This window comes from Rutidosis leptorrhynchoides, chromosome 8 (genome assembly GCF_046630445.1).
Source record: "Rutidosis leptorrhynchoides isolate AG116_Rl617_1_P2 chromosome 8, CSIRO_AGI_Rlap_v1, whole genome shotgun sequence".
Classification (NCBI taxonomy): Eukaryota; Viridiplantae; Streptophyta; class Magnoliopsida; order Asterales; family Asteraceae; genus Rutidosis; species Rutidosis leptorrhynchoides.
In genome coordinates this window covers 57934523-58078701 of record NC_092340.1, presented here as the reverse complement: position 1 = coordinate 58078701, position 144179 = coordinate 57934523, and the positions used below count along the sequence as shown (strand labels likewise).

Here is a 144179-nt window from a genome sequence, read left to right as displayed (position 1 = left end):
ACCCATTTTCAATGCGTTCATTACCATTGAACGTAAAATCCTAGGAATTCACCTGGAATTCATTAGGTCACCTGAACCAAATCGGGTGTCAACCGTAAGAACGGTGGTTGCATAGCATGGTCAAAGACAGGACCTTATGCCAGACCGAAAAATCATAAGGGTGAGCTTTACTATTGCTCCTACCAAATATAGTAATTGCTTCCAACACGTTATAGACCATAATTAAAAGCATGTCAGGGGACATTGCCTTAACAGTTGCTTGTTCAACGCTTTCCTTTACAACCGGACGGTAGTTTATCGAAAGGTAATATACGGGACAAGTAAACTGGACGTGTTGCTTTCCAAATACAAGGTTAGCAAGTGGGTGACACAAAACTGCAAGTTTTGAGCTAAAATTTTCAAATCTAAAACCCACCAAACCCACAAAAATATTTTGCAAACACCGGTAAAGGGTTATTCCGGAAAACTTATCTAGGGTAAAAGCTAGCTTGAATTTTCAAAAGATCAAATATTTTCATAAAGATCCAATTTCCTTAAGGATCTACATTTTCATAGTCATGTGGGACTGTAAACCGCCTTTCAAATGTGCACTTTGCTTTGGAAACCGAAAGTAAATCGGCTATTTGATTGCAAGTGTCGTTGACCTAAACCCGAGGCAACTGTGGATGACACACCCACCTTTAACCATGGTTCTATCGTTACTATCATTGTTTATACCGCCGTATAGAAATCACTGATGTACAAAGTGTGAAGAATAAAGAAGTGATTCTAGTATTTCAAGACGATATTGCTTGAGGACAAGCAACGCTCAAGTGTGGGAATATTTGATAATGCTAAAAACGAACATATATTTCATAGCATTATTCCTCAAGAAAGACAAGCTTTTAGTTGCAATTGTTCTATTTACAAGTGATATTCGTTTAAATAATAAAAGGTGAAGACAAAAGACAGATTCGACGAATTGAAGACGCAAACGACCAAAAAGCTCAAAAGTACAAAATACAATCAAAGAGGTTCCAATTATTGATAAGAAACGTCTCGAAATTACAAGAGTACAAGATTCAAAACGCAAAGTACAAGATATTAAATTATACGCAAAGACGTTCGAAAATCCGGAACCGGGACATGAGTCAACTCTCAACGCTCGACGCAACGGACTAAAAATTACAAGTCAACTATGCACATAAATATAATATAATATTTAAATAATTCTTATAATTATTTAATATATTATATTATTTATAAAACCGTCGGCAGAAGAAAACAACCAAAAATGAGCCTCCCCAGCTGGCCATGCGATCGCATGAGCCCCAGTTCCAGCCCACATGCCTATAAAAATCGAGCTTTGGTGCACCAAAAATATCAATCTATCTTTCTTTCTCTCCATTCATACGATATATTTATATTTATAATTTATATTTTAATTTTAATTTTAATTATAATTCTAATAATAAGGGTATGTTAGCGAATATTGTAAGGGTGTAAGTCAAAATTCTGTCCGTGTAACGCTACGCTATTTTTAATCATTGTAAGTTATGTTCAACCTTTTTACATTAATGTCTCGCAGCTAAGTTATTATTATGCTTATTTAAAAAGAAGTAATCATGATGTTGGGCTAATTACTAAAATTGGGTAATTAGGCTTTGTACCATAATTGGGGTTTGGACAAAAGAACGACACTTGTCGAAGTTAGACTATGGGCTATTAATGGGCTTTATATTTGTTTAACTAAATGATAGTTTGTTAATGTTAATATAAAGATTTACAATTGGGCGTCCCTATAAATTACCATATACACTCAATCGGACACGATGGGCGGGGTATTTTTATGTACGAATAATCGTTCATTTAACCGGATACGGGAATGGATTAATAGTCACTAGAATAATTAAAACAGGGGTTAAATTATGTACAAGGACACTTGGTATAATTGATAACAAAATATTAAAACCTTGGGTTACACTCAGTCGACATCCTGGTGTAATTATTAAACAAAGTATTAAAATCTTGTTACAGTTTAAGTCCCCAATTAGTTGGAATATTTAACTTCGGGTATAAGGATAATTTGACGAGGACACTCGCACTTTATATTTATGACTGATGGACTTTTATGGACAAAAACCAGACGGACATATTAAATAATCCAGGACAAAGGACAATTAACCCATGGGCATAAAACTAAAATCAACACGTCAAACATCATGATTACGGAAGTTTAAATAAGCATAATTCTTTTATTTCATATTTAATTTCCTTTATTTTATATTTAATTGCACTTCTAATTATCGCATTTTTATTGTTATTGTATTTAATTGCACTTTTAATTATCATACTTTTTAATTATCGCAAGTTTATTTTATCGCACTTTTATTATTCGCAATTTCATTATCGTTATTTACTTTATGCTTTAATTTAAGTCTTGTATTTATTTATTATTTTACATTTGGTTTTAACTGCGACTAAAGTTTTAAAATCGACAAACCGGTCATTAAACGGTAAAAACCCCCCTTTATAATAATAATATTACTTATATATATATTTGTATTTTTATAAAAGTAAACTAATATAGCGTTAAGCTTTGTTTAAAGATTTCCCTGTGGAACGAACCGGACTTACTAAAAACTACACTACTTTACGATTAGGTACATTGCCTATGAGTGTTGTAGCAAGGTTTAAGTATATCCATTCTATAAATAAATAAATATCTTGTGTAAAATTGTATCGTATTTAATAGTATTTCCTGCTAAAATTAATAACTATTTTATACCACTCCGCTACCACATCAATCATCATCGTCTTTCCTTTCGTTGTGTGAGCTAGCTGTTGGAATATCATTATCTTCGCCACTCCGCATATAATCATGGCATTCATTAAGCGCTTCAGCATAAGTTGTTGGCACTGTATGGCGCAGACGCCTTACCAGCGTTGGATGACACTCTGTACTTATACCATGTATCAGCTCAGAAATCTGCTATTCTGGCTTTAGGACCGGTATGCGCAAGCACTCATTAGAATATCTCGTGAGAAATTCTCCCAAAGATTCCTTGGGTTTCTGCACAATATCGCGACATTCAATGTGAGTGTGTTTGTGCGGCCTTTGATTTTGATACTGCAGCAAGAACTTCGTATGCAAATCCATGAACCCGGATATGCTACCTGCTGGAAGTTTATTGAACCATTCACGCGCAATGCCCTGCAACGTCATGGGAAATATCTGACATGCAAATGGATCAACCCACCCTTGGGTGCGCATCACGCCTTTGAAATGCTACAGGAAATCATCTGGGTCAGTCAAGCCATTGTAGGTACCTAACGTGTGAGGTATCTTTGGTGCTGATGGAAACGGATACGCGGTTATATGTGGAAGAAACTTGTCAAAAGTTGTTGGCAGCTAAAAGGGCGGTTTAACAGGATCCCATTTGAGTCCTGCGAAGAAACGCTTCATCATATCCTGAACAAAATCAGGTTGCAAAAATAAGTGGACCATGTCAGGAGGTGCCGCCTGCATAAATTGGCTTGCGAGATTCGCCTGCCCCTGAATATTTTGCCAAGGTTGCCCCGGCGTCTGCGGATATAGCCAAGTCTGCTGCGTTGAAAAAGAAGGCAGGCTTGATGGCGCAGAGTATACGGGTAGCTGAAAAGGTGCCGAAACCAGTGGCGCAGATGCCTGCGAGACTTGAGGATCTGCCGTTATAAGTACAACCGTATGTGCAGTACTTTGCTGTTCTGCGGTTATCGGCGTCCAATGAGAATTGGCGTCTGGAATGACACCGAACCCCCAACTATTAAGTAATGCCTGCGCATCCGCAGAGGGTTAGAAACTGTGAAATTGGGCACGGTGGCTGCCAAGGCTGCAGTGGTGTAAAAGACGAATTTTGCTGACAACCCTGCGTCTGCAGAGGGATTGAAACCGTGGTGCTATAAATAGGCACCTGGCCGCAGCATACTACATGCGGGCCAATAGTTTCGCCGCTAGTGCCTGCAAAGATAACTCTTGGATCCACTGCAGAAAAATCTAGCCGCGTGGTTGTGACCGGCAAGTTTGCCCTTGGCGGTGTAATTCCATCCGGGAATATCAGTTTATACCTTTGGAAAGGTTCACCGAACACGGGTGGAGGGTAAGGCGTGTATCCCGCCCCCGTAGTCATAGCTTGCGTTGGCTGATTACCAGACGGCGTGTTCTGGTTGACCGTTTGAGTACGTTCCGACGATTCCCCAGAAGTCATGATTCTGTAAACCTTGAGAAGATGAAAGATGATTGTGATGCCCCGTACAAAACCATCGTGTACGGATCATCAAAAACGAGATCATTACAAGGTCAAACACTATATGCTGTTTTAAAAGAAGTTTTGCATTCATAAGAAAAGGTGATGTTTTAACCAACATCAAATGTTTTACAACGAAAGTATGCTTATATGAATAGAAGCATTTAATAATAGTATGTGACCTAATGGTCGTTACTAATACATTGTTCAAAAGTAATAAAGTTTGTGAATGCAAGATAAACGTTTCATGCGAAGACATCTCTAACACAAGCAGCGGGTGTCTACAGCAAGACTACAATAGCGGAAGCAAACAAACCTTAAGCACCTGAGAAAAACATGCTTAAAAATGTCAACACAAAGATTGGTGAGCTATAGTTTAAGTATAACAGTAATGTAAGGTACGCCACGAGATTTCAGTAATTCAAAACAGTATGAAAAGTATATGTATAACCGTGGGCACTTGGTAACTAACTTAACGTAAATAACACCCCCTAAAAGTACACTTGGCGAGTGCGTAAGTTTACGAAGTATTAAACACCCGTTAAATGCTAGCGCTACTAGCCCGAGTGGGGATTTCAAACCCTATGGATCCATATCTAAGATTCGCGTTCACCGGTTCAAAGACCAATGACTAAACGTTACCGAGCTAAGGGGAAAGTTTATGCCGTTGTATAACCCACACATATATAAAGTTTAAGTACTCATGCCTAGTATGTAAAACGTAAAAATCGCATGTACTCTCAGTTTCCAAAATAGTTAAAGTAAAAAGGGATGCTATAACTCACAGTGGAAAGTAGTAAAAGTCGATACGCGGGAATAGTAAGCAAGTGGTTGGTCCGGAAGGTCCTCAACCTAAGTCAAAAGTTACTAAGTCAGTAAATCGTTCCTAAAGGTTTAAAAGTATGTAAATTAGGTCTTAAGTATCATCATCATTCATCATTAATCAAAAAGTGTAAAGTAAGTTTCAATCAAGAATAGAGTTTGAAATAAAGGTGACTTCGTTCAGTCGCCAAGACCTCTATACAAACTTAAATGAGGTGAGAATAGTGGCCATGGATCCGTATATGAGTCCCCTAGAGTCTGACCAATTTCCAGAATGAAACTCGTCTTCGTTTGACCGTGGTGACGGTTTAAGTGCGAGTAGGTCAGAAATTTCAGCACAACGTTAAAAGGGTGTAGTGACTTTCGGATGGCCATAAATCCTAAACCGTAACTCGGATTAAGATGAGATCTAAATGGAAAATCATCTACTCGAACCGAAATAGCTGGAAATCAACTTTTACAGTAGCCCAGGTTAATGATCAGACCCAGAAAACAGTAGGTAAGGTGCTCTGGTGGGTTCTTGGTGCTTGATGCTCATCACGGTTCTCATCCTTGATGCTTATAGCTTCAAGTGTACAACTCGTTGATGTGTTTGCATCATCTTAACCAAGTTTTGACCATCATAACACTAGTGTAAGTCTAAGATATGTAGCACAACTCAATTAAGGGTTGTAAGTAGTTTGATGAACCAAAGTTACATCAAGATCTTAGATCCGACACATACATGAGTTCTAATAGTAATATTAAGCTACAAACTTGAAAGTAAACTAAATAAACAAGATCTAAAGTTGTAGAACTTAGATCTTAGTTAGATCTTAAAGATCCTAGACTAGAAGTCTGGATCTAGTGTTCTTAAGTTAGATCCTAAGTTATAAGACTTGGATCTTTACTTTAATGAAACCATAAGTTATGAAACTTAGATTTTCATCTTGTAAAATGTATATAAGCTTATAAGCTCTTGTTTTAAACAAAATTAGAAGACCATAAGCTATAGAAACTTAGATATATCATAAGTATATAAAGTTATAACTAGAAAGTTATACTTCCATGTTCTTGAACTTACAAAGTTAACTTTAGTTTCAAGAAATATGAGATCAAGTTTAACTAGTAATACTTGACCAAATTAACAACACAACTTTAAAGTATTACAAAAGAAAGAATTAAACTAAAGTTACAAGTATTATGTTCATGTTTGTTTCATACTTAAGAAGATTCAAATCAAAGTTTGGATCTTAGGAAGGTAAACTTTAAGTCTACAAAACATGAACACAAGTATGATGATAAAGCTCATGAACTTTAAATCTTATAACATTTAAGTGTAGAATCATAAGTTATAGGAACTTAGATCCTTGTTCTTGGTTCTTCATCAAATAAAGATGGAAGTAACAAGATTACATGAAGATTCAAGCTAGATAACTTGATCTTTAACAACAACAAACAACAAGTAATCAAAACAAGTAAGATGATGATGAATTATTTCGGTTTTGTTAAAGGAAAAAGAAGAAGAAAACTAGAACATATTACTTACAAGAAAGGAGAGAAAAGTTGAGAGAAAAGTGTAAGTATGTGTGTGTAAAAATGAAATGAAGACTAGTGTATAAGTAACAAAATAAAATAAAAAATTTGAACTCCCTTTCTGTGACGATCGCACCAAATCCATATGGACGAACACGTCATTCATCGATTTCATTGCGAGGTATTTGACCTCTATATGATACATTTTGTAAACATTGCATTCTTTTGAAAAGGCACACCATAAATGAATATTTAAATCAAAGGTTTTCGACATCTGATGATTTCTACATACAGACAATCATCGTAAATAATAGTTTACAATAATACTTTCGTTGACAATGCAGTCAAAATAAGATACATGGTGATGATTTTGGTGAATGCAACGTTTCCTTGAAAAATATGTCATGTAAGACTCCATGAACATAGCTTGTCTAACATATAAGCAAACAGCGGAAGAGTTCTAGGAAACCTGAGAATAAACATGCTAACAAGTGTCAACACAAAGGTTGATGAGTTCATAGTTTTAGTGTTGCACATAATCTGTATATAAAGGTGGATCACAAGATTTCAGTTGTTTCATCCAGAAACGTTTATCAAAATATTCTACGAAATTGAGCACCCTGGTAACTAAACTTAACGTATATATAATTTATACCCTTTGTATAATCATCTTAATAATACACGCAAACCAACGTGTACGCTTCTCAAATAGCATACGTCCGTTAAAAGGCTAGTGCTCTAGCTCGGACGGGGATATCAAGCCCTATGGATCCATATACTACTACTCGCACCCACCAGTTCTTATAACCGGCAGTTACTAGTTACCAAAGCTAAGGGATTTTCGGTTCAAACTCAGTATAGAATTTAGTATGTACTTGTGTCCATTGTTTAAAATAAAGTGCATGTATTCTCAGCCCAAAAATATATATTGCAAAAGCATTTAAAAAGGGAGCAAATGAAACTCACCTTAGCAGCATATAAAGTCGTTCACCAAAATGTGACTGAAAATCGGATTACCAAATAACTGTAGATCTCAACCTAGAGAACATATGTTGGTCAATAAATGTCTATCAAGCTAGGTCAGGTCATAGTGTATCACAATCCTAATGCTCGAGATCAACATACAAAAGTTTATCAAAAGTCATTTCAAAAGTCAATCTGACTTAATACTATAGTTGAATGATCATGGCAATCGAAACATTTTAACATTTCACATAGTTTCCCAATTCTTGCAAAATTAGACTATAGTTTTTATAAGGCTTTTAAACATGATAAAACAGTCAATTTTGACAATTGTTCAACAAAACGAGACGTGCCTTATATAAGGATTCATTTACTCGGCTGGTAATATTCAAAAATCTAATTTATCAATCTTACAAACAAGTTGTTTAAATATCAATTGCAGATTCAAGAGCAATTTCAATTAATGTCAATCATAATTCAGTTGATCATATTTTTTAATTCGTTCACCGAAATTACGCGATTTCTAAATGAAAAGTTATTGATTTTTCGCCAGCTTTCCAAAAACATGCATATCATATACCTTTTATCAGTAATATATGTATTTAATTCGTGATTCATTATAAACAGTTTAACGGCGAAATTTAGCATACAAGCATGCATAAACATATATACTCGAGCACTAGACATGTATACACTATTAATATATAAAAGATAAGATATGAATGCTCACGTATCAATATTGTGATTCAATATTGCAGGAAAGTACGTAGACGCAATGGAGATGATAAATACTAGTTTGACTCACGAGCAAAACCCTTGAACAATACCCAAAACCTCCTTAGTAATAACCCATAGTTTTCTTAGCTCTATCCCGCTTGAAAACCCATTTTGAAAGTGACACGCTCATGACCTCGTCGTAGTATTTTAAGTGATATAATTAGTAATAATAATAATACTACTAATAATAATAAAATAAATAATAATAATCTTAATAATAATAATAATAATAATAATAATAATAATAATAATAATAATAATAATAATAATAATAATAATAATAATAATAATAATAATAATAATAATAATAATAATAATGATAATATTAATAATATTAATATAAATAATAAATAATAATAATATTACAGAGGGAGTAGTATATGTGTAAACAAAACTCGAGCAGAAACTGGCCTTTTATAGGCAACTTTTTGGAATCTGATGCCCATGCGATCGCATGGGTTTTTATTGTATTTTCCATGCGATCGCATGGCCACCTGATCCAGCTCAAAATGTTTTTGTTTTCTTGTTTGTCGACATATTATTATATAATATATATAATTTAAATAATTAATTATATATTATATTCAATTCATGTGCATAGTTGACTTGTAATTTTCGTTCCGATGACTCGTACGTTGTCACTCGACTTATGTCCCGGTTCCGGTTTCCCGAACGCATTTTTGTACGCTTAAAAAACTCGCAATTTACGTTTTGTGACTCGTACCTTTGTCAAAATATAGTCTTAAATTATCAATAAACTATATCATTCAAAGTGTATCTTAAACTTTCGAGTGTTTTGGTCATTTACTTCTATAAATCATTGTCTCGTGTGACGACCCGGAAATTTCTGACCAAATTTAAACTTTAATCTTTATATTATTCCGACATGATAAGCAAAGTTTGTTAAGTTAAATCTCAAGGATTTTAAACTATGTTTATACATTCATTTAAACCTCGACCAAATTCCAATGATTCACGAACCATTAAATGAACATATATGAATATGTATGTATATCTGTATATGTTATAAATTGAAAATGTCAACAAAGTATTTAAATGTATAATGCTTTATATGAACGTATTTGTTTCAATATGATTATCGACGAAATTAAAAAAAAATATATTAAATGATTGAATTATCAGAAACATTGAATTATGATTACAAGTCTCTGTTGAGAGGTCCACTATGATTTGAGAAAATCTATTCCTCTTAACGAAATTCGGAATAATTTGTAAAGCTATTTATAAATATAAATAAAAAGTGTCATTTACGAAAGTTAGACAAAAGCTAGTGGAAAATTGGTTTCCATAATATTCTATTAATCTATTTTCAAACGTACAAAAACATTTTTAGTTTAAAAAGAACTTTATTATTAAAACGTATATAACTTTTATAAATATCTAGAATCACTTTTGACAACTCATTACTTAACCAGTATAATAAATATAACGATATTTATATTTTATTTCATTAAATATATATAACGATTTAAATTAATATTATATATATTTATACGTGTATTATACATATATAGTTTTTATACTTTTACTATACTTTAACTTTACCTTTACTTTACTTTTACTTTACTTTAACTTTAATAATTCACTTTAATAATTCATATTTTAATAATTCACTTTAATAATTCATACTTTAATAATTCACTTTAATAATTCATACTTTAATAATTCACTTTAATAATTCATACTTTAATAATTCACTTTAATAATTCAAAAATCTATTATAAATAGAATTCAATAGGTTTCATTATTTCATAGAAACTTGAAAATATATTTCTCTAAACTCTCTCAATCGATTTACATATATATATATATATATATATATATATATATATATATATATATTTGCTCTGTATTATTTCAAGATATTATTAGTATACATAAAATATTACGACGGAGTGATGTCCGAGTGATTTCAAAATAGTTTTTTTGAATGAGTCTAAGCTAAGGAAATTATGGGTTATAGTTATGGAGGTGATGGGTATGGTTCATGGGTATGCTCGTGAGGTCAATCTAGTGTTTATCATCTCCGTTGCGTCTACGTACTGTCCTGCAATATTGAATCTCAATATTGATACGTGAGCACTCATAACTTAACTTTTATATATCAATAGTGTATCCCTGACTAGTGCTCGAGTATATAGGATTATGCATGCTTGTACATTCGATATTGTCCTTAGATAGGTTTGTTGAATCCTGAATTAGATACATATGCTACGGAGATAGGGTATATGATATGCATGTCATTGGAAAGCTAGCGAAAAATTAAGAACTTTTCATTTAGATATCGAATGGTTTCGATGAACGGATTAGAAGTTATAGTCAACTGAATTTTAGTATTATTGTTAAAATGATTATTATTACTATCGTCGTTATTATTTTAATAAAAATATCATTGTTATTATAAAATATCATTATTACTATTATGTTAGTATTATCATTTTATCATAATACTATTTTTAGTAAATATAAATATTGTTATAGAATAATAATAATTATTATTACAAAATAATACAACTTTTACTTATTATTATTATGATCAATATTATTTTATCAAATAAATAGGGGATACAAAGATATTTTTCACCACGCGTAATATAATTACAATAATAATACTTACCACTATAGTTTTACAATATTAAGTGAACTTTATAAATTTTACTACTTAAGATATATAAAAGTATATTTTATTATATATAAACGTTAATATAAATTTTTATTAATAAATGACTTTTATTATTATAAAATCTAATAAATATATTTAAATATATAAAACGACTATAGTTAAGTTATATAATAAACACGTATAAATTTTAGAAGTCATTTTGAGTCAAGTTGACTTTTGTTGACTTTTGCATATTAGTCTCGAGCATTAGGATTGTGGTACACTATGACTTGACCAAAAATTGTTAGACAAATATTGACCAACATATAAATATATATAATTAATATAGGTTCGTGAATCCGAGGCCAACCTTGCACTTGTTAAATGACGTTATATGTATTTTTACTACGAAATACAGTATGGTGAGTTTCATTTGCTCCCTTTTATATATATTTTTGGGACTGAGAATACATGCGCTGTTTTTATAAATATTTTACGAAATAGGAACAAGTACTAAAACTAATTCTACGTGGGTTTAAACCAGAAATATACCCTTAGCTTGGTAACATTAAACTACTTGTCTATGTACGGTAGGCGCGAATCCTAAAGATAGATCTATTGGGCCTAACAAACCCCATCCTCACTATGGGATGCTTTAGTACTTCGAGGTTATTTTAAACACACCTGATCTGGTGTACTTCAGAGGGTAAAACATGAACGTTAAGGCTTGTTACCGGGTGCCTACAACTTATAGAATACTTTTATACACTTGCGAGTGTACATATATTTATAAACGAAAATCTTGTGGTCTATTAATATATTGAAATGATTGTTATGATAAACCTATGAACTCACCAACCTTTTGGTTGACACTTTAAAGCATGTTTATTCTCAGGTATTAAAGAAATCTTCCGCTGTGCATTAGCTCATTTTAAGGATATTACTTGGAGTCATTCATGGCATATTTTGAAAGATGTTGCATTCGAGACATTGAGTTCATCAAGATTATTATTATGTCAATTATAGTTGGATGTATTATCAAATGGTGTGCATGCCGTCAACTTTCGTTGTAAAGAAAGTTTGTCTTTTAAAAACGAATGCAATGTTTGTAAAATGTATCATATAGAGGTCAAATACCTCGCGATGTAATCAACTATTATGAATCGTTTATAATATATATGAACGGGTCCTTTCAGTTGGTATCAGAGCGGTGGTCTTAGCGAACCAGGTCTGCATTACTGTGTCTAACTGATAGTCGTTAGGATGCATTAGTGAGCATGGACTTCGACCGTGTCTGCATGTCAAAATTTTTGCTTATCATTTTTGTCGGAATTGCCTGCTTATCATTCTTAGTCTAGACACGTCTTACTGCATTGATTGCATAAATAGTGTATAGATAAAATTCATATCTTAGCGTATCTGCTAATCCATATCTTAGCGTATCTGTTACTGTAAACTTTGCCTGACATATCACGTAAATTCCTCCGTAATTTATGGGATTTTGGTATTATATATACATATGTAAATTATGTATTGAAGAATACCAAATCTAAATTCTACAATCTATTTCATACCAAAAATTCTTTCCCTGATCATACAAGATGGATCCCTCAACCAGTTCGAGTTCCTCGGATTCCGACAGCTATGCCGATATGGATTTTCACATGAGCTCCGAAAGCAGCGTGACCGGAATGGATCAACCAATTAGCCATCATCTATTCTGGATGAATTGGGGATGGGTTCGTAATCTACTTAACCATTGGAGACAAGAAGAAGGTGATCCCTTTCATCCACCACATTGCCCTCTTGGCAATGAACCTGAAGCACTTACCGGCGAACCTGTCCGAAACACCATTTTCTCTCTCATTTCCAGAGTATCTCGTCATGATTATATACTATACCAAATTCTAGATCTTATTTATCCGCTCATCCGAACCGACAATCACCCCGGTGTAATAGAAGAAGTCAAGGAGCTTCGCGCTCGGGTAGTGGCTTTGGAGAATATGGTGCAAAGGTTACAAACACCAGCAGCAGCACCAGCAGCATAACTAGTACCACCATCAACAACATCAACAGTACCATTACCACCACCAACAACAACCGCATCGCAAACCTCAACTTCACAATCTGTCCCACGAGCATCGACGTCATACGCCATGCAGATACCAAGGAATACCACAATGATGAAGTATTGATTCATAACTTCATTGGAGAAACATTCTACGACGATTATGTAATTTCTAAAGTTTAGAAATTATCTATCCTAGCCTTAACCAAAAATCAAATGAGTTTAATTTAATATTAACTCATTAAATCAATATTACATCTGAAGAAATATACACATATATATTTCCATAAAGACTGTAATAAAATTCTTTTGTACAAAATATTAATTGTGAAATTTTTTTAACGGGTAGGTAATACCCGAGAGATATATAAATTCACAATTAATATGTTACATTCTTCGAATCTGATTCAGCAAATCATCCATTATACTCCCTATTTTCACAACAATATACATTCTTTTATAGAAATCAACACAACCATACTCATTCAAAATCTAATTACATATTCTAATTTTGAAATCTCATAATTCGATTCAAGATATAACCGAAATCATCACTCTTAGATTCCTACATCTTTCAAAACTATACTTTGACTTCAAAACTGTCCTAGAACCTCATTTCTATTCATGGAACTCACAAAAATATTTGTATCATTCAAAATCTTAGAACATCATATGTATATTAATAATTACAATATGTGTTCAAACACTTCAAAATTATTAAAGACATGCGAGATGATGATCCAACCACACATTACCCACTGCCATGCACCTGAAAAGCTCTCGAAACCAAAGTTATAGTATAACACGTATCCATGTCAGATCCTTTGATATTTATTACCAAATATAATTTTTCAATCTCTTTCCAAAATAGACAGTTTTGTCATAGCTTCAACAAATCATCTTCATTTGTTTATACGAATAAACCTTATTATAACAATTACCCCTTCATCATTGTTACCGGGGAACCTTTCATATCTCGCCACATTAGCAGTAAACTTATCAACAACTTCATTAACCTTCGACTTAAGCCTCTCCGAAAAGCCACTATACTTATTCATTAAAACCCCATCATGTACTCACCTACATCCTGTAACAATAATTATCACACCAACTACTGGGAATTAGCAATCAGTATTTTGAATTTCGCGACAATTTTACGTCAAAAGTTATATGTATACATATAACGTCTATCTCCTAGACTTACATACTTCGAATGTGAATTTTCTGAAAAACATCCCAAACTATGAACTAGTTCTCCGAAATTGAAAAAATGCTGATGAAGCAGCAAAAACTGTAAACGACTTTAACAGTCAAAAGTTTGATGATAAAGAATAGTATGGTGGTAAAGCTGAGAAAAAGAGAAGGTTTGAAACTGGAAAACGGATTGAGCAGACCATGAAGGAGGCTGTGGACAAATCACAAAGACTAAACCTGCCTTCAAAGGATCCAAATGATTCAGTGTCTACTGAAATAGTTAGCAAACACCTTACTTCTTATTCTAAACCTTCACAGACAAATCTTCTTCATCATCCATCTATGTTAAGAATTCTAAGATATTATCGTATATTTTATTATAAATATCTTCGATATTCCTGAAGATATTTTCACAACTATTCTTATCTGAAATCTTTTATCTCTTCGCAATATCTGCGTTACAACATAAAAAGAAACGGTGTTAGTTTCTAAATTCTAAAAAAAAATTTGAATTTAAAATCGGAATATTCTTGAAGAAGTGTTGGGAGCTGAAGCATGAGTTAGTATAATATAATGACACTTGATCAACGTGATTATATTACAGTAATTCATGCTGAGTTTCTAAATGGAACATGATGATTCACAGATTATAACGTCATCATGTGCTATGTTACACGACTCTTGTATTCTCTTTGATCTCTAAATATCAAGAAAATATTTCTTGATGATTCGGCCTTTTCCGAGGTATTCTGGTAATTTGACAAGTCAAGATCATGTCATTACAATTTTCTTCCTAGAACAATAACAATGTTCATTTCGAAATTTATATCTGCGAATTCTGGACTATTACAAGCGTTGCTTAATCGCAAGAAGAAGAAACGAAAGGACAAAGCTCCGAACTAGAAATGAGAGTATAAATCATAGCAAATAGAAGAGAGCATTAACTGTGGATGATAATGATTATAGAAGAAGCAAGGACTTTGAAATATAAGGGAAGATATAAAACCCAACAACAACCCAGAAATCACAAACCGTATATATCAATGCATATAGCAATATAAAGACACGGGAGAACTAAAAATACTATAAAACCAAGAGTATAGTAGAAGTAAATAGATTCTTCCGGAGGCAGATGAAAAAGAGGAGCGACAGATATGAAAGTGAGGAGTATATCAAGAATCAGCACTGGATGAAGCATATTGACAAATACTTTAAAATATGAGTTGAGAAGGTGTGAGTTGTAAGAAAACAAATGAGGTGGATTTATAGTGAAATATCCGACAGAGAAATCAAAATGGATTATCGCATTAATTCGAAGAGGATCATAATTTCCTTAATCGCCGAATAATCAAATCCAATATAGATTACACAGATTTTCATTTCGGAGATCAATCGTGATGACGTCAAAAGATACGACGAATCACTATTATCTTATTTCATTCATTTATGATAACTTCACTCACACGCTTTGAGTAATCAAATTATTTTATCCATTCTTCTTGAACATGATAAAACTCTATAATCGTTATAATAACATTCTCATTGTTAGTCATGACGACCTCTATCAAATTTCGGGGACGAAATTTCTTTAACGGGTAGGTACTGTGACGACCCAGAAATTTCTGACCAAATTTAAACTTTAATCTTTATATTATTCCGACATGATAAGCAAAGTTTGTTAAGTTAAATCTCAAGGATTTTAAACTATGTTTATACATTCATTTAAACCTCGACCAAATTCCAATGATTCACGAACCATTAAATGAACATATATGAATATGTATGTATATGTGTATATGTTATAAATTGAAAATGTCAACAAAGTATTTAAATGTATAATGCTTTATATGAACGTATTTGTTTCAATATGATTATCGACGAAATTAAAAAAAATATATTAAATGATTGAATTATCAGAAACATTGAATTATGATTACAAGTCTCTGTTGAGAGGTCCACTATGATTTGAGAAAATCTATTCCTCTTAACGATATTCGGAATAATTTGTAAAGCTATTTATAAATATAAATAAAAAGTGTCATTTACGAAAGTTAGACAAAAGCTAGTGGAAAATTGGTTTCCATAATATTCTATTAATCTATTTTCAAACGTACAAAAACATTTTCAGTTTAAAAAGAACTTTATTATTAAAACCTATATAACTTTTATAAATATCTAGAATCACTTTTGACAACTCATTACTTAACCAGTATAATAAATATAACGATATTTATATTTTATTTCATTAAATATATATAACGATTTAAATTAATATTATATATATTTATACGCGTATTATACATATATAGTTTTTATACTTTTACTATACTTTAACTTTACCTTTACTTTACTTTTACTTTACTTTAACTTTAATAATTCACTTTAATAATTCATACTTTAATAATTCACTTTAATAATTCAAAAATCTATTATAAATAGAATTCAATAGGTTTCATTATTTCATAGAAACTTGAAAATATATTTCTCTAAACTCTCTCAATCGATTTACATATATATATATATATATATATATATATATATATATATATATATATATATATATATATATATATATATATATATATATATTTGCTCTGTATTATTTCAAGATATTATTAGTATACATAAAATATTACGACGGAGTGATGTCCGAGTGATTTCAAAATAGTTTTTTTGAATGAGTCGAAGCTAAGGAAATTATGGGTTATAGCTATGGAGGTGATGGGTATGGTTCATGGGTATGCTCGTGAGGTCAATCTAGTGTTTATCATCTCCGTTGCGTCTACGTACTGTCCTGCAATATTGAATCTCAATATTGATACGTGAGCACTCATAACTTAACTTTTATATATCAATAGTGTATCCCTGACTAGTGCTCGAGTATATAGGATTATGCATGCTTGTACATTCGATATTGTCCTTAGATAGGTTTGTTGAATCCTGAATTAGATACATATGCTACTGAGATAGGGTATATGATATGCATGTCATTGGAAAGCTAGCGAAAAATTAAGAACTTTTCATTTAGATATCGAATGGTTTCGATGAACGGATTAGAAGTTATAGTCAACTGAATTTTAGTATTATTGTTAAAATGATTATTATTACTATCGTCGTTATTATTTTAATAAAAATATCATTGTTATTATAAAATATCATTATTACTATTATGTTAGTATTATCATTTTATCATAATACCATTTTTAGTAAATATAAATATTGTTATAGAATAATAATAATTATTATTACAAAATAATACAACTTTTACTTATTATTATTATGATCAATATTATTTTATCAAATAAATAGGGGATACAAAGATATTTTTCACCACGCGTAATATAATTACATTAATAATACTTACCACTATAGTTTTACGATATTAAGTGAACTTTATAAATTTTACTACTTAAGATATATAAAAGTATATTTTATTATATATAAACGTTAATATAAATTTTTATTAATAAATGACTTTTATTATTATAAAATCTAATAAATATATTTAAATATATAAAACGACTATAGTTAAGTTATATAATAAACACGTATAAATTTTAGAAGTCATTTTGAGTCAAGTTGACTTTTGTTGACTTTTGCATATTAGTCTCGAGCATTAGGATTGTGGTACACTATGACTTGACCAAAAATTGTTAGACAAATATTGACCAACATATAAATATATATAATTAATATAGGTTCGTGAATCCGAGGCCAACCTTGCACTTGTTAAATGACGTTATATGTATTTTTACTACGAAATACAGTATGGTGAGTTTCATTTGCTCCCTTTTATATATATTTTTGGGACTGAGAATACATGCGCTGTTTTTATAAATATTTTACGAAATAGGAACAAGTACTAAAACTAATTCTACGTGGGTTTAAACCAGAAATATACCCTTAGCTTGGTAACATTAAACTACTTGTCTATGTACGGTAGGCGCGAATCCTAAAGATAGATCTATTGGGCCTAACAAACCCCATCCTCACTATGGGATGCTTTAGTACTTCGAGGTTATTTTAAACACACCTGATCTGGTGTACTTCAGAGGGTAAAACATGAACGTTAAGGCTTGTTACCGGGTGCCTACAACTTATAGAATACTTTTATACACTTGCGAGTGTACATATATTTATAAACGAAAATCTTGTGGTCTATTAATATATTGAAATGATTGTTATGATAAACCTATGAACTCACCAACCTTTTGGTTGACACTTTAAAGCATGTTTATTCTCAGGTATTAAAGAAATCTTCCGCTGTGCATTAGCTCATTTTAAGGATATTACTTGGAGTCATTCATGGCATATTTTGAAAGACGTTGCATTCGAGACATTGAGTTCATCAAGATTATTATTATGTCAATTATAGTTGGATGTATTATCAAATGGTGTGCATGCCGTCAACTTTCGTTGTAAAGAAAGTTTGTCTTTTAAAAACGAATGCAATGTTTGTAAAATGTATCATATAGAGGTCAAATACCTCGCGATGTAATCAACTATTATGAATCGTTTATAATATATATGAACGGGTCCTTTCAGTTGGTATCAGAGCGGTGGTCTTAGCGAACCAGGTCTGCATTACTGTGTCTAACTGATAGTCGTTAGGATGCATTAGTGAGCATGGACTTCGACCGTGTCTGCATGTCAAAATTTTTGCTTATCATTTTTGTCGGAATTGCCTGCTTATCATTCTTAGTCTAGACACGTCTTACTGCATTGATTGCATAAATAGTGTATAGATAAAATTCATATCTTAGCGTATCTGCTAATCCATATCTTAGCGTATCTGTTACTGTAAACTTTGCCTGACATATCACGTAAATTCCTCCGTAATTTATGGGATTTTGGTATTATATATACATATGTAAATTATGTATTGAAGAATACCAAATCTAAATTCTACAATCTATTTCATACCAAAAATTCTTTCCCTGATCATACAAGATGGATCCCTCAACCAGTTCGAGTTCCTCGGATTCCGACAGCTATGCCGATATGGATTTTCACATGAGCTCCGAAAGCAGCGTGACCGGAATGGATCAACCAATTAGCCATCATCTATTCTGGATGAATTGGGGATGGGTTCGTAATCTACTTAACCATTGGAGACAAGAAGAAGGTGATCCCTTTCATCCACCACATTGCCCTCTTGGCAATGAACCTGAAGCACTTACCGGCGAACCTGTCCGAAACACCATTTTCTCTCTCATTTCCAGAGTATCTCGTCATGATTATATACTATACCAAATTCTAGATCTTATTTATCCGCTCATCCGAACCGACAATCACCCCGGTGTAATAGAAGAAGTCAAGGAGCTTCGCGCTCAGGTAGTGGCTTTGGAGAATATGGTGCAAAGGTTACAAACACCAGCAGCAGCACCAGCAGCATAACTAGTACCACCATCAACAACATCAACAGTACCATTACCACCACCAACAACAACCGCATCGCAAACCTCAACTTCACAATCTGTCCCACGAGCATCGACGTCATACGCCATGCAGATACCAAGGAATACCACAATGATGAAGTATTGATTCATAACTTCATTGGAGAAACATTCTACGACGATTATGTAATTTCTAAAGTTTAGAAATTATCTATCCTAGCCTTAACCAAAAATCAAATGAGTTTAATTTAATATTAACTCATTAAATCAATATTACATCTGAAGAAATATACACATATATATTTCCATAAAGACTGTAATAAAATTCTTTTGTACAAAATATTAATTGTGAAATTTTTTTAACGGGTAGGTAATACCCGAGAGATATATAAATTCACAATTAATATGTTACATTCTTCGAATCTGATTCAGCAAATCATCCATTATACTCCCTATTTTCACAACAATATACATTCTTTTATAGAAATCAACACAACCATACTCATTCAAAATCTAATTACATATTCTAATTTTGAAATCTCATAATTCGATTCAAGATATAACCGAAATCATCACTCTTAGATTCCTACATCTTTCAAAACTATACTTTGACTTCAAAACTGTCCTAGAACCTCATTTCTATTCATGGAACTCACAAAAATATTTGTATCATTCAAAATCTTAGAACATCATATGTATATTAATAATTACAATATGTGTTCAAACACTTCGAAATTATTAAAGACATGCGAGATGATGATCCAACCACACATTACCCACTGCCATGCACCTGAAAAGCTCTCGAAACCAAAGTTATAGTATAACACGTATCCGTGTCAGATCCTTTGATATTTATTACCAAATATAATTTTTCAATCTCTTTCCAAAATAGACAGTTTTGTCATAGCTTCAACAAATCATCTTCATTTGTTTATACGAATAAACCTTATTATAACAATTACCCCTTCATCATTGTTACCGGAGAACCTTTCATATCTCGCCACATTAGCAGTAAACTTATCAACAACTTCATTAACCTTCGACTTAAGCCTCTCCGAAAAGCCACTATACTTATTCATTAAAACCCCATCATGTACTCACCTACATCCTGTAACAATAATTATCACACCAACTACTGGGAATTAGCAATCAGTATTTTGAATTTCGCGACAATTTTACGTCAAAAGTTATATGTATACATATAACGTCTATCTCCTAGACTTACATACTTCGAATGTGAATTTTCTGAAAAACATCCCAAACTATGAACTAGTTCTCCGAAATTGAAAAAATGCTGATGAAGCAGCAAAAACTGTAAACGACTTTAACAGTCAAAAGTTTGATGATAAAGAATAGTATGGTGGTAAAGCTGAGAAAAAGAGAAGGTTTGAAACTGGAAAACGGATTGAGCAGACCATGAAGGAGGCTGTGGACAAATCACAAAGACTAAACCTGCCTTCAAAGGATCCAAATGATTCAGTGTCTACTGAAATAGTTAGCAAACACCTTACTTCTTATTCTAAACCTTCACAGACAAATCTTCTTCATCATCCATCTATGTTAAGAATTCTAAGATATTATCGTATATTTTATTATAAATATCTTCGATATTCCTGAAGATATTTTCACAACTATTCTTATCTGAAATCTTTTATCTCTTCGCAATATCTGCGTTACAACATAAAAAGAAACGGTGTTAGTTTCTAAATTCTAAAAAAAAAATTTGAATTTAAAATCGGAATATTCTTGAAGAAGTGTTGGGAGCTGAAGCATGAGTTAGTATAATATAATGACACTTGATCAACGTGATTATATTACAGTAATTCATGCTGAGTTTCTAAATGGAACATGATGATTCACAGATTATAACGTCATCATGTGCTATGTTACACGACTCTTGTATTCTCTTTGATCTCTAAATATCAAGAAAATATTTCTTGATGATTCGGCCTTTTCCGAGGTATTCTGGTAATTTGACAAGTCAAGATCGTGCCATTACAATTTTCTTCCTAGAACAATAACAATGTTCATTTCGAAATTTATATCTGCGAATTCTGGACTATTACAAGCGTTGCTTAATCGCAAGAAGAAGAAACGAAAGGACAAAGCTCCGAACTAGAAATGAGAGTATAAATCATAGCAAATAGAAGAGAGCATTAACTGTGGATGATAATGATTATAGAAGAAGCAAGGACTTTGAAATATAAGGGAAGATATAAAACCCAACAACAACCCAGAAATCACAAACCGTATATATCAATGCATATAGCAATATAAAGACACGGGAGAACTAAAAATACTATAAAACCAAGAGTATAGTAGAAGTAAATAGATTCTTCCGGAGGCAGATGAAAAAGAGGAGTGACAGATATGAAAGTGAGGAGTATATCAAGAATCAGCACTGGATGAAGCATATTGACAAATACTTTAAAATATGAGTTGAGAAGGTGTGAGTTGTAAGAAAACAAATGAGGTGGATTTATAGTGAAATATCCGACAGAGAAATCAAAATGGATTATCGCATTAATTCGAAGAGGATCATAATTTCCTTAATCGCCGAATAATCAAATCCAATATAGATTACAAAGATTTTCATTTCGGAGATCAATCGTGATGACGTCAAAAGATACGACGAATCACTATTATCTTATTTCATTCATTTATGATAACTTCACTCACACGCTTTGAGTAATCAAATTATTTTATCCATTCTTCTTGAACATGATAAAACTCTATAATCGTTATAATAACATTCTCATTGTTAGTCATGACGACCTCTATCAAATTTCGGGGACGGAATTTCTTTAACGGGTAGGTACTGTGACGACCCGGAAATTTCTGACCAAATTTAAACTTTAATCTTTATATTATTCCGACATGATAAGCAAAGTTTGTTAAGTTAAATCTCAAGGATTTTAAACTATGTTTATACATTCATTTAAACCTCGACCAAATTCCAATGATTCACGAACCATTAAATGAACATATATGAATATGTATGTATATATGTATATGTTATAAATTGAAAATGTCAACAAAGTATTTAAATGTATAATGCTTTATATGAACGTATTTGTTTCAATATGATTATCGACGAAATTAAAAAAAATATATTAAATGATTGAATTATCAGAAACATTGAATTATGATTACAAGTCTCTGTTGAGAGGTCCACTATGATTTGAGAAAATCTATTCCTCTTAACGATATTCGGAATAATTTGTAAAGCTATTTATAAATATAAATAAAAAGTGTCATTTACGAAAGTTAGACAAAAGCTAGTGGAAAATTGGTTTCCATAATATTCTATTAATCTATTTTCAAACGTACAAAAACATTTTCAGTTTAAAAAGAACTTTATTATTAAAACGTATATAACTTTTATAAATATCTAGAATCACTTTTGACAACTCATTACTTAACCAGTATAATAAATATAACGATATTTATATTTTATTTCATTAAATATATATAACGATTTAAATTAATATTATATATATTTATACGCGTATTATACATATATAGTTTTTATACTTTTACTATACTTTAACTTTACCTTTACTTTACTTTTACTTTACTTTAACTTTAATAATTCACTTTAATAATTCATACTTTAATAATTCACTTTAATAATTCAAAAATCTATTATAAATAGAATTCAATAGGTTTCATTATTTCATAGAAACTTGAAAATATATTTATCTAAACTCTCTCAATCGATTTACATATATATATATATATATATATATATATATATATATATATATATATATATATATATATATATATATATATATATATATATATATATATATATATATATATATATATATATATATATATATATATATATATATATATATATTTGCTCTGTATTATTTCAAGATATTATTAGTATACATAAAATATTACGACGGAGTGATGTCCGAGTGATTTCAAAATAGTTTTTTTGAATGAGTCGAAGCTAAGGAAATTATGGGTTATAGCTATGGAGGTGATGGGTATGGTTCATGGGTATGCTCGTGAGGTCAATCTAGTGTTTATCATCTCCGTTGCGTCTACGTACTGTCCTGCAATATTGAATCTCAATATTGATACGTGAGCACTCATAACTTAACTTTTATATATCAATAGTGTATCCCTGACTAGTGCTCGAGTATATAGGATTATGCATGCTTGTACATTCGATATTGTCCTTAGATAGGTTTGTTGAATCCTGAATTAGATACATATGCTACTGAGATAGGGTATATGATATGCATGTCATTGGAAAGCTAGCGAAAAATTAAGAACTTTTCATTTAGATATCGAATGGTTTCGATGAACGGATTAGAAGTTATAGTCAACTGAATTTTAGTATTATTGTTAAAATGATTATTATTACTATCGTCGTTATTATTTTAATAAAAATATCATTGTTATTATAAAATATCATTATTACTATTATGTTAGTATTATCATTTTATCATAATACCATTTTTAGTAAATATAAATATTGTTATAGAATAATAATAATTATTATTACAAAATAATACAACTTTTACTTATTATTATTATGATCAATATTATTTTATCAAATAAATAGGGGATACAAAGATATTTTTCACCACGCGTAATATAATTACATTAATAATACTTACCACTATAGTTTTACGATATTAAGTGAACTTTATAAATTTTACTACTTAAGATATATAAAAGTATATTTTATTATATATAAACGTTAATATAAATTTTTATTAATAAATGACTTTTATTATTATAAAATCTAATAAATATATTTAAATATATAAAACGACTATAGTTAAGTTATATAATAAACACGTATAAATTTTAGAAGTCATTTTGAGTCAAGTTGACTTTTGTTGACTTTTGCATATTAGTCTCGAGCATTAGGATTGTGGTACACTATGACTTGACCAAAAATTGTTAGACAAATATTGACCAACATATAAATATATATAATTAATATAGGTTCGTGAATCCGAGGCCAACCTTGCACTTGTTAAATGACGTTATATGTATTTTTACTACGAAATACAGTATGGTGAGTTTCATTTGCTCCCTTTTATATATATTTTTGGGACTGAGAATACATGCGCTGTTTTTATAAATATTTTACGAAATAGGAACAAGTACTAAAACTAATTCTACGTGGGTTTAAACCAGAAATATACCCTTAGCTTGGTAACATTAAACTACTTGTCTATGTACGGTAGGCGCTAATCCTAAAGATAGATCTATTGGGCCTAACAAACCCCATCCTCACTATGGGATGCTTTAGTACTTCGAGGTTATTTTAAACACACCTGATCTGGTGTACTTCAGAGGGTAAAACATGAACGTTAAGCCTTGTTACCGGGTGCCTACAACTTATAGAATACTTTTATACACTTGCGAGTGTACATATATTTATAAACGAAAATCTTGTGGTCTATTAATATATTGAAATGATTGTTATGATAAACCTATGAACACACCAACCTTTTGGTTGACACTTTAAAGCATGTTTATTCTCAGGTATTAAAGAAATCTTTCGCTGTGCATTAGCTCATTTTAAGGATATTACTTGGAGTCATTCATGGCATATTTTGAAAGACGTTGCATTCGAGACATTGAGTTCATCAAGATTATTATTATGTCAATTATAGTTGGATGTATTATCAAATGGTGTGCATGCCATCAACTTTCGTTGTAAAGAAAGTTTGTCTTTTAAAAACGAATGCAATGTTTGTAAAATGTATCATATAGAGGTCAAATACCTCGCGATGTAATCAACTATTATGAATCGTTTATAATATATATGAACGGGTCCTTTCATCTCGCTATTTGTTAATATATATATAATAACAAATCATTTTATGACTAAGTTAATATATATTTTCAACATTCATAAACACGTTTTAAATATACGTCACAAGTTATTCATATAATTAATATTCCAACTTATCATATATATTCAAATAAATATTTAAACTAATAAGTTTAATGTACGGTATCAAACAATTAATACATTGTTACGTTTTCAAGTTATAGTATATATATATATATATGTATCTATATATATATATAATTGTTCGTGAATCGTCAAGAACAACCGAAAGGTATTTGAATATATGAAAGTAGTTCAAAATTTTGAGATTCAGTTTTACAGACTTTGCTTATCGTGTCAGAAATGTTAATCATACAAAGATTAAGTTTAAATTTGGTCAGAAATTTTCGGGTCATCACAGTACCTACCCGTTAAAGAAATTTCGTCCCGAAATTTGAGTGAGGTCGTCATGACTAACAATAAAAATGTTTTCATGGCATATATGTGTTGATAAATAGAGTTTTATCACCGTTGAATAATATGGATAAAACAATCCGATTATTCGAAGCGTATGAGAGAAGTTATCGTAAATGAGTGAAATGAAGAATAGAGATTAGTCTTAACTCTTGACATGTTAACGATTGATTTCCGTAATTTAAGGAATAGAAAATCTTCATAATCTAAATAAGATTTGATTCTTCGGAAATTAAGGAGATTATGATCTTCTTTAATTAAATGCGTAATCTGCCTCGATTACTATGTCTGATATTTTACTATAAATTGACCTCTTCCATTTCATTTATTTTCACCACTCCTATAAGCTTCTTCCTTATTTCATACTTCCTAATAGATTTTGAAAATGCTTAATCCAGTTCTGATTCTTGATATTTTCTTGGCTATCGTATCCTTCATTCTTCTTTTTCATCTGCCACCAGAGGAGATTATTTTCTTCTACTATTACCTTGGGGTTATAGTGTTTTTCATTCTCCCGTATCTTTATATTGCTATACACATTGATATACACGGTTTGTAATTTCAGAGTTTTTATCGGACTTTTTATTCTCCATTATATTTCGGAGCTTCATGCTTTTATTTTTCCTTCCCGACTTCAAGTCAAGCGAATAATGGTCCAGAATTCGTAGGTATGGAGTTTTGGATGAATATAGTTAATGTTCTAAGAAGGTAATCGTAATGGCACGATCTTGATTTGTCAAATTACTAGAATATCCGGAAAGATAGAACTATCATGAAGATATGTTCTTAATATGTTTGGAGATTGGGTAGAATGTAAGAGTCGTGTAACATGGCACATGATGACGGTATGATCTGTGAACCTTTATCACGTTCCATTAGAAACTCAGCATGACTTACTGTAATATAATCACGTTGATCAAGTGTCATTATATTATACTAACTCACGCTTCAATTCCCAACATTACTTCAAACATCCATTTTTTTGAATTTTTCAGATTTTTGAAACTAAAATAGTTTCTTTCATGATGTAATACAGATAACGCAAAGAGATAAATGATTTCAGATAAGAATAGTTGTGAAAATATCTTCAGGAATATCGAAGATATTTATAATGAAAGATACGATGATATCTTAGAATTTCTATTATTGAAGGATGATGAAGAAGACTTGTTCATAAAGGTTTAGAGTCAGGAGCAAGGTATTCGTTAATGACTTCAGCAGACACTGAATCATTTGGATTCTTTGAAGGCAGGTTTAGTCTTTGTGATTTGTCCACAGCCTCCTTCATGGTTTGCTCAATTCGTTTTCCAGTACCAAATTTTCTCTTTTTCTGTGCTTTTCCAACACACTACTCTTTATCATCAAACTTTCGACTGTTAAAGTCGTTTACAGTTTTTGCTGCTTCATCAGTATTTTTCAAGATTTTGAGAACTAGTTTGTAGTTTAGGGTATTTTTCAGAAACTTCACATTCGAAGTCTGTAAGTCTTGAAGGTAAACGTTATATGTATATATATAACTGTTGGTGAAAAATTGCTACAAAATTCAAAATACTGATTTGCTAATTCCCAGTAGTTGGTATGATAATTGTTGTTACAAGTTGTATATGGGTACTTAATAGAGTTTCAATGAATAATTATCGTGATTTTTCGGAGAGGCTTAATGATCAATGTAGTTGTTGATAAGTTTACTGCTAATGTGGTGGAATATGAAAGGTTCCCCGGTAATAATAATGAAGGGGTAATCGTTATAATAAGGCTTATTCGAATGAACAATTGAAGGTGATTTGTCGGAGTGGTGACAAAACTGTCTATTTTGAAAAGGGATTGAAAAGTTATTTTAGCTAATAAATGCCAAAGGGTCTGACACGGATACATGTTAAACTATGACTTTGATTTCGAGGGTTTTTTCAGGTACAAGACTGCGGTAACATGTGGTTGGATCATCATCTTGATGATTCATTATTTGAAGTGTCTTCAGGAATTTCGAGGAATTTGAACATAGATTGTAATCGTTAATATTCATATGATGTTCTAGGAATTTGAATGATACAAATACTTTTCTGGGTTCTATGATGTTCTAGCACAGTTTTGAAGTCAAAGTATAGCTTCGAAAGATGTAGGAATCTAAGAATGATGTCTTTTGTTAAATCTTGACTTGGATTTTGATTTGTCAAAATCAAAATATGTAATTAAATTTAGATGAGGATGGTTGCTTTGATTTTTATAAAAGAATATATATTGTTGTGAAAGTAGTGAGTATAGTTGATGATTTGTTGAATCAGAATCGAAGAATGTAACATATTAATTGTGAATTTATATATCTCTCGGGTATTACCTACCCGTTAAAATATTCTCACCATTAACAGTTTGTACAAAAGAATTTTCTTAATTACAATCTTTATGAAAATATACCTACATATATATTTTCCTTAGATGTAATCATGGATTTAATGAGTTAACATAATATTAATCTCATCTGGTTTTCGACTAGGACTAGAATATATAATCTCTAAAACTTTTAGAAACTACATATTCTCTGCAAAATATTTCTTCAATGAAGTTATGAATCAATACTTCATCGTTTGTTGTTGTTGGTATTCCTTGGTATCTATGGTGCGTATGACGGTGATGTACGAGGTACAGATTGTGATGTTGAGGTGTGGGATGCGGATGTTGTTGTTGGTGGTGGTGATGGTACTGTTGGTGTTACTGATGGTGGTACTGTTGCTGTCGGTGCTGCTGCTGGTGCTTGTAACCTTTGCACCACATTCTCCAAAGCCACTACCCGAGCGCGAAGCTCGTTGACTTCTTCTATTACACCGGGGTGATTGTTGGTTCGGACGAGTGGACGAATAAGATCTAGAATTTGAGATGATATATAATCGTGACGAGACACTCTGAAAATGAGAGAGAAAATGGTGTCTCGAATAGGTTCGCCGGTAAGTGCTTCAGGTTCTTCGCCAAGAGGGCAATGTGGTGGATGGAAGGGATCACCCTCTTCTTGTCTCCAATGACTAAGCAGGCTACGAACCCATCCCCAATTCATCCAAAATAGGTGATGGCTGATTGGTTGATCCATTCCGGTTACACTGTCTTCGGAATTCAGGTGAATATCCATATCGGAATAGCTGTCGGAGTTTAAGAAATTTGAACTAGATACGGGATCCATCTTGTATAATTAGGGAGATGATTTTTGATATGAATTAGATTATAGAATTTAGTTTGGTATTCTTAAATACATAATTTACATATGTATATATAATACCAAATTCCATAAATCACGGAGAAATTTTCGGAAGGTGTCAGGAAAAGTTTACAGTAACAGATACGCTAAGATATGAATTTTTGTCTATACACTATTTATGCAATAAATGCAGGAAAACGTGTCAAGACTTAAGAATGATAAGCATATAATTTTCGACAAGAAATGATAAGCAAAACTTTTAACATGCAGACACGGTCGAAGTCCAGACTTACTAATGCATCTTAACAACTATCAGTTAGACACACTCATGCAAGAACTGGTTCGCTAGGACCAACGCTCTGATACCAACTGTGACGATCGCTCCAAATCCATATGGACGAACACATCATTCATCGATTTCATTGCGAGGTATTTGACCTCTAAATGATACATTTTGTAAACATTGCATTCTTTTGAAAAGGCACACCATAAATGAATATTTAAATCAAAGGTTTTCGATATCTGATGATTTCTACATATAGACAATCATCGTAAATAATAGTTTACAATAATACTTTCGTTGACAATGCAGTCAAAATAAGATACATGGTGATGATTTGGTGAATGCAACGTTTCCTTGAAAAATATGTCATGTAAGACTCCATGCACATAGCTTGTCTAACATATAAGCAAACAGCAGAAGAGTTCTAGGAAACCTGAGAATAAACATGCTAACAAGTGTCAACACAAAGGTTGGTGAGTTCATAGTTATAGTGTTGCACATAATCTGTATATAAAGGTGGATCACAAGATTTCAGTTGTTTCATCCAGAAACGTTTATCAAAATATTCTACGAAATTGAGTACCCTGGTAACTAAACTTAACGTATATATAATTTATACCCTTTGTATAATCATCTTAATAATACACGCAAACCAACGTGTACGCTTCTCAAATAGCATACGTCCGTTAAAAGGCTAGTGCTCTAGCTCGGACGGGGATATCAAGCCCTATGGATCCATATATTACTACTCGCACCCACCAGTTCTTATAACCGGCAGTTACTAGTTACCAAAGCTAAGGAATTTTCGGTTCAAACTCAGTATAGAATTTAGTATGTACTTGTGTCCATTGTTTAAAATAAAGTGCATGTATTCTCAGCCCAAAAATATATATTGCAAAAGCATTTAAAAAGGGAGCAAATGAAACTCACCTTAGCAGCATATAAAGTCGTTCACCAAAATGTGACTGAAAATCGAATTACCAAATAACCGTAGATCTCAACCTAGAGAACATATGTTGGTCAATAAATGTCTATCAAGCTAGGTCAGGTCATAGTGTATCACAATCCTAATGCTCGAGATCAACATACAAAAGTATATCAAAAGTCATTTCAAAAAGTCAATCTGACTTAATACTATAGTTGAATGATCATGGCAATCGAAACATTTTAACATTTCACATAGTTTCCCAATTCTTGTAAAATTAGACTATAGTTTTTATAAGGCTTTTAAACATGATAAAACAGTCAATTTTGACAATTGTTCAACAAAACGAGACGTGCCTTATTTAAGGATTCATTTACTCGGCCGGTAATATTTAAAAATCTAATTTATCAATCTTACAAACAAGTTGTTTAAATATCAATTGCAGATTCAAGAGCAATTTCAATTAATGTCAATCATAATTCAGTTGATCATATCTTTTAATTCGTTAACCGAAATTACGCGATTTCTAAATGAAAAGTTATTGATTTTTCGCCAGCTTTCTAAAAACATGCATATCATATACCTTTTATCAGTAATATATGTATTTAATTCGTGATTCATTATAAGCTGTTTAACGGCGAAATTTAGCATACAAGCATGCATAAACATATATACTCGAGCACTAGACATGTATACACTTTTAATATATAAAAGATAAGATATGAATGCTCACGTATCAATATTGTGATTCAATATTGCAGGAAAGTACGTAGACGCAACGGAGATGATAAATACTAGTTTGACTCACGAGCAAAACCCTTGAACAATACCCAAAACCTCCTTAGTAATAACCCATAGTTTTCTTAGCTCTATCCCGCTTGAAAACCCATTTTGAAAGTGACACGCTCATGACCTCGTCGTAGTATTTTAAGTGATATAATTAGTAATAATAATAATACTACTAATAATAATAAAATAAATAATAATAATCTTAATAATAATAATAATAATAATAATATTAATAATATTAATATAAATAATAAATAATAATAATATTACAGAGGGAATAGTATATGTGTAAACAAAACTCGAGCAGAAACTGGCCTTTTATAGGCAACTTTTTGGAATCTGATGCCCATGCGATCGCATGGGTTTTTAGTGTATTTTCCATGCGATCGCATGGCCGCCTGATCCAGCTCAAAATGTTTTTGTTTTCTTGTTTATCGACATATTATTATATAATATATATAATATATATAATTTAAATAATTAATTATGTATTATATTAAATTCATGTGCATAGTTGACTTGTAATTTTCGTTCCGATGACTCGTACGTTGTCACTCGACTTATGTCCCGGTTTCGGTTTCTCGAACGCATTTTCGTACGCTTAGAAAACTCGCAATTTACGTTTTGTGACTCGTACCTTTGTCAAAATATAGTCTTAAATTATCAATAAACTATATCATTCAAAGTGTATCTTAAACTTTCGAGTGTTTTGGTCATTTACTTCTATAAATCATTGTCTCGCTATTTGTTAATATATATATATATAATAACAAATCGTTTTATGACCAAGTTAATATATATTTTCAACATTCATAAACACGTTTTAAATATACATCGCAAGTTATTCATATAATTAATATTCCAACTTATCATATATATTCAAATAAATATTTAAACCAATAAGTTTAATGTACGGTATCAAACAATTAATACATTGTTACGTTTTCAAGTTATAGTATATATATATATATATATATATGTATCTATATACATATAATTGTTCGCGAATCGTCAAGAACAACCGAAAGGTATTTGAATATATGAAAGTAGTTCCAAAATTTTGAGATTCAGTTTTACAGACTTTGCTTATCGTGTCGGAAATGTTAATCATACAAAGATTAAGTTTAAATTTGGTCAGAAATTTCCGGGTCATCACACTTTCTCCCTACAAAGGCCGACGGTATCAAGTGCCAAAAGAGGAAAGCCAAAACTCAACTTTCAAATGTGGAGAATGGTGAAAGCTTAGAATGGATTAAAGTTAAATGTATGGGAAAGAGTTCTAGCATGCTTGTAGTATTTTGTCTCCAACTTAAGTTAATTAATCCATGTTTAACCTTAATGTAACACTAGCATAGAAGTGGGCTTGCTAGTCCATTAAGAAAGTAGGGTGGGCTTCCAAGTCCATGTCCATTAATAAAAGCCCAAGCCCAAGTAAGTATGCAACAATTAAATAAATAAAGCCCAAGTAATTAACTAGTAACATTAGTTAATTAAAAATGATTAATAATAATTAATCATGAACGTGAATAATATCCGAAATATTATTCGTGAAAAGCACGTGTGTCACAAAGACGAGCCGGGACAAAAAAGTCAATTACGATAACAAGTAAATGTATAAAAATACATTTATTAAAGCGCAAGCATTAATAATAAATATTATTAATAAAAGTTGGAAGATCCAGGGTCGTTACAGTACCCTCCTGTTAAAGAAAATTTTGTCCCGAATTTTTAAGCTGAGGGAGATGGAGGAGCTGGTAAAAGGTGAGGATACTTCTGCATCATTTGATCCTCTCGTTCCCAGGTAAACTCAGGTCCTCGTTTGGCATTCCATCGGACTCGGACGATTGGAATCTTGTTGTGTTTCAAAGTTTTGACCCCGCGGTCCATAATTTCGACAAGCTCTTCCACGAAGTGGAGTTTGTCATCAATTGTAAGTTCCTCCAATGGTATGACATGTTCCGGTTCAGCAAGACACTTCTTCAAATTCGATACATGAAAGTTAGAATGAACTAAGCTTAATTGAGTTGGAAGATCCAGACGGTAAGCAACGGGTCCAACACGATCCAAGATTTCAAAAGGACCAATGTATCGCGGGTTTAACTTTCCACGTTTTCCAAAACGGATTACACCTTTCCAAGGTGCGACTTTCAACATTACACGGTCACCCACGTTGAATTCGAAGTCTTTACGTTTAAGGTCGGCATAACTTTTTTGGCGATCGCGGGCCGTCTTGAGTCTCGCTTAAATTTGGACAATCTTCTCAGTTGTTTCATGGACTATCTCGGGTCCGGTTATTTGCGTTTCGCCTACCTCGGCCCAACAAATAGGAGATCGGCACTTGCGGCCATACAACGCTTCGAAAGGTGCAGCATTAATACTCGAATGATAACTGTTGTTGTAAGAGAATTTGGCTAGTGGAAAATGCCTTTCCCAAGCCTTTCTGAAATCAATGAGACACGCACGCAACATGTCTTCTAAAGTCTGAATCATGCATTCGCTTTGTCCGTCGATCTGCGGGTGATACGCAGTACTCATGTCGAGACGAGTCCCCAAGGCTTCTTGCAAAGAACGCCAAAATCTGGAAGCAAAACGGGGATCGCGATCTGAAATAATCGATAAGGGCACACCATGATGAGATACAACCTCTTTTATGTATAGTTGAGCGAGTCTCTCCATCGTATCCATTTCCTTCATGGCTAAGAAGTGTGCAGATTTGGTAAGACGGTCAACGATAACCCAGATGGTATCATATCCGCCCACCGTCTTTGGTAGTTTCGTAATGAAGTCCATTGTTATCCTTTTCCCACTTCTATTGCGGGATTTCCAGTTGTTGAAGTAACCCAGAAGGCCTCTGATGTTCGGCCTTAACTTACGAGCAAGTCAAACACTTCCCAACATAAGTTGCAACGTCCTTCTTAAGATTAGGCCAACAGTACTGTTCCTTAAGATCGTGGTACATTTTACCGGCTCCTGGGTGAATCGAATATCTCGACTTGTGGGCTTCATCTAGTATAAGGCTCCGTAGGTCTCCATAACGAGGTACGCAAATTCTTCCGGCATAGCATCGGAGTCCTGTCTCCTTAACTTCGAATCGAGAGACGAGAATGTTCAAATATTCATAAGATATATTCTCCTCCTTGAGAGCCTCATCTTGGGCTGCTCGGATCTGGCTATTGAGGTTCGAATGAATGGTGATGTTCAGTGCCCGAACACGAAGAGGTGCCATCCTCTCCTTTCGGCTCAAAGCGTCAGCTACAACATTGGCCTTGCCAGGGTGATAACGAAGTTCACAATCATAGTCGTTCAGTGTCTCGATCCATCGACGCTGTCTCATATTTAGTTGCTTCTGATCAAAGATGTGTTGGAGGCTTTTATGATCGGTGAAAATAGTGCTCTTTGTTCCATAAAGGTAGTGTCTCCACAGCTTTAATGCAAAGACAACGGCTCCAAGCTCAAGATCGTGAGTAGTGTAATTTCGCTCGTGAATCTTCAGTTGTCGGGAGGCGTAAGCGATAACCTTTGTGCGTTGCATCAGTACACAACCAAAACCACTTTTCGAAGCATCGCAATAAACGACGAAATTGTCACTGCCTTCAGGAAGTGATAAGATAGGTGCGGTGGTTAACTTCTTTTTCAAGGTTTGAAATGCTGATTCCTGTTCGGGTTCCCAAATGAACTTCTTCCCTTTGTGAGTCACCGCGGTCAAAGGACGCGTAATCAGAGAGAAACCTTCAATAAATCTTCGGTAGTAACCGGCGAGACCTAAAAATTGGCGGATATGAGTCAGAGTAGTGGGGGTTTCCCACTTGCTGATAGCTTCGATCTTTGCGGGATCAACTTTGATACCTTGATCGCTCACAATATGGCCCATAAATTGGACTTCCTTCAACCAAAACTCACACTTGGAGAATTTTGCATAAAGTTGCTCTTGTCTCAAGAGTTCCAACACTAGACGAAGATGTTGCTCGTGTTCTTCTTCGCTTTTGGAGTAGATGAGGATATCATCTATGAAGACGATAACGAACTTATCCAGGTATGGCTTGCATACACGATTCATGAGATCCATAAATACGGCAGGTGCGTTGGTTAAACCGAATGACATCACGAGAAACTCATAATGACCATAACAAGTTCTGAATGCAGTCTTCATCACGTCGCTCTCTTTCACCCTCAACTGGTGATAACCGGATCGCAAATCGATCTTAGAGTAAATGCTCGATCCTTGTAGTTGATCAAAAAGATCGTCAATTCGGGGAAGAGGATACTGATTCTTGATCGTCAATTTGTTGAGTTCACGGTAGTCGATACACATGCAGAATGATCCGTCCTTCTTCTTCACAAATAAAACAGGTGCGACCCAAGGCGAGAAACTTGGTTGGATAAATCCACGGTCAAGCAGTTCTTGTAATTGGCTCTGCAACTCTTGCATTTCAGAAGGTGCGAGTCGATAAGGTGCTCGAGCTACAGGTGCAGCCCCTGGCACTAAATCGATCTGAAACTCCACTGCTCTCGGTGGTGGTAATCCAGGCAATTCTTCCGGAAAGACATCGGAAAATTCGTTCACAATTCGTACGTCATCCACGCTCTTCACCTCGGTTTCTAACGTTTTCACATGTGCTAGAACAGCAAGACGTCCTTTCTTCATGATCTTTTGCGCTTTCATGCAACTAATGAGATTCAGTTTCGAGCTACATCTCTCTCCGTAAATAATAAGTGGCTCACCATCTCCGTGTGGTATACGAAGAGATTTATCTCCACAGATAATGTCAGCCCTTATCTTGGTCAACCAGTCCATACCGACAATAACATCAAAGCTTCTCAATTTAATGGGTATCAAGTCAATCTCAAAATCCACACCAGCTATGTTGATAATAGCTCCTCGGCCAATTTGGTCAACTTTCTCCAGTTTTCCATTGGCTACCCCGACAAGCATACTCTCCTTTAAAGGAACTAACGATCAATATATCTTAGAGCAAAAGTGTCTACATACATAACTCCTATCGGCACCCGTATCAAATAGGACAGAAGCTAATAGATTGTTGATAGTGAATATACCTGTAATGAAGTCGGGGTTCTCACGGGCATCCCTTGCGTTTACATTGAAAGCTTTGCCACGCGGTGGTCCATCGTCCTTTCGCTTGTTGGGACACTCATTTTTGAAGTGGCCCTGTTGTCCGCATTCATAGAACTTTCTCGGTCCAGTAGGGTTTGTCTTCACATTCAGGGTGGTGATCTTGCAGTCTTTGCCAATATGCCCAGTCCTTTTACATTTTTTGCAGACCACGTTGCAGTACCCGGTGTGATGCTTGTAGCATCTCTTGCACTGCGGCAGACTACCCTTGTAGTTAGAGTTCGAGCTAGTGTTCGGATTGGGGTTCCTCCCATCGTTGTGCCTCTTAGCAGGGTTTTGTTCAAAGACCCTCCCATTGTTGTTGTCCCACTTACGCTTCTCACTACTACCCAATTCGGATTTCCCCTTTTCTAGTTCTTTGCTTGTGATTTGGTTCATCAGGGTATGCGCCATGCGCATAGCTTCCGGGATGTCAGCTGGTTTTGAAGAGGTGACATTTTCTTGGATGGACTTGGGAAGTCCCCACAAATACAGTTCCATGCGCTTAAATTCCGGGGTAACCATCGTGGGACACATCAGAGCTAATTCCAGGTACCTACGGTTATAACCATCGAGATCGGTTCCCACAACCTTCAAATCCCAGAACTCAGCCTCCATTTTTTGTATCTCTATCCTGGGGCAATACTCTTCAATCATGGCCCCCTTAAATTCCTCCCACGGGGTAGCATACGCCTCATCAGTACCCTTAGCTTGAGCAAGTGTGTTCCACCAAGTTAGAGCGCCGTCCGATAGTGTACAGGAGGCATACTTAGTTTTGTTCATTTCTGAACAGTTGCTTACACGGAACACAGCTTCTAATTTGGGGCTTGCAGCTTTGGAATTCCTTGTATGTGCACCCGTTATGATTGTGCTAGATAACCGGTGGAGCTTGGGGGTTCATTTCCGCTATAGCTGAGGCTACCCGTTCGGTTATCATTTCTTCGATCTGTGCTGCTGTGGGCGTTGATCTTCCGTTGGCCATTGATCTTCTAAACAAAAATTTTGACTCAAGTCAAAATCCAGCATTCAAATAATAATAATACAGTATATGGTAACCAACATGGAATCAACACAACACATGCTAATTAAGTAACGCAAATAGATTCAGATACCACAAAATCATCATACAATAACATAAATGGAACATCTTACAAAAATTAAACAACCCAAATTTCCATTCATTAATAAAAAGTTGCATACATCCGCATAAGGTTCGTACAATACATTAGAAAAACATGAAACTACAAACGGGATTACATAAAGAAACCTAATACAAAAGCCCTATGGTGACGGTGGGTAAAGGATGTCCATTATGTGGGACATCTGGTCCTCGAGCTCAGTTATCTGAGCACGGAGGGTATCCACCTCCCTTGTCAGTTCCTCGACAGAGGGAGAGGCTGATGGAGCAGGCGGTGCTGATGGTGCAGGTGGTGCCAGTGGTGCAGATGATGCTGGTGGTGCAGACGGTCCAGCACCAGAAGTAGATGCTACGTAACGGGGAGCCTTACGTATGAATGGATCAGTAGGATACGGTACAAGTCGCTTACGGGCGGTAACTCTAACCTTCAGTCCATGTGCGTTAACGAACGACCTACCTCCGTTAACCCCTGGAGACTAGTGTATAAGTAACAAAATAAAATAAAAAATTTGAACTCCCTTTCTCCCTACAAAGGCCGACGGTATCAAGTGCCAAAAGAGGAAAGCCAAAACTCAACTTTCAAATGTGGGAGAATGGTGAAAGCTTAGAATGGATTAAAGTTAAATGTATGAGAAAGAGTTCTAGCATGCTTGTAGTATTTTGTCTCCAACTTAAGTTAATTAATCCATGTTTAATCTTAATGTAACACTAGCATAAAAGTGGGCTTACTAGTCCATTAAGAAAGTAGGGTGGGCTTCCAAGTCCATGTCCATTAATAAAAGCCCAAGCCCAAGTAAGTATGCAACAATTAAATAAATAAAGCCCAAGTAATTAACTAGTAACATTAGTTAATTAAAAATGATTAATAATAATTAATCATGAACGTGAATAATATCCGAAATATTATTCGTGAAAAACACGTGTGTCACAAAGACGAGTCGGGACATGTAAAGTCAATTACGATAACAAGTAAATGTATAAAAATACATTTATTAAAGCGCAAGCATTAATAATAAATATTATTAATAAAAGTTGGAAAATCCAGGGTCGTTACAATGATGCTTGTTACGTGAGATGTGTAGCATACAATGTATAGGCAAACCCTAATTCTAGAACCGTCTAAGATTGTGATAATCCTGTCCATAACAAACTACCCCGAATCTCGGTTGTAATTATGGAAAAGATATCGACTTGATGACCAAGTAACCGCCGTACCAGGAACAAAGGCATTCGATACATCACCGCATGCTGCATACCGCATACAAAGTACACGCATACGCATGCTAGCGAGCGCCCACATACGTATAGAATGCGCATGCGGGTTGCGGTATCATTACTATTTTTAATTACACTTGTTACGTCACTGACAATACCCCACCTCATCACTCAAAAGTTCTAAAAATGTCTTAACTACAACAAATTGTCTCAAGTAGCTCGATAATAGCTCGATTCATTTACACAAACTTTCATAAATATTACGTGGCATAAATAAGATGTAGTAACAAAAAGGCAATGGGTCCACACGGTCCCACATTTCTCCGTAGCTACCTTTTTTACATTTCTCACTCACCTCCTTCATACTTTCATTTTTTGAAAGTTCAAAATTACACACAAACACACACACACACACTCACTCTCTCTCTCTCTCTCTCTCTCTCTCTCTCTCTCTCTCTCTCTCTCTCTCTCTCTCTCTCTCTCTCTCTCTCAGACACACACACACAACACACACTCTGATACTGTAAACTCTCTGAGTCTCTGATCTGTAAAATTGTTCAGAGAACGTTCAATGTAAAACCCTCTCTCTTAGAACTTTTTTTTTTCTTTTTACATTTTCTCAATTTTTTATGAAATTAACCGTATACTTTATGTTTTTGCTCGATGTAGGTGAACTATAATGTATGTATACGTTGCTGCGAAGATGAAATGAGCTGAACAACACTAATTAATTATTTATTAGTTGAATTGAATTTTACAGTTCTTCCATTTCCCGAGCTTTAAAAACAGATAAAAAAAAAGTTTGTTCTGTTGAAAATGGAGATAGATAAGAGGGGAAAAAACAAATTACCTTGCCTTTTTGGAGGTCAATCTCTTTCTAAATATGTGTACGTATAGATTTATATATATGATTAATGTTTGTATATGTGTGTATCTCTGAGGTTTGTTAGGTTGTTGTGAAAATTTGAGCAGTTAAACTGAATAATTTGATGTTTATTTTAGGTGGAGATGAGAATATAATTGAGTAACAATATAAATATTAAATATAAATTTTTGAAAAATGAATTGTTAAAAATAAGTTAAATAACTCATACCAGAACAAGATTTAAACCCTATATCTTGCTCTGCTATCTTGTTTCTCATCAGTATATCTAATTAATTTATATCAGCTTAATTGAAGTGAGAATTAGGTTTTGATTATTCATAATTTCATGATTGAAATTATTTGATATGATTTATTTGAGTGAGTTGATTTGTTCAGTTTTATAAGGTATTGAATGTAAACATGATGAATATGCAGATTGAGCATGGTTTTAGCTAATCCAAATGTTTAAATTGTTGTTTGTGAAATTGTGAGTATTTAGCGTCTTCGATTTTGCCTTAGGGAAGGTTCTACTTTAGACTAAACTAGTTGCTTTTTTACTTAATGCTACCTACTTTTCTATTTGGATTCAATGCTTTTCTATTTGATGATAAATTGTGAGTTGTGCAGTTGAGCTAACTTCAACAACTTTTCAGGGAATGGAGAAAACGCAAATCGAAAAACTGTTCAACCGAGGTCTCCAAGTAATGGTTTCACTGAGCAGAAATTGGTGCATATCTAAGCTTTAACTTCATTTTAACATGCTTTCTATTAATGTCATCATATTATTCTACATTCTCTTATTATCTGCAATATCTTATTTATATAAGAAAAGTTAAGAGTGACGAAACCGATATGGTGATTGTAGTTCACAATTGAAGCCGGGCAAACGTCTTCCAAACAAGTTTACGGGATCCCAATAAAGGCGTTGTTAGCTAAAGAAATGTTGGATGAAACTTTAGCCAAAAAAGGGTCTCCGAGTCTTATAGCCAAGTTAATGGGTCTAGATGGACTGCCGTCCCCCCAGCCTGTACACAAGCAATATAAAAAGTCAGCAGTCAACTCTCACAAGAGCAATAGCAAAAGTAATGAGAGTTATCAGTTAGATATGAAGACGAGTATAGAGCAGCAAGATTTCAAAGATGTTTATGAAGATCCAGAAGCATCACATGTTGTAAATCATCTATATTCTTCACCTTCGTTCAGCGCAAGACGAAGATCCACGAAGCATGATTTAGGTTACATCCAAGAAAGATATGATGAGATTCTTTGTGAGTCCGTTGCAATTAAAACGAAACTTGAAAGGGTAGCCTCCAACTCGGACTTGATGTCGAGTTACCTGCACCAGGTTCAGCAAGATATTTCATTTGTTTCTCCCTACCAAATAACGATTTTAAAACCATCAAATTATGTTAGATACAGGCACCATGACAAAGGGTTGAAAGAGGATAAAGAAACCTCTAAGTTCCACGTTCACGTGTCTCATAAAAAAAATGAGAACGATCATTTAGGATATTCGTGTCACACTACTAGTAACACTCGTAGATCATCTAGATATCGTGTAGAAAGGAACAATAAAGTTGAAATTTCCCCAACAAGGATTGTAGTTCTTAAGCCAAATCTTGCAAAAATCTCCGGCGATCATTTTTTTGTACATTCTCCCGATGAACGTGGGAAGAATATAGAATCGCGTGAGGTTAAGTCATCTAGGCACAAGTCGAAAGAAGCTAGAGAGATTGCAAGGCAAATTACTAGTCAAATGAAAGAGAGATTTGCAAATGGGAATGTTAGCCTGTTTGGTTCGGGTTATAGTGAATCAGAAATGGAGGTTTCTTCCAGAAGTTCGTTTTACCGAGTTGACCGGCCCAGACGTTCGTCATCTAACATGTCTGAATCTGATGTGATTCGTGAAGCAAAGAAACGAATGTCACGTAGGTGGAAAACTCATGGATATAAAGATGTGGGAATGGTTGGCAAAAACAGCAGCACACTTGAAGAAATGCTTTCTGTACCTAACAATGTAGTGGGCCCGGTTCGGACCAACGATGAACATTTTAGAAGAACATCACGATCAACATCTCTCGCTCCATCCCTTCGGAACCTAAATCAAAAGGAAACTAACTACCAAGAAGCTCATGCTGATGAGAAGGTAATGATCGAGTCCCTACAACGAGGGAAGAATAAGGCGTTGAAGGGTAATTATGTTCAAAGAGAAGATTCAAGATCCAGAAATTCAAGATACAGTAAAAGATGTCAGTCCTCTCAATATTGCAATACATGTTGTAGTCCCGAGATCGATAATATCTTAAGAGAAAGACGTTCCAACTTAGTGGATCTTGATGAGCTACTGATTTCTGATGTTCATGCTGCTACCAAAAGTGCAGATTCTGTTGATGAAGATAGCTCAAATTCACAGGTTCACTAAATTAATACCCTGGATTTCTATAATTGCTATTAACTGTTGGTATTTCATTGTTTACAATTTATAATTGATACCACAGATGCTAAAAATGTATGAACATAATCGAATTTCAATTTGATGTGTGCTTATATGTGTGATTTTTGTTTTCCATTTCAAAAAGTTGAAGTCTTTTGGTGTTGTAGGAACAATCTACTGCAATCTCACAGGGTACTGTTTCCGTTCAGTTGTCTGGACCTGATCTTGAGCCTGAGTCGTCTGAAGGTTCGAAGGAGGTTGAGGTTGATCAACATGGTCGTATTTCGGTGTCGGAAATTTGTACTACAGAAGATGTATCATCTGGGTTTGATTGTCTTGATAGAGTCAGTTCTCAACTTCATGGTATGTAGTTTTAAACTTCTAATCTAATTCATATTTATAACACTGTAATTATTGTAATACTTTTTATATTCATCATGGTTGCAAACGCCGGTCGCGACGGCCGTTGTGGTGGTTTGTGACTAGCCCGTCCCGTTTCGCCTAAAAACATCTAATTAGTCGGTCAATGCTAAAAAGTCAAGTTAAAGTCGGTCAAAACTCGACTTTTTGTCTGGCCTTGTTCTAGTGTAAATGAAAATGCCAAGTCCACTTAAAAATTAGTTGAAAAACACCGACTTACATAGAGATAAATTTATAAATATACTTGCACTATAATTATAATTATAATTATTAAAATTAAAATAAAAATTATAGAAAACATTATAGAAACCTAGTATAAATTATTTAAACGAAGACCACATCATCTTATTTGTAAATCATATAAGACAAGATAGGTAGATATAAGACAAGATAGGTAGATAGTAAGAGGTAAGACCATCTTTATCCCTGAAGGGCGTTTTGGCGTGTTGCTGGGTGGGGGTGGGGTGCTTGATGAGCGTGCTGCCAGACCGGTGTGTAATGGGGTGGAGTGTTAAGTGGCGTGTTGGGTGATGTGTTAAAATCTGATTGGAAGTTGGGTGAAATAGTGGATAAAAAATAATAAACAAATAAAAACTGACCAATTAAAAACAAGCAAAAATGGAACATGCTGGTTTCCTTCCCGTGCACTTGGCACGCACGCCGTGTTAGGAATTTATGGACCCAACAACGATCACCAATCAATAGATTGTCATCCCACAAACGACAAACGGGCAAAATAAATGCAAGAAAAGTAAAAGACACAAGAATTTACGTGGTTATATGCAATCGGTATGATTGCTTTAGTCCACGGGCAACTAGAGAGCTTTTTTTTTTTTTTTTATTGATTTTCGTACATCGGGTTACAGAATACAAAGGGTATATTTATAGTGCTAATCAAAATTAAGAAACAAATCAAATAACTTGCTGGCCACGAACAATGTCGCGTTTCGCGACACCCCATCGCGTTACGCGATGAACTGCATCCACACGCGACAACCTTGATCAAAACGCGATAGTCATCAAGCCCTGATTACTGATTGATATGTCGCGTTCCAGCTCCACATGTCGCGTTCTAAACCGCCCCGTTTCGCGACAAACCATGCCCGAACGCGACCTGGTACCTGTTTCTCTGTTTTGATCTTCTTTGCACATCCAACAATCTCCCACTCAAAGGAGAGCAAAACCCAGAAATCTCGCCAACCCAAAAAAAACCAACCATTTCAACCAAGAACGTCGAACCACCTTTCATACCGCCAATCAAACATGGGACACGCAAACTCAACATCGCTGGAAGAGCAGACTTTCGATACAAGGTCTTCAACATTACTTGTCGAAATCAAAACCAATAACCCTTAGAGCTCTCTAGTTGCCGTCTTCTTTCATCAAGTAACAAGAAGACCAGTTGAAGCTATGCAAAGCTTCAACTTTCCGATCGTAACCACCTTAGTACACATATTAGCAGGATTCTCCGTACCAGGAATTTTCTTAACAACTAAAGTACCATCTTCAATAAGTTCACGAATTTTATGATACCTTAGCTTTATGTGTTTCGTACGACCATGAAACACCGGGTTCTTCACCAAATGAATAGCACTTTGATTATCACAGTGCAAGACATAGTCTTGTTGAACTCGTCCCAACTCAAACATAAAATTCTTCAGCCATACAAGTTCTTTGCATGCTTCTGCTGCTGCCATACACTCAGCCTCCGTTGTTGACAGCGCAACACAACTTTGAAGCTTGGACATCCAACTAACCGCCGTCTTACCAACCGTGAAAACATACCCCGTAGTGCTTCTTCCCGAATCGTCACAACCACCCAAATCAGCATCAACGTACCCTCTCAAAATGGAATCACTTTTAGTGAATTGCAACCCCATTTTAGAAGTACCTTTCAAGTAGCGCAAAAGCCACTTTATACCTTCCCAATGCTCTTTACCCGGATTCGACATAAAACGACTCACAACTCCCACTGCATAAGCTATGTCGGGTCTTGAACAAATCATTGCATACATAATACTACCTACTGCCGACGCATACGGAATTTGAGCCATCTCCTCTTTGTCTACTTCTGTTGTAGGTGCTTGACTTTTTGTTAACTTTAAGGTACCGCCTAAAGGCACGGATCTTGCCTTTGAATCACCCATGTTGAACCGCTCTAACACTTTCTCGATATTCTTGGTTTGAGACAAAGTTAAAGTACCTTCAACCCGATTCCTTTCAATACTCATCCCGAGTATCCATTTAGCAGCCCCTAAGTCTTTCATCTCGAATGCGTGAGACAACTTTCTCTTCAACCTGTTGATCTCTAACATGTCCGAACCTGCAATCAACATGTCATCAACATAAAGCAACAATATAATATAGGAGGACTTGAATTTCTTCAAGTAGCAACAATGATCCGACTCGCTCCTTGTAAAACCACTCCTTGTCATAAATTCATCAAACTTCAAGTACCATTGCCGTGGTGCTTGTTTTAACCCATACAGACTTTTCTTTAATTTGCAAACCCATCTCTCTTTACCAACTACCTCGAAGCCCTTTGGTTGCACCATATAAATCTCCTCTTTAAGATCCCCATGTAAAAATGCGGTCTTTACATCTAATTGTTCTAGATGTAAGTCATCAGCAGCAACAATACTCAAAACCAAGCGAATAGTAGTCATCTTCACAACCGGAGAAAAGATCTCATTATAATCAACTCCTTCTCTTTGTTGAAACCCCTTAACTACCAACCGAGCTTTGTACCGCTTTTTCCCGTTCAACTCATCTTTGACCCGAAAGACCCATTTACTGTGCAATGCCTTTTTCATTGGAGGTAATTTCACTAAAGACCATGTCTTATTCTTGATAAGTGACCCCATTTCTTCTTTCATAGCAAGCTCCCACTGTATGGATTCTTTAGATTGTCTTGCTTCAAAATAACTCTCGGGTTCACCATTTTTGGTATAGAGCAAATAGTTTGCCGATGGAGAAAACCTAACAGTAGGTTTGGGCGTTCTACTAGAGCGTCTCAATGGTGGAGTAACGGGTGGTGGTGATCGAGTTAAGTCACCATCGTCCCCACCAATAGAGCTCTCATCATTTTCGGAGCTAGCACCACTCTCCGAATCATCTCCATCACTTTGATCCTCACCGTCAATTGGCAATTCAATAGTTCCCGAACTCCCACTAGAATTCTGTATTCACATTAACAAACTTATTAAGCATAACCGGACTATGACTAGAATTAACCGTTACCTTGGTGTCATACAACGAGCTTTCATCAAAAGTAACATCTCTATTACGAATCACCTTCCTTGCCTCATTGTCCCAACAGCTATAACCCATGTCATCCAACCCATACCCGATAAAAGTACACTTTCTTGATTTTGCTTCAAGCTTGTCTTTGTCAATGTCTTTGGTTTTCACATACACATTACAACCGAAAACCCTTAAGTGAGCCAAACTCACCTTTTTACCGGTCCACTCTTCCTCTGGAATTCGAAACTCTAACGGTGTTGAGGGTCCCCTGTTAATCAAATAAGCTGCCGTGTTCACGGCATCTGCCCAAAACATCTTTGGTAGACCCGTATGTAACCGCATACTCCTAGCCCGCTCATTGAGCGTCCGGTTCATGCGTTCGGCAACCCCATTGTGCTGTGGTGTTTCCGGAACAGTTTTCAACATACGAATACTATGTTCCGCACAATAGTCTTTAAATTCTTTACTGCTGTATTCTCCTCCATTGTCAGATTTCAAGCACTTAACTTTCAAGTTAGTCTCGTTTTCAACAGCAGCTCTCCACACTTTAAAAGTAGAAAACACATCAGATTTAACTTTGAGAAAGTAAACCCATACCTTTCTTGTGGAGTCATCAATGAAGGTGACATAGTAGCGGGAACCACCATGCGACTCAACCGTTGTAGGTCCATAGACATCGGAATGAACAAGTTCAAGCTTCTCCTTCTTTGGCGCAATTCCTGATTTCCCGAATGATACCTTCTTTTGTTTCCCCATAGTACATGGCTCATAAAACCTGATATCCACTTTCTTCAAACCCGGAATCTTCCCATTAGAAACTAGCAACTTCATCCCCTTCTCACTCATATGCCCTAGTCTTCGGTGCCATAGAGTAGAATCGGCCCCTACATTACTCGTCACATTAACCTCATCATCATCGAACACCTCGACCATGTATAAAGTTCCCCTTTTATGTCCCGATGCCACGACTTGACCATCCTTTAGAACACGCCATTTGCGATCACCGAAGGTAGTATGATTACCTTCTTCATCCAAATGACCTATAGAGATAAGCTTCCTTTTCAAATCCGGAATATACCTCACATCTTTCAAAGTCCAATTGGAACCATTGGATGTCTTCAATATCACATCTCCAATGCCTCTTATGTCTAAGCGTTTGTCATCCGCCAATCTCACCTTCCCCCGATACGCCTTAAAATTCTTCATCATCTCCTTACTAGGATTAGCATGGAATGATGCACCTGAATCCATGATCCAAGCTTCAACCGAATTTTCAACACAACACACCAAGGCGTCATCCGTATCCTCGGAAGTGAAGTTCACCCTAGCTTTATCCACCTTTGGATTCTTACATTGAGTGCTAAAGTGACCCTTTTGATTGCAATTCCAACAAACCGCAGATTCTCGGTCCTTAGAGTTAAACCTCTTTTTGAATTTCTTACCCTTCTTCGTACCCTTATCGTTCTTCCTGCCCCTGTCGGTATTTAAGAGCGAACCCGATGATTCCCCGGAATTCCTCCTACGAGTTTCTTCCCCTAGAATCAAATCCTGGATCCCCTCAAGCTTGAGCTTAGTGGTTCCTGTGGAACTACTAACTGCGGTAACTGTACCCGACCAACTTTCAGGCAAAGACGAAAGCAAAATCAGTGCCTGAAGTTCATCATCAAACACAATCTCCACCGAGGCCAATCTTGTAATGAGATTGTTAAAATCATTGATATGATCTGCAGCACACGCACCTTCTTTCATCTTTTGGTTGAACAATTGACGCATGAGAAAAACCTTATTAGCGGCGTTAGGTTTTTCATACATGTTTGTAAGTGCCTTTAAGCACCCAAACGTAGTCTTCTTGTTAATAACGTTATATGCAACGTTTTTTGCAAGAGACATCCTAACCGCTCCTAAAGCTTGGCGATCTACGAGATCCCAATCTTCTTGTTTAACGCTATCCGGCTTCTTCTCTTCAAGTGGTAAGTGTAATTTTTTCTGGTACAAATAGTCTTCTATTTGCATCTTCCAAAATCCAAAATCTTTCCCATCGAACCGATCAATCCTAAACTTTCCTTCGTCCGCCATCGCGCCCAATACGAACCTTGTGCTCTAGATACCAGTTGTTAGGAATTTATGGACCCAACAACGATCACCAATCAATAGATTGTGATCCCACAAACGACAAACGGACAAAATAAATGCAAGAAAAGTAAAAGGCACAAGAATTTACGTGGTTATATGCAATCGGTATGATTGCTTTAGTCCACGGGCAACTAGAGAGCTTTTTTTTATATTGATTTTCGTACATCGGGTTACAGAATACAAAGAGTATATTTATAGTGCTAATCAAAATTAGGAAACAAATCAAATAACTTGCTGGCCACGAACAATGTCGCGTTTCGCGACACCCCATCGCGTTACGCGATGAACTGCATCCACACGCGACAACCTTGATCAAAACGCGATAGTCATCAAGCCCTGATTACTGATTGATATGTCGCGTTCCAGCTCCACATGTCGCGTTCCAAACCGTCGCGTTTCGCGACAAACCATGCCCGAACGCGACCTGGTACCTGTTTCTCTGTTTTGATCTTCTTTGCACATCCAACACGCCGCTAGCACACACTCCAACACGCCTCATACTCCATGTGTTGGAGGCGTGTTGGAGCACACACCCCTCAACACGCTTCCGTTAAAGTGGGTCTAAACTTTAAAGTTGATAAAAAGTTCAGTGTGATAATTAATGACGTTTCTTAAACTGCGTGTTTTTTTCTCTATAAACATTTAAATTGGGATGGAGTATATGTTTATTTAAAAGTCAATGTTAGTCAACATCCATAAAAAATGATTGTGTTTCTCTACATTTTCAGAGCTCAGAAAACAGCTATTTATGTTAAAGATGGAGTCAGTATCAACTTATGATAGCCCAAATGACGAAGAAAACGAACCAGGGTCATCCTTTACAGTAACCGAGTCAGACAACTGGGAATCTACTTACATAACCGATTTCCTACAAAATTCTGGTTTCTACAATTACGACCCGCATACATTCATGACTACATGGTATTCAGAATGTCCCAAAGATCCGTGGTTATTTGATCAACTTGAAAAGATATACTCGCAAGATTCAACTGTCTCAAGATCCGACAGACGGTTGTTTCATGATCGTATAAATGAGGCGTTATTTGCTATTTACAAGACCGTGTTATCTTGCCTGTGGGTCAATCCGGGTCAAAGAGGTATCCAGGTGGCGTTGACTGAGATTGGATTTGAAGGTCAGTTGCAGAAGGTGTTAGTGAAGCAAGAAAATGAAGCGAGCGAGGTTTTTGAGGAAATATATGTTGACCAGGATCTAGATTGGCTGCAACCAGTGAAAGAAATCGATGCTGTTGGTAATCAAATTGCGGACGAGATAGTTATTGAGTTAGTAGTAGAATTTGTAACTGGATAGTCTTAGGTTGTAAGCATATAATGGAGGGAAAATTGGGAACACTCGAATAAGTGATCCGTTACAAAATATTAACTTGATAATTTTGTAAGGATACTAAAATGCTTTGCTGTTTGTGAGTTGTGATCGAAGCATGCAACAAAGTATGTAAACAAGTGCAGCAAAAACAAATGAGGAATTTTAGTTGTTTTTATTTCTCTCTCTTTAAATGTATATTATTGGATACAAGAAAAGAGGCATATCCTCAAACTCTTTCATTCACTCCCTATTTATACAAGAAAGTTAATGAAGCCAAAATAACCCATGTGCCCACTACTGCCATGCACCAGAATGTGGGCAACGTCATTTTTTGTTTCAGTTGAGAAAATCATGCATGATCAAAAGATCCCTCTTGACTCTCCCAACTAGCCTTGATTCTCGGAGATGGGTAGCTGACCACGCTAACCGGATCAATAAGAAACCGAATTTAGTTGATAAACGAGTTTGGTGTTTATGTGGTTAAAAATTGTATGATGTCGTAACTGATTATCGTGATGCTATTTTGGGTTTCACATTTGATGATGATCATACTATACGATTTTGTAAAAGAAGCTAGCCTTTATGATTGAAGCTTGAGCTTGATTTTAGAGCTTAAAAAACATGGTCAGTCCATAAAGTGCATTCCTATACATTCATACGATCAGATCATTATCATAAATGTATAGTCCATTTTCTCTAAATCAAATCTTCAACATCACTCATTAGTAACCTCAGTTGAGTAGTTATTATCTTCTTGATTATAATTAAAATGAATAATATAGAAGGATATATAAATCATAGATCACAGTACTTAACAAACCGACCTTAGCTCAGTTGGTAGAGCGGAGGACTGTAGTGGTTCACAGATATCCTTAGGTCGCTGGTTCGAATCCGGCAGGTCGGAAATCTTTTTAATTTATACTTAAAAGGGTTTGGCTAAGAAATTTTAGTGGACGCTTTCCTTATTCATGAAATTTTCCCCTTTATAAGTATATTCATTTAAAGTCACGCTTTAACAAAACCTATAATATTAATAACAAGCTGGAAAAATGAAACAACGAATGAACGAATAGCATAGGTAGAGAAGGCCCAAGAAAACGCCCGTCTTTTGGCCCATTAAGCTAAAAATGAAATTATAATAAAATTATAATGTTACTAACGATTAAGTAACGAATGAATATGCTTATAGTATAAAAAGACTTGTCGGTGACATTAATTTAACTTGCAAAAATTAATCGAAGAGCAATAACGTAGTTGATGGTGTCGCTATGATCGACAAACTCGGTTTGTTGAAGATGTTGCTTAGGTCGTAAAAGTTGGTGATGTTGCGGATAAAAAGAGAGTCTCTTCGTCGTTGGGTCTTCTTTGGAGAATTTGTTTTCTTCAAGATCTGGCAAATCAATTAGTTTTGCTAAAAGCCTAAAATGAAGGGGAAGCTTATTAAACCTATTTCAAAAAATAAAAAAATAGTATCGCTATGTAGAAGTTTAGCTTGTATATAAATGGTTTCGGCGATGACGGCAATGCACACTCCGGTTTCACTGCTTTTGTTGATGCTCTTTGTTTGGTTCTCTTTGTTTTGATTTGGCGAGTGATTTTGATGAAAGTCCATATTTGTTTTTGATGAAAAAGTTCTAATGTTCTTTCTGTTCGAGTTATCGGGAAGAAAGTAATCCAAACTCATACTATTTTCCGTAAATACTTCTTTTTATTTTTAATATATTTTATTTTTTTAAAGGTAAAACACAAATTAGCCTATTCATACTACGATCATTGTAAAAACCACATTTTTTGGGAAGAGTAAATTTTATAGAATACCTAACAAACTATGGAGTATAGCCCGCAAATTAGAGTAAGAGCTTGATATATTGACCAATAATATGAATAATTGAACTAAATGTAGAACTTAACACACATCTCAAATAATCTGAATGAAAAACCTAATACATTTATTCATAGTTACATACATACTTACATACACTTCTTTTTCCTTAAAAAAGAAAAGTATTAAAGCAAGAATTGACTCTGACTTTGAAAAAAACAAAAATAAGAAAAAATTACGCCGTTGTTACCTGTGTTTTGTTTACATTTTTTTAACAACACCTAAACTTAATTTTTTTTGTATAGTTGGTACCTATTCTTTGCCTAATTTTCGTGATTGGTACCCCAACCTAACTTTCGTTAAGTTTAATGTTAACCCCTCACATGTGCCACACATGTGAGGGCATATTCGTCCCTTTAAATAAATTAGTCCATATAAAAATTATATGAATATGAATTGAAACCATCGTTCTAATAGTGTATGTAAAGGAACAATTCGTGATTGATTTATAATTTGTTAATTTACACAACACCAACTTCTAATAGAGTATGTAAACACATAATCAAAATAAACCAACTATATAAAAAAGGGTATAACTAATAACTTATATCACAGTTGATGGCAACTAAAACCCCATATATTGGAGTCGGTGTGTAGTTTGACACATGCTAAGGCTATTATCTGCTGAGAATTAAGAACATTCACAATCGCTACTAGAAATAAGCCCACTTTAACTACTGCACATAATCAATCAACAAAACCAGTTCTACAAAATTGAAGATTATGGCATATCGCCGACAACACCTTCAAAATATCACCAAGATCGAAAGCTTATATACTAAAAATCTAAAATAAATAAATAAATAAATAAATAAATAAAAACAAAAACAGAAAACCTACTAATTAGAATGTTAACATATACCCACAAGTCAAAAGACCATTATCTTCAATTAGAATAGATGACTGTTACCTCGAATTGTGAAGTAGGTTTCACACTTTTGAATCGTTGATGCTCCAAACCTAATATCTTCTGATGAGATGAGGCAAAACCGTCCACCTTCATAATGTTCCTTCGAAAATTTTGGTCAATAACTGTGCTCCACGTTCTGAACAAACCGCGCCCAAATTGAGTTTTCGTACCAAATTTTACCATCCCAACGTTTTCTGAAAAGTTCCAAGTTCAAGTCTTATTACCACTCAATTTGGTTTATAAACTTAATACTACGTAATAAACAGTTCTATATTTGATTTGATTCCAGATTGACCATTAAGTTGGTACCTGTGATCTGTTTAAATTATTTGAAGGGACAAATTTGCCCTCACATGCGTGGCACATGTGAGGAGTTAACATTAAAAATTTAACGGAGATTAGGTTTCGGTACCAACCACGAAAGTTATGCAAAGCATAGGTATCAACTATGCAAAGAATTAAGTTTAGGTGTTTTCAAGAAAATGTAAACAAACCACATGTACCAACGGCGTAATTTTTTCTAAAAATAATTCATTGGAGGAAATTTCCAGTTTCCCACACATATTTACAAAAGTCTAAAATTACAGATATTTTGTCTCACAATATATATATACCCCTTCCATATTCATATCTCACCACGTACTCCAAAATTAACCACACACTCAAAAATTATAAAATCCTTTCATTCTCAAATCATCACTTAATTTCTTATTTTCCTTAAAAAATGATTTCTTAATTATTTTATCATAATCAATCTACAATGAAGAAATTCGGATTGTCTCCTAAACGATCTTCATCATCTTTCATTGCTCCTTATCCATGTCCTTCGCGTTTCAGTAATATTTTAGCAACCCCGAGTCGAAGCTTAATCGACTCGATGATGGTTCAGACACTTGGAAATGCGGAGTCATTGATCGTTAAATGGGATCTAGAAACTTCTACTTACGCGAAGGTCACTTCGCCGTTTTACGAGAACCGTATGGAAGCTTTGGAGTTTATTAAGATAGTTAATAACCTTCATAAGCTATGCATTCATTAGCGGTCAGAAAATTCAAATTCCGAAATGCTTATTCGAGCTCAACATTGATCAATCCATAATTAATAAATTACCTAATTAAGGATTGAGTGCAATGAGATTGAGATGGAGGATGAGATGTTTGATGATTATTTTGGGCCCTGATGATCGTCTTTCACTTTAACAATCAAGTGATCAACCACCCCGACTCGGTCTTGATTGTTAATTAGCATGATTCACCTCGACACGATGTAAAAATTCCTTAGGCAAGATCACAAGAGAAAATTACAAAGGTTCGGGCAAATGGCAGATAATCAACAACCTATAAATGAGAGGCCAAGCTCCCTATTTATATGATTCGAAATATTCGCAGTTTGTGGATTGCTTAACTATCCGCGAAAACTTAGCGAAGTGACCCGCAGTCTTTCATTAGCGCGAAAACGGATCCGCTATCTTTATTTTCAGCGAATATTCTAAGCATTTCGAATATGCTTCGCGTAACTTCTGTTTTTAGCCTTTAGCAAATAAAATACACATATACAATGCTATGTATATGATCAAGTCCTCCCAGTTTATTATGATACATTTCGCGAAGTGATAATGCTAAAAACGAACATATATTTCATAGCATTATTCCTCAAGAAAGACAAGCTTTTAGTTGCAGTTGTCCTATTTACAAGTAATATTCGTTTAAATAATAAAAGGTGAAGACAAAAGACAGATTCGACGAATTGAAGACGCAAACGACCAAAAAGCTAAAAAGTACAAAGTACAATCAAAGAGGTTCCAATTATTGATAAGAAACGTCTCAAAATTACAAGAGTATAAGATTCGAAACACAAAATACAAGATATTAAATTGTACGCAAGGAAGTTCGAAAATCCAGAACTGGGACCAGAGTCATCTCTCAACGCTCGACGCAACGGACTAAAAATTACAAGTCAACTATGCACATGAATATAATATAATATATAATTAATTCTTAAAATTAATATATATATATTATATTATATTATATTATATAAACCGTCGGCAAGCTAGGAGCCAAGCTTGTGTGAGCTGGATTCGACAGCTCCGCACTCGTGGAGCTCTGAAGAGCAAAATCCACCGCACTCGCGGAGCCCAAAAAGTCAGAAATCCACCTTTAAAAGGCCGAGCATTCGGCCGAATTTTACACATCTTTTTCCTTCTTCATTCATCAACGTATTATATATATATATATATATATTATAATTTTAATTTTAATTTTAATTTTAATTCTAATAAAAAGGGTATGTTAGCGAATGTTGTAAGGGTGTAAGTCGAAATTCTGTCCGTGTAACGCTACGCTATTTTTAATCATTGTAAGTTATGTTCAACCTTTTTAATTTAATGTCTCGTAGCTAAGTTATTATTATGCTTATTTAATACCGAAGTAATCATGATGTTGGGCTAAAAATATTAAAATTGGGTAATTGGGCTTTGTACCATAATTGGAGTTTGGACAAAAGAACGACACTTGTGGAAATTAGACTATGGGCTATTAATGGGTTTTATATTAACTAAACAATACATTGTTAATTTAATATATAAACTTATAATTTGACGTATTTATATATAACCACATACGCTTGACTGGGTACGGTGGGCGGGATATCTATAAATACCAATAATTGTTCATTTTACCGGACACGGAACTGAATTAATAGTTAATAGACTTGTTGAAACAGGGGTGAATTACATTCAAGGGTAATTGGTGTAATTGTTAACAAAGTAGTAAAACCTTGGTTTACACGCAGTCGATAACCTGGTGTATTCATTAAACAAAGTATTAAAACCTTGTTACAATTCGAATTCCCAATTAGTTGGAATATTTGACTTCGGGAATAAGAATAATTTGACGAAGACTTTCGCACTTTATATTTATGACTGATGGACTATTATGGACAAATCCGTATGGACATATTAAATAATCCAGGATAAAGAACAATTAACCCATGGGCATAAAACTAAAATCAACACGTCAAACATCATGATTACGGAAGTTTAAATAAGCATAATTCCTTTATTTTCATATTTAATTGCACTTTTAATTATCGCACTTTTATTTATTGTTATTGTATTTAATTGCACTTTTAATTTTCGTACTCTTTAATTATCATAATTTTATTTTATCGCACTTTTATTTATTGTAATTTCATTATCGTTATTTATTTTACGCTTTAAACTAAGTCTTTTATTTATTTATTATTTTACATTAGGTTTTAACTGCGACTAAGTTTTAAAAATCGACAAACCGGTCATTAAACGGTAAAAACCCCCCTTTATAACAATAATATTACTTATATATATATATTTGTATTTTTTATAAATTAAAACTAATATAGCGTTAAGCTTTGTTTAAAAGATTTCCCTGTGGAACGAACCGGACTTACTAAAAACTACACTACTGTACGATTAGGTACACTGCCTATAAGTGTTGTAGCAAGGTTTAGGTATATCCATTCTATAAATACATAAATATCTTGTGTAAAATTGTATCGTATTTAATAGATTTTCCTAGTAAAATATAAGCTATTTCATATACACCTCGTGCAACATCAAGTATTTTTGGCGCCGCTGCCGGGGAACTTAAACGCCGAAAGCGCAACGCTAATGATATAAAAAAAATAATAATATAATTTTGTAAAAGTTTTTATTAAGTCCTTCGTATAAAAATATTAGTTTTTTTTTAAAATATAAAAATACAAAAAGAGTTTGTTAAAAAAATATATAAAGTTTAAAAAAAGTATTTTTACTTTTGAGTTTAAAAATAAGTATTTTATTGTTTTATAAAAATATTTAGTTATATTTATATTTTATATATATTTGATTAAAAAAAACTGAACCTGTAAAAAACGAACCCTTTCTCAGCTTATATTTAACCCTCCGCGACTCGCGGATGTTTTGAACTGCGACTATCCGCACTCGCGGAGGTCTTCTGACAGGCCACAGTCAACCCTAAAACAGCATTAATTACGGAGTATATATTATTATTATTAATTAAACCCTAATTAGGGTATTATTATTATTATATAATTTAGTTTTTATTATTATTTTGTATTATTTAGTTTAAATAATTTATAAAATTAATAGTTTTATAAAATAAATAATATAAAAATAATATTTTTATAAAAATTGTACTTTTTACAACTTTTAGTATATTTTTATATTTTGTCCCTTTTTAATTGTTTTAGCGAAATTTTTGTATTTTTCGCTCATTTTTAGTTTTAAGATATAGTTTTTGCCTTAGTTATTTTTATTTCTAGATTTTTAGGCTTTGCCGTAAAATCCCTTAAGTGCTTTTTCTTTAGACTAAGATTTAGGTGCTTTAGAATTTTGCGACGCCTTTTTAAGTTTTAGTACCTTTTTAAGATATTGCCATTTGGGATATAGAATTCCTTGTAAGCTTTAATATTTTTAGACGCAACTTTTAATTTTTAGATTTTAGTGCCTTTTTAAGTTACGACGCGCTACTTTCTTATTTTTATTTTTCGACGCATTTTACCTATGTATCAATTATCACTCCAATTAGTAATCTCAATTTGCAATTTTAATTTTAAGTTAGTGATAATAATAAGGTTGGGTTAGTCGAGTGTTTTAAAGTTTTATAAGTCACTCTATTTCTTTCTTATTTCTCCAATTTTAATACCGACGCGCTCTTTTTCTTTCTTATTTCTCGCCATTCTAGTTTTAGGACATAGATTTTTATTCTACTTCTTATCTAAATTTCTTAAAATTACGAAAATTTATTTTAAGTGGTTAAATTGATAGACATCAAAATTTTCTGGTTCGTAGTAATAGTTGGATTTGTACGTGGACCGGGTTATTGGAGCCAAACAGTACTCAATTATATTGAGACTAAACGAATCCTGCCCCTCTGCTGCATCTTTTGGCTATTCGAAACGTGGGCAAAATCAGAAAAGTCTATTAATTGGATAACTTATATAATTTTTCTTCATTTTTAAAAACTAATAGGATATTCAGTGAATGCACCGAGCAAAACGTTCACCACCTGTAACTCGATCAAGACATCTAGCTAATATTACCGCCGTTGATTTTTCTTTAGAATCATCATCCAGTCGACCAAGTACTCCAATTCAAATTTCCGATAATCCATTTTTTGAACCCGACCTCACAATTGAGAATCCGGAGAATATTCAAGGACGATTCATAGATCCTGAACCACTAATCTTTCCTCCGGAACCACCAATCATTCAAACAGAGATTGTTGAGGAACGATCCATTAAATCAGAATCCTCTAGTGATTCAGATTCAACAAATTCAATCATGGAAAATCTGGAACCTTTAAGTATGGAAGACCGAATGAGAGCTAAACGCACTGGCCAAGGTCACGCAATTACTTATCCAGACATAAATGCGCAAGATTATGAAATCAAAGGACAAATTCTACACATGGTAACTAATCAATGCCAATTTAGTGGTGCACCGAAGGAAGATCCAAATGAACATCTTCGTACCTTTAATAGGATCTGTACACTATTTAAAATCCGAGAAGTGAAGGATGAACAGATATATCTCATGTTATTTCCCTGGACTTTAAAGGGAGAAGCCAAAGATTGGTTGGAATCGTTACCTGAAGGGGCGATTGATACATGGGATGTTTTAGTTGAAAATTTTCTTAAACAATTCTTTCCGGCATCTAAAGCCGTAAGACTTCAAGGAGAAATTGTTACATTCACACAGAAATCAAATGAAACTCTATATGAGGCATGGACCAGATTTGGAAAGTTATTGAGAGGATGTCCGCAACATGGTTTAGACACTTGTCAAATAGTACAAATATTCTACCAAGGATGCGACATCACTACAAGGAAAGACATCGACATAGCAGCTGGTGGTTCCATTATGAAGAAAACAGAAACTGATGCTTACAAAATTATTGATAACACTGCTTCCCACTCACATGAGTGGCACCAAGAAAAAGATATCGTTAGATCATCTAAAGCAGCTAGAGCCGATTCTAGCTATGACTTAGATTCCATTTCCGCAAAGATAGATGCTGTCGAGAGACGAATGGAAAAGATGACTAAAGATATCCACTCAATACGAATTAGTTGTGAGCAGTGTGGAGGACCACATTTGACAAAAGATTGTCTCAGTATTGAACTAACAATGGAATAAAGAGAGAATGTTTCATACATAAACCAAAGGCCTAGAAATAATTATCAGAATAATTATCAACCGCCAAGACCGATTTACAATCAAAACCAAAATTATAACCGAAATATTCCATACAACAACCAACAAGGTCCTAGTAATCAACAAGTATCCAACAATACTTACAATCAGCAAAGACCTAATTTTCAAAACAAACCACCACAAATCGATGATAAAAAGCCGAATTTAGAAGATATGATGACAAAGCTAGTTGAATCTCAAACGCAATTTTTCACATCTTAGAAACAAACAAATGAACAAAATGCTCAAGCATTTAGAAATCAACAAGCTTCTATTCAAAATCTGGAACAAGAAGTAAGTAACCTAGCAAGGTTAATAGGTGAAAGAAAACCGGGAAGTTTACCTAGTGATACAAATGCTAACCCCCAGAATGAAATAGCTAAAGCTATTACCACAAGAAGTGGTACAACACTTAAACCACCTGAAATACCTATAATTTCCGATGAAGCTATTCCTACTCTACAAGAACCACAACCTGAACAAGATAAGGAAAAAGAACCGGTAGTTGAAAAGGTTAATGAAGATAACACAGTTAAAGCTAAACCTTATATTAAACCATACCAACCACCACTTCCTTACCCGAGTAAAATGAGAAAAGAGAGACTTGAAGCCGAGCAATCCAAATTCTTGGATATGTTTAAACAGATAAATGTAAAGCTTCCTTTCATTGATGTAATTTCAGGAATGCCTAGATATGCTAAATTTCTGAAAGATCTAATCTCGAATAGAAAGAAAATGGAAGAACTCTCTGCTGTTACTATGAATGCTAATTGTTCAGCAGTGCTGTTGAATAAGATACCAGAAAAACTATCAGATCCAGGAAGTTTCACAATTCCATGTTTTCTGGGTAGTCTTAGTTCAATAGAAGCATTGGCAGATTTAGGTGCTAGTATAAATCTAATGCCGTATTCACTATACACTAAACTAGACCTTGGAGAATTGAAACCAACAAGAATAAGCATACAACTAGCCGATAGATCAATAAAATATCCTAGAGGGATAATGGAGAACATGCTAGTTAAAGTTGGTACTTTAGTATTTCCAGTAGATTTTGTTGTTCTGGACATGGAAGAAGATTCTCAAGTTCCTCTCATATTAGGAAGACCATTCTTAAACACGGCTAAAGCAATGATAGACGTGTTTGGTAAGAAACTGACCCTAAGTATAGAGGACGAGAGTGTTACCTTTTCAGTTGATAAAGCAATGCAACAACCGCAATCTGCAGATGATGCATGCTATTATATTCAAACTATAGAATCACATGCAGAATTGTTAGAAGAATTTCCAGAATTACAAGGAACAGGAGAATGTTCTTTAGGAGAAGGTACTGAACCAATTGATGAAACTGAAATGTTAGCTACACTTATGGCTAATGGATATGAACCAACAACAGAAGAAATTCAAATGCTAAAAGAAGAAGACAGATATCGATACAAATCATCGATAGAAGAACCACCGACATTAGAGTTAAAGCCACTTCCAAACCATTTGGAATATGCTTATTTACATGGTGAATCTGAATTACCTGTAATAATATCGTCTTCTCTTACTAAAAATGAGAAATCACAACTCATTTCTGTGTTAAAAGCTCATAAACCAGCCATTGCATGGAAGATTCATGATATTAAAGGAATAAGTCCTTCGTATTGCACACATAAAATCCTTATGGAAAAAGGTCATAAAACGTATGTGCAACGCCAACGAAGACTAAATCCTAATATGCAAGATGTTGTTAAGAAAGAAATTATTAAACTGCTTGATGCAGGTTTAATTTATCTAATCTCTGATAGTCCATGGGTAAGCCCAGTTCAATGCGTACCTAAGAAGGGTGACATGACTGTCATCACAAATGAGAAAAATGAGCTTATTCCTACTAGGACTGTAACAATATGGCGTGTTTGTATTGATTATAGAAAATTGAATGACGCCACCAGAAAATATCACTTTCCCTTACCTTTCATTGATCAAATGTTGGAAAGATTAGCCGGAAATAGTTACTATTGTTTTCTTGATGGTTTTTCCGGATATTTTCAAATTCCAATAGCACCCGAAGACCAAGAGAAAACCACATTCACGTGCCCTTATGGTACTTTTGCTTACAAACGCATGCCATTTGGACTTTGCAACGCCCCTGCAACCTTTCAAAGGTGCATGATGGCGATTTTTCACGACATGATAGAAGAATGCATGGAAGTTTTCATGGATGACTTTTCAGTCTTCGGTGATACATTTGAATCATGTCTAGTTAATCTTGAACGAATGCTTATTAGATGTGAACAATCAAATCTAGTACTTAATTGGGAGAAATGCCATTTCATGGTTAAAGAAGGCATCGTTCTTGGTCATAAAATCTCAAAAGAAGGAATTGAAGTGGATAGAGCTAAGGTAGATGTAATTTCTAAACTTCCACATCCCATCAATGTTAGAGGAGTTAGGAGTTTTCTAGGGCATGCCGGTTTTTACCGACGTTTCATAAAAGATTTTTCTAAATTTGCCACTCCTATGAATAAACTCCTAGAAAAGGATGCTCCATTCATCTTTTCAGATGAATGCATCAAATCTTTTAATATTCTTAAAGAGAAACTCACTAATGCGCAGATCATGATAACACCAAATTGGAATCTACCGTTTGAACTTATGTGCGATGCAAGTGATTTTGCAATGGGAGCCGTTTTAGGACAAAGGATTGAAAAACGATTTCAACCTATATATTATGCTAGTAAGACGTTACAAGGAGCACAAACGAATTATACAACTACTGAAAAAAACTCCTTGCTATTGTCTTTGCTTTTGACAAATTTCGTTCATATCTCGTTCTAGCTAAAACGGTGGTCTATACCGACCATTCTGCTCTTAGATACCTATTTTTGAAACAAGATGCTAAACCAAGATTAATTCGTTGGATCTTACTCTTACAAGAGTTTGATATTGAAATCCGAGATAAAAGAGGAGCAGAAAATCTCGCCGCTGATCATCTTTCTCGTCTTGAAAATTCCGAATTAGAAGTTCTAAATGAATCGGCCATACAAGACAACTTTCCTGATTAATATCTATTGAAGATAGATTATAATGAAATTCTATGGTTTGCAGACTATGCAAACTACTTAGTATGTGGATTCCTTGAAAAAGGATTATCGTACCAAAAATGAAAGAAATTCTTTAGTGATATAAAACACTATTTCTGGGAAGATCCACATTTGTTTAAGAGTTGTCCCGATGGAATAATACGCCGATGTGTATTCGGGGAGGAAGCTAGTAAAATCTTAAACCATTGTCACACAGGACCAACGGGAGGGCATTATGGGCCTCAACTAACAGCAAGAAAAGTTTACGATGCTGGATTCTATTGGCCTACAATTTACAAAGACGCACACCTTCTTTGCAAATCTTGTGATGCTTGTCAAAGGGCCGGAAAAATAAGTCAACGTGATGAAATGCCACAAAATGTCATTCAAGTATGTGAAGTATTTGACATTTGGGGTATTGACTTTATGGGTCCATTTCCAAAATCTCATAATAATCTATATATTCTCGTAGCCATTGATTATGTATCTAAATGGGCGGAAGCACAAGCTCTCCCGACTAATGATGCACGAGTTGTAGTCAACTTTTTAAAACGTCTTTTTGCAAGGTTTGGAACACCGAAAGCTTTAATAAGTGATCGGGGTACTCATTTCTGTAATAATCAACTTGAGAAAGTTCTCAAAAGATATGGAGTAACTCATAAAATCTCCACCGCATATCATCCACAGACGAGTGGACAAGTTGAAAATACCAACCGAGCTTTAAAACTTATTTTAGAGAAAACCGTAGGATCAAATTCGAAGGAATGGTCCATTAAATTGGAGGATGCACTCTGGGCTTTTAGAACAGCCTACAAAACTCCAATTGGAACCACACCTTTTAGACTCGTTTACGGAAAAGCATGTCATCTTTCAGTAGAAATTGAACACAAAGCATTTTGGGCTTTGAAGACATGTAATCTTGATTTACATGAAGCTGGACGTCTACGGTTAAGTCAATTAAACGAATTAGAAGAATTAAGACATGAAGCATACAAAAATTCGTTAATCTATAAGGAAAGAACGAAGAAATGGCATGATAAAAGAATCAGAAGTTCAAAAGAATTCAAAGAAGGAGACAGAGTTCTTCTTTTCAATTCACGATTCAAGCTATTTCCTGGAAAATTGAAATCAAGATGGTCTGGACCATTTATAGTCAAAAGAGTTTTCCCATACGGAACAGTAGAGTTAATAAATTCAAATGGGATTGAATTTAAAGTTAATGGTCACAGAGTTAAATATTACATACATGGTCCGATGGAAGTTGACAATGAAGTTAATCATAATTTCACCTCCCAAGAAAACCTTCAAAATGAAAACATAAATATGTTATCAACAACATATGAAAAATCAAAATTGGAAAATAGGGAGGATTCAAATTTGAGTGATGAAGAAGAATTCTTATACAAACCTCCCATTCCAAGAAACGAAGAAAAATGTGAACAAGAAGTTCAAATATAAGTGAAAGAACCAAGAAAAGAACACCCGAAAAAGGTTTACAAACCAACTCGACTTACTAAAGCAGGAGACCCGGGTGAATTTATCATTTCTTGCTTGCTTAATGATGGTGCTATATATAATGGACTCGCAGATTTAGGAGCAAGTGCAAATATTATGCCTCTTTCCTTATACAAAAGATTAGGCATGGGTAAATTAAAACCAACCAAAATAGGTGCTCAATCATTTGACCAAACCATTAAACACCCGGTTGGAATAGCAAATAATTTACTTGTTAACGTGGGAAGTTTGACCTTTGTTACAAACTTCATAGTGATTAATATGGAGAAAAACCTTGATATTAATCTAATTCTAGGTCGCCCATTTTTAGCAACCACCAAGGCATTCATTGATGTAAGAGAAGGTAGAATGACACTTAGGGATGGTGATACATCGATCACCTTTGTGAACCGAAAGTTTAGATCTCCACCAACCAAAACTGTTAGACCAATAAAAATGCATAAGTGTGGGGAAGATGAAAAAACACTTAATGATGATCCGATCACAAAGAACCCCGTTGATGATACGAAATTAGATGAACCCATTTTTAACAGTTCAACGAAGAACTTTATAAACGGATTCATGATGCTAAGATTAAGGGAAACTTTAAGTTATGTAACCGATTAGTATCCAATTTATCGCCAAAAGAAAAGGCAATTTTAGTTGAATTTGTGAAAGTTACAGAGGAAATCAACAAATGGATTAAAGTAAAAGTCAAAGATATACAAGTTGTTGATGATCCAATTGAAAATAATGTTAATCACAATTTCAACTAAGTGTAGGGAGGTTTATGTATTTCTGTTAGAGTTAGATTTTCTGTTTTCGTGTAGTTCTCGAAAATGGAACCCGAATGGTGTTTCCCTAGCAGACCCAAAAGAACTAGTCTTCTCCTCCCATTCTGAATTTTTATTTTTGTTAGGTTTTTCAAAATGAAGACTTCCTGTGAATTAAACCATGGTCTAATGCTACACGCTTTGATCACTAAACGTAATAATGACACACTTCCAAGTGAAATAGTATCATTAATCAGAGAAAAATTGGACGGAGTAAGAAAAGAATCCAGATGCGAAGATAATAAGTTACAATTTGGTAAAGGAAAATCAAAATTCGCAGCGAAAAGAAGAGCTCGACACCTTGAAAAATGTCACAAATGTGGAAAATGGTCACACGAAGGTAAATGTTCAAATAATCAAACCTATTCAAACACCGAATTTGTTACTTTATGCAGAGACGGACCGTTCATATGTTTAGAAGAAAAAACATTAAATGCTCGAGGTTACGCCTATGTAGCCATGGAAAATCAATTAGTCCGACTATCTTATGAGTGGGCTAGAACATATCACTAAGAAATCTCTTTCACAGATAACTTTGTACAGTTTTTATTTTTATTTTTATTTTTAACCTTTTGATAATAAACGCTAATTTGTTCGCTATAAAGTATTAAATTGGTATTCAATAAAATTAGGTCTTGCGACCGAAATTATTGATATCATACAAAAATTTATTACATCACTGCGAAATTTAACGTTTATTCTTAAGGTATAAATATCTTTAATCAATCAACCTAAAATATTTCAAAAATTCGTCATGAGTTAAATTAGGTTATTGAACCGAAATTACTTTACCGAAAAGAGGGGCGCATATTTTTGATAATATTTGATTGATTAAAGTGGGATAAAAAAAAGCCAAAAAGATTTTTAATTTTATTTTTACTTTGTTTTTAAAATTAATATTAAAATAATATTGTAAACTTTTTAAATCAATATATTTAAAATTGTAAATATTTGAAAAATTAATATTTTTAATATAAGTTTGTATGTATAAAAACAAAAATATAATTTAAGTTTGGTGTGAATTTTTAATATGAATTTTTAATTTTATGCATTTTAAATTTAAGTTTGGTGTGAATTTAAAAACAAAAATTTACTTTATTTTGCCAAGTTAAAAATATGATTTTTAAAATTCGTCGTAAGTTGAAGACTAGGTTATTGAACCGAAATTGCTTTACCCGAGGGAGGGACGAGAACTTTTATTATCATTATTTTTAATCTTATTGAACTAAAGTATGCCAAAAACATTAAAAAAAAAAACCGAAAATCTTTGCTTTTAAAACCGCGCTTTAAATTGATAAATTTTAAAATTTTGTCGAGGGACGGATTAGGACAACGATCCGAAACACCCTCGCTCCTAAAGGAAAACAAAATTTTTAGAATTTAATTAATTAAATGTTTTAAAAAGTTATAAGGTTTTATAAAAACAAAAAACAAAAAAAAAAACAAACAACCGCGACTCGCGGTGATTTAAACAGCCCCACCACCGCACTCGCGGAGGTCAGAAAACCCAGAAGGGTTAACTGGTCGAACAGACCAGTCCCCTTCACCACCTCACTCATTTTTCACGAAAAACACACATAAATACCTCTCAAATTCGCAATTTTTCACCAATAATCTTCAAATTTGTTGCTAAAATCACGATGAGGCGACTATTATCAAGGAATTACTCAAGGAAATCGGTAAATTTCTACACCTAAACACCATTTAATCCGAATTTTTAGTGTTCTTGAACAATTTCATACATAATTCGATTTTGATGCTTTCTAGTGTAATAATGCTTCAATTATTTGTGTATTATGCTTATATAACCTAAATTGATGATATTTAACATGATTAGAAGCTTTGAACTTCAATTTTTGAGTAATCTAGGGTTTGTGTTCTTGAGCAAAATTATGGCTTTTTGATATAAACAGGTTATGGCCGAATTTTGTTGTTAGTTTATGCTAAATTGAGTAGTGTAACATGTTTAGGTTGCTAAATGATCAAAACTTTGATCCTAAACATGATTTATGAAGATTAAAGTGGACTTTTTGAACCAAAATTGCATAAACTTGATTTAATTGATATGAATGCCATGAGGAACTTGTTTAATTGTTATAATGATTATTTTTAACATGTTTTAGAAGTTAAATGTGAAGAAACTTTGTATATATTTTTGTATAAGTATATTTGGAAAAGTATAGAATTGTAAAAAAAAAAAAAATGTGAAAATATGTATAAGTTATATTTTGATTTAACATGTTATTGTGATTGTTTTAAGTTGTTATTTTGCTAAAACTAATGCATATTTGGATGCACAAAAATTGTGTTTGATATATTTTGCAGACTGAAAGGGGTGAATCTTCATCCCAGGCTCGCAATGCTCCTCCGAAAAATGCAGATCAACAGGAAATTAATAACCAATACCGACAAGATATGCCTCACCCAATTGTTTCATATTTAAACATTCATGAGGCAGATTTACATCCAAATTTGAGATTTGATAGATATTGGATAGACTATCCAAAATATCAAAAGAACCTGCCCAACCTTGTGTCTAATAATGTTGAGGTACCCAGAGTTATAGATTGGGCACCATTAGAGGTAGTGGAATTGGCCGAGCCAATCGGAGAATTACTTACTCAAAGGTATGGTAATTCTACTTTTAGTGATTGGGTACGTTTATTCAACATGCGTAGACCTGTGTATAGAGAATGGTGTATAGAGTTATTATGTACTATTGAAATAAATGATCGGGTAGATACTTTAACTGATCGTAGTTTTATTAGATTTTTATTAGGAGGGGAGATGCGCCATATGTCCTTACTAGACATGGCTCGGGCTTTAGGTATATATACGCCCGAGGAGCTAGCATCTTATGATTGCCAGAGGTTAATAGTTTATGGTAGGAGGGTGGATGAGAATTTTAATACAAATGACGTATGGAGTAGGATGACTAGCCATCACCGATTTCAGGGGGGATTATACTCTTATCTTGATATTGATAGAGCTGAATTAAGAGTAATCAATAGGTTTTTAGCCAATTCGATTACACAACGAGGTAAGAATAAGGAAAAGGTAAATGAACATGATTTGTTTTACCACATGTGTATTCGAGACCCACATAGTGCTGTAAGTATACCTTTTTGTGTGGGTTATTATTTATTGACTATGGTTAGGGGTATGAGGCGTGGTAGCATAATAGGAGGTGGTATATTTATTACTTTAATCGCTGAATATCTCGGTGTGGATAGAAGTCGGGGGAGATTATTAATGGCAGAACCAGAACCCCGCGATAGAATAGATTTGCGTGTTTATCATGGTGCTAAGGTCTTAAAGAAACGAAACAACGCGGTAGCACATTATGATGGCAGGCATCCACAGGTTGAGAGAGATCAACAGCAAGGTCAACCGGGAGGGGGTAATCCAATGACGGAAATGCAATTTTTTATGGCTCGACACGAGTATGAAATGGCTAGACAAAAAGCATTTCAAGATTGGCAGTATCATCAAAGCCAAATCATAAATCATTGTACACACGTAGGTAGAGAATACATTCCTACCGTTATGCCCGAATTTGCTCCTTGGACTTTAGAGAGCCGACCACCATATCCTACATATGACCCGACCCAAGCATTTTACAGCATCTATGGATACGCTTGGGACCCACACTGGAACCATCCTCCTCATCCGTAATTTTATATTTTTGTTTATTTTATTGTAATGTTACTAATTCTTAATTTTCTTATTTCTTATTTCTTATTTTATTATTATAATAGCTTTTATAATTTTCTAACTTTATTAGATTTTAATAATTTTTGAATGTGGTGTGAAACCCAACTTCAAAAATATGTATATATGTGTTTGTAGTTTATCTCATGTACAAAACAGGGTAAAACAGCGCATTTTCAAAGACTGACATTAAGTTCAGCAAAAGCTATTAATTTTGACGACAAAACGAAAAACAAATGTGATGTACCATCAGACGGAATGAACAAATGATGTGCACCATTTATCATTCAGCAAACAAACGCCAATATGTTTAGAAACTTTGGTAAAATTTAATCATTTTTCTACGCTAATCACCCTCAATAATTTAAATTGTTACTGATTTCTTGCAAATGAGGGCATTGCAAGATCTTAAGTGTGGGAAGGGGTTAAATTCTTTCGGATTTTTAAAATTTTTAACTTATACACTTGGTTACCATTAAAAATACTAGTAACGCAGTAGTTGTATTAGAATTTAGTGCTCTCTGATAACAAAGAACAGCCCTAGTCTTATATACTGACTACCCACTTCTAGTAAAATTTTTCAAAATTTTCAATTAAATGAACTCAAAATCATGTTTATACATATTTATGAACGATAAAACTAGGTGTTAACACCGAAATTATTGTTACCTCGGAAAGGACATAGATTGAGAAACAAACCAAAATGTTAGAATTCATTTAAAATGGAATAGAGGACAATAAAAAGGAAAATAAAAGCCAAGTGTGGGAAAATTTACCAAGTTATTTTAAACATATGTCACATATTTCTGTAACAAATAATTGAAGATACTTTTGCTTTGGATTAAAATAAAAAGTTTTACCCGATTTACTGTAAGAAAGATGGATCTACACGATGAATCAATTCCATCATTAAAAGGAAGTAAAGTCTTCCAAAAAAGAAACGCGCTTCTTGATTTAGGTCATGAAGTTGTCGTCCAGACCAGCTGTAGGTTGACGAAAAATCTAGAAAAGTCATCTCTAAAATCAGCAGGAAATCCACGGACCTCAGCATCAAACAGGGTCGCCAAGTGGTCAGACTTATCCTAACCATGAGAGGATCTGTCTTGTAAAATGGGGAGGACGCCGTGCAAATTAGCTGGATAAGACTAATGAATCAGATCCCCAGAAAGGATAATCTCCTTAAAGATAAAAAATCAGCTTTTAAGACTGATATTACTCAATCCTTGAGATTGACCTTAAAGATTGAGAATTACAAACTCATGGAATTCAATGATATCTAAACTCGAGCTTGAACGAGAAAATATTTTGATAAAAATTAAAACCGATTTGTTTTCTGAAAACCCATTTTCAATGCGTTCATTACCATTGAACGTAAAATCCTAGGAATTCACCTGGAATTCATTAGGTCACCTGAACCAAATCGGGTGTCAACCGTAAGAACGGTGGTTGCATAGCATGGTCAAAGACAGGACCTACTGCCAAGATCGAAAAATTGTAAGGGTGAGCTTCACTATTGCTCATACAAAGGATAGTAATTGCGTCCGACACGTTATAGACCATAATTAAAAGCATGTCAGGGGACATTGCCTTAACAGTTGCTTGTTCAACGCTTTCCTTTACAACCGGATGGTAGTTTACCGAAAAGGTAATATACGGAACAAGTATACTGGACGTGTTGCTTTCCCAATACAAGGTTAGCAAGTGGGTGACACAAAACCGCAAGTTTTGAGCTAAAATTTTCAAATCTGAAACCCACCAAACCCACAAAAAGAATTTGCAAACACCGGTGAAGGGTTATTCCGGAAAATTTATCTAGGATAAAAGCTAGATTTAATTTTCAAAAAGATCGAATGTTTTCATAAAGATCCAATTTCCTTAAAGGATCTAAATTTTATAGTCATGTGGGACTGTAAACCACATCGTTACTACCATTGTTTATACCGCCGTAAAGAAATCACTAATGTACAAAGTGTGAAGAATAAAGAAGTGATTCTAGTATATTTCAAGACTATATTGCTTGAGGACAAGCAACGCTCAAGTGTGGGAATATTTGATAATGCTAAAAACGAACATATATTTCATAGCATTATTCCTCAAGAAAGAAAAGCTTTTAGTTGCAGTTGTCCTATTTACAAGTAATATTCGTTTAAATAATAAAAGGTGAAGACAAAAGACAAATTAGACGAATTGAAGACGCAAACGACCAAAAAGCTAAAAAGTACAAAGTACAATAAAAAAGGTTCCAATTATTGATAAGAAACGTCTCAAAATTACAAGAGTACAAGATTCGAAACACAAAATACAAGATATTAAATTGTACGCAAGGACGTTCGAAAATCCGGAACTGGGACCAGGGTCATCTCTCAACGCTCGACGCAACGGACTAAAAATTACAAGTCAACTATGCACATGAATATAATATAATATATAATTAATTTTTAAAATTAATATATATATTATATTATATTATATTATATAAACCGTCGGCAAGCTAGGAGCCAAGCTTGTGTGAGCTGGATTCGACAGCTCCGCACTCACGGAGCTCTGAAGAGCAAAATCCACCGCACTCGCGGAGCCCAAAAAGTCAGAAATCCACCTTTAAAAGGCCGAGCATTCGGCCGAATTTTACACATCTTTTTCCTTCTTCATTCATCAACGTATTATATATATATTATAATTTTAATTTTAATTTTAATTTTAATTTTAATTCTAATAATAAGGGTATGTTAGCGAATGTTGTAAGGGTGTAAGTCGAAATTCTGTCCGTGTAACGCTACGCTATTTTTAATCATTGTAAGTTATGTTCAACCTTTTTAATTTAATGTCTCGTAGCTAAGTTATTATTATGCTTATTTAATACCGAAGTAATCATGATGTTGGGCTAAAAATATTAAAATTGGGTAATTGGGCTTTGTACCATAATTGGGGTTTGGACAAAAGAACGACACTTGTGGAAATTAGGCTATGGGCTATTAATGGGTTTTATATTAACTAAACAATACCTTGTTAATTTAATATATAAACTTATAATTTGACGTATTTATATATAACCACATACGCTTGACTGGGTACGGTGGGCGGGATATCTATAAATACCAATAATTGTTCATTTTACAGGACACGGAACTGGATTAATAGTTAATAGACTTGTTGAAACAGGGGTGAATTACATTCAAGGGTAATTGGTGTAATTGTTAACAAAGTAGTAAAACCTTGGTTTAAATGCAGTCGATAACATGGTGTATTCATTAAACAAAGTATTAAAACCTTGTTACAATTCGAATCCCCAATTAGTTGGAATATTTGACTTCGGGAATAAGAATAATTTGACGAAGACTTTCGGACTTTATATTTATGACTGATTGACTATTATGGACAAATCCGTATGGATATTAAATAATCCAGGACAAAGAACAATTAATCCATGGGCATAAAACTAAAATCAACACGTCAAACATCATGATTACGGAAGTTTAAATAAGCATAATTCCTTTATTTTCATATTTAATTGCACTTTTAATTATCGCACTTTTATTTATTATTATTGTATTTAATTGCACTTTTAATTTTCGTACTCTTTAATTATCGTAATTTTATTTTATCGCACTTTTATTTATTGCAATTTCATTATCGTTATTTATTTTACGCTTTAAACTAAGTCTTTTATTTATTTATTATTTTACATTAGGTTTTAACTGCGACTAAGTTTTAAAAATCGACAAACCGGTCATTAAACGGTAAAACCCCCCCTTTATAATAATAATATTACTTATATATATATATTTGTATTTTTTATAAATTAAAACTAATATAGCGTTAAGCTTTGTTTAAAAGATTTCCCTGTGGAACGAACCGGACTTACTAAAAACTACACTACTGTACGATTAGGTACACTGCCTATAAGTGTTGTAGCAAGGTTTAGGTATATCCATTCTATAAATAAATAAATATCTTGTGTAAAATTGTATCGTATTTAATAGATTTTCCTAGTAAAATATAAGCTATTTCATATACACCTCGTGCAACATCACGAAGTAAATGTATCATGATAAACTTTAAAAAATAAGATATGCAACTTTAAAATATATTTGCAACAACTTTTAATAATTTTCCATTGCTAATTTATTACCGTTGATTTTCTCAATAGCAACGCGTAATAATAACAGCAACTCTGCAAAGCTGTCAAATCAGAAACGCTGTAACGGCTACTTAATTACCGTTGCAACGTTGCGGTAATTTTAGCCGTTAAAATTAATCATTTCCTTGACGACCTCCTCGCCCAGATTTCTATTATAAATAGCTTGACAATTCGCATTAACAACTTTACGCTTTCACCTTCAATTTCTAAATCGATTAAACTGTCTTACCGAAATTCACACGCATCCCTTGCAATTTAGCGATTCAACTTTTAAGATTCTTCAATTTATCATCAGATTTACTTATATTATTACATATGGCATCTTCATCATCTGCTAACACACCCAGCGCCTTCGTTTCATATATGACGGAGGCAAAAATCCAAACCCTACAACAATATTATCCGCTTCTTGCGCAATTCTCGCCCACCGCACCATCAGCGGAGGATAGGGCCAATGCCCCTCTCAAAGGCATGATTACGATTTATGAGGCCGCCATTTCACATGGCAATTTACGCCTACCACTTACTCCCTTCTTTCGTAGTGTATGCGAATATTACAAGGTTGCAGTTGCACAACTGCACCTAAACACGATTAATAAGATTGTGCTTTTTGAGATGTACTAAAAAGCACTCAATAAGCAACCATTACTTAATGCCTTTTGTGATTTTAACAGCCTTACACCTTATGATAAGGGGTGGTATTCATTTCGCGGTCGCCATGGCGTGATGACTTCTCCCAAGAATTCTATTAGGAACTAGCGCAGCTCATTCTTCTTTATTAACAATACCGCCCACGTTGATAGTAACATACCCCAAGCTTGGTGTACCGAGATGGACGCCACTGTTAATGACAAGGTCACCCCAGATGACCTTGAACAAGATATTCTGAAAATAATCAAGAATGCGGCCTTGATTATACGGGCGTACTCCAACGTGCCGCTTTACATTGGCGGAGTATCTATGTATTGACTATGGGGCGATTGCGACGCACTTTTGATCGATACAACAAACAAAGGTAATTTGTTGATACGTTTCTTCGATACAAAAATGCATTATATACCATTCTTATATTTATGTAACCTTTTTACGGTACCATTTTGCAGAGATTGAGCTTGAATTGGTGATGAGATCAGCGGACGTCAGTAGGATTAGACAGGCGCGTCGCTTAATAGATGGTGACGGCGAAATCATACCTATTGATGAACCGATTCTCAACACGCTTTCCATCCCTGGTGGCGAAGACCGCGGAAAGCGTAAAGCAGCAGTAGAGGGGGCTACCACGCCTCGCAAAAGACGCCTTCGCTCTATTGCTGAGCAAGAAACAAGTAAGTTAGCGAAATTCAATACTGCCGCATATATTCTGCGAGTATTATTCCCGTATCTTTTAACTTATTTTAATTTCTTATTCGCTGTTAGTTGTGCTTTCAGATTCAGAAGGGCCAGAGCAACTGTATAAAATCAGTGGTGATATTCCTGATGATATTTTTGAATAGCCCGGCAATGAAAATTTAAGCCTCCCTTCTGACTTCGAAGCATCAAACCACGAAGAAGATGCGGATGAGGCTGCAGAAGAAGAACAAGCCAACCGACTCTACCGAAAACTTTGCAAATTTGTACCCAGCAATGTTCAGCGACAATACCGCGAACTTTCATTCGCTCAAGCTGAAAGACAGCGAATTCATAACTGCTTCAACGCCATTTGCTTAACCGTCGACAATGTTGAGCGTTTCAACGAGATGTCTGACGAATATGAAAAGCAAGTCAAAATTGCAAACACTCAGTACTGGAAAGCGCAGAAGCTTGAGGCACAACTGAAAAAAGTTGTGGATGAGAACGCGTCGCTCAAAAAGAGAGTGGAATACGCGGAAAATCAATTTTCTCAACTTGTCAAATATCTGCCTGAGCTTGGCGACAAGGTAATGGATTCAGCGCCAGTTACCGAAAAATTTCAAGCTTATGCCCAAGCTGCCAAACTTGCTACCCGCTGCGAATGGCATGATTTACTCTGCAAGCTCGGCGATCTTACTCAACCACTTCCCGCAGATACTGCCAGTGAAATATTCCCAACCGATGATGCACAAGTAGCGCTGACAATAGCGAAAAAAGAGGTTGAAAAGATCGCTATCCCGGCACTGGAGGAGCTTAGCCGGTGTGAAGGTGTTACTTTTGAAGATATTAAAGCGCTTAAGCTTTAAAATATCTTGTTTGAATTGTAAATCTATAATCCACAATTACATTTTGCTTTTTTGTAATTTTACGTGTCGCACATAGCACGTTTATTAATGAAATACTTTATTCCGCAGTTGCAACTTGACTTATTTATATAGCGCTTTATTTTAATATATATTCATAACGCAGACTTGTCCTTTGCAATTTCCATATTCGTTATTGTGCACATAACAAACACGTACTTATGCGAAACAATCTTGTATATATTATGAATCTTCTAAGTCCGACAAAACGATCCTTAGGTTATTTATTAGCATTGCGAAGCATCTAAGCATGGCAAGATTAAATACTTAGGAAATTTTATCCTTTCGCAAAATTTATTATTTAACACAAGTGGGCAAGTTCATCACTTGGTTTTTAAAATCATTATTTCACAATATAGATCCACATTAATCTAGCATAAGCAGACTGCGTCATCACTTAGCAAAACAATGACGTTTGTTTTAAAATTTCTGCGAACCCTTAGTCACATTTGCACAAACATTAATTCAGTGTTTTGAAATTTAAGCAATTGTATTGTGCAAAATAATCAATACGCGTGGCCACACGCAGTGTTTTTGCTTTGTATAGAAACAATCACTAGCACCCAAACTAATTTTGTCTTATTCATTATTTTTCTGCAATAACAACTCAGAAAATGAAAATAACATATTGACCATGATTAAACATGATTAAGCATTCTATCGAAAGTCTTCTATTACAAATGCGTGCATTATTCAGAGTGGACTGAATGCCCCTCAACACCTACACTTTCTCACGCCACAATCATCGCATAAAATGGCTCAACCACCGCAGAAGTTAGCATTCCTATACCCTTATTAGCAGAAAACTTAACCATTCCATATAGCGTAAATGGTATTGCACCAAACATGCGCAAAGCAGTGCGCCTAAGAATCATGTTAAATCGCGATTGATTTCGCATTATATAAAGATTCAACAAAGCTTGGCGCCTTAGCAATTCATCGCGGTCATCTACTAGTTCAACTTGCAATTCCAACTGACCAATAGGCCACGTTGATTCTCCCGAAAATCCAGCGAGCGATACCGCAGTAGGTTTCATCAAAGCTTTAATGTTTGCAGGTAACTTGCTAAAACATGTAGAGACCCGTCCTAATCCATCCGGACGAAGTCTATATCGTTTACAAACGATTCACAACAGTGGATTACATCGCGAGGTAATTGACCTCTATATGATACATTTTACAAACATCTGCATTCATTTTTAAAAGACAAACTTTCGTTACATCAACAATTGACAGGCATGTATAGCATTTCATAATATATCCAAATATAATGGACTTAATAATAATCTTGATGAACTCAAAGACTCGAATGCAACGTCTTTTGAAATATGTCATGAATGACTCCAAGTAATATCTCTAATATGAGCAAATGCACAGCGAAAGATTTCTTTCGTACCTGAGAATAAACATGCTTTCAAGTGTCAACCAAAAGGTTGGTGAGTTCATTAATTTAGCATAAATAATTATTTCATATTTTTAATAGACCACAAGATTTCATAATTCCATTTCTCATAAACATACGTCCCATACATAGAGACAAAAATATCATTCATATGGATTGAACACCTGGTAACCGACATTCACAATATGAATATAAGAATATCCCCATCATTCCAGGATCCTCCTTCGGACATGATATAAATTTCGAAGTACTAAAGCATCCGGTACTTTGGATGGGGCTTGTTGGGCCCGATAGATCTATCTTTAGAGTTCGCGTCAATTAGGGTTTCTGTTCCCTAATTCTTAGATTACCAGACTATAAAGGGGCATATTCAATTTCGATCATTCAACCATATAATGTAGTTTCAATTACTTGTGTCTATTTCGTAAAACAGTTATAAAAGTTGCGCATGTATTCTCAGCCCAAAAATGTAAAGGGTAAAAAGGTAAATGAAACTCACCGTACTGTATTTTGTAGTAAAAATACATATGAAGACATTTGAACAATGCAGGGTTGGCCTCGGATTCACGAACCTATATCATTTGTATATTTATTAACATACGTAATTGTAATCGAACAAATAATATATTTTACTATTAGTGATATAATTTTTATATTAATATTTTATATGTTTATTTACTAAATTGATAAAATGTATTTATTTATATGTTTTAAAATGAAAAACTTATTATATGCCAAGATAATGATATAATTATGTTATGTATTAAATATATAATATTTACTTGTTATAACATTAAGGGGGATGATTCTCACACACTGTTTTTTGATCCTCACACACCAATTTACTTGAACTCCTCCCTAATAATAGGGTAAAAGGGTGTGTGAGGATCAAAAAACAGTGTGTGAGAATCATTCCCCTAACATTAATAGTAGAAATATTATTAATAATATTGATACATAATAATAATAATAATAATAATAATAATAATAATAATAATAATAATAATAATAATAAAAATAATGATATTAATAGTAATGATAGTACATATAATAATATATGTTATAAATCTTGTAATAATAGTAATTTTAATAAGGATACTAATAATAATAACATAAATGATAATAATAATAATAATAATAATAATAATAATAATACCTATAATAATATTAGTAGTAAAAATAATAATAATCTTAATATTAATACTAATGATGATGATAATAATTATAGTTATGATAATAATACTCATTTTAATGATAACAATATGTAGTTACATTATTATAGTAATACTAATAATTATCTTAACCATAATAATAATAATAATAATAATAATAATAATAATAATAATAATAATATTTGATAGTTCATACATTTATTAATAATAATAATATTATTAATAGCTGTAATACTAATAATAATAATAATAATCAAAATCATAATAATAATAATGATAAAAATTATAATTCTAATAATAATAACAATAATAATAATAATAATTTTAGGTATTGAAAACTACCTTAAAATGCCTTCAAAAAAAATAATGCCCAGAGCAGGGCTCGAACTCGAAACCTCAAGCTCACCCGCAAATAACCTAAACCATTCCTCCATCCCATGCTTTTATGTTTTAAAACCGTAGGCTATTTTTATTTAACCGAAAACTATCTGCTTCTTCTTCTTCACATATACCATCGATTAAACTCTACCAAAATGATAATCAGTGATTTACAAATCAACTTAGGACTTTCCAACAATCTAGAAATGTTTCTTTGTGGTTGGTTGGGATTAACAGAAGAAAAAAAAATATAAAGACAGCAGCAGGGAGAAAAAATGGCTCGTCGAAGAACACAATGAAACTCATATATTGATTTTGAATTCAGACGCGTTTTAGGTGATGATTATAAGATGAAATGTGTTTTATATCATTCCTTTAAACTTTCTCAAACATCAATTTCAGCAAAAACAATCTATAAAACATTAATTTGATCAAAACATAAAAGTTGACTTTTTCAAACTCAAACTTTGACTCGAGAATTCGGATTCGATATAGAAAATTGGAAACTTAAATCTTGCAGATAGTTTAAAGACACGATTCCTAACAAAATTGCATTTTTACTTTTTGAAAATAAATTCGAATTCGAACTTTGGTAAATCATGGTTCAAGACAGAGGTATCGACAGGTAAAAAAAAATGCTTATATTATCAGGTTTAATAAATCAGTGGAAGTGGTAATTGATAACGAGGATGGAGAAATCAAATGCATTGTATTAACAAAGTGAATTGATCAATTGTATATAAAGAAGGAAGGGTCGGCAGGTTTATTCAGGGGAAACGAGTAAAAGAGAAAAAAAAATAATCAAACAGATTAAGACCCTCCACTGATTTTTGGCTGTTAATGAAACGAAGGGAATCAATTTGTACTGGATTTTGACAGCAACAAAATTCCTGATAACATGACAATGACTGCAAACTGAATACGTTTTCTAATCTGTGTTTAGGTACCTATATGGTGTGTATATATTTATATTTATATACCTGTATGTGTAAGTATTCTGTATGTATTTGTATTTTGTTATATAACCGATCTGATGTATATCTGTATATATATCTGTATATAACATATTAACTTTGGTAATATTATTTAACAACGTAAATCTATTATAAATTTTAAGTATATCATTTATTTTTAATAAAGATAAAAATACTACTATTAACAATAATAATATTAATTTTTATTAATATTGATAATAATATTTATGTATATCAATTTCATGTTTATTTTTAACATAATAATATTTATAATATTTATTAATAATAATGATAAACATAATAATAAGAATTATAATCTTAAAGATAATAATAACCAACAATTTATTTAAATCATAACAAATTTGTAATTTCAATCTTTCTCATAAAATATATATACTAAAAATCTTTATTATAATAACCTTAAAACTATTAACATTTATTAATCACAATTTTAATAATAACATAATTCATACTAGTATTGATATTAGTATTATTAATAATAATGAAGGTAATAAAAATATTATGATACTATATCCTTAATTTGTAATTATATCTAATATATTAATATTTCATATTATTTATAATATTGAATAATTACATAATTTCTATAATTTTTATATATCTCAATATACATCTAATAATTTTGTATAAAATTTATATATATCTATACATAGATTTATTTTAATAACAACTTTCTTATCTTGTATTTTATCTTTACATATTGATTTCCAATGATTAATTTATATTTTGTCAATTCAAATTAATATATATATATATATATATATATATATATATATATATATATATATATATATATATATACATATATATATATATATATATATACACACACACACTTATATTTATATTTATATTTATATATATATTTATATATTTATTTTTAACAATTGTTCGAGAATCGTCGGGACTAGTCAAAGGGCAAATGAATTCATGTAAACAGTTCCAAAGTTTTCGAGACTCAACATTACAGATTTTGCTTATCGTGTCGGAAACATATAAAGATTAAAGTTTAAATTTGGTCGAAAATTCCCGGGTCATCACAGTACCTACCCGTTAAAGAAATTTCGTCCCGAAATTTGAGTGAGGTCGTCATGGCTAACAATAAATATGTTTTCCTGACGAATATGAGCTGATAAATAGAGTTTTATCATTATTGAATAATTTGGATAAAACGATTCGATTACTCGAAGCGTATGAATGAAGCTATTACAAAATAGTGAAATGAGAGATTAAAGATTTGTCTTATCTTCTGACGTCGTCTTGGTTGAATTTAGAAAATAAAGTGCGTCTGAACTTTTGACGTAGAGGGTTGAGTTCCCAAAATTCAAGGAATTTAAAGAAAATCTTCGAAATCTGAGAGATTTGATTCTTCGGCGAATACGCAGATTAAGATCTCTATAATTAAATATGGTGATCTGCTTCGATTACTCTGTCTGATATTTCCATTATAAATTAAACTCTTCCGTTTCATTATTCTCACCATTCTTATACGTTCTTTCTAATTTCATACATTCAAAAGATTGTAAAAATGCTTAATCCAGTTCTAATCCTTGTCCTTATCCTTACTATCGTAACAATCATTCTCCTTTTCCAACTTCCACCCGAGGAATCTGCTTACTTCTACTTTGCTCTTGGGGTTATAGTGCTTTTAATTCTCCCGTGTCTTTATGTTGCGATAGACATTGATATACACGGTTTGTAATTTATGCGTTGTTACCGGGCTTTATATCTCTCCTTATATTTCAATGTCCCCCTTTCTGTTTCCTATAATCATTGTCATCCACAGTTAATACTCCCTCCCATTTGCTGCGATTTATACTCCAATTTCTATTTCAGAGTTTTGTCCCTTCGTTTCTTCTTCTGGCGATTTGGTATCTCTTGTAATGGTCCAGAATTCGCAGATATAAGTTTCAGAATGAACATTATTAATGTTCTAAATAAGAAGGAACGTAATAGGACGATTTGATTTGTCAAATTATTAGATTTACTGAGAATAGAACTATCAAGAATATACTTTCTTGATATGTTTAGAAGTTAAGCAGAATGACAGAGTTATGTAACATAGCACATGATGACGTTATGATCTGTGAATCATCACGTCCCATTAGAAACTTAGCATGACTTACTGTAATATAATCACGTTGATCAAGTGTCATTATATTATACTAACTCATGCATCAATTCCTAACATTACTTCAATAACATTCATATTTTAAGCTCAAAAGTTTACAGAATATAGAAACTAACAGTTTCTATATGATGTAATACTGATAGCACGAAGAGATTAATGATTTCAGATAAGAATAATTACAAAAATATCTCCAAAAGTATGGAGGATATTTATAATGAAAGATACGATAATATCTCGGAATATCTAAGATCAGAGGATGATAGAAACTATTGTCTGCAAGGGTTTAGAGTAAGGAGCAAGATATTCACTAAAGACTTTAGTAGACATTGAATCATTTGGATTCTTTGAAGTCAAACTTATTCTTTGTGATTTGTCCACGGCTTTCTTCATAGTTTCGCATAATCTGCTTTTCGGTACTAAATTTTCTATTGAATGTTTCCAATATAATGATACACAGGAAACACGAAGAGGTATATAATTTCGGACGAAAATATTTATGAAAATATCCTCAGAAATATCAAAGATATTGATGATGATATTTTGGAATTTCTAAGTTCGATGGTTGATGGAGAAAGATTTTTCGCAAGATTTTAACATGACTTCGGAGCAAGATATTTTCTAAAGATTTCATCGGATTCAGAATTACTTGAATTCTTTGAATATAGGGCATGATTCTTGTATTTGTCCTTGGTCTCCTTCGTGGTTAGCTCAATCCGTTTTCCAGTTCCAATTTTTCTGAGCTTTTCCAACATGCCATTCTTTATCATCAAACTTTCGATGATTAAGGTCGTTTACGGTAGTCTACGGTTTCTACTGCTTCATTCAGTTTTTTTTTTTTCAACATTCAGAATATTGATTTGTAGACTGAGTGCTTTTCAGAATTTCATAATGAAAGATCATAACTCTAAGAGATATACGTTATACATATAACTGTTGACGTAGATATGCTGTGAGTTTTCAAAGTACTGATTGCTGATTCCCGGTAATTTGTATGCAGTTCTTGTTACAAGATGCGGGTGAGTACATGATGAGACTTCAATAGATAAATATAGTGATTTGTCAATGGAATTTAAATGAAGGATCATCGAGGTTGCTGGTACATCTGCTGGTAATGTGATGGAATATAAAAGGTTCCCCGATAACAATAAAAGAGCACGCATATATATCAAGATTATAATAAGGTTAATCCGAATGAAAATCGAAGTTGACTTGCTGAAGCTGTGATTAAATTGACTAATTTTGGAAAGGGATTGCAAAGTTATTTTAAGTAATAACAACGCCAAAGGAGCTATCACAGATACGTGTTGAACGTTTACTCAGGTTTCGATTATTTTCAGGTGCATAACTATATGCATAAATCTTTCTTCTCGTAGATGAAGTGCGGTTGGTTCATCCTCTCGATTGAGGTTTTTTTTTTTTTTTTAGAATCATGAAAGATTTTGAACGCAGATTATAATCGTCAAGATACAAATGAGGTTTATGATGAAATCAAGTGGCAAACTTGAAGAATTGTTTAGTTTCATATGTTATAATCAATATTTTAATTCATTTTAATTGTCCAATGTTATTAGTCCACAGTCGATAGTCCACAGTAACAGTCCAATAATTCATATATAGTTTAATATACAATATTCAAATTAATTAATACGTGTCGTGACCCGTATACGTCTCAGACTCGATCACAACTCAAATTATATATATTATTGTAGAATCAACCTCGACCCTGTATAGAGAACTCGATCATTACTGCATATAGAGTGTCTATGGTGATTCCAAATAATATATATAGATGCGTCAATATGATATGTCAAAACCTTGTATACGTGTCTCGTTATTTAAAGTGCGTAAAAATATATAACAGAAATTAAATGACGATAAGTAAAATTGCAAAAATGTAAATTGCGATAAATAAAATATAAACAGTTAGCTAGGAACAGTTAGCGTGGATTCTTAAAAAAATTCCTCATAGTTAATTTGTTTGTTTCTAACAATTTTTATTGTGTCAATTATTTTCTTCGTTATGCTACTTGTTGAATTTTGATAAATCGAAATCCAAATATGAAATTGGATGAATATGGTTATTCTGTGGTGATCGGATTCGTATATCTGTGGATGTAAGTAGAATAGTAAATTATCGTTGAATCAGATTCAAAGAATGTACAGTGTAACTTATTAAAGTGAAATCTAAATATTCCTCGAGTATTACCTACCCGTTAAAATATTTTCACCATTAACAGTTTGTACGAAAGAATTTTTAATTACAATCTATATGAAAATATATATACATATATATTTTCTTCAGATATAATCATGAATTTAATGAGTTAATGTGATATTAATCTCATTTGATTTACCATTAGAATAAGAATATATAATCTCTAAAACATTAGAGATTACATAATCGCCATGTCGAACGAAAATAAAATAGATAGAACGATACGTAGAATGATGATTATACTCGAGGTACAGAATGAGATGTCGAAGCTGGTGATGCGGATGTTGTTGGTGGTGGTACTAATGCTGTTGGTGCTAAGGTTGGTGATGTTACTGGTGTTGGTGATACTGCTGGTGCTTGCAAATTGTGTACCGTGCTCTCTAAAGTTAACACTCGAGCTCGGAGTTCTTTAACTTCTTCTACTAACCCTGGTTGGTTATCAGTGTGAGGGAGAGATCGGATATCTTCTCTAGTTCCGTTAATGGTAGTCTCAAGACGAAAAATTCTGGCAAAAAGGGTATAAACGGTGTTGCGAAGAGGTTCGCCGGTGAGCGGGTCGAGTACTCCAAGGTTAGGTGGTAGATTCGGTTCATGATATGGAGTACCTTCTTCCCTTTTCCATAGGGTGAGTATGTCGTGAACCCACTCCCATTTTCTCCAGTAATCACGGTAGTTGATTGGTTGGTGTGCTCCTGTCACGCTGTCTTCGGAGTCAGAGGAACTTGGTCGAATCGTAGAGGTCATCTTATGCGATCTCAGGAAAGATTTTTGGCGTGAAGAGTTTAATGACAGCAATTTGATAGTTGGATGACATTCTCAATGCATAATTTGCATAGATATATTTAGTACTAGGATCCCTTAAATTAAGGAGAAATTTACGAGAGATATCAGGCAAGATCTACAGTAACAGATATGCTAAGATATGAATTGTCGGATACGCTAAGGTATGAATTTTGTCTATACACTATTCATGCAATCATTGCAGTAAGATGTGTCTAGACTAAGAATAATGAGCAGGTAATTCTCTAAGAATGATAAGCAAGTAATTTTCGACACGAAATGATAAGCAAAACTTTTGACATGCAGACACGGTCGAAGTCCAGACTCACTAATGCATCTTAACGACTATCTGTTAGACACACTAATGCAAGACCCGGTTCGCAAAGACCACCGCTCTGATACCAACTGTAGAGACCCGTCCTAATCCATCCGGACGAAGTCCATATCGTTTACAAACGATTCACAACAGTGGATTACATCACGAGGTAATTGACCTCTATATGATACATTTTACAAACATTTGCATTCGTTTTTAAAAGACAAACTTTCGTTACATCAACAATTGACAGGCATGTATAGCATTTCATAATATATCCAAATATAATTGACTTAATAATAATCTTGATGAACTCAAAGACTCGAATGCAACGTCTTTTGAAATATGTCATGAATGACTCCAAGTAATATCTCTAATATGAGCAAATGCACAGCGGAAGATTTCTTTCGTACCTGAGAATAAACATGCTTTCAAGTGTCAACCAAAAGGTTGGTGAGTTCATTAATTTAGCATAAATAATCATTTCATATTTTTAATAGACCACAAGATTTCATAATTCCATTTCTCATAAACATACGTCCCATGCATAGAGACAAAAATATCATTCATATGGATTGAACACCTGGTAACCGACATTCACAATATGCATATAAGAATATCCCCATCATTCCGGGATTCTCCTTCGGACATGATATAAATTTCGAAGTACTAAAGCATCCGGTACTTTGGATGGGGCTTGTTGGGCCCGATAGATCTATCTTTAGAGTTCGCGTCAATTAGGGTTTCTGTTCCCTAATTCTTAGATTACCAGACTATAAAAGGGCATATTCGATTTCGATCATTCAACCATATAATGTAGTTTCAATTACTTGTGTCTATTTCGTAAAACAGTTATAAAAGTTGCGCATGTATTCTCAGCCCAAAAATGTAAAGGGTAAAAAGGTAAATGAAACTCACCGTACTGTATTTTGTAGTAAAAATACATATGACGACATTTGAACAATGCAGGGTTGGCCTCGGATTCACGAACCTATATCATTTGTATATTTATTAACATACGTAATTGTAATCGAACAAATAATATATTTTACTATTAGTGATATAATTTTTATATTAATATTTTATATGTTTATTTACTAAATTGATAAAATGTATTTATTTATATGTTTTAAAATGAAAAACTTATTATATGCCAAGATAATGATATAATTATGTTATGTATTAAATATATAATATTTACTTGTTATAACATTAATAGTAGAAATATTATTAATAATATTGATACTTAATAATAATAATAATAATAATAATAATAATAATAATAATAATAATAATAATAATAATAATAATAATAATAATAATAATAATAATAATAATGATATTAATAGTAATGATAGTACATATAATAATATATGTTATAAATCTTGTAATAATAGTAATTTCAATAAGGATACTAATAATAATAACATAAATGATAATAATAATAATAATACCTATAATAATATTAGTAGTAAAAATAATAATAATCTTAATATTAATACTAATGATGATGATAATAATTATAGTTATGATAATAATACTCATTTTAATGATAACAATATGTAGTTACATTATTATAGTAATACTAATAATTATCTTAACCATAATAATAATAATAATAATAATAATAATAATAATAATAATAATAATATTTGATAGTTCATACATTTATTAATAATAATAATATTATTAATAGCTGTAATACTAATAATAATAATAATAATCAAAATCATAATAATAATAATGATAAAAATTATAATTCTAATAATAATAACAATAATAATAATAATAATAATAATAATAATAATAATAATAATAATAATAATAATAATAATAATAATAATAATAATAATAATAATAATTTTAGGTATTGAAAACTACCTTAAAAAGCCTTCAAAAAAAATAATGCCCAGAGCAGGGCTCGAACCCGAAACCTCAAGCTCACCCGCAAATAACCTAAACCATTCCTCCATCCCATGCTTTTATGTTTTAAAACCGTAGGCTATTTTTATTTAACCGAAAACTATCTGTTTCTTCTTCTTCACATATACCATCGATTAAACTCTACCAAAATCATAATCAGTGATTTACAAATCAACTTAGGACTTTCCAACAATCTAGAAACGTTTCTTTGTGGTTGGTTGGGATTAACAGAAGAAAAAAAAATATAAAGACAGCAGCAGAGAAAAAAAAATGGCTCGTCGAAGAACACAATGAAACTCATATATTGATTTTGAATTCAGACGCGTTTTAGGTGATGATTATAAGATGAAATGTGTTTTAAATCATGCCTTTAAACTTTCTCAAACATCAATTTCAGCAAAAACAATCTATAAAACATTAATTTGATCAAAACATAAAAGTTGACTTTTTCAAACTCAAACTTTGACTCGAGAATTCAGATTCGATATAGAAAATTGGAAACTTAAATCTTGCAGATAGTTTAAAGACACGATTCCTAACAAAATTGCATTATTACTTTTTGAAAATAAATTCGAATTCGAACTTTGGTAAATCATGGTTCAAGACAGAGGTATCGACAGGTAAAAAAAAATGCTTATATTATCAGGTTTAATAAATCAGTGGAAGTGGTAATTGATAACGAGGATGGAGAAATCAAATGCATTGTATTAACAAAGTGAATTGATCAATTGTATATAAAGAAGGAAGGGTCGGCAGGTTTATTCAGGGGAAACGAGTAAAAGAGAAAAAAAAATAATCAAACAGATTAAGACCCTCCACTGATTTTTGGCTGTTAATGAAATGAAGGGAATCAATTTGTACTGGATTTTGACAGCAACAAAATTCCTGATAACATGACAATGACTGTAAACTGAATACTTTTTCTAATCTGTGTTTAGGTACATATATGGTGTGTGTATATATTTATATTTATACACCTGTATGTGTAAGTATTCTGTATGTATTTGTATTTTGTTATATAACCGATCTGATGTATATCTGTATATATATCTGTATATAACATATTAACTTTGGTAATATTATTTAACAACGTAAATCTATTATAAATTTTAAGTATATCATTTATTTTTAATAAAGATAAAAATACTATTATTAACAATAATAATATTAATTTTTATTAATATTGATAATAATATTTATGTATATCAATTTCATGTTTATTTTTAACATAATAATATTTATAATATTTATTAATAATAATGATAAACATAATAATAAGAATTATAATCTTAAAGATAATAATAACCAACAATTTATTTAAATCATAACAAATTTGTAATTTCAATCTTTCTCATAAAATATATATACTAAAAATCTTTATTATAATAACCTTAAAACTATTAACATTTATTAATCACAATTTTAATAATAACATAATTCATACTAGTATTGATATTAGTATTATTAATAATAATGAAGGTAATAAAAATATTATGATACTATATCCTTAATTTGTAATTATATCTAATATATTAATATTTCATATTATTTATAATATTGAATAATTACATAATATCTATAATTTTTATATATCTCAATATACATCTAATAATTTTGTATAAAATTTATATATATCTATACATAGATTTATTTTAATAACAACTTTCTTGTATTTTATCTTTACATATTGATTTCCAATGATTAATTTACATTTTGTCAATTCAAATTAATATATATATATATATATATATATATATATATATATATATATATATATATATATATATATATATATATATATATATATATATATATATATATATATATATATATATATATATATATATATATATATATTGAAAGGACCCGTCCTAATCCATCCGGACGAAGTCCATATCGATTATAAATGATTCACAACAGTTGATTACATTGCGAGGTACTTGACCTCTATATGATACATTTTACAAACATTGCATTCATTTTTTAAAAAGACAATCTTTCATTACATCGGAAGTTGACAACATGCATACCATTTCGTAATATATCTTACTATAATTGACTTAATAATAATCTTGATGAACTCAACGACTCGAATGCAACATCTTTTGAAATATGTCATGAATGACTCCAAGTAATATCTCTAAGATGAGCAAATGCACAGCGGAAGACTTCTTTCATACCTGAGAATGAACATGCTTTCAAGTGTCAACTAAAAGGTTGGTGAGTTCATTAGTTTAACATAAATAATCATTTCCATCATTTTAATAGACCACAAGATTTTCATTTCTCATAAATATACGTCCCATGCATAGAGACAAAAATATCATTCATATGGATTGAACACCTGGTAACCGACATTCACAATATGCATATAAGAATATCCCCATCATTCCGGGATCCTCCTTCGGACATGATATAAATTTCGAAGTACTAAAGCATCCGGTACTTTGGATGGGGCTTGTTGGACCCGATAGATCTATCTTTAGGATTCGCGTCAATTAGGGTGTTTGTTCCCTAATTCTTAGATTACCAGACTAAAAAGGGGCATATTCGGTTTAATAATCCAACCATAGAATGTAGTTTCGATTACTTGTGTCTATTTCGTAAAACAGTTATAAAAGCAGCGCATGTATTCTCAGTCCCAAAAGTATATATTGCAAAAGCATTTAAAAAGGGAGCAATGAAACTCACCATATTGTATTTTGTAGTAAAAATACATATAACGACAATGAACAATGCAGGGTTTTGGCCTCGGATTCACGAACCTATATCAAGTATATATATTAAAACATATAATGATCATATAATGAAAATCAAACCAATTTATATAATTTAGTTATATAATATATTGCTTATTTAAAATAATAATATATTTGTTATTTCAATTGTTACATATATATATTATATAACTATATATATATGTTACACCTATATGTTTTATTAACAATAAAATTAAACATATTTATAAAAATATTAATATAGTTATGTTATAGGTATTAACTATATTTATATGTAACTAATATTCATTTGGTAAAATAATATTGGTAATAATAAATAAAAAGTTATATCTTTTTTTATGATAATAATAATAATAATAATAATAATAATAATAATAATAATAATAATAATAATAATAATAATAATAATAATAATAATAATAATAATAAATATGATAATAATGATAATAATAATTATAGGTATAATAATAATATATTTATCATAATCAAATTTACATGTATTATACTTAAATCATTAACTTAATATTATATCATAATACTTTTAATCATAAATAATTATATAAAATTTTAGTACAATAAATGATAATTAATTCATTAACTTAATATGACTAAGACATATTTAACTATTCATACCATTAAAATTTATATTCCATAATTAATTTAACTCAAGATTTTGTATCTAGTAACATCATTCATTAAAGTAAATCTTTTATATGTTTTAACAAAATCATAATACTCTATCAAAGGTTAGTCATAATTTTGATACTTAACAAGTTTCTTTTTAAAAATCATAATGTTATAAAATCATAATGTTATAAAGTACTATATACTTTAAGAATATATCAAACTTATATATGGGTTTTACACATTCGAAAAAAAAAAAAAAGACGTGATAGTGACGTTGTTCGATTTGGGCTCAAAGCCAAAATAGAATTGATAGTGATCCAAAATCATAAGCCCAAATCATGCTCTCTAGAATTTAAATGCTACATGTTCGTTTAGAATTTACTGGCCCAAGTTTCATGTTATCCCAAAACTAACTGGTCCAATATCTCATTTATTTAAAGCCCAACTTTGTATTTGTTCTCATAATCATCCAAAAAATAAAAATAAAAATAAAAAAAATCTAGTCCAAAGTATCACTTAATTATGACGAGGATTTCGGTTACTTTATTTTCTTTCTTTGTTTCGATCGACACAGCAACCATCACGATTCATTCTATCTTAAATAAAATACTGAGCTCCTATTAATAAACAGTCTACTAACACTTTTAAGAGGTACGCAAGAGGTTGTCTATAAATTATTTATCAAAAAAGATCTCAGATAGAAATTCAATGCCCTTACATTCAATAGTGATGAACAATAAGAAAACCTGATTATTACAATTTTTATTGTCACATTAGTATCTTTATTATACACAAAACATCACAAATTAGCAAAATACAAATTTTGCTACTAATAATAAACTCATAAATACTGCATCCAAATAGATACATACAACAATTAACATAAAACAATTATATTCAGTTAATATAGATTTTGAACAATTGAACACAATAAATATAAATATAATAGTTTATACCGTATGAATCTAACTTCATTTATTTAACAACTAACTAAAACAGAGATAATCCAATTCAATTACAAACCTTTTTTTTTTCTTCCCGATAATTTTCGTGAGGTAGGGTTTGGACCGAACACCAACATAATCACTTTTAAAAACCCCAATCATGGATGTTCTCTTTTGCACTTTACCGTCAAAGAAAGGATCTTGATCACCGGCGCCGTTACCATTGGAAGGTGCAGTTTCATCGGTGTCGTCAATTGGTACGGGATTTAATTTTATGTTATTGTCATCTATTAGATCCGATTGATTATCTTCGATTTGAACTTTCCTCCTAATTTAAGTAGACATGGTGGTGGCAGAGAAAGAGAGTAGTCTGCCGGCAGTGACAGACGGTGGTCCACGGTGATTCTATGGTGGCGGTGAAGAGGGTGTAGAAAGGGGTGTCGTGGGTGAGGTAGAAGAAAAAGGAATTCAATTGGTGATGGGTTTTATTTCTTTTTATGAATTTATGAATTGGATCGTACTTATAAATATAACTTAATATATTCCGTAATAATTTAAATGGGTGGGGATGAAAAACCAAAACAAAACAGTATTTTAAATTAAATGTTCAAATCTGCTCAATTATTGGTTATATTCAGATTTAGAATTACATATAAATCACGGGTGGCAAAAGGTCCACAAAATATTTCACAAGATATTGTGCTTCAAATAAAGTAAAGTCTAAAAAAAACGCGCCATCCCATATGGTTTCTGAATATTTGCTTTCCAATAAATGATTTTTATTATCAATCACGTACACAAAAACTCTTTTGAAATTATAACTATGTGATTATTCTACTTACCAGTTTTCCTACATAGTGTTATATCGTGTGCGTTGTTAATCAGGGGCGGATAACAGTCTTTGGAAACATCTCTAATTTTTACAGTAACTATCTTTATTTATTTCAGTCATTATGGTATAAAATTCGTTCATTAATTTATTAAATAAAAATTACATCCATTGTCCCTCTCATTTATGGGTAAAATATAAAAAAGTGTTAAAACTTAACAAATAGTTTCTAAATACATTTTTAATAAGCCTAAAATTTATAGAACTCATTATCGTATCACCGTTTATTTTAAAATTACATAAGTTTGAATTTAACTTGCTTAATAACAATCGAAACATCAAACGAGTATTACAATCATTTAATATTTATTTTTAATATACTTTATTTATATATAGAGATATATTTTAAATAATAATTATTATTATAATATCCTATTTTTTATTTTTATTAATTTTTAATAACAACACATATAATACTTCAAGTCATATTTCGAATTATTATTTATATATACATACGCACATATCTATTTACAATTAATTGTTCGTGAATCATCGAGAGCAGTCGAAGGTCGATTGAATATATGAACATCGTTTCCAAATATTCTAGACTCAACATTACAAACTTTGCTTATCGTATCGAAATCATATAAAGATTAAGTTTAAATTTGGTCGGAAATTCCTGGGTCATCACATATATATATATATATATATATATATATATATATATATATATATATATATATATATATATATATATATATATATATATATATATATATATATATATATATACACACACACTTATATTTATATTTATATTTATATATATATTTATATATATATTTATATATATTTATTTTTAACAATTGTTCGAGAATCGTCGGGACTAGTCAAAGGGCAAATGAATTCATGTAAACAGTTTCAAAGTTTTCGAGACTCAACATTACAGATTTTGCTTATCGTGTCGGAAACATATAAAGATTAAAGTTTAAATTTGGTCGAAAATTCCCGGGTCAGCACAAAACACTGCTCATACATTACATCTACACTGCTACCAGTGTCAACATGCACCTTCATAATCACAATACCAGTATTCGCAATGCGGCACGAAACCACTACTGGCTTATCAGTTCCGCAGTCAGGCTTGCAGGAGGAAAAGTAATAGTGGGACATTGCCAGCTCACGATTTGTTTAGATATTTAGAATACTGACATTTCGCCTTATACCTCTACCACATTAATGACCTGAATTCCGCGCAACTTCTATTTGTTACTAACCATTTTTACTCCAAGATTCTTCACCGCGAGAGCTTTTCGATCAGCGGGTTTTGGCACTTGCGGAGCATTAGATTCTGCAGGCAAGATAATCGCATTCGCAGTACTTGCAGAGCCTTGCGCAATTAGATGGTCTAGCTTTCCTTGCTCATATGCTTCCGCGATCAGCTCTGCCAAATCTCTACAATGATTGGTATCATGACCATAATCATCATGGAAAATACAAAACTTAGATTTGTCTCGCCTACTGTTCTCCGCTAAAGGTTGAGGATCAGGAAAAGATCTCGCAACCCTTTCTTGTAAAAGAATTCTTTGGGTGTTTTTGTTAACATCTGGATGATATTAAAAGACTCGTTGTTCCATTTTCGCGTAGAATAGCGATCCCGACGGTCATATCCATGATTATCATTTTGACCTTGATGTCTATCATTGCGCTGGTAACCACCGCCGCCATTTCGCCGTGGATATCCTGAAACGCGGTAATTATCGTCATTTCCATCACGAAAAGAATCATTATCATCTCGCCAATTTTATCTTTACCCCACCCGCAAGCGGGTGTTATAGTACTATCTTCTCCACCTCTAAGATAATCATACATTTCTTGTTGCACCTTAGCGAAAGTTGGCGGGACATCTCTTCGCAGTAGACGCACCAGCGTTGGATGTCGCTGCGGATTAATAGCATGCAAAAACCCAGGAATTTTTTGATCTTCATTCAAACTAGGTATTTTTTGGCACTCATAAATGTACCGCGTAATTAATGCGCTTAAAGTTTCCTTGTTGCCTTGTTTGATATCATGACATTCTATATGCGTCTTCTTCTGCGACAAAAGATTCTGAAACTGCAGCAAAAATTTATCGCGAAGATCGATGAAGCCGATAATACTGCGAGCTTGCAGGCTATGGAACCACTCCCTTACTGATCCTTGTAAAACCATAGGGAATACTCTACACGCACCCGGCTCATCCCAGTTGTAGGTGCTTACCACCCCTTCAAACCGCTGCAAAAAATCCAAGGGATCTGTTAAACCCGAGTAAACTCCCAATGTCGCCGGAACAATAGGCGGTGTAACGATTGAATAATCAGAAATATGCTGGACAAACTTGTCTGCAGCAGTAGTAATCTCAGTTGCCTTTTTTATGCGAGTATCAGTATTCTCCGCACAAAATTTGGCTATCATATCTTGCAAAAAATTCGGCTGTTCAAACTTATGCTGCATTGACTTAGGCGCGATGCTTTTAAAAGCATCCGCTAAAAAATGTTGAGCATTCTCCCTGCGGACAGCATCAGATGCTTCACCTTCTTCCCCATGACGAGGGAAAGGTGTTGGTGGTAGCCTTCTCTTAACATGTGGAATTTTTACAAATTCTTCCACGCTATCTGAATCATCAGAAAATTCGCTTTCTTCCCTTGGCGCTTTCGCAATCTTTGAGTTATAAGCAGAGTTCAAAATAAGGCGTTCCTCTGCATTATTACTATCACTATCATGATGTTCCACAACTAAGCGATCAACTTGTGATCCTGAATCATTCAGCGGCCATAAGTAAGTACGCGGTATACGAGGTTCGCGACTATACTTGGCGTCTTTCTTAGCTTGCTCAATAGTAGTGCCAACAACTTTGTCTGTTCGCAGACTCGCTTTTCCAGCCAAAACCCTTAACCGCTTGCCTTCAACAATGGTTTCGTCGCGATTTTGTTGCAGATTTCTGCGCGCAACCATTTTTTCCGCGGCAACCTCTAGTTGCGAATCATTATTAGCGGTGTTAACATTAGACGTTTTTGCGAGCGGTTCTTAAACTGATTTGCTTGTAGTAGCATTAACATTTGTTTGTGAATTAAACGGCAAGGCATTCTGTGAATCACCAGCCGTCACATCAGCATTCGCAGAAACACTTACTTGCTTTGCATTTGCTGCCATGGCCGATAATCAAATCAGCCGATACGCCTTAGAAAGTACCTGCAAATCATCATAACGAAACACGATTGAAATTAAACAAGCCAATTAGTTGATTGATAGCACAAAACAAAAAAATTCGAGTTTAATTTTAAAACGTGTCCCACGGATGCGCCAATTGATCAATCCATAATTAATAAATTACTTAATTAAGGATTGAGTGCAATGAGATTGAGATGGAGGATGAGATGTTTGATGATTATTATGGGCCCTGATGATCATCTTTCACTTTAACAATCAAGTGATCAACCACCCCGACCCGTTCTTGATTGTTAATTAGCATGATTCACCTCGACACGATGTAAAAATTCCTTGGGCAAGATCACAAGAGAAAATTACAAAGGTTCGGGCAAATGACAGAGAATCAACAACCTATAAATGAGAGGCCAAGCTCCCTATTTATAGTATTCGAAATATTCGCGGTCTGCGGATTGCTTAACTATCCGCGAAAACTTAGCGAAGTGACCCGCAGTCTTTCATTAGCGTGGTAACTGATCCGCTATCTTTATTTTCAGCGAATATTCCAAGCCTTTCGAATATACTTCGCGTAACTTCTGTTTTTAGCCTTTAGCAAATAAAATACACATATACAATGCTATGTATATGATTAAACATCTCATGCAAATCGCAATGAAGCGGTTAGAAAAGAAATTTTATCAAATTCTATCGATGAATCGCGCTCAATTAGACCCAGAGTCTGTTTCAACTAGATCGTCCAGAACGTCAACTACATCGAGTGTATCCAATTTCGGTGATGAATCGGATCAAGACAAGATACGAATTGCAAGCGAGTTGATTAATGAAGTTGAAGATGCTGCCGAAGGAGTCATGAATGATTTGAAATTGATAGCCGAATGTATGATTTCGTCTGGTTATGGAAAAGAATGTGTGATTATTTACAAAACTATACGTAAATCGATTGTTGATGAAGGTATTTATAAGCTAGGAGTTGAGAAGATGAAATCTATTTATGTTCATAAAATGGATTGGGAGGTTTTAGACCTAAAAATTCAAAACTGGTTAGAGGCGGTTAAAATCGCGGTTAAAACATTATTCAACGGAGAGCGAATTCTATCCGATCATGTTTTCGCTTCGTCTGATACAATTCGCGAATCCTTTTTTAACGAAATTACAAAAGAAGGCGGCTGGATTTTGTTTTCGTTTCCAGAAAACGTAGCCAAATATAGTAAAAAAATCATCGAGAAGGATCTTTCGAATGCTCGATATGTACACCGCGATAGCTGATCAGGAAATTATGTCGTTTTTTTCATTCCAATCGACATTTTCATTACTGAACCAAGCTCTAAACTCATTAATCAAATTAGGTGAAATCGTACGGTTAGATCTAACCGAATTCGAAACGTTTATCAACAAAGAGTCGTTGAAAACAACTGTATCTAATTCAGGAGTTCACAAATTCACAATCGAATCGATTAATTACATCTCTTTACTTGGAGATTACGGCATTTTAGCTGATATTTTATACGAATATCCGTTACCTGATAAATCTCGATTGCCGGAAGCATTTTTCGATCAATCGTTATCTGTTGATTCTCCGTTATCGTTATGGTTAACGTGGCTTATTTTCGTGGTTATTTGCAAACTCGACGGTAAATCGAAACATTACAAAGACGTATCGCAATCGTATTTATTTCTAGCGAATAATTTTCAAAATATCGTGTCGAAAGTACGATCATCTAATTTGCAGTATCTTCTAGGCGAAGTGTGGATCAACAAACTTGAAGCGGAAGTAAAGAAATTTGCAGTCAGTTATGAACAAGTTGTGTGGAGCCACGTCATCAATGTGGTCCCCACACATGTAACAGAAATTACGCGGGAAGAAGCTATAAGTAGCTTTAAAAAAATAAATATGGTGTTTGAAGAGGTTCATCGTAAACAATTGGCAGTTGTTGTGCCTGATGCTAAGCTTAGGGATGAGATTAAAGTTTCGGTTGCCAAAAAACTGTTGCCGGTGTACTGAGAGTTTTATGAAGCGCATCGAGTTAACGTTGCGAAAGAGAGGAAGTTTGCAGGCGTTGTGAAGTACGCGCCAGAAGATATTGGAAACGCGCTGTCAGATTTGTTCGTTGGGTCTGGTACTACATCGGTGTCAGTGTCAGTGTCATCGTCAATGTTGGAGTCACTGACATCGCTTTGAAGGCAGGGGCGGACCTATGAAGGGTCAGGGTGGGTCGCCCGCCCCCAGTGGATTTGCAATTTTTAATGTAAATTTTTTCGGTTTTTCGATTTTGACCCCGGTGGAATTTTTTTTTTGCGCCAAACCCTTCATATTTTGTCCCCAAACCTTCATATTTTGCTCCAAAACCTTAGTATTTTGCCCAAAAATCTCTAAATTTTGCTCAAAAACCTCTATATTTTGCCCCAAAAAAATCTCTACGTTTAGAAGTTTTTTTTTGCCCCCGGTGAAAAAATTTCCTGGATCCGCTACTGTTTGAAAGTGATAGGGATATTCGTTTGGTTAATATTTTAAAGTAACGATTATAACATCACCGCATTTAAAAAAAAAAAAATATTCTAACAACACATTTAGAGTTGTTATTAACGTATATAAAAATATTATACTCCGTATATAATAATTATATAGTGTCCGTTGTTGAATCATCCAACTTTAAATACGTTTACAAAAAAAATAGTAGTAAGAAAAATCCTAGAATAATTATGGTGCCATTGATGTTTAAATTCAATCTTAATTTATCCGTGTACATCTGATTGGTGTGTTTACTCCACTTATTAATGGGAATACATTTGTATTGAATCCTTAATTTTTATGAGTGACAAAGTTAATTTGATATGAGGTGTTTCTTATGAATAACGAGTTAGTATGACAGCCATGCGTTGCAACTGGGCTTTTTTTTTTTTTTTTTTTTTTTAACGGTCAAAGAATGATTATATATTAAAAATAAACGCTCCCTAGCAAGGCGCTAACAGATAAATTACAGAGGCATAGCAAGTCATGAGTTTCAATTGAAAATTAAATGACCCATATTTTTAATCCAACGAAAAACAAGTAATCTAATAACATCAAAAATACTACTTCTAGAACAAAAAGACTCGTTAAAAATAATGGCGTTTCTGAATCTCCAAACCGCCCATAGAAAAGTAACCACACATCCAATGATCCGGTTCTTAGATGTAGACGGTAACCGAACACCCTCAAGCCATTCGATGAACGTATCCTACGAAGTAAAAGAAGGCATGGAACAATTTACTACAAAAAAGCTTACAGTTTGTAACACTTATTTGATCGATTTATGACGCTTAAAAGCTCCAAGAATTTAATTTTTGACGCTTCCTCTTGGCGTCAGAAATATGGGCGTCAGAAATTTAGTTTGTTTTCTAACGCTTAATGGTGTTAAGAAACAATTAACATTCTTGACGTTTTATACTCATTTTTTGACTGTTAGAAAACACCTCACTTTTTGACACTTGAAAGTGTCAGAAAACACCACACTTTTTGACACAACAGACGATGTCAAATTGTATTTTCTATTTTTTTAGTTTAATACAAGCATAATATACACAACAAAACAACCCATTTCAACTAACAACCCAATTGCTTCTGAAAACAAATGTTAACACAATAATCACAACTCAAACTAGAACATCTCAAATGTATTAAAATTTCCTTAATAAGCAACTTAGCTAAACTACACGTTTATAAACTATCTTGTTTATCATATAAACGTCTTTTTAAACTGCACCTCCCTGCATTAAATAAAAGAAATATTAAAAGTGGTCAAACATACCACAAACAATATGCAATCAAATACTATAAACTTAGAAATTTTACTAATAGTTAGACAATCAAACAAATAAATGATATTTGTTGACCTGAAGAGGCTACTTACCTCTTGCATATGATTGATGTGGACGATTCTCACGCAATGCGCCCAAATTAGTGCTGACAAACAGACTATGTCGAGTGAACAACATGAGAGATAAAAATTAAGTAGTCAATAAAAGTACAAAAAATAAGTGAACCTAATGCAACTACGCGTTAGGTACTATACGAGGTCAATTATTAACATACTGGCCATGAGTCCTGATATCTATTAACAAATGATCAACATCATGAACTTGCAGTTGTCTGATCCATCTTATTGTGCCTGGACATCGATACAAAGTTAATATGATCATGTCTACTCATATAAGAAGCTAAAGCATAAGAAGAAAAAATAAGTAATACCTGATAGTATAATGCATTTTCAATAGGTGATGTGGTAACGAAGAACGCTGAGGGTACTTCTCCTAAAGGTACTGTATTTACAGACAAAAGAAAAGCACGAATTAAAACACTAATCAATATCTCTATAACAATAGTGAAATTACAAAAAGGAAATACAAACACTAAACAAATTCAAGTAATACGATTTGCATTGAAGTTACAAACATTGTGATTGTAAAACAATCAACACGCACATAATCACCATCCTTAAGAGGAGTGATCTTTATATATTATATATCCTGTCATTGTACAGTCTTACTAAAACAGTAGCCAAATTTCCATTAGAAAAGATAAAAACTTAGTCTGCTGTAAAAAAAAAAAGGCAAAAGACCCTTACTTTTAATCAAATAAACCGAGTCTGATATCCTGCAAAAACAAACACAAACAAAAACAAAATGTCATAATTACATACTTAACAGGCCGAGAAGGTAAAGATTCAACGCTTCTCTTCAACAAACTTAAAATACATGACATACATAAGAACTTACATTGTTGAACTCTTCTTTATCTTAAACCCTTCTATTCTTTTATCAACTCGGCATCAGCAGTTGCAAGTGCAGCACTGCACTGGTCGCAACAACCACAGCACCAACACCATTTAATGGAATGGAAGCTAACTTTCATGTTCAGATGCAATTAACAACATCGGCATAAGGATTTAACACGTCCATTCGCACTTGCAACATTAGTATAACTTCATTAATGATTAATGATGGTAAATGGAAGTAGGAAGAATAAAGAAGGGTTACTAATGAACCTGAATCAAATAAATACTTGAAACACACAAAATTAAACACTAAAAATAGATACTCACCTGAATTGATTACTCTTTGTTACAATGTCCTGTGCAAAATATACACTAAATTTTAACAAGTTCATACAGAATCCACATATATTGCAACATTTTGACCTAATATGAAACATATCCTTCAAATCAAAATTAATCAAACAAATTATACAAATTAAAAACAACCTAAACCAAAACTTTCACCTACCAAAATCTTAAATATATACATACACAGGTACGAGATGGAAAATGATCATACAAGTAGGATCACCGATTGTTCGATGTTGCGAGCGAGCGAGCGAGCAGTAACAGTAGGATCACCGATTGTTCGATGTTTAAATACGCCATTAGAAGTGAAATACGAAGGCAATTACCGAAATCATGCAATTGGTGAAATGAAGTAACCTAAAAATCACGTTTTATCTATGATTAATTTGAGTAATTTGGTGTATGATTTGGGACAAATAAGCGTTGAAGTTGGGGTTAGGACTTGATAGAGAGAGAAAGACAACAGGTTCCTCGATTTAAAGTTGATTTATGAGATCTTGTGCGTGACGCTATAGTTTAACCGCAAGTTCATTTTAGGATTGCTAGTTTATTTACTTGGGCTAATAACTTAACGCTTTTAAATGTTATATTACCGTATTAACTATTAGAGAAAGGATGTGTTTGGATGAAAGTAGTTGGAGCTGGAGCTGGAGCTGGAGCTTGGAGCTGGAGCTAGAGCTTATGAGATAGAGCTGGAGCTGGAGCTGAAGCTTATTTTTTAAGCTGGTAGCTGGAGCTTATTATTTTTTACAAGTGTTTGATAAATTAGCTGGAGCTTATTTTTCACTTCATAAGCTCTACTTTTTTTCATAAGCTACTAAAAGTAGTTTATTTTTTCAGAGCTTATGATTTTCATAAGCTCTACTTTTTTTCTCTACCAAACGAAGCTTATGACTTGGAACTTATTAAAATCATAAGCTCAAGCTCCTATAAGCTCCCATAAGCTCCAACAAGCTCGTCACCCAAACACAGCCAAAACTTATGAATAGTACCAGGGGTATTTTCGCATTTTCACCTTTTTTCCCCTTTTCCCTTCTTTCTTTCAACTAACACCACAAAAGCCCCCCACACTTTGTTCACAAATTAAAATCGAACCCCAACACAAGGGGTTAAAGCGTCAAATTAAAATTTTCATAAAATATCTTAAATAAACTCCACTCAAATATTCAACAGGTCATATCTTCTCGCTCGCAACGAGTTAAATTTTTCCGACACCATCCTTAAACTCGAAATAATTTTATGAACACAATGTCACTAACTATACGCAAAACGGACACTTTAAAAAAAAGCTAAATATTTAGGGTACTATTCATATATGTTGCTTTTTCACTCGCAGACTCCGTAACTAAACACAATAAAATACATTAAAAATCGAACCCCCGGCGCGAAGCGAGGGTTCGAAAACTAGTTTTAAACATTTTTTGACATTTCTAGTTAGAAATTTGGAGTAGTTTTAGCAAACATAAGCGTCAAAAACTCAAAGATTGTTGACGAAATAAAGTGTCTAGAATTTTTTGACACTTAAATGTGTTAAAAGTATCTCAAGTAGCTGTGAGAAGTTTTTGTTACGTATATTAGTGTTAAAAATTTGAAACTTTCTTGACGCTTTTCACAAATGTTAAAAAAATAAGCGTTAAAAAAGCAGTATTTTTTTTGTAGTACCCATATCCACAACCTATGCCAAAGATCCAACACCAACGGGCACTCGAAAAACACATGAGCTCGCGTCTCAACACCATTATTACACATCGGGCAAACAATAGAATTAATCTCTAACCCTTTCTCGGATAAATTCCACCGAACCGGGAGAGAGTCTAATCGAAATTTCCAATAAAAAAACGTTCACTTTATGTGGGAGAAACTTGAACCAACAAGTAGAGATTACCGACGAAGGAAGCAATGCGTGATCCAAATGCTGGGCTCTTGTTATGATTTCATGAAGCATTTTTTAATTGTAAAAAAGTTATAGAGAATGAGATATTTAATTATTTTAACTCTATATGCTAAGAGAGGTGAAGCTTAAAGTCGTTCCAAAACAAAAAATTGTCTTCCACAGTTCCACACTTTCCTTTCACACTATAAAATTTCATTCCACCCCCAAACAATTCAACTTTTACACTCTCTCACGGGTGCAAACTATCAATTTTAATTTTAATTTTAAAATTAAATCAAAAACCAACACCCACCATAAACTTTCACGGCCGCTATCTCCGTACTCGATGTGAGTTAAATTTCACCGCTACCACCATTAAACTTGAAATAATTTTACGAATAAAACGAGACTAACTACGTTCGAAACGGACACTTTTTCTCAAAAACGCTAAGAATACCGACATTTAAAACGGGTCTTAACACATTAGCCGTTTCCCCCCTCTGTACGTACACAACGCTATGTTAAATATGAATATGCAGGCCGAAATGCCCCGCCGCATCGCGCGGGCTGAACCGGACTAGTTGTTATTATTGGGTTAATTTTTATGAGTGACAAAGTTAATTTGATATATGAGGTGTTTCTTATATATAACTAGAAAAATGAGCCCGCGCGATGCTGCGGGGCCTACAATGTTCGTATTCATAGTTAACGGAGCGTGTTATAGGTGTGTATATGTATTGAATATAGTCCAAGGTATTGAGCTTTTTTTTTTGAAGTGTCCGTTTCGCGCATACTTAGTCCCGTTGTGTTCGTGAGATTTTTTTGAGTTGAACGGTGGGCTCGGAAAAATTTAACTCGCGCCGAGCGAAAAGATAGGATCCGCTAAAATTTCGGGTGGAAGTAGTTTCTTTTATTTTAAAAAAATTGTATATTTACATTTTTTACCCCTGAAAAGAGGTAAAGTTGAGGGGTCATTTTGTAAAGTGAGGCAAAGGTGAGTGGCTAATTGTAGTGTGAACACAAATTAAAAACTACAACATTTTTGTATTAAAACTACAAATTTTTTGGTGGCTATTAGCAGATAGGGGTAAAATTTAACTCGCGCCGAGCGAAAAGATAGGATCCGCTAAAATTTCGGGTGGAAGTAGTTTCTTTTATTTTAAAAAAATTGTATATTTACATTTTTTACCCCTGAAAAGAGGTAAAGTTGAGGGGTCATTTTGTAAAGTGAGGCAAAGGTGAGTGGCTAATTGTAGTGTGAACACAAATTAAAAACTACAACATTTTTGTATTGAAACTACAAATTTTTTGGTGGCTATTAGCAGATAGGGGTAATGAGTTAGTATGACAACTATGCGTTGCTACTGGTGTCTTGCAATGGTTTCATGAAGCGTTTTTTAATTGCGTTTGTGATATCGTGAACCTATTTCATTTTAAAATTTTTTTTTGTGTTATGTAGTAATATTGCTTTACTTTATATTATCAGTATGTGTGCATTATGTAACTTCGTTTTGCAGTGAAACAACGTTTTAGACAAAAGTATTAAATATTATTTTAATAATTTATAATTTCAATACACATATCGCATATTATATTGGTATAATATTTAAAACTTGCCTTTTCATAATTTTTTAATATAATTCAACGAAAGAAAAAAAAATAAAAAAAAAAAATGAAAGGTAAGATTTTTAAGAACGATTTTATATTATTTGTTTGAAAATAATAAAAAATTATTTGGAAGTAATAAGAAAAGAAAATAAAAAAACGAGAAATACAGAAGGTGGAAAAGAAAATTAAAAATAAAATATATAAATAGAAAGCTGACGTCATGCGACGTGAGAAGAGGGAAAAAAAAAAAAAAAAGGCTACATGAAATCGAACGTGCTACCTAGAACACAAAGAACACATGCTAACCAGTTGCGCTAGCATTTCTTTGATTTATATATACCGAATAATTAGTTTTACTGGTCCAGCAAGTAAGCGGTTACATTTCGTTTACATTAACATACAGTTTAAAAGTTTATCACATACAATACAATGATATTTTTGGGATAATTGATAGTGCTCCAAATGAACATATATTTAGTAGCAATATCCTTCCAATATGTAAAGTTTTCAGTTGCAATTGTTCTATTTTCAAGTAATATTCGTTTAAATAAATAAGTGCGAAGACAAAAGGCGAAAACGAAGATTTGAAGACACAAACGTCCAAAAAGCTCAAATGTACAAGATACAATTCAAATGGTTCAATTTATTGATAAGAAACGTCTAAAAATGACAAGAGTACAAGTTGTGAAACGCAAAGTACAAGATATTAAATTGTACGAAAAGGCGTTCGAAAATCCGGAACCGAGACATGAACCAACTATCAACGCCCGACGCAACGGACCAAAAATTACAAGTCAACTATGCACAAGAATATAATATAATATATAAATAATTATATAAAATTATATATATATATATTATATTATATAATAAAAACGTCGACAAGCAAATGGCCAAAAGTTGGTGAGCTGGAGTGCGTCACTTCGCGATCTCGGAGCTGGAAGGCACAAATGCTTCGCGATCTCGGAGCAGTCATTTCAGAAAATGCCTATAAAAGGCCACGAAATCTGCCGAGTTCTTTGCACCATATCAAACTCTCTATCTCTGTAATATATATATATATATATATATATATATATATATATATATATATATATATATATATATATATAATATTTATATATATAATATAAATTAGTTTAGTTTTATATTAGTTAGTTTAGTTAATGTAACGGTTAATTACGGGTTTTGAAGTCGAAGTTCTCTCCGTGTAACACTACGCGATAAATAATCAATGTAAGCTATGTTCTCCTTTTAAATTAATGTCTCGTAACTAAATTATTATTATGCTTATTTAAGTCGAAGTAATCATGATGTTGGGCTAAATATTAAAAGACGGGGTTATTGGGTTTTGGACCATAATTGGGGTTTGGACAAAAGATCGACACTTGTGGAAATTAGACTATGGGCTATTAATGGGCTTTATATTAAATTAACGATACCTCGTTAATTTAGTATAAAGGTTATGATTTGACGTATCTATATATAACCACATACGCTTAACCGGACACGATGGGCGGGATATTTATAAGTACGAATTATTGTTCATTTGACCGGACACGGGGATGGATTAATAGTTACTGGACTCATTAAAACAGGGGTGGATTACATTCAAGGATAATTGGTGTAATTATTAACAAAGTATTAAAACCTTGGATTACACACAGTCGATAACCTGGTGTATTCATTAAACAAAGTATTAAGACCTTGTTACAGTTCGAATCCCCAATTAGTTGGAATATTTGACTTCGGGTATAAGGTTAATTTGGCGAAGACCCTCGCACTTTATAATTATGACCGATGCACTATTATGGCAAAACCAGATGGACTTATCGAATAATCCAGGACAAAGGACAATTAACCTAGGGTAATAAATTAAAATCAAAACGTCAAACATCATGAGTACGGAAATTTGAATAAGCATAATATATTTTATTTTATATTTTCTCGTACTTTTTTTTATTTTGTCATTTTAATTATTGTTATTTATTTTATCGTTGGTTAAATATCGTCATTTACTTTACGCTTCGCTTAAAATATAAAATAGACAAACCGGTCATTAAACGGTAAACCCCCTTTTATATATTATTACTATATATAATATATTTTGTACAAATATAATTGTTTAAAAATATAATGTAAAATAAGTCGTCTCCCTGTGGAACGAACCGGACTTACTAAAAACTATACTACTCTACGATTAGGTACACTGCCTATAGTGTTGTAGCAAGGTTTAGGTATATCACATTTGTAAATAAATAATTAAAACTTGTGTTATTTGTAACGTATTTCGTAATAAAAATATATAACTATTTCACGTACACCTCGCACGACATTAAGTTTTTGGCGCCGCTGCCGGGGAATCGGCGAAACGCTATATTTTTAATTCATTTTTGTATAAATATATTTATATATATTTAGAAAAACAATATAAAATATAAAAAAACGAAATTAAACCTGCAAATTCTGAACCTGCATCCCTCCGCGATCTCGGAGATTTACCCTTTAGTTCTACGCGATCACGTAGCTGTTCCTGACAGGTCAACCAGTGCAATTAATGCGAATTTAGAGTTTATTTTTATATATTATTATTATTATTATTATTATTTATGGTTTGTATTTATTAATATTAATATTTAGTTTGTATTTTAATTTACTTTTGTAATATTTAGTTTTAAGTTATTATTAATTATATAGATTAATATTTTTATAATAATAATATAAAAATAATATTTTTTAAAAAAATTGTAGTTTTATAACTTTAAGTTTTCTTTTTATATTTTGTATCCTTTTATTTCGTGTAATCGTAATATTTGTATTTTTATCGTTCGTATCTAGTTTTAAGTTCTAATATTTTGCCGTAGCTTATTTTATATTTCTAGATTTTTTTAGACTTTGCCGTAAAATCCCTTAAGTAGTTTTTCTTGAAGGTTCTTCGTATGCCCAAGAGACATATTAAATTAACGTGGCCAATGTGTTATGATCCAAGTCGGGTCATACCCAATAACAAGCTTACCGACACCTTATTCGTATTTGATCTTAGCGACTGGATCGTTGATTAAATACGCGACACTTGGATTTTAAGAAAATTGGTTTTCTAAAATCATATTACTTGATGTGTATATAAATTATGGAATAATTTATATAATTAAAACTTAATTATTTATAAGTTAAATAATTAATAATGTTATATTACATTTTATAAAAAATGGGTTTTATATAAAATGTACATGGAAGTTTATAAAAGGGTTTTATAAAAACTAATTCTTTTATAAATCATTTCATTTATAAAACTAATTATGGAAGTGGCATTGGAGTCTTAACAAGCATGCACTTGACTAGCATTTTGTGTGGTCACTTCCATAGATTTCATGTGCATATGTACCAAGACCTCTTGGAGACACAAACACATGAAAACACATCAAAAATCTGCACAAAACACTCTCAAAAACCCTGCTGAATTCGTGGCCTTTTGGGAGGAAGAAAGGGTTCTTCATTTGGTTTTTGCAAGCTCTATTCAAGTGTAATTAAATCCTAACCAAAGGCTAGGTGTTGGTGCAAAAGCTTGGGGTATTTCTCCTTGAGGTTTCATCATTTTGAAGCTCCATTCTTCATCATCATCATCATCATCTTTTGAATCAACCCTCAACTAGCTTGAGGAGGTATGAACTCTAAACCCACTCTTAGTTTGTAAGTATGTTTCACAACTTGATCCTATTTGGGATTTAACTTTAAATGGTTAAAGATTTACAAGTCTAAAATTGGTAATTAACATGCTTCCGCTTTCTTAATTCTTAAAATGGTTTAAGTATATTATAAACTTGTTAAATCCCAACAATGGTATCTAGAGCCGAAGTTGTTGAAATATGCTTCGAGATGGTTATTAAACCCACTATAATTTTGCATTCTATGAACATGCATGAAGTAGAATGTAAAATTTTCGGTTTTGGGTGGTTTGTCATTTTGGCCAAAATCACTTGTGATTCTGCATTCTGTACTACCAATCACTTGTGATTCTGTGTTGCCGATCACTTGTGATTCTGTACTACCAATCACTTGTGATTCTGTGTTGCCGATCACTTGTGATTCTGTACTACCAATCACTTGTGATTCTGTGTTGCCGATCACTTGTGATTCTGTATTGCCAATCACTTGTGATTCTGTGTTGCAGATCACTTGTGATTCTGTGTTTCCAATCACTTGTGATTCTGTATTGCCTATCTCTTATGTTGATGATGTTCACAATCTATGCCTTGACCTTGTGTTTGGTTGCATGCATGGTTGATTGATATTTATTCAATTGGTTTGTAATAATATTTATTCATTTGGCATGTAATAATTCATTTGGTTATGTAATTTATTTTATATTTGGTATGTAAAATAGATTAGGTTGTAATTTCATTTTTTAGACAAAATGTATTAGGATATATTTTGTAAAATGATGAAGAATGATGAAGACTTGAAGAACACATGAAGAAGCATTTAGATGCAAGGTTAAGTGGGAGATTTGAAATCTCCTACTTTGTGTAATTACCCCTTACCCGGTGGCATTTTGTTTTCGGCTAAACAAAATGCTTACCAAAAGGCTTGATTGTGAACATGTTGTTTTGCATGCTTGGTTGTTTTGTATGATTATGTGGATTGTATGTTTGTATGCTACAAGTTAATCACACAAGTCGACAACTAGAAAATGGCAATTTAATTGGTTAAATTATAACATTATTAACGACATGCAAAACGTCAATTTAAATGGTTAAATTAAAAATGGCTAAAAGGACATTAATAATCGGTTATTAAGAACATGATAAGGATCATATATATATAAAATGGTTTATATCAAGTAATTGGCTAAAATTACAAGACTTGAAAATGGATTTCAAATGAACCATACACTAAATGCATGTTGGTGTATGGCATAAATGTTTTCTTAAACTAGAATTAACGAAAACTTAAAATCCCTTAATCGACAAGGTAAACAAGTTTAACGCCATCCTTTTGTGGGACACTTAAACATAGTAGGTAACTCATAAATGGGATAAAGGTCACCTAACCGTTATGAGCTAACTAATATGGTTAAGGTAAAATTCGCATGCTTGTGGGATAAAGGTCACCTAACCACTTGTATGTTAATTTTACATGTTTACACAATTAGGACGACTTGATTTGGGAATCATGAACTTAGGGTCACCGAAGCATGAGGAACAAATAGGCGTTGATGGGATAAATATGACATGCAAAAGGATTGCATGATCCCATAATTTAGAAGTTGCAAAAGGATTGCAATTGTCATATAATGACTACCTAACTAAATCAAATGACGGGATAAAGGTCACCTAACAGAAATTTGGTTTACCGTTGGATTCTAAAATTTAATATATATATCAATTGGATTTAAAGGGTATTGATTGTTAAATTTAAAATCGATACTTAAATGAACTTTGTTAAATTTTGTAGATGGCCGCCAATAACAACAACATGCAAAACGCACCTATTAACTTGAACAACCTATCATTAAGGTCTCTCCTCGAGAAAGACAAACTCAACCATACGAACTTTATGGATTGGTTCCGCAATCTTAGGATTGTCCTCAAACTTGAGGATAAGGCGTATGTGTTGGAAGACCCCATTCCCGATCAACCCGACGAGGATGATACGGAAGGCATGGCTTATTGGGATAAGTATTGCGCCGATTCGGTGAAAGTTGCTTGCCTAATGCTTGGGACTATGATACCCGAACTCCAAAAGGATTTCGAGCATCACACTGCATACGACATGATCACGCAATTGAAGGAGATGTTCCTTCAACAAGCTCGTGTCGAGCGCTTTGAAACGGTCCGAGCGCCTCATGCATGTCGTATGGACGACTCCCAATCCGTTTCATCTTATGTCCTTAAGATGAAAAGCCTCATTGATCGCGCAAACCGTCTTAATCTAAACATATCTAATGAGCTTGCCACGTATCTTATCCTAAACTCCTTGTCAAAGAGGTTTAACCAATTTGTAATTAATTACAATATGAATGGGATGGATAAGACCATTGGCGAACTTCATGGCATGCTTAGAACGGCGGAAACTAGCATGGGTAAGAGGGCTTTACCCGTGCTAATGGTCAATGATGGTGGGTCCAAAGGTAATATCACCTCTAAGCCAAAGGCGGCTAAGAGGAAAGGACCCGCCCATCAAGGCAAGGGAAAGGGAAGGATGGTTACCCCAACCAAAAACAAGAACAAGAAGCAAAAGGTTGCCGGACAAGCAAACCCCAAGGAAGACCCGTGCTTCGGTTGCGGTGAAATGAGTCACTGGAAATGAAACTGCCCGGTCTACCTTAAGGAGTTGAAGGAAAAGAGGGATGCGGGGCAAACCTCAGGTAATATATATATGGTATATATAGAGCTTAGTATTACTTCTTCTAATACATGGGTATTAGACACTGGATGTGGAACTCACATTTGCAATTCTTTGCAGGGGTTCAAAAGAAGTAGCAAGCAAGCGGGAACATCAAGTCCTTTATGGGTAATGGAGCCAAAGTGCAAGTGAAGGTTCAAGGAGACTTTGTATTAAAGCTTCCAAGTGGTTTGGAACTTATTTTGAACAATGTTTTGTATGCACCGGATTTATGTCGAAACATTATTTCAGTTTCCCGTTTAAAACAATGTGGTTTTTATCTTAATTTTGTTAATGATGATATCCACGTTTATTTAGATAATGTATTCTATTTTAAGGCTTCGCCTTCAAATGGAATTTATGAATTGGTTCATGATGACACATCATCTAGTAGCTCAATATACCATACTAGCACCAAGAAACTCAAAAGGGATTTGAGTGATTCCTACTTATGGCATTATCGCCTTGGTCACATAAACAAGAACCGAATGCATACACTTCAAAAGAATGGACTTTTGAAATCAAATGAACTAGACTCGTTTGATGTATGTGAGTCTTGTTTACAAGGAAAAATGACTAAATTACCTTTCAAAGGGACCTATGAAAGGGCTAAGGACTTATTGGGATTAATACATTCGGATGTATGTGGACCCTTTAAGCCCATAACTAGGAATGGTGAAAGATACTTCGTTACTTTCATTGATGACTTCAGCCGTTTCGGATATGTCTACTTGTTAAAACATAAGGACGAAACTTTTGAAGCATTCAAAGAGTATCAAAATGAAGTACAAAATCAACTCAATAAGACAATCAAGGTACTTCGTACCGATAGAGGAGGTGAATACCTAAGCGATGCTTTCCAAGATCATCTTAGAAGTTGTGGGATTATCTCACAACTCACTCCTCCTGGAACACCCCAACTGAATGGAGTTTCCGAAAGGAGGAACCGAACCCTAATGGATATGGTTCGATCTATGATGGCTAGAAGCTCGTTACCTCTATCATTTTGGGGTTATTGTCTATGCTCCGCGGCTCGTATTTTAAATATGGCCCTAACCAAGAAAGTGGAACGAACACCTCATGAGATGTGGTTTGGAAAACCTCCATCTCTATCATACTTAAAGGTATGGGGATGTGAAGCTTACCCTAAGCGTTATGTCCCTAATAAGTTGAATGCTCGATCCACGAAGTGTATCTTCATAGGATATCCCAAGGATGATATGGGATATTATTTCTATGATCCATCCGAGCGGAATGTATTTGTTGCTCGGAAGGCGGAATTCCTTGAAACTAAGTTCCTAATGGAAGGAAATAGTGAAAGGAAGATAGATCTTGAGGAGGTTCAAGATCAAGTAGATGATACACAATTGGTTGACACTAGCACTCAACATGAAAATGTTGAGAGTGATCAAATGGATGATCAAAATACACAAGACGTTCGCAGATCTGGTAGGATTAGTAATCCTCCTGAGAGATATGGGTTTCTCATGGATGGTTGCTATATGGTTGATTTGGATGAACCAATAAACTACCAAGATGCTTTATCAAGGATTGATAAAGATAAATGGCAGGAAGCCATGAACGCTGAGATGCAATCCATGTATGACAACCAAGTTTGGGAACTTGTTATACAACCTGCTGGCTCAAGGCTAGTTGATTGTAAATGGCTTTTCAAAATTAAAACCGACATACATGGAAACTTGGATACATATAAAGCTAGACTTGTAGCAAAAGGTTTCACTCAAACTCAAGGGTTTGACTATGATGAAACCTTTTCGCCTGTGGCAATGCTAAAGTCTATTTGGATATTACTTGCCATTGCTGCTCATTATGATTATGAAATATGGCAAATGGATGTCAAGACCACTTTCATAAATGGATATCTTGTGGAAGATGTCTATATGGTTCAGCCTGAAGGTTTTGTTGATTCGAAATATCCTAAAAAGGTATGCAAGTTAAAGAAGTCAATCTACGGATTGAAACAAGCATCTAGAATGTGGAATCATCGTTTTAATGAGGAAGCCGTGAAATTTGGCTTCATTAAAAATGGTGATGAAGCTTGTGTATATAAGAAAGCTAGTGGGAGCACTATCATGTTCCTTGTACTATATGTGGATGATATATTGTTATTTGGAAATGATATTCCGGCAATGCAAAGAGTTAAAACTTGGCTAAGTAAATGCTTCTCCATTAAGGATCTTGGAGAAGCACAATACGTTTTGGGGATTGGGATCTACAGGGATAGATCCAAGAAACTGATAGGTTTGAATCAAAGTGCATACATTGAAAAGATCTTGAAAAGGTTCAAGATGGAGAACTCTAAGAAAGGTTTGGTACCTATTCAAAGAGGAACACTCCTTAGTTCATCTCAGTGCCCCACCACGAAAGATGAACAAGAGAGAATGAAGAAAGTCCCATATGCGTCCGCCATTGGGTCAATCATGTATGCAATGATATGTACTAGACCGGATGTGTCATGCGCTCTTAGCCTGACAAGCAGATACCAGAATAACCCAGGAAACAGTCATTGGATTGCTGTTAAAAGTATATTGAAATACCTTAGGAGGACTAAGGATATGTTTCTAATATATGGGTCTGGTGAGGAGGAACTCGCTGTAAAAGGTTACGTGGACGCGAGTTTCCAAACTGATCGAGATGATTCTCGATCACAATCTGGTTATGTCTTCACGTTAAATAGAGGTGCAGTCTCTTGGAAGAGTTCAAAACAGGATGTTGTTACTTTATCCACTACAGAGTCGGAGTACATCATCGCATCATTGGCAGCTCAGGAAGCTGCATGGATGAAGAAATTCATCGACGACTTAGGAGTAGTCCCTTCCATTCAGGACCCTCTTGAGATCTTTTGTGACAATGAGGGTGCGATTGCTCAAATCAAGGAACCTCGTGCTCACCAAAAGACCCGTCACATTGAGCGGAGATTCAACTACATAAGGGATGAAGTTGAAAAGGGAAAGATATGTATTCGCAAAGTTCACACAGATCTTAATATAGCGGATCCTCTCACGAAGCTCTTACATGGAGCAAAACATACTGGACATGTTTGTGCATTAGGTCTTCGATATTCTAGTGATTGGTCATGATCTGTTTAAGTATTGTAACGGAACGAAATTGTTCAAACTCATTAACATAATTATGGTATTAATTTATTTTGAGTCATGTTCCTATTTTGCATATTTTATCCATGAATAAGTAATTATTCTAAAATTCCGTAGTCGATCACATTCGTGGGAACAAATGTGAGGTTTAGACTATTATGAACTTGGATTGGTATACATTCACGGGATGAATGTGGGGCAAGGTTGCAACCAAGGTTCATAGATATTTGTGGGACGCAAATATTGGAAGACCCGCTCTCAAGACTTACTAAATAGAGCCTTTGTGGTTGATCACTTGTAATCTTGAGTAAAGGCGAATATCATTGTATCCTCTGACCTGAGATACATATTGGGTTCGGATATTTACCAAGTATTGTGCCTTGATTCTTTCCTTCGCTATTCTGAAATATGGTAGCTCACAAGGAAGAGCTCAGGTATAATGCAAGGTACATATTTAGGACGTATGTAGTCAAGATAGAATTTGTCCCTCTTATTCGTTGAGAGTCAGATGTCTAAGGCCTGATAAAGTTAAATCTAAAAGAGAGTGATCACTCTGTATCTCTTGGATTTAACATGACATCTAGGACGAAAGGAAATAATGAAAGATTCACCTATTCATATTCGAGGTGGGAACTCGAAAGGGATGATGTTATTGAATGGCACAAAGTCATAGCATATTGGGGTGATGGACGGTCGTTAGGTGGTATCCATCACTTGCATTAATTTCTTATGTTTCTCGTGCAAGTGGGAGATTGAAGGTTCTTCGTATGCACAAGAGACATATTAAATTAATGTGGCCAATGTGTTATGATCCAAGTCGGGTCATACCCAATAACAAGCTTACCGACACCTTATTCGTATTTGATCTTAGCGACTGGATCGTTGATTAAATACGCGACACTTGGATTTTAAGAAAATTGGTTTTCTAAAATCATATTACTTGATGTGTATATAAATTATGGAATAATTTATATAATTAAAACTTAATTATTTATAAGTTAAATAATTAATAATGTTATATTACATTTTATAAAAAAATGGGTTTTATATAAAATGTACATGGAAGTTTATAAAAGGGTTTTATAAAAACTAATTCTTTTATAAATCATTTCATTTATAAAACTAATTATGGAAGTGGCATTGGAGTCTTAACAAGCATGCACTTGACTAGCATTTTGTGTGGTCACTTCCATAGATTCCATGTGCATATGTACCAAGACCTCTTGGAGACACAAACACATGAAAACACATCAAAAATCTGCACAAAACACTCTCAAAAACCCTGCTGAATTCGTGGCCTTTTGGGAGGAAGAAAGGGTTCTTCATTTGGTTTTTGCAAGCTCTATTCAAGTGTAATTAAATCCTAACCAAAGGCTAGGTGTTGGTGCAAAAGCTTGGGGTATTTCTCCTTGAGGTTTCATCATTTTGAAGCTCCATTCTTCATCATCATCATCATCTTTTGAATCAACCCTCAACTAGCTTGAGGAGGTATGAACTCTAAACCCACTCTTAGTTTGTAAGTATGTTTCACAACTTGATCCTATTTGGGATTTAACTTTAAATGGTTAAAGATTTACAAGTCTAAAATTGGTAATTAACATGCTTCCGCTTTCTTAATTCTTAAAATGGTTTAAGTATATTATAAACTTGTTAAATCCCAACATTTCTTTAGACTAAGATTTAGGTGCTCTAGAATTTTGCGACGCTGTTTATAAATTTTAGTACCTTTTAAGTTACGACGCGCTATTTTCTTATTTTTATTTTTCGATGTTTTTCGACGCGTAATCTTTTTCTTTCTTATTTCTCGACACGCTAGTTTTTAAGACATAGATTTTCTATTTCTTCTCTAAAATTCCAAACAAAAAATTATTTTAAGTGGTTAAATTGATAGACATCCAAATTTTCTGATTCGTAGTAATAGTTGGATTTGTTAGTGGCGAGTTGTGGGCTTCCGATTTAAAGGGTCCTGGCTACCTGCTGCATCTATTGGCTATTCGAAACGTGGGCAAAATCAGAAAAGTCTATTAATTTGATAACTTATATAATTTTTTATTTTATAACTAATAGGATAATCAGTAAATGCACCACATTGTAGCTAAAATTTGGTAATAAGCGCATTATGGAAAATCTCGAATATATTCTGGAAACTCTTTATGACATACGAAATCAATACTCTCAAACGGGTGTTGATGACAATTCGTTCGGTCAATCTTGGATAACGAATGACGAAACAATAACTGGTTGTGAAATCTGTGGAGATTATCACTCAACATGGAAATGTTATTACGTTCCTATGGAAAATTAAGCACCCACAGAACCTGAATGGAATGATTATGAAGAATACAATTCAAATTGGGATTATTCCCAAGAATATATCCAAACTCAATAACCAGATGACGAGGAAAATTATGTGTCTGAAAATTCTTTAGATTATATGAAAATCAAACTCGAAGAACTTGATGCTCAAAATGAACAAATGAGAGAGTTTGTAAATCGGCAAGCTGAAACTCTATCAGATTACACACCTGTTGATCTGAGGAGTCGTGTGCAAGAAAATCTCATATCATCGAATTTTGATGAATTCGAGAGCTCCAAAATCACCAATTATCCCGATGATACTTTTTATTCAGTCTTACCAATTTCACAACATATCGACACATTAGCCTCTACCAACGAAATCATCAATCCATCAATGGATGAAGAAGAAATAAGGGTGACAAATTGGTACTCTTGGGAAAACGATAACGTTGAAAACTTTACCCCCGAGACCAAAGTAGTGGGACCGATAAGTACCGTTAGTGAAGAAGAATTTGCTTCGATCCCGAAATTCACCATTCCACAACCTTCCAACCCAATATTCTCAATAGACGAGTCATCTACCGAAGATGAACTACGAGCTGTAATAGAGAATGACACCTCGAATTTCAACCAATTGGGTAATAGAGGTGAAAACTTTAATCCCGAGAATAAACGGAAGGAAATATTAGGAATTGTCCACCCTATAGTATGTATGTCGGTGTATATCGATCCATTTGACCAAGAACCAGAAAAGAGACATATACATTTACTAAAAGCTACACTTAAAAAAGAATTAAGTAGTGACGATCAGGTGGGTCTAAACTTTAAACATTGATATATTATACACCACCCGAGATGTAAATAACTGGCTCACTATTCTAATTCGTGGAACTTATTCTACCGACTTCACATGTCGTCAGCTAAGTGTGGGGAAGTCTAACCCCACTTAACGTTAAATTAGGGGTTCGGGTTAGTGCATAACTCATTAATAAAAATGCACGATTAGGGTAAAAGAAGCATTTTCAAATATTAGTAAACAGTTCAGAAAAGCAGCCGTTTTTGAAGAAAAACATGTGTGATAAAACAAGAAGGAATGAACGATGAGGTGCACCATCTATCATTCGACGAGCTTTGTAATTACAAACTGGGTATTATTAATCACTTTTCTACACTAATCACCCTCATGATTTATAATTAGAGTCTGATTTCATGCAAATGAGGGCATTGCATGGTCTCAAGTGTGGGGAAGGGTTATAAATTCTCTCGGGTTTATACTTGGCTTATTTTCTAAATATTGTGAAAATTTTAAAATTTTTCAACTAAATGAATTCAAAATCATGTTTATACATATTTATGAACGATAAAACTAGGTGTTAATACCGAAATTATTGTTACCTCGAAAATGACATAAATTGAGAAACAACTAAAACGCTTGAATTTATTTATTAGGATATAAAAAGACGCATGAAAAAATCCAAGTGTGGGGAGAATGTACCAAGTTATTCAATTAAGAACTATCTATCACATGTTTCAGTAAAGTTATTGCAGGTGCTTTTGTTTTGGACTAAATTAACTGTTTTACCCGATAAAAGAAAAGAAAAGATGGATCTACACGATGAATCAATTCCATCATTAAAAGGAAGTAAAGTCTTCCGAAAAAGACACGCGCTTCTTGATTTAGGTCAAGAAGTTGTCGTCCAGACCAGCTGTAGGTTGACGAAAAATCTAGAAAAGTCATCTCTAAAATCAGCAGGAAATCCACGGACCTCAGCATCAAACAGGGTCGCCATGTGGTCAGACTTATCCTAACCATGAGAGGATCTGTCTCTTAAAATGGGGAGGGCGCCGTGCAAATTAGCTTGATAAGACTAATGAATCAAACCCCCAGAAAGGATAATCTCCTTAAAGATTAAAAATCAGCTTTAAGCTTGATATTACTCAATCCTTGAGATTGACCTTAAAGATTGAGAATTACAAACTCATGGAATTCAATGATATCTAAACTCGAGCTTGAACGAGAAAATATTTTGATCAAAAATAAAACCGATTTGTTTTCTGAAAACCCATTTTCAATGCGTTCATTACCATTGAACGTAAAATCCTGAGAATTCACAAGAATTCATTAGGTCACCTGAACCAAATCGGGTGTCAACCGTAAGAACGGTGGTTGCATAGAATGGTCGGAGACAGGACCTTGTACCAGACCGAAAAAATTATAGGATGATCTTTACTATTGCTCCTACAAAGGATAGTACTAGCATCCGACACGTTTTTGGACCATAATCAAATGCATGTCATTAGACATTGCCTTAACAGTTGCTTGTTCAACGCTTTCCTTTACAACCGGACGGTAGTTTTCCGAAAGGTAATATACGGAGCAAGTATACTGGACGTGTTGCTTTTCCAATACAAGGATAGCAAGTGGGTGACACAAAACCATAAGTTTTGAGCTAAAATTTTCAAATCTGAAACCCACAAAACCCACAAAAATATTTTGCAAACACCGGTGAAGGGTTATTCCGGAAGACTTATCTAGGGTAAAAGCTAGATTGAATTTTCAAAAGATCAAATGTTTTCATAAAGATCCAATTTCCTAAAGGATCTAAATTTTTATAGTCATGTGGGACTGTAAACCACATCGTTACTATCATTGTTTATACCGCCGTATCAAAATCACTGATGTATAAAGAGTGAAGAATAAAGAAGTGATTCGTGTGATTTAATTTCAAGTTTTGTATTGCTTGAAGACAAGCAACGTTCAAGTGTGGGGATATTTGATAGTGCTCCAAATGAACATATATTTAGTAGCAATATCCTTCTAATATGTAAAGTTTTCAGTTGCAATTGTTCTATTTTCAAGTAATATTCGTTTAAATAAATAAGTACGAAGACAAAAGGCGAAAACGAAGATTTGAAGACGCAAACGTTCAAAAAGCTCAAATGTACAAGATACAATTCGAATGGTTCAATTTATTGATAAGAAACGTCTAAAAATGACAAGAGTACAAGTTGTGAAACGCAAAGTACAAGATATTAAATTGTACGAAAAGGCGTTCAAAAATCCAGAACCGAGACATGAACCAACTATCAATGCCCGACGTAACGGACCAAAAATTACAAGTCAACTATGCACAAGAATATAATATAATATATAAATAATTATATAAAATTATATATATATTATATTATATAATAAAAACGTCGACAAGAAAATGGCCAAAAGTTGGTGAGCTGGAGTGCATCACTTCGCGATCTCGGAGCTGGAAGGCACAAATGCTTCGCGATCTCGGAGCAGTCATTTTAGAAAATGCCTATAAAAGGCCACGAAATCTGCCGAGTTCTTTGCACCATATCAAACTCTCTATCTCTGTAATATATATATATATATATATATATATATATATATATATATATAATATTTATATATATAATATAAATTAGTTTAGTTTTATATTAGTTAGTTTAGTTAATGTAACGGTTAATTACGGGTTTTGAAGTCGAAGTTCTCTCCGTGTAACACTACGCGATAAATAATCAATGTAAGCTATGTTCTCCTTTTTAAATTAATGTCTCGTAACTAAATTATTATTATGCTTATTTAAGTCGAAGTAATCATGATGTTGGGCTAAATATTAAAAGACGGGGTTATTGGGTTTTGGACCATAATTGGGGTTTGGACAAAAGATCGACACTTGTGGAAATTAGACTATGGGCTATTAATGGGTTTTATATTAAATTAACGATACCTCATTAATTTAATATAAAGGTTATGATTTGACGTATCTATATATAACCACATACGCTTAATCGGACACGATGGGCGGGATATTTATAAGTACGAATTATTGTTCATTTGACCGGACACGGGGATGGATTAATAGTTACTGGACTCATTAAAACAGGGGTGGATTACATTCAAGAATAATTGGTGTAATTGTTAACAAAGTATTAAAACCATGGATTACACACAGTCGATAACCTGGTGTATTCATTAAACAAAGTATTAAGACCTTGTTACAGTTCGAATCCCCAACCCTCACACTTTATAATTATGACCGATGGACTATTATGGCAAAACCAGATGGACTTATCGAATAATCCAGGACAAAGGACAATTAACCCAGGGTAATAAATTAAAATCAAAACGTCAAACATCAAGATTACGGAAATTTGAATAAGCATAATATATTTTATTTTATATTTTCTCGTACTTTTATTTATTTTGTCATTTTAATTATTGTTATTTATTTTATCGTTGGTTAAATATCGTCATTTACTTTACGCTTCGCTTAAAATATAAAATCGATAAACCGGTCATTAAACGGTAAACCCCCTTTTATATATTATTACTATATATAATATATTTTGTACAAATATAATTGTTTAAAAATATAGTGTAAAATAAGTCGTCTCCCTGTGGAACGAACCGGACTTACTAAAAATTATACTACTCTACGATTAGGTACACTGCCTATAGTGTTGTAGCAAGGTTTAGGTATATCCCATTTGTAAATAAATAATTAAAACTTGTGTTATTTGTAACGTATTTCGTAATAAAAATATATAACTATTTCACGTACACCTCGCACGACATTAAGTTTTTGACTATCAATAATAGTCTACATCAGAACAAAACTGAAAGTATATGACTTGTATGTGAGTTTCTAACAGATATATAATATCCATGTCATCAACTAAAAAAAAATTAAAAAATTTCACATAAATATATATTTTAATCGTTTCAACCAGTAATCGGTAACTTTTGTTTACACAAAAATAATTTGAAAATTCATGACCTACAATGATATTTATTAGGGTATATAGCCTACAATGAAACAAACGTGAAAATGTATTGCATATATGTAGCTTTAACCCTTCACAGAAAGTAGTGTAGTTTGAACTTATATACAAGTCACATGATCACACACGTAAAACTTCGTATACATCGACAAAAACGATCAATGTACTTTCCGTAAACTTGTACTGCTATTTTCTATACATCGACAAAAACGATCTATGTACTTTTCGCACAATATCTATATATCTATATCACTATATGATTACATTTAGAAGGTATCGAGCTCCACTTGTGTGGCCTACAAAATCGCGTACTGTTAAACCTTGTAATAATTATTACATTATTGATATAATATATATTTATATTACATATACCACATATAAGAAATCTTAAAATACTTAATGTAACCCTAATCGACCAAAGGCACGATTAACTTTGGGCCAACCCTTATCTGTATTCTATAGAGTATTACATATGCGCGACCGATGGGTGGTGTGGTAAATTGCAGGGGAGCGGTGTGTTGCCTGTTGGTGATTTTGGTGCATCTAACGTACATTTTAGTTAGTTGCGATTTACTTGAATGCATGTGTTAGCTAGCTATACTTAACAACGGGTTCGGAGAGTGTGGAGTATACGCCCGTAAGAGTTGGCTACTAACTGTCGAGCAAAATGCGGGGGTCAAGGGGGCTGCGCATTCCAATGCTTATAGGTTTTATGTGATAGAACCTAATGATTTTATTTCGATTAACACCGTTATAGAATCAAGAGATGCAATATTTGATGAATCCCATTTTACATCAATACCTAGACCAAGGGACGTGATTTCTCATTCAAATGAGACTACACAAGGAGTTAACTTGGAAGAAATTCCAAGTGAGTCACTAGAATGAGACGACCCGTTCTAATCCATAAGGACGAATACAATAACATATGATTACATCGTGAGGTATTTGACCTCTAAATGATACATTTTACAAACATTGCATTCGTTTTTAAAAGACATACTTTCATTACATCGAAAGTTGACAGACATGCATACCATTTCATAATATATCAAACTATCAATGACCTAATAATAATCTTGTTGAACTCAACGACTCGAATGCAACATCTTTTGAAATATGCCATGAATGACTCCAAGTAATATCTCTAAAATGAGCAAATGCACAGCGGAAGATTTCTTTCATACATGAGAATAAACACGCTTTCAAGTGTCAACCAAAAGGTTGGTGAGTTCATAGGTTTATCGTAATCAATCATTTTCATAATTTTAATAGACCACAAGATTTTCATTTTCATAAATATCATTACACTCGCAAGTGTATAAAAATTCATTCGTATGATGAACACCTGGTAACCGACATTAACATAATGCATATAGAATATCCCCGCATACTCGCAAGTATGCCATAAATATTGGCAATCGCAATCACCATTTAAATCGAAGTACTAAAGCATTCCAAATTCCAGAATGGGGTTTGTTAGGCCCATAGATCTATCTTTAGAATTCGCGTCAATTAGGGGTCATCTCCCTAATTCTTAGGTTACCAGACTTGAAGGGGCAATATTCGGTATAGTAATCCAACTATACAATGTAGTTTCAAGTACTTGTGTCTATTTCGTCAAACATTTATAAAACAGCGCACGTATTCTCAGTCCTAAAAATATATATTGCAAAAGCATTTAAAAAGAGAGCAAATGAAACTCACTATACTGTATTTTGTAGTAAAAATACATATGATGACATTGAACAATGCATGGTTGGCCTCGGATTCATGAACCTATATTATTCGTATATTCATTAATACATAATATCGTATTCGAACAAATATTTATATTATTATTAGTGATAATTTTTATATATATTATTATATATTTATTTTATATATTTTAATAAATAATAAGATCTTAATATAGTTTACTTATGTGTATTAAATATATTGTTATATGAATATCATTTGTTAGTTAAGTTAATGGAAATATTAAGATATGGGTAATAATACTATTAAATTTAAATATAATAATAATAGTGCAAATTTTATAAATATTTTTAGTGCTAATAATAATGATATTACTAGTTTTAATAAATTATAGTTTAAAAATAATGATACTTCTAGTATTAATGAAAATAGTAATAATATTGATATTATTAGTAACTGTAAACATAACCATTTTATTACTAATATTAATAATTTTAGTAATTGTTCATTAAAAGCTACTGATAATAATAATAATCCTAATCATACTAAAATTTATATTAATATTAGTACTATCAGTAATAACTTTAATAATACTTAATAAGGTTACTTAATAACAAAATGATAACAACATTAATTATAGTATTTATGTCTACATAATAATAGATAATACACATCTTAGTCGTTAATAATTATAATAATAATAATAATAATAACAACCATATTCTTAATTATAACCATAATCATAATAACAATAATGATAAATGATAACTAATACTTAAATAATAAAATTTGTAATAATAAATACATCAATAATGTTAATATTTATAATAACAATATTCATATTACTTATAATCATGGTAATAATAATAATAATTATAATTCTAATAATATTTAGTAATAATAACACTAATAAATTATAACAATAATAATAATAACAATATTAATAATAAAAAGAATTTAAAAAAATTAAAACTACGTTTAATTAGAGTTATGAAAAAAAAACTGTCTGCACCTAGAATCGAACTCAAGACCTCTCGAATACCCGCACACACACAAAACCGTTCCACTATCCTTTCATTTCTGATTAAACCCAAAGCCAATTTTATTTAACCCTTCCATTATGTTTCTCCTTCTTCTTCATCCTCTTCACATTATAGTTCGATCAGGGGTATCAAAACCAATATATCCAACTCATACACAACGAATTTTGATACTTCAAAATAATACTAATTTTATAAAATCAAATGGTTATATCAATTGCTAAAAAATAAAAAAAATAGCGTCGCTGCTGTGCAGCTCACGGTTTTAAAAAAAATGATTTAGAGTTTGAAAATGTTTTAGCTAAAAATCACAACATGAAATAAGTTGTAAAACTTTTCTAAAATCTTTCTCAATCCTCAATTTCCCTTAAATCGTAACAGATATCAAGAATTCAATTGAAGAACAATATTTGACTTTTTAATTTGAAAACTTTAACTCTCAAATTCAAGCTCAATCGAAAGAGTTAACGTTTGAAAACTTATAGATAGATTACGTGGTTAATTTCTAACACATCTGCGTTTTTATATTTTTAAGATTTCTTCGATTTCGTGTTTTGAATTAATTCAGTCGTGTACAGAGGAACCAAGTTTGTTCCTCATTTCTCTGTTAAATCCTTCAGTTAATAGAATCTGTAACATGTTTATGATCGAGAATGATAATGGATAACTGAACAATTATTGGTAATTGATTGATAATTAATTGTAGAGATGTTAGGTTCGACCAGGGTTCACGAGCAGGGAACAAGAGAGAAAGAGGGAAAGAAAATAAAAAATAGTGTGATAGTGTATATATCTGTTCTTATTTCTTTTTTTCTTTTTTTTTAATTTGTATTAATAATAATAATTAAGTAAATAAGTATTTTAATAATAATAGTAAATGATAAAAATAAATATATGATAATATTAATACTAACAAGAATGATAATAATAAGTTTAGTATTAATTAACAGTGATGATAACTATACTAATAAAATGATGATTTTTAATGATAATAGTTACAAAAATTTATAAAAATAATAATGATAATATTAATGTAACAATTTACATGTATCATACTTTATATCTATATTTTATAATTTTAATAGTATTAATAATACCGATATTATTATTTATATAATGTTTAATAATTATAAAATATATATTATATGATAATATATTTTAAATTTTTAATATTTATGCATTTTAATATAAATACATTATATAATATATGTTTGCATTTTCATAATGAAAATATAATTGTCTTACCTATACATATATGTATTGTATATATGTTTATTTAAAATATCACCTTATTTCATCATAGAAATAAATAGTATAAATTTCAACACATAATACTCATGACTTTTATATATATACCCATATACATATGATATAATAATTGTTATATATATATATATATATATATATATATATATATATATATATATATATATATATATATATATATATATGTATATATATGTCTATATTTATTACATAACAAGTTTTTAAATCATGTATTATTTTACATCTTTAATTTCAACAACTGTAAAGCATACTATTTTTATTAATAATTTTAGATTACAATATATATATATATATATATATATATATATATATATATAAATCATATGTATATATATATATATATATATAGATTCATTTTAATATACACCTAATTGTTTTGTATCTTATTTTACATAGGTAATTCTAATGTTTAAATTATATTTTATAATTTCAAATTATTACATATATATATATATATATATATATATATATATATATATATATATATATATATATATATATATATATACATATTTATTAACAATTAATGGTTCGTGAATCGTCGAAACTGGTCGAATATAATTGAATACATGAACATAGATCCAAAATTTTCGAGACTTAACATTATAGACTTTGCTTATCGTGTCGGAAACATATAAAGATTGAGTTTAAATTTGGTCGGAAATTTCCGGGTCGTCACATAGAACCTCGTAGGGGCTCTAGAACTAGGACACCCAAGTCGTATGTTTCTGATTTTCAACTTTACCTAGTTGAAGGATCGAGAGATTGTGTTAAATCACAATTTTCATACTGTTATAGTATAGATGATGATCCTAGAACCTTTGATGAGGCTATGAAATCTCGTGACGTTGCTTTTTGGAAAGAAGCAATTGAAGACAGAATGAGTTCTATTTTGGAGAATAATACTTGAGTATTAACAGATTTACCACCGAGATGCAAACCTTTGGGAAACAAGTGGATCTTCAAGAAGAAGATGAAAGTTGATGGCACAATTGATAAGTTTAAAGCTAGACTGGTTATCCAAGGCTTTAAACAAAAGGAGGGTATTGATTACTTTGATACATATGCTCATGTTGCTCGTATCACTACTATTAGATTGTTAATAGCACTTGCTGCTACGTATGGTTTAGTAATCCATCAAATGGATGTCAAAACAGCATTCTTGAATGGTGATTTGGAAGAGGAAGTGTATATGAGACAACCAGAAGGGTTTGTTATGCCAGGTCAAGAGCATAAGGTGTGCAAGTTAGTTAAATCATTGTACGGGCTGAAACAAGCTCCCAAGCAGTGGAATTAGAAGTTTGATGATGTGGTGTTATCTAATGGTTTTGTACTAAATCAATCTGACAAATGTGTATATAGCAAATTCGATCAATCTGAAAAAGGTGTGATCATTTGCTTATACGTGGATGACATGTTGATCTTTGGTACTGACCAAGATCAAGTTGATAGAACAAAGGAGTTTTTATCTTCGAAGTTCTCCATAAAGGACATGGGAGTGGCAGATGTAATCCTAGGCATAAGGATTAAAAGGGATGATAGAGGTATCATGATCACACAATCTCATTACATTGAGAAGATTCTGAAACGGTTTAAGTGTGATCAATGTTCTCCCTTGAATACTCCCGTTGATACAACTGTGAAGCTTATGCCCTATTCGGGTAAAGCTGTATCACAGCTTGAATACTCTCGAGCAATTGGTTGTTTGATATATGCTATGACAAGCACACACCCAAATATTGCTTTCATAGTGGGAAAACTGAGTAGGTTTACTAGTAATCTAAATACTACTCATTGGCGTGCTGTGGTTAGAGTATTCAAGTATTTAAAGAGTACTATGGATTATGGTATCACTTATACTGGGTTTCCTTCAGTTTTGGAAGGATATTCGGATGTAAGTTGGATAACCAATGTCGAAGATCATTCATCTTAGACTGGTTGGATATTCCTACTTGGAGGAGGTGCTATATCATGGGCTTCTAAGAAGCAAACATGCATTACAAATTCAACCATGGAGTCTGCATTTGTAGCTTTAGCTACAGTTGGTAAGGAAGCTGATTGGTTGAGGAATCTGATTCATGAAATTCCTTTGTGGCCAAAGCCAATATCTCCTATTTCCATCCGTTGTGACACTGAAGCTACTTTGGCTAAGGCTTATAGCCAAATGTACAATGGAAAGTCTAGACACTTAGGTGTTAGACACAGTATGATTCACGAGATGATTTCACATGGAGTGATATCCGTAAGTTTTGTTAGATCACAACAAAATTTAGCGGATCACTTGACTAAAACATTAGCCCGAGACTTAGTGCACAAGTCGGCTATTAGTGGGATTGAAGTCCACATAAATTTTCCAAAGTGAGACGCCCAATTCTCTTCTAGTACAACGCTAGAAGCTGAATTTAATGAGGTAAGCTTACTTTCTGAAGATTGAAACACATAACATTCTGATACCAAAGTATGTGTTTAGACCTGCAAGTTGAGTTAGGTTGAAGTTATTCTTCTTAATAGTTGTTTTGAAAAATTGCATATGCAGGTGCAAGATGTTGATGTGCAAAATCAGGTATATAATTTATATTAGGAAAAACACTGGTTATTAGAACTATTACACAACTACGGGCAGTGTACCCGATCGTGTAGTAGTATAGATAATGGTAAAATCCGTGTATCGTTCCAAGGACAGTTATATGTGCAAGTTAAGATTGTATAAACTAAGTTGGGATTTAACTAGATAAAACGAAATCAAACAAATACAATATATTGGGTTGCCCTTTAACGATGGATAAATCAATAAAAGAATAAGTTTTAAAGACAATATTTTTGGTATTTTAGATTTATAAAAATGAAAAGATAGTTTTTATATCAAATTAAAGGAATATGCTCATCTAGACTTTTTACCCTCGATATTGAATGTTATTATGGATTAAGACCGGATTGATTAACTATGCACGAGAACTAATTGAGCGGTTTACCAAGAGTAGTCTTGCGCAAACACTCAAACGGGATTACACAATGCAAGTGATGTTCTTGTCATCTAAGACCTCCTATTTGTAATCAACTAATTCAACTAGTCTAAAGACTTGAATGATGATCATGCCAATGATGTGTTGATCATGATCCACTCCTATGTCAACTAATGGTTTAGCTTAGTTCATCCCCTTGGTCCGGTTAAATGCTCAATTCACCCAACCCAAGTAATCAATTAAGTATATGATGTGTGCGAGGTAGTATACGAAATAGTTATATTTTTATTGCGAAATACTATTAAATACGATACAATTTTACACAAGTTATTTATTTATTTATAGTGTGGATATACCTAAACCTTGCTACAATACTATAGGCAGTGTACCTAATCGTAAAGTAGTGTAGTTTTTAATAAGTCCGGTTCGTTCCGCAGGGAGCTAGCTGAGTTTAACGCTATATTTATTTTAAACTATATTTATATCAATATATATATAAGTAATATTATTATTATTATAAAAGGGGGGGTTTTTACCGTTTAATGACCGGTTTGTCGATTTTAAATAAAGCGTAAAGATAAATGACGATAATATAAATGACAGAATTTAAATTGCGATAAAGTAAATTGCAGTAATTAAAATGACAGTAAATAAAGGTACGATGAAATATGAAATAAAAGTATTATGCTTATTTAAACTTCCGTAATCATGATGTTTGACGTTTTGTTTTTAATTAATTGTTACCCGGGTTAATTGTCCTTTGTCCTGGATTATTTGATACCTATTTGGTTTTTGTCCATAATAGTCCATCGGTCATAATTATAAAATGCTCGTCAAATTAACCTTATTCCTGAAGTCAAATATTCTAACTAATTAGGGATTCGAACTGTAACAAGGTTTTAATACTTTGTTAATAATTACACCAGGTTTTCGACTGCGTGTAATCCAAGGTTTTAATACTTTGTTAACAATTACACCAATTACCCTTGTATGTAATCCACCCCTGTTTTAATAAGATATGAACATTAATTTACCCACTTGATCAGTTTGAATAATCAATTACCCAACCCGAATAATTAATTAAATGATCGTAAAAGATGTCGTATAAACGTCACTAAATTGGACATGCATAATCATTTTAATAATTATTAGATTAACTAATTTGAAGATAGGTTCGACAGATTCCAATGAGTTGTCATTCGATTAGACTATATCCCCTACTTATTAATAGTCAATAGTCCAATGTCCACAAGTGTCGGTCTTTTGTCCAAACCCGAATTATGGTACAAAATCCAATAACCCCGTCTTTAATATTTAGTCTAACATCATGATTACTTCGGCTCAAATAAGCATAATAATAACTTAGTTACGAGACATTAATTTAAAAAGGAAGAACATAACTTACAATGAGTATTAATCGCGTAGTGTTACACGGACAGAATTTTGACTTACAAACTTAAAACATTGGCCACTATAACCTTATTATTATTATTAAACTTTAAATTAAAATTAAAATTAAAATTAAAATTATATATATATTTTTTACGTAGATAGAAAGAAGGAAAAGGATGATTGAAATCGATCAGAATGCGCGACCTTTTATAGGCCCACTTTGGATTGTACAGCTCCGCGAGTGCGGAGGTTTTATGCTTTACAGCTCCGCGAGTGCGGAGATATGGATTCCAGCTCACCATAGTGATTTAAACGTGGGCTGCTTATAAATATAATATATAATAATATATATAATTAATTATATATTATATTATATTCTTGTGCATAGTTGACTTGTAATTTTTGGTCCGTTGCGTCGCGTGCTAAAAGTTGGTTCATGTCTCGGTTCCGGATTTTCGAACGCCTTTTCGTATAATTTAATATCTTGTACTCTACTTTTTGCTGCTTGTACTCTTGTAATTTCTAGACGTTTCTCATCAATAATTTGAACCACTTGGATTGTACTTTGTACTTTTTAGCTTTTTGGTCGTTTGCGTCTTCAAATCGTCAATTCTGTCTTTTGTCTTCACCTTTTATTATTTAAACGAATATTACTTGGAAATAGAACAATTACAACTAAAAGATTATCTTTCTAGAAGGATAATGCTATGAAATATATGTTCGTTTTTAGCATTATCAAATATTCCCACACTTGAGCGTTGCTTGTCCTCAAGCAATATAGAACTTGAATATAACTTTACTAGAATCACTTCTTTATTCTTCACACTTTGTACATCAGTAATTTTAATACGGCGGTTATGAACAATGATGGTAACGATGTGGTTTACAGTCTCACATGACTATAAAAATTTAGATCAATTAGGAAATTGGATCTTTATGAAAACATTTGATCTTTTGAAAATTCAATCTAATTTTTACCTATAACACCCCGCCAAATTACCATCTGACGGCGTGTTAATCCAGGTCCCATAGTTAACAGTTACGCCCTCTATATGAGATGTTTAAAGCAATCGCATTTAATTTTATTAAAAATTAACTTTCAAAAACATAAGTCAATAATCCCAAAATAGAAACACTGTTGTGATCGTAACCACAGGCCAACAGTATTTAAACAGTATAAAAGTTTTAAATGCGAAAGTAAATAATGTTCATTAAATCAAATGCTGACTCCACGGCCAGACATGCAGCAAACACAGCGGAAGCAAACCTCTTAAGGACCTGAGAATAACAACACGCAAAAACAGGTCAACAAATAATGTTGGTGAATCTACAGGTTTAAAAGTATAACAGTATCTGAAAAACAGTTATCAGAAAAATAGTTTAGTTTCCTTGACCACGAGATGTTTGCATAATCCGAGCACCTGAATACTAGCAATGACCCGAGTATAGAAGCCACTATACCCGCCTTACCTCGTAAAATGTTATACACTTGTTCAAATGTATTTAATGTTCAAAGTAAATGCACCACAGTTTTTATAGCGGGTGAGGTTGTCAACCTAACGGATCCGTCCATCTAAATTGTGCTTACACCGATGGTATTAAAAGTATTCAAGCTAGAGGCTTTTTGAACAAACTCAATATGCATATATAGTACTCATGTCAATACAAAAGCATTTAAAAATGTAAGTATAATAGCGTGTATTCTCATCCCTGAAAACATGTAAAAAGTGGGACTGTAGACTCACCTTTGAATAAAGCTCGGATTGAAAAGTGAACAATTAACTTGTACGGTTTATAGCCGAGTAATGCAACCTAAGTATACGTATTTAGGTTGGTCAATATATGTATCTTAAATAAGGGTGGTTTCATAGTGTACGTTGTCTTATTGCTCGACTCGACGCGTTTCAAAGTAAAAGTCAACATATAGTCAAGTAATTCATGCAAGTCAAACAAAATCAACCGAAGTCAAACCGAAAGTCAAACTTGGTCAAAGTAGTTAACTAAAGTCAAAATCAGTAGGTTCATGTCAAATATTGGTCAACATGTCAAACCTAAGTCAAACAATACGTTTTAGGCCATGAATAATCTTTTTCACAATTTCAGTTTATCGTTACGCACAAAGTTCATGAACACGTAGCATACTTAGCACATTATCTCATAGTACAAAATTCAAGTAAACATGACAAACTCCAGATCATAAATATACTTAAAATCGATTCCAAAAAGTCCGGCCAGGGACTCATATGACAATTAAAAGTCAGGAATCAGAAGGGATACATTTGGGGTTTGCCAAGTCAGTTTCTGACTGCCCACTGATTTCATTTTGGCTATATCCGGAGTTAGGAACATGTAATTGATACAAGACTAGTGGCCATAGTTCAAAGACAAATCAAAGTAACACATATAAAAAATCTAGCAACTTTTGTTTAGCCAATTTGTACAGTTTATTCGTGCAAGTTGAACATTCAGTTTTCAGCTCAAATCAGAATTCACATAAAGTATGGCTCTATTGTGCCCAATGCATAAGGTTTCAGAGATTTACATAAACTAAAAATAAGTAACATATCATGTTAAGTTTCATTTTCCAGAAGCATACATGCTCAATCAATAAACATAATCCACAGAGTATAAAACCGTGTGCAATTTACAGATTCGATTCTCATTTAGTTAGTCACATTCGCACGCGATTATCCGAAGATCTAGATACAATTAGCCTATGATATCCCCATGAAAGATGAAGTACTTTTTGTCTACTTTTCAAATATGCAAAGTTTTAATCACAGAAATTAACACATTTTATCATACTTGGTTATTTTCATGCAAGTGCTGTATAAAACTACTTTTACACTAATTCAAGTATATCTCGGGCTATACATAAGCAAGAGACATGATGTCCTAGTCTAAATTGAGTGTTTTTAAATTATCTTTCCAGTGGTATAATGTCCTAGTCTAAATTGAGTGTTTTTAAATTATCTTTCCAGTGGTATAAGTCTCACATTCCAATTCGTTGTCTATCAATACCAGATTTCTGATCAAGCAACAAAAATTACAACGATAATTCAAATCGACATAACTTAATCATATGGAAACGAAATCAAGCGAATCCAAAGCATAAACTCAATAGTTTTTCGCAAGAAATCTGAATATAATATAATAATTAACATTTGAAAAACTTAATTTTTCTGATCAAACAATAACAAATTCGTTTTTAAACCCTAGCGCATCAAACAATCAAAATAACGATAACGATTAACACGTACGCGTATAGACTTGACAATTGTCAACTTAACTATGAAACTCTTATAAAAATCAGATTTTAAGAATTAGAGTTCATGTAATTATACCTTAGATCGCTAAAAGATTTATATCAACGCGTAGAGGAGATCGAGAATTGCAAGTTTGATGTTCAAGGCTTGAGCAAAAATTGAAAATTGATGGTGGTAGTGGTGATGGTGATCGACGGCCAAGGAGGGAGGGAGGAGCCAAAAAAAGTCGACTGGTATGCTGTGTTTGTGAGGGTTACAGTGTTTTAGGTTATCACATAAGCATTTATATCAAGCCCTAACTCTCCTAATTAACACTTAAGTCCCTAAAGTAGTAAAAATTAACAAAATAAGGGTGGGGAGGGGGTGGTTCGGCAGAAATGGGCCCCACATGGGGTTCCCGGGCTCTCGTTTTGCAATCCCGTGTAATCGTGATCCGTTTTAAGTGTCGTTTAGTCGTACTGAAGGCCCGGAACGCTAACCCGATCGTTAAACGCAACCAATTGTTTAATTTATTAAAAACCCAATAAATTAAATATTTTAAAAAGTTGATAATTAATAAAATTAATTATTAAAATAAACCCGAGCGTTTCGTTGCTCAAAAAGCTATTATCAAAAGCGTATCGTTTTTATCGTATTTTATTAACCGAAATATTTATTTGAATTAATACTAACCCATATTAATTATTGAAACCCTCCGAAGATCAAGTACGCATTTAATACACGTAAACGCATAAAAGTTAAATAATCACCGTTAAATAAACTAACGGAAGGTTAACGGAAGTAACGAAAAAATCAAGGTTGTTACATTACCCTAGATAAGTTTTTCGGAATAACCCTTCACCGGTGTTTGCAAAATGTTTTTGTGGATTTTGTGGGTTTCAGATTTGAAAATTTTAGCTCAAAACTTGCGATTTTGTGTCAGCCACTTGCTAACCTTGTATTAGGAAAGCACACGTCCAGTTTACTTGTCCCATATATTACCTTTCGGTAAACTGCCGTCCGGTTGTAAAGGAAAGTGATGAACAAGCAACTGTTAAGGCAATGTCTAATGACATGCAGATGTTCATGGTCCACAACGTGTCGGATGCAATTACTATCCTTTGTAGGAGCAATAGTAAAGATCACCCTATAATTTTTCGGTCTGGCACAAGGTCCTGTCTTCGACCATGCTATGTAACCACCGTTCTTACGGTTGACACTCGATTTGGTTCAGGTGACCTAATGATTTCCAGGTGAATTCCTAGGATTTTACGTTCAATGGTAATGAACGCATTGAAAATGGGTTTTCAGAAAACAAATCGGTTTTAATTTTTATCAAAATATTTTCTCGTTCAAGCTCGAGTTTAGATATCATTGAATTTCATGAGTTTGTAATTCTCAATCTTTAAGGTCAATCTCAAGGATTGAATAATATCAGGCTTAGAAGCTGATTTTTAATCTTTAAGGAGATTATCCTTTCTGGGGGTCTGATTCATTAGTCTTATCAAGCTAATTTGCACGGCGCCCTCCCCATTTTACGAGACAGATCCTCTCATGGTTAGGATAAGTCTGACCACATGGCGACCCTGTTTGATGCTGAGGTCCTTGGATTTCCTGCTGATTTTAGAGATGACTTTTCTAGATTTTTCGTCAACCTACAGCTGGTCTGGACGACAACTTCCTAACCTAAATCAAGAAGCGTGTGTCTTTTTCGGAAGACTTTACTTCCTTTTAATGATAGAATTGATTCATCGTGTAGATACATCTATTCTTTCAAAGGTACTACAATAAATCGGGTAAAACTGATTAGTTTAGTTCAAAGCAAAAGTACCTGCAATAATCTGTACCAAATATGTGATACGTGTTTTAAAGAAATTGGTAAATTCTTCCCACACTTAGCTTTTATTTATTCTTTTCTTTGCCTTTTTATTCTCTTCTATTCCATTTTAAATGAATTCAAGCGTTTTGAGTTGTTTCTCCATTTATGTTCTCTCCGAGGTAACAATAATTTCGGTATTATCACCTAGTTTTATCGTTCATAAATATGTATAAACATGACTTTGAATTCATTTAGTTGAAAATTTTTCAAATTTTCACAAAATTTGGCAATTAAACTAAATGTAAACCCGAGAGACTTTATAACCCTTCCCCACACTTGAGATCATGCAATGCCCTCATTTGCATGAAATTAGACTATAATTATAAATTAATGAGGGTGATTAGTGTAGAAAAGTGATTAAAAATACCGAGTTTGCAAACATACTATTTTATATCACATTTGATATTTTGCGTCTTGTCGTTAAAATTAGTAGCTTTTGCTGAACTTAATGTCAGTCTTTGAAAGTGCGATGTTTTACCCTGTTTTGTATATAACATAAAATACAAACATATATTTATATATACATATATTTGAAGTTTGGTATATAACCTCACGTTCATATAATATTTTTGGCATTCTTTAGATCAATAATATTAAAATAATGATAATAAAATTTTTTGCCCCGCCCTCGGGTAAAGCAATTTCGGTTCCATGACCTAGTCTTTAACTTACGACGAATTTTAGAAATCATTTTTTTTAAACTTAATGAAATAAAGCAAATTTTTGTTTTTTTTTAAATTCACACAAAACATAAATTTAATGCATATTAATTTTATATAAAACCTACAAAAAAAAAAAAATTAGAATGGGGGGAGAAAACTAGTTCTTTAGTGTCTGCTAGTGGAAAAGACCAATCGGATTCCATTCTCGGAACTACACGAGAACAGAACAACTAACTCTAGACAACATTTTCTTTTTAGAACATTTGAATCTCCACACATTTAGGTGGCTGTGGTGTCGAAATTGTGATTAACTTCATCGTCATTTTCTTTTGGACCATAATCAACTTGCATATATGTGACTTTTGCTTTAAGCCATTGGTCGGATTCTTGTGTAATATCTACAAATTCAACTAGTTTCGCCTTTTCTTTAGGCGACAGATTGGATACTAACCGGTTACATAACTTAAAGTTCCCCTTGGTTCTTTTAACGACCCATCCTAATCCATCTGGACGAATACATTACATTCGGTTACATCGCGAGGTACTTGACCTCTATATGATACATTTTACAAATATTGCATTCGCTTTTGAAAGACAAACTTTCATTATATCGAAAGTTGACAGCATGCATACCATTTCATAATATATCCAACTATAATTGACTTAATAATGTTCTTAATGAACTTAACGACTCGAATGCAACGTCTTTTGAAATATGTCATGAATGACTCCAAGTAATATCTCTAAAATGAGCAAATGCACAGCAGAAGATTTCTTCAATACCTGAGAATAAACATGCTTTAAAATGTCAACCAAACGGTTGGTGAGTTCATTAGTTTATCATAAACAATCATTTTCAATAATATAATAGACCACAAGATCCTCATTTTCATAAATATCATTACACTCGCAATCGTATAAAATCTATTCGTATGATGAACACCTGGTAACCGACATTAACATAATGCATATAGAATATCCCCCGCATACTCGCAAGTATGACATAATATTGACAATCACAATCACCATTTAAATCGAAGTACTAAAGCATTCCAAATTCTAGAATGGAGTTTATTAGGCCCATAGATCTATCTTTAGGATTCACGTCAATTAGGGGCCATTTCCCTAATTCTTAGGTTACCAGACTTGAAGGGGCGATATTCGGTATAGTAATCCAACCATACAATGTAGTTTCAAGTACTCGTGTCTATTCCATAAAACATTTATAAAACAGCGCATGTATTCTCAGTCTCAAAAATATATATTGCAAAAACATTTAAAAAGGGAGCAAATGAAACTCACAATAATGTATTTTGTAGTAAAAATACATATGATGAAACTGAACAATGCAGGGTAGACCTCGAATTCACGAACCTATATCATTCGTATATATATTAAAACATATTCTTGTAATCGAACAATTATGTATATATTATTATTGGTAATATAATTTTTATATTAATAACTTATATATTTCATTATTATTGTTATATATCCATTTTTATATATAAAATATAAATTTTGTTATGTTATGTGTGTTAAATATCTTTTATATATATATATATATATATATATATATATATATATATATATATATATATATATATATATATATATATATATATATATATTTCTTTTGTTTGTTGAAATAGTAATTATAATAATACCAAATAATATTAATAGTGTTTAAAATAATAATAATGATAATACTAGTATTAATAATAATGATAATAGTGTTAATGTTTCTATTAATAATAATATAAATGTTAGTTTTAATAATAAATCTTATAATAATGATAATAACAGTAATTTTTAATAAAATGAAAAGTTTATTAGTAATGATATGAAAATAATAACCTTTATATTAGTGCATAAATATTAATAATAAACAATATTTTTTATCATAATTTTTACTTAAGCTTAATTATATTACTTAAATCATAACTTAATTATAATACTTTTACTTCATAACATTCTTCATAATATACTAATATCCTAAGATTTCAACGGTTTTATGTCTGTACGTACATATATATATATATATATATAAATACTCTGCTTATAAATTTTCATGATCATAGCTATGTTATTCATATCCCAATCAATATAAACTTTATAGTTATATACATACTTACTTATTCAATATCATATGACTTTAGTTCATAAACTTTTAATACTTAATATTAACGATAATCTTATTTGTAACTATAGTCGTAATAATAATAGTAATTGATCTAAATGATAAAAATTCTAATAATAACAATACTTATAAGGATGTTAATAATAATAATGATATTATTTATGATTATACTTAGGTTATTAATAATAATAGTCATAATCATAATAATAATAATAATAATAATACATGTATTAGTAATAATAAAAATGATAAAATTCATAATACTTATACATAAGGTAATAATAACTATAGTACTAATAATAACAATAATAATAACATAACAATAACAATAATAACAATAATGATACAAATAATAATAATAATAATAATAACAATAAAAAAAATGAAAACTACCTCCAAAGCTTTTTTCTTAAAAAAGAATGCCCCGAACCGGGCTCGAACCCGTGACTTCTCGTTAACCGCCCCAACACTCAAACCATTCATGCTATTCTATTTTTCTGATTAACACACGACTCAATTATATTTGGCACAGTTTTCTGTTCTCTTTCTTTCTTCTTCTTCGTTTCATTCCTCACAGACCTAATGAATACCAATACAAATTGTAAACAACGAATTATATGTAAAACTTTGAGTTTGTAAATATAACCACTTGAATTGTATTCTTTTGTTCAATAGACGAAAACAAAAAAAAAATTAAATAAAAATAAGGCTGTTGCTGTTCGTGGTTTTTAAAAAAAAATAATTCAAACATCAAACTCAAAATCTTGGACGTTTTAAACAAAACTTACAACACAAATTAAGTTTCAAATTACTCCAAAAATCTTTCTAAATCACCAATTTAACTTTAATTGAAACAGGTATCTCGAATTTAATCAAAGACCACTCGTTTGACTTTTTAAAATAGAATTTTGACTTCAAAATTCGAATTTGATATGAGAAATTGGAGTTTCAAACTTTGCAGAAAGTTTGAATGAATCAATTCTAACAACTCTGCATTAACACTTTTTGAAGAACTTTACAAAATTGAATTTTTGATTATTGAGTTCAAGAACAGGGGTCGACATCTTAATTTTCTAATTTTTCTGATTAAAATTCGACTTACAGTGAATGATATATATATATAATGGGATTGATTGTATGATATAATAGTTAAATCTAATCATAATTGAATTGAGGTGGACGTATAACAAATTGGAGACATGAAAATATTCGATTTAGATGGAGAGGACAGAAAAATAAATAAAATAAAAATAAAGAGAAATCAGATAGCGAGTTGTAACTGATTCGTACTAGTTTTCTGTTTTTGATTTCCAAATCAGTTTGTTTCTATCTGAATTGTTAACTAATAATTATAAATATTAGTAAATATACTAATAATAATAAAAGAATTAATCATAATAATAATAATATTAATATCAAATAATAAAGTATTAAAGAAAATAATGATAATAGAAAATAATAATAATAATATTACTAATCAAAATAATACTAATAATAATAATAATAGAAATAATAATAATGATAATAATATCACTAATACTAGTATTAACGATAATAAATAATGGTAATTATAATAATAACTATAAAAATGGTAATGATCATATTATTAACGATAATAATGAAAATTATGATTTTTAATGATAGTACCTAATAATATTACTAATAATCACAAGTTACATGTTTCATTTTTCATATCTATCTAATATATACCTTAATAATACAAATAATAATACTGATATTAATATTAGTAGTAATGAGAGTAATACTAATAATGTTGATACAACAAATTATGCTTATCAAATCTCATATTCTTATTTTAATAATGTTAATAATACTGGTATTAATATTAATAATGAAAGTAATATTCATTAATATAAGAACTATATTATAATTTGTAATTAAATTTAATATATTAATAATATATCCTGCATATTTTATATTTATATATTTTATATATATTACATACAATATTAGTTATGTATAGAAATTATATTTATATATAAATATTCATTTTAATAGTAACTTAGTTATTATTTTACATTTTAAATTCTAATTATTTTATTATTTCCAATTATTATATATATTCTTACAGTTATATACATATATGTATTTATTTATAAATAATAGTTCGTGAATCGTCGAAAACAGTCAAAGGGTAAAAACACTTCAAAATATTTGAGATTTAACATTACAGACTTTGCTTATCGTGTTGGAAGCATATAAAGATCAAGTTTAAATTTGGTCAAAAATTTTCGGGTCGTCACAGTACCTACCCGTTAAAGAAATTTCATCCCGAAATTTGATTGGGATGGTCATGGCTGACAATAAATATGTTTTCATGACACATATACGAGCTAGAAATTAAAGTTTTATTACTGTTGAGTAATATAGATAAGATAATTCAATTACTCGAAAAGTACGGGTGAAGCTATCATAAAATAGTGAAAAGTTTCGTCTTAACTTTTGACGTAGTCATGATCGAATTCCGTAATTCAAGGGATTTAAAGAAAATCTTTGAAATCTAAAAGATTTGATTCTTCGGTAATTAAAGAAATTAGGATCTTCTTTGGTTAAATATAATAATCCATTTCAATTTGATCTGTAGGATATTTCACTATAAATTCACCCTCTGCATTTCCTTTATATTTTGGAGTTCTATACATTTGTTTTCTCTTTCCGACTTTAAGTCAAGCGAATAATGGTCAGAATTCATAGGTATGGAGTTTTGAATGAACATGACTAACGTTCTAAGAGTGAGATTGTAATAGCACGATCTTGATTTGTTAAATTACCAGAATTCAATAGAAAAGATAGAACTACCATAAAGATATGTTCTTGATATGTTTGGAGATTAGATAGAGTGTAAGAGTCGTGTGACATGGCACATGATGACGTTATAGTCTGTGAATCATCACGTCCCATTAGAAATTCAGCATGACTTACTGTAATATAATCACGTTGATCAAGTGTCATTATATTATACTAACTCATGCATCAGTTCCCAACACTTCTTCAAAAACATACATACTTTAATTCGAATTTTTTAGAATTTTTAGAAACTAAAACAGTTTTCTTTCTGACGTAACACTGATATTGCGAAGAGATAAATGATTTTAGATAAGAATAGCTATGAAAATATCTTCAGAAATATCGAGAGAAAGGACCTGTCCTAATCCATCCGGACGAAGTCCATATCGATTATAAACGATTCCCAACAGTTGATTACATCACGAGGTACTTGACCTCTATATGATACATTTTACAAACATTGCATTCATTTTTAAAAGACAAACTTTTATTTACATCGACAGTTGACAGACATGCATACCATTTCATAATATATCCAAATATAATTGACTTAATAATAATCTTGATGAACTCAACGACTCGAATGCAACATCTTTTGAAATATATCATGAATGACTCCAAGTAATATCTCTAATATGAGCAAATTCACAGCGGAAGATTTCTTTCGTACCTGAGAATAATCATGCTTTAAAGTGTCAACTAAAAGGTTGGTGAGTTCATTAGTTTAACATAAATAATCATTTCATAATTTTAATAGACCACAAGATTTCATATTTCCATTTCTTATAAACATACGTCCCATGCATAGAGACAAAAATATCATTCATATGGATTGAACACCTGGTAACCGACATTCACAATATGCATATAAGAATATCCCCATCATTCCGGGATCCTCCTTCGGAAATGATATAAATTTCTAAGTACTAAAGCATCCGGTACTTTGGATGGGGCTTGTTGGGCCCGATAGATCTATCTTTAGAGTTCGCGTCAATTAGGGTGTCTGTTCCCTAATTCTTAGATTACCAGACTTAATAAAAAAAGGCATATTCGATTTCGATAATTCAACCATATAATGTAATTTCGATTATTTGTGTCTATTTCGTAAAACAGTTATAAAAGTTGCGCATGTATTCTCAGCCCAAAAATATAAAGGGTAAAAAGGTAAATGAAACTCACAATACTGTATTTTGTAGTAAAAATACATATGACGATATTGAACAATGCAGGGTTGGCCTCGGATTCACGAACCTATATCATTCATATATGTATTAAAACATATTCTTGTACTCGAATAAATATATATATATTATTATTAGTAATATAATTGTTATATTTATTACTTTATAAGTTTCATTATTTATTTATATATCTTCATTATCGTACATAAAATTTTAATATAATTAAGTTGTGTATATAAAAGATGTCTTTATATATATAATCTTCAATCTTTATACTTACATTCTTATCCATACCTTTTAAATTTTTATTTTTCCTAATTATAATTAGTTATTTAATAATAGTATAGATATTACTGATAATAATAAAAATGATAGTTTTTAAGGATTACAAAAATATAATTTTTGTATAACTAGTATAAATGATAATAACTTTTAGTAGTAACAATACCTATAATGAAAATTCATAATAATAATATAAATGATATCATTTACAATAATAATGATACGAGCAGTAATAATACAATAATAGTAGCACTAATAATAATATTATTAGTAATGATAATACTAGTAATTTTTAAGATTTTAAAAAAATTATACTTTTTGATTTCTATATAAATAACAATAATAGTAATAACAATATTAATGAATAACAATACATTTAATCGTAATCATGTTAATAATAATAATAATACATAAAAATGATAAGATTATGACGATAATAATTTTAGTAACAACATTAATAATAATAATAATAGTCATGTTTATAATGATAATTATGATAATAACAATAAATGATAACTACTACTTATTTTTGTAAAAAAATAATAATAATTTTGATAATTGTACTGGTAACACTAACAATCATTAATAATAACAATAAGAATAATAATAATGATACTAGTAATAATAATAATAATAATAATAATAATAATAATAATAATAATAATAATAATAATAATAATAATAAAATTTAAAAATGAAAAGGTATACCCTTAAGAGCTTTGGATAAAAAGATTTGCCATGGACTGGACTCGAACTCGAGACCTCTTGAAACCCGACTAACACCCACGACCACCCATCTGCTGCAGCTTTTTTCTGATTAATTAGCCACTTTAATTTAGATATCTAGTATCTAACAGCGAATACTTCATCTTCCTCAAAACTTTTATTTGAACCGTGAATTAACAAAAAATAAAACGTTTTTGCAATTCAGTGTTAGGATAAAATATAACTTTAAAACATTTAACTAGTAATTAAATGAATCTAAAAAAAAGAAAAAGAAAATAAAAAAATATACACAGAAAGTTGCTGTGCAGCGACGAAGCAAAAGAAAAAAAAAATTTATGCTTTTGATTTTAAAACGCGTTTTAGACAAAAGTTTCTGCACGAGTTAGTTTGTAAATCGTATATACAAACTTTTGGAATCATCAATTGTTCTTGAAACATTCAAACATTGACGAATTTCTCAAAGATTAAACTGTTTGAATTTTTCATATAAAAGTTTGACTCAAAAATTTGATTTCAATATGAAGAATTGGGCTTTGATATTTTACAGGAAGTTTAGATGATCGATTCCTAACCACTTTGCATTATTACTTTTTAATAAAACATTCGTAATCGAAATATGCTGGGAAAAAAAATGAAGAACAGGTTCGTGAGGAACCTATACAGATTTTTAAAAATAGATAAAAAAAACATTACCGATAGAGAATAATTGATTGAGCTGTATTATACAGATAGTGTCGACCAGAGTTCGCGTGTGGAATAGATAGCAAGAAGAAGAATTTGAGCAGGTCAATGAAAGAAAAAAAGTAAAAAATAAAAACACGATGGACAGAACAAATAAATAACAACAAAAAATACAGATGGTGATATAATTAAATAAATAATACACGTAATATATTTCCTATTATATATCTGTAATACTAAACTTATTAATTAATACATATAACAATAATAATAATATTCCTAATATCATATTTATTAATAATAAAATTTATGGTAATATAATGGTAATAATAATAATATTATCATTAATAATAATGATAACCCTAACTATAGAATTTATAACAATAATATTATTTATGATAATACTAATATTATTAATGATAATAATAATATTAATAATAATAATACTATAATAATTTTATACAATAAATTTCATATCTATATGTTATGTTTGAAAATAATACTGTTAATATTACTGATTTTAATATTAATATTAGTATTGATAATACTTATGAAAGAAATAATAATATCCTTAGTATAACAACCATGTTTTTAGTTTGTATTTAACTTTAATATATAAACATTTTCTAATATTAATGAGTATATATAATAACTTATTTTGAGTATTGAATTTTCATACATTTTAATATAAATAACATTATACTTATAATAATCATCATGTAAAGAAATCGTATACATATACATATATATTTATATATAGATTCTTTTTAATAACAACCTTTTTATCTTGACTATATGTTGTTACATATTTAATTCTGATGATTAACTTCGTATTCAATTGTTATATATTATATATTTATATATATATATTCATTTACAACACTTGTTCGCGAATCGTCGGAAATTGTCAAAGGTTAATTGAACACATGAACATAGTTTCAAAATTTTCTAGACTCACATTACATACTTTGCTTATCGTATCGAAAATATATAAAGATTAAGTTTAAATTTGGTCGGAAATTCCCGGGTCATCACATCGAGGATATTTATAATGAAAGATACGATGATATCTTAGAATTTTTAATATCGAGGGATGATGAAGAAGATTTATCCGTAATAGTTTAGAGTCAGGAGCAAGGTATTTGTTAATGACTTCAGCAGATACTGAATCATTTGGATTCTTTGAAGGCATGTTTAGTCTTTGTGATTTGTCTACAGCCTTCTTCATGATTTGCTCAATCCGTTTTCCAGTTCCAACTTTTCTGAGTTTTACCAACATACTATTCTTTATCATCAAACTTCCGACGATTAAGGTCGTTTACGGTTGTTTACAGTTTCTGCTGCTTCATTCAGCTTTTTCAACATTCAGAGTATTGTTTCGTAGACTGAGTGCTTTTCAGAATTTTAGAATGCAAGATTGTAATTCTAAGTGATAATTGTTATATGTATACATATAACTGTTAATGTAGAAACGCTGCGAGATTCGAAATACTAATTGCTAATACCCGGTAGTTGGTATGACAATTCTCGTTACAAGATGCGGATGAGTATATGATAGGGTTTTAATGAACAAATATAATGATTCTTCGGAGAAACTTAAGTCGATGAGTAATGAAGTTACTGGTAAGTTTACAGCTAATGTGGTGGAATATAAACGGTTCTCCGGTAACGATGACAATAGGTAAACTTATATATCCATGTTATAATAAGGCTATTCTGAATGAAAGTCGAAGTTGATTTGCTGGAGCTGTGACAAAATTGGCTAATTTGGAGAGGGATTGAAAAGTTATTTTCGATAATAACAATGCCAAAGGAGCTAGTACAGATACGTGTTAAACGTTTACTCAGGTTCCAAGAGTTTTTCCGGTGCATAACTATATGCATCAATCTTTTCTTCCGTAGATGAAGTGCGTTGGTTCATCCTCTCGATTGAGGTGTTGTCAAGAGTCATAAAAGGTTTGAACGCAGATTGTAATCGTCAAGATACAAATGAGGTTTAAGATGAAATCAAGTGGCAAACTTGAAGAAAGGTGTAGTTTCATATGTTATAATCAATATTTTAATTCATTTTAATTGTCCAATGTCATTAGTCCATAGTTAGGAGTCCACAATTAGTAGTTCAACAATTCATATATAGTTTAATATATAATATTTGAATTAATTAATACATATCGTGACCCGTGTACATGTCTCAGACTCAATCACAACTCAAAGTATATATATTATTATAGAATCAACCTCAACCCTGTATAGCTAACTCGGTCATTACTGCATATAGAGTGTCTATGGTTATTCCAAATAATATATATAGATGCGTCGATATGATATGTCAAAACCTTGTATACGTGTCCCGATATTTAAAGTGCGTAAAATAAATAACAGAAATTAAATGACGATAAATAAAATTGCGAGAATATAAATTGCGATAAATAAATTGCGATAAATAAAATGTAATCAGTTAGCTAGGAATAGTTAGCTAGGAACAGTTAGCGTGGATTCTTAACAAAATTTTTCTCATAGTTAATTTGTTTGTTTCTAACAAATTTTATTTTGTCCAATATTTTCTTCATTATGCCATTTGTTGGATTCTGATAGGTCAAAATCCAAATATGAAATTGAATGAAAATGGTTATTCTGTGATGAACGGATTCGTACTTCTGTGGTTGTAAGTAGGATAGTAAATGACTATTGAATCAGATTTGAAAGAATGTACAGTGTAACTTATTAACGTGAAATCTAAATATTCCTCGGGTATTACCTACCCGTTAAAATATTTTCACCATTAACAGTTTGTACAAAAGAATTTTTAATTACAATCTTTATGAAAATATATATACATATATATTTTCTTCAGATGTAATCATGGATTTAATGAGCCAATATGATATTAGACTCATTTGATTTACCGTTAGAACAAGAATATATAATCTCTAAAACATTAGAGATTACATAGTCGTCATGCCGAACGAAGATAAATGATGTAGAACGTCATGTAAAACAATGATTATGCTCGAGGTACAGATTGTGATGTTGAGGCATGTGTTGTTGTGGTTTATGTTGTTGCTGGTGGTACTGTTGATGCCATTGGTGTTGCTGAAGCTGGTACGTTTTGCACCATATTTCTTGTTGTAGCTACGTGAAAATTGGTAACAAATCTATATTAATCATATCCTAGCTAACTTATATTGTATTATACATGTATTCTAATATATTATGTAATCTTGGGATACCATAGACACGTATGCAAATGTTTTGACATATCATATCGACCCATGTATATATATTATTTGGAACAACCATAGACACTCTATATGCAGTAATGTGGGAGTTAGCTATACAGGGTTGAGGTTGATTCCAAAAATATATATACTTTGAGTTGTGATCTAGCCTGAGACGTGTATACACTGGGTCTTGGATTGATTCAAGATAATATATATCGATTTATTTCTATACATCTAATTGTGGACAACTAGTTATAGGTTACTAACGAGGACAACTGACTTAATAAATTTAAAACAGTAAAACGTATTAAAAATGTTGTAATTATGTTTTGAACATACTTTGATATATATGTACATATTTGTTATAGGTTCGTGAATCGACCAGTGGCCAAGTCTTACTTCCCGACGAAGTAAAAATATGTGAAAGTGAGTTATAGTCCCACTTTTAAAATCTAATATTTTGGGAGGAGAATACATGCAGTTTTATAAATGTTTTACGAAATAGACACAAGTAAATGAAACTACATTATATGGGTGAATGATCGAAGCCGAATATGCCCCTTTTGCTTGGTAACCTAAGAATTAGTAAACCGATCTAGTAATTGACGCGAATCCTAAAGATAGATCTATTGGGCCTAACGAAC

At 32.5% G+C, this 144179-nt stretch overlaps 1 protein-coding gene, 1 long non-coding RNA gene, 1 other non-coding gene and 1 pseudogene across 4 annotated transcripts; 3 read left to right on the top strand and 1 right to left on the bottom strand.

Annotated features, from left to right (window-relative positions):
• Positions 1-39369: 39369 nt before the first annotated feature.
• Positions 39370-49119, top strand: LOC139863434 (uncharacterized). Its single transcript, XM_071852071.1, has 5 exons — positions 39370-39418; positions 40072-40145; positions 40284-41831; positions 42020-42215; positions 48377-49119. The coding sequence occupies exons 1-5, from the start codon at positions 39370-39372 to the stop codon at positions 48955-48957; spliced, it is 2448 nt and encodes an 815-aa protein (XP_071708172.1). The 3' UTR covers positions 48958-49119.
• A 672-nt stretch (positions 49120-49791) lies between these two features.
• TRNAY-GUA (transfer RNA tyrosine (anticodon GUA)) lies at positions 49792-49876 on the top strand. Its single transcript is given in 2 exon segments — positions 49792-49828; positions 49841-49876. It is a non-coding gene; the product is annotated as a tRNA-Tyr (tRNA).
• A 2648-nt stretch (positions 49877-52524) lies between these two features.
• On the top strand, positions 52525-95328 carry LOC139861314 (exocyst complex component EXO70H1-like; annotated as a pseudogene).
• A 1396-nt stretch (positions 95329-96724) lies between these two features.
• LOC139862541 (uncharacterized) lies at positions 96725-98716 on the bottom strand. 2 transcript variants are annotated; one of them, XR_011764220.1, is made up of 6 exons: positions 98412-98716; positions 97905-98259; positions 97754-97782; positions 97378-97448; positions 97040-97297; positions 96725-96896 (listed from the first exon to the last, which is right to left on the bottom strand). It is a non-coding gene; the product is annotated as an uncharacterized lncRNA (long non-coding RNA). The 2 variants fall into 2 exon arrangements; XR_011764221.1 differs by having other exon boundaries at positions 98463-98716.
• Between the last annotated feature and the right edge of the window lie 45463 nt (positions 98717-144179).

Excerpts from the sequence above, each read along its gene's own strand:
- LOC139863434 (XM_071852071.1), top strand. The coding sequence starts at position 39,370 with ATGGAGATAGATAAGAGGGGAAAAAACAAATTACCTTGCCTTTTTGGA. Across the intron at positions 40,146-40,283 it reads GTTTCACTGAGCAGAAATTG|TTCACAATTGAAGCCGGGCA; the intron begins GTGCATATCTAA and ends TGGTGATTGTAG. Across the intron at positions 42,216-48,376 it reads AGTCAGTTCTCAACTTCATG|AGCTCAGAAAACAGCTATTT; the intron begins GTATGTAGTTTT and ends CTACATTTTCAG.